The 121,896-nt window shown below is 43.1% G+C and overlaps 7 protein-coding genes across 16 annotated transcripts in view; 3 read left to right on the forward strand and 4 right to left on the reverse strand.

Annotated features, from left to right (window-relative positions):
- LOC143329725 (ephrin type-A receptor 3-like) overlaps positions 1-20,265 on the reverse strand; it is an 83,784-nt gene extending 63,519 nt beyond the window's left edge. For both annotated transcript variants that reach the window (XM_076745747.1, XM_076745746.1), the window contains exons 1-2: positions 20,082-20,265; positions 4,879-4,943 (exon numbers count right to left, since the gene is read on the reverse strand). In XM_076745747.1, the coding sequence (XP_076601862.1) occupies positions 4,879-4,943; positions 20,082-20,196 (180 nt within the window). In that variant the 5' untranslated portion in view covers positions 20,197-20,265. The remainder of the gene's footprint in view (positions 1-4,878; positions 4,944-20,081) is intronic.
- Positions 20,266-36,557: 16,292 nt separating this feature from the next.
- LOC143329726 (eotaxin-like) lies at positions 36,558-37,671 on the forward strand. Its single transcript, XM_076745748.1, has 3 exons — positions 36,558-36,737; positions 36,849-36,966; positions 37,272-37,671. The coding sequence occupies exons 1-3, from the start codon at positions 36,671-36,673 to the stop codon at positions 37,531-37,533; spliced, it is 447 nt and encodes a 148-aa protein (XP_076601863.1). The 5' UTR covers positions 36,558-36,670; the 3' UTR covers positions 37,534-37,671.
- An 11,390-nt stretch (positions 37,672-49,061) lies between these two features.
- Positions 49,062-50,029, forward strand: LOC143329618 (uncharacterized). Its single transcript, XM_076745604.1, has 4 exons — positions 49,062-49,188; positions 49,396-49,504; positions 49,616-49,690; positions 49,808-50,029. Exons 1-4 carry the CDS (start codon positions 49,113-49,115, stop codon positions 49,866-49,868), a joined length of 321 nt encoding a protein of 106 aa, XP_076601719.1. The 5' UTR covers positions 49,062-49,112; the 3' UTR covers positions 49,869-50,029.
- Positions 50,030-50,719: 690 nt separating this feature from the next.
- On the reverse strand, positions 50,720-52,397 carry LOC143329661 (C-C motif chemokine 20-like). Of its 2 annotated transcripts, none has more exons than XM_076745664.1 (4): positions 52,300-52,397; positions 52,055-52,172; positions 51,427-51,504; positions 50,720-51,285 (listed from the first exon to the last, which is right to left on the reverse strand). In XM_076745664.1, exons 1-4 carry the CDS (start codon positions 52,379-52,381, stop codon positions 51,138-51,140), a joined length of 426 nt encoding a protein of 141 aa, XP_076601779.1. In that variant the 5' UTR covers positions 52,382-52,397; the 3' UTR covers positions 50,720-51,137. The 2 variants fall into 2 exon arrangements, with proteins under 2 accessions (XP_076601779.1, XP_076601778.1); XM_076745663.1 differs by having other exon boundaries at positions 52,055-52,175.
- A 7,445-nt stretch (positions 52,398-59,842) lies between these two features.
- Positions 59,843-84,514, forward strand: LOC143328972 (ephrin type-A receptor 4-A-like). Its single transcript, XM_076744542.1, has 19 exons — positions 59,843-60,187; positions 60,890-60,957; positions 63,510-63,707; positions 64,017-64,127; positions 64,541-64,895; positions 73,231-73,386; positions 74,040-74,567; positions 75,991-76,115; positions 76,261-76,420; positions 76,526-76,637; positions 77,499-77,557; positions 77,806-77,919; positions 78,015-78,200; positions 78,291-78,352; positions 78,506-78,715; positions 78,945-79,121; positions 81,599-81,786; positions 82,027-82,212; positions 83,516-84,514. Exons 1-19 carry the CDS (start codon positions 60,031-60,033, stop codon positions 83,631-83,633), a joined length of 3,270 nt encoding a protein of 1,089 aa, XP_076600657.1. The 5' UTR covers positions 59,843-60,030; the 3' UTR covers positions 83,634-84,514.
- Positions 84,515-91,564: 7,050 nt separating this feature from the next.
- Positions 91,565-106,462, reverse strand: LOC143329271 (phosphatidylinositol 4-phosphate 5-kinase type-1 gamma-like). Of its 8 annotated transcripts, none has more exons than XM_076745092.1 (18): positions 106,069-106,462; positions 102,909-102,937; positions 102,626-102,715; positions 102,343-102,473; positions 102,117-102,234; positions 100,697-100,849; positions 99,775-100,074; positions 99,415-99,623; positions 99,250-99,333; positions 98,171-98,219; positions 97,905-97,989; positions 97,605-97,778; positions 96,671-96,827; positions 96,482-96,544; positions 95,848-96,391; positions 95,159-95,233; positions 93,248-93,334; positions 91,565-93,129 (listed from the first exon to the last, which is right to left on the reverse strand). In XM_076745092.1, exons 1-18 carry the CDS (start codon positions 106,160-106,162, stop codon positions 93,127-93,129), a joined length of 2,445 nt encoding a protein of 814 aa, XP_076601207.1. In that variant the 5' UTR covers positions 106,163-106,462; the 3' UTR covers positions 91,565-93,126. The 8 variants fall into 8 exon arrangements, 6 of the variants coding, with proteins under 6 accessions (XP_076601207.1, XP_076601210.1, XP_076601206.1 ...); XR_013077876.1 differs by lacking the exon at positions 95,159-95,233 and adding an exon at positions 95,652-95,686 and having other exon boundaries at positions 91,573-93,129; positions 93,248-93,331; XR_013077875.1 differs by lacking the exon at positions 95,159-95,233 and adding an exon at positions 95,652-95,686 and having other exon boundaries at positions 91,573-93,129.
- Positions 106,463-107,327: 865 nt separating this feature from the next.
- On the reverse strand, positions 107,328-110,777 carry LOC143329696 (phospholipid hydroperoxide glutathione peroxidase-like). Its single transcript, XM_076745707.1, has 7 exons — positions 110,678-110,777; positions 109,719-109,813; positions 109,469-109,613; positions 108,987-109,138; positions 108,249-108,273; positions 108,086-108,145; positions 107,328-107,852 (listed from the first exon to the last, which is right to left on the reverse strand). The coding sequence occupies exons 1-7, from the start codon at positions 110,768-110,770 to the stop codon at positions 107,820-107,822; spliced, it is 603 nt and encodes a 200-aa protein (XP_076601822.1). The 5' UTR covers positions 110,771-110,777; the 3' UTR covers positions 107,328-107,819.
- Positions 110,778-121,896: the final 11,119 nt, after the last annotated feature.

Raw genomic sequence — 121,896 nt, forward strand, 5'->3', positions numbered from 1 at the left:
AAGCTATAAGCTCCAGAGTGACGAGCATGGATCGCCTTACAGTAGTCAGGCCATGTAAACACACAGACCGTCAGACAGAAGTACTGGCCTGAGCAAATACTGTATACTCACACACTCACGTGTGCGTACACACCTGACCCACAGGAGTAACTACCTGTCATCCCTAACGTGTTCTGAAATTCAAATGAAAGTCAAATGCTTGATGAACTGAGAGGTGAGGAGAAAGAAAAGAGAGGAGACGGGCCAGTAAAAAGCACCAAAGGCAGCAAAAAAAAAGGCAAAGAGAAACTTTCAGACACGCCGAGTCCAAGCTGTGGTTGGATTCTTGAGGTTAATCTGAAGTGACGGCCCAACAACCCGGCAAAAGCTTGACGCATTTCACCTCCGAGTCCTGAGCACTAAAACAGATCTGCATAAAAAACACACATTCTCACATCGACTCGCACACTCTCTGCAGCTCTCTCGCGCGCTCAGATGCCTTTAATCCCCACAGAAACGTCTACTGTGTATGAACTGGAGCTCGGACAAAACCAACGCTTGATCTTGACCCAACAGTCCTTCAACTGCAGAAACAGACAGAGGGAGGAAAAAGAAACGCGGGAAGAAAGAAAGAGGGGACAGAAGAGTGTTTACACTGCTGCAGTCAGCTGACACAAACGTCCCTGACAGCCAGTTCAGAGCTTTACATTTAAAGGATGTACCACTGGAGTCGTGCTCCACATCAACTGAGAGTCACTGTGATCAACCACACTCGATTCAATTAAAAGAGCAAAATACGAGCCGGACAGAGGAAGAGAGAGAGAGAGAGAGAGAGAGAGAGAGAGAGAGAGAGAGGAATGAATGTTGGTAAATTACAGGCGCGCCTGGCAGCTAAATAGACCCATCTGTGCAGAGCCGAGACCAGTCAGACATCACAGGACGGTCGCACACACCCACAGACACACACACAAACACACAAAGCTGAGTCCCCAGGGAGTGGTGATTAAAGCATTTATGGGAATAGTCATTGAGGGATAAAGAGGGCTTTATGATGTCTTTGTTTATTTCTTTGTAGGCAGAGTTTGGAGTGGCTGGATTACTGCCACTTCCTGGTGAGCGACTTATTTCCCCAGTTGGCGAGTCTGTTCATTGTCACTTTTGCTTGGCGTAAAGCACAGGTGTGCTTATGAACACGAAAACAACCTGCTCGCCTCCGTGTTTGCTAATGATACAGCGCCGCTTGAGAGAGAAATCTATAAAAAAAACACAACTGGGAAAATGTTTGGATAGGCTGACTCACACACGCACAAAGTGAAAACTGTTGCCTGTGTTAGTTCAGTCTGAACACTAATTAACATTCAGAATGAGACCCTCCTCCCTGAACCCTCAATCACCTCGGCCAATCAGCACGGAGCCCGCTTGATTGCTTTGAAGTGAAGCAGAGACGTCGGATCGGGGTTTAAGTTCAACCATTCACCAGCTTAACATAATATCCCTCCTTCTGCAATCATCTGACGGGTACACCTACAAGGACATAATTGGCCTCTAAATTCTAAATGTGGCTCGCTGGCGGGATGGAGGAGGAGTGGGGAGGGAAAAACAGAGATAGAAGATGAAGGCGGTGGGGGGGGGCAATGAGGGCTGAGGAGCCTCCGGGGGAGTAGAGATGCTGTGGGGCCTCCCATTTTCAACATCATTAAGACGTATCTGTTTTGTGTCCCTCACGAGGAACACCCCCGCTCAGTGACAGAAGTGGGTCGCTCCACGGAGTCTCAGGCACATCCGGCCCTGCACGGCTTGGATTAAGTGTGACCTGCGGGGGTCAAGTGTGGTTTGGGACTAATTCAGGTAGACAGTGGTCTCAGATTGGTGGGAATTGCCTCTTGCTGAGACCATTCTCCAGGTTTAAAGTTCAAAGGTCAACTAGATAATCCCCCTGATATGAAACATAAGAGCTTCTCACAGCCCTGGCACCTTTCTCCTCTCACTCTGTCACTCTCCTATCGCTCTACATCTCACTCCTCATTTTTCTCCTTCTTATGTCCTTTGAGACATACAGTATGTTTAATTACATTAAACAAATGGTACTGTTGCCAACATGACTGGCAGCCTCTACTCGTCTCTGGACTCTTATTTATGATGTATGGCAACAACTTAGATTTAACCAGAAAATTGCTTGTTTGTATTTTTTAGTAAAAAAGAAGATACATTTATTAAAGTGCTAAAAAAAAATGCTGTCTGTTCAGGAGCGGCAAGTACATGCATTTAACTTCAGAAAGCTAAATGTACATCTTGCACAAATAATCCCGTAGATCTTTTTTTTTTTTTTTTTATGAGTCGTGAGGTACTGAGGAAATTCAAGCTGTGTTGGCACGGTCTTCCTCAGGATAGCGCGGCGAAGTAAAAAAAGAAGTTGGTGACGTGTTGGAGATGTGCTGGTTTCCACAAACCACAGTAAGAGCTCGTCATCCTCAGCTCTTCATCTAACTGCTCGCTGTTTCTACTTATCTCCCCCTGCAGTATTTACAACTGATCTTCTGACCAAATAGTGCAGATTTCGTCCACACAGTATCTTGTTGCACGGACCTGTTTTTGCTTCACTGACTCTGTGAGAAATATATTGCAATTTCCTGTAGGCGCCTCACAATATTGAAGTGGACTACATGTCCATGAAAACATGGAATAAAAACCAATAAAAACCCGCAGGTACAGTTTATGACAGACCAATCAGTAGGCAGGTGTGACAGCAGATGATGATGTAGGTTGCCCTTGTTTTCACAAAGCATTGATATGACAGTGCACGGCCTATTTTAAACCTAAAACCTCTGAAATGATACAGCTCCTTGTTTGAAATGAAGAAAGTTAAAGCTGTTTGCTGCTCCAGCTGCACTTGCTTTGTTTTGCTTTAAGTCTGTTTGCCCTCTAGCTGGTTTGGAGAAACAAGAATTTTATTTTATGGCAAAGTCACAGCTAACTAAAGAAAACTGTGTGCCTATTTTGGGGAGCAGAGGCGGTTATTTATCTCATACAGTTTTTGCCTCCCGCTTTTGTCTCTGTCACTGACAGTGACTCGACTCAAAAATAGCGAGGAGGATTATGTTTATCTCCGAGGAAGATAACATCGCCTTCATCGTACCACAAGACAAAATCAGAACAAGCTTTAACCAATTTAATCATTTCCTTGGTCAGATAAAACAGCTGATAAATGTCGTGGCTGACCCCAAAATAAAGAAACTCGACGATGACGCTCTTGTTTTTACAGCGTCTCAGTTGATGCCGTGTCATCACAGATCTGTTTAAACAACCTCAATTCCAAAAGAGTTGCAGATGCAATGTGATCATTTCAAAACAAACAACGGTTCCTGATTCCATGCACTAATATCCATTATGTGTTCACTAAGTGCTGAACCTCCCTGCTTCCTCGCTTGTGAACGACTGAACCTGTTCAGGATGCCTCTTTCATACCCAACCATGATACTCTCACCTGTTACTAATGAACCTGTTTACCTGTGGAATGTTCCAAACAGGTGTTTTTGGAGCGTTCCACATCTTTCCCAGTGTTTTGCTGCTCCTGTCCCAACTTGTTTGTGTTGCTGCATCAAATTCAGAATAAGCAGATATTTACAAAAATCAATGAAGCTAAAGAGGTCAAACACTAAATTTATTGTCTTTGTGCTGTTTTCAGTTAAGCTTATGTCAAAAAGGATTAGCAAGTTATCGCATTCTGTTTTGTTACTTTTTTCAGCACAATCACAGCTTTTTAGGAATTGGGTTTGTAGCTTTTTTTCAGCATTTGTGGACACATTCAGGGAGGAGATGCCAGATCTCCGCCGTGTTGACAGCTCATGAAAAAGATATACAGGATGGAGTTTATTATATATTTTTTACTTCCCAGCCAACACATTTCTTTGAGAGTAAACTAACAACACATGTTCTTTTGCGGGCCATGATTAAGCCACCCAAAACTGAACCACATTTCAATAAAAGTAACTTGTGTACTCTTTGGTTTTCAAAAATTCAATTGAACCTTTTGGCTTAGCCACACATGGAACAGATTCTTTTCTTCTATAAGGACCTTGGTGAGGAACGAAGAAAACATACACAAACATCCACAGTATGGCCACACAATCAGAGCATTTCACTGAAGTGAACTTGATACCCTTTCTTGCCTGAGAAAATAACCTTGCTTAGCTCTACTCACTTCAGCTGCCTCTCTGCTGCACACAACCATGAAACCGCGTGTGGCATCCTGCAATTTAACACACCGACGTTGAATAGTGGAGAGGAAGTGTGACTCAAGGGGAATAGAATTAATTCAGTGCCATTCAGCAGCTCCTGTGCTAGAGTGACATACAGAACCCACTCTTATTTCTTTATTGAATGCACTTCGTCGTTCTTGCTCTCTACGCTCTCGCTCTCGCCCTCTTCCTCTCCTCTCACTTCTCTGTTGTCATTTTCTGATGCATGGTGGCTGCACTCCACACTCCCCTGCTCCCTATACCTGCAAAAGGCTAGTTACGCAACCCTCCCCCCCTGCACCCACATGCAAATACCACCAACATGTACACAACGTCCTCCTCTTACGTAAGAATATTTACCCCTCCACCCCATCACTTCACTCCATCCCAAAAATCGCAACCCGTAATAAATGGAGGCTCCAGTGCCACAGCATTTGCAGCGCAGCGGAAATAATTTGTAAATTCCCCCTGCAGACTCCCGATTTAGCAAGAAGCGCTCAAGAACCCAGTGCTCTCTAAAACACACACTCCAGTGCTGCTGCTCGCTCTGAGTCCCTGAAAATAAAACTCAACCTGCTAGTTGTGATCAGATTGATTCTTTTGGTGCCAGCTGTGGCATGAAGAGAGGATGATTTCTTGATTTGTGCATGTGTATACTCACCCCCTCATTAGGGTAAGCCTCCCAGCCCAGGTCGGCCAAAGCTGACATGGAGTCCAGCAACGTAACTGCAAGAACACAGAGGAGAGGGAACGAACATGTTAACACACACACACACATATTTCCTATAAAGAAAAGAAAAAGTTTTCCATATCCAGAGTGGAGATATCGCTGGCTGGAAAGCATCACACAACCTCAAACTGTACTCTTTACCTCCTCTACAAAGACTTTAATGCTCATACAAGGACGTCTTTTGTTGTGTTGAGTACAACAGCGGTAGCATCACAAGTAGTGGTAAACCCATAATTTCAGCTTTAAGATTACTGTGGTTGCGTTGCAGCTGTTATGGTTCAAGGGGACGCAAAGTCAGTGAGTGAAACAGCATCAAGGCCCAGCGGCGAGAGTATATCTTACAGTTACATTTACATTTTGGATGTTTAAGTGACACTCCACCCAAAACTTCTCCTTTGAGCATCAACCACTCATGCCGCAGTCTGGAAAGAAATGCTGTTAAACATCTGAAGCTTGTGTTTTTTAAGGTGAAAGGACGTCAAGTTGTATCGAGAGTGGTTACGATGACATTTTCATGAAACAAAATCAAAATGTTTCAAAAGATTCTTCAACCTCAGCTGCGCCACAGTCATCTCCTTAGCTGCTCATCCGTATGCTCGCTATATTATTAGATTTTTTTTGCCAACATATGGCTGCTTTTGTCTTAATGCTCATCACCCCGTCGAGCCCACGAGCAGACACGTGTTGGTTTGCACAAATTAGAGCAGGAGCTTCCAGCTGTTATGGTGGTCAGATGTGCTTTATCCAGCTCAGTCACTGGCTCGAACAGAATGATACAGCAAGAGAAATTTGAGAAGTTTCTGTCAACATTTCACTTTTTCCTTCAAAAGGTCAGTTCACCCAGTACAAGAACAAACAAAAACACGTTTTTTCACTTATCCAATGTATACAGACTCTTGTCTTACTCCCAAATACAATGGAGGTGAATGGAATTCAGTGTGTCGTACTCAATAAATGAAAAATTGCATTCAAAGTCAAAAGCCGTTTATTTTGTCCAGGTTACTCTGGAAAAGTCAACAAACCTCTCTGTGAACACTCCTCAAATGACTCTACTGAGGAAAAACTGTTGACAGCATGGTCTGTGGATTATCCAAACACTGTTTCTAGAAATCTGTAAACCTTGGCACGTAAAACTGAATCCATCTCTGTGGCTGGATAACACTGCTGGCTAAGTGAGAACGAAGTGAACTTCAAGCATTTTATCAACAACTTTCCAGCCTAAAAAGTGTTTAATACTACAAAGGATTAAGTGTCACTTAAATAGAAAAATGTCATGCAACAGTAGACTGACTGTGCATTTGCCTGTGAGATGCATGTGCTGTTTCCTGTTGTGTGATCGCTGTGTGGCAGGAGGAAGTGGAAGGCGGATGCAGGAAGGTGAGAATGAAAAGCGAAGTGAGGAAGGTGGCAGGCTGACCAGCGGGAGGCATAATGAAAACCTGCTCAGATTCTGGAGTGACGCTCCCCACCTGTGTGTGTCACTTGTTAGTGTGTGTGCATGTGTGTGTGCTTGTTAAGGTCTTGGCTCAGTCAGGTCCTAATCAAGCCTTCAACACCGCTGACCATCAATATTTAATCAGCATCCATCTGCAGAGACTGCTGCTTCTCTCTTTCTTCTCTCTCTCAATCACACGCATTGTGGCCCTCGCACGTTTTCCTCCCTCTATAGAAATCTTTGAACCTATACGTTCAATCCACAGATCCCAGATCAGACGGGTGAGTCGCTGACCCGATGCAATTAAACTGACTGCCTCACTTTAAAGCACCACACTTTCATATTCCCTCCAATTTTTAAAAGCAGTGACCTGGAAAAACTATTCCAAAGTAAAAAGAAAACAGAGTTTTTCCTCCTGAATGCAGATGAGGCTAATCACTCAATTTAAAAGTGCCTGTTTACAAGCCCCTCTGTGTATCCATACTGCCTGTAGGCATTACAAAAGGACTGTAAAATTGGTCCAACCTCCTCTTTTCCAATCTTTCCCTCTCTTTCTGTTCCTCTCGCACTCATGCTGTTCATCAGCCCTTACTGAATCCCAGCCGTTCTCCTCCGCTCAGCACACCGTGACAGCAGGGAGGCATGTCATGCTGTATTAGTGAGCGTGCATGTGCGTATGCGCGTGTAACTGCACACGTATTTACGTGCGTCTGCGTGAGAAAACAGCGACAGAGGAAATAGTGCACATGGCATAATGAAGCAGAGAGAGAGCGAGGTAGATTAAATGAGAGGGATGAGGCAGGAACAGTGGAGGAGAGGTGCCGAGCAGCAAAAGGTCAGAGGCAGCCTGCAGCCCGTGTGTGTTCAGAGAGACTAAAGACCATTTAGACTGCTTTCCTCAGCTCACGGGCATTTGAGTGGCATACGAAAATAGGGCATAATAGCGCAATAATATAGGATTTCAGGTGAGGCAAATGCATTCTCTCTCTCTCTCTCTCTCACACAGACACTTTTCCTGCTCAGAGATAAAAGCTACGTATGAACAAGGTTTGTGGAATTTAGGAAAAACTGTCTGTTTCACATGCAGCCGGTAACGTCAGTGATATTCTCTGTGACTCACTCGCTGTAATGCCTTTTTAGTGGGATTCACAGAGCGTATAACTGAGTGCAACCTTAATACATTAACACCCAAATTACAAAAAACATATTCTGATTTACCCCCAGTCTGCATCGAGGCTTACAGACAGTCTTCAGTTTTATTTGGGATAATACTACTACTGCTGAACAAACTGTCGGTGGTGTGTTCTGTGGGAGATCCTGTGGAGGAAAACGTGACTGTTTTTATTCACTCCAAACAGCCAATTTACCGACTGTACAGACGTGCTACAGTACAGACAGCGACCGAATGTGTGTCTGTTTACGTTCTGATCTGATCCCAGAATTCACCAAGAACTTCAGTCGTCCTTGTTATTTCCCTCCCGTCTCTCTCCCTCTTCCTCTTTCTCGGTATGTTTGTGAAGTGGCATTCAATAAACCGTTGGAATAAGCACAATGTTTTCAATTTCCAACTCCCCCGTCTCACTCTATGTTCTGAAAGACATTTGTTGTTCTTGTTTTCTGTAGGAATAGCTCAACACTTTGGGAAACACGATCATTTGTTTTCATCCTGACAGACAGGTGTGAAAATCGATGGGTGGTTAGCCTAGCTTAGCATACAGATGAGAATCAGGGGTGAACAGCTATCCAAAGATCAGAAATCTGCTCTCCGGCAGCTCTAAAGACATTATATGTTGTTTGTTAGTCAGCACATGCACAGAAATGTAAAAACACCTGAGAGGCTCTTGTAAGGTTAGTCCAATATTTCTTGGCGAGGCTAATCTCCTGCTAGCGCCACACTTCACACAGCAGCGGCTTCAGTCTTCTCACCAGAAGGCAGACAGGCATCGCTCCCCAATCAGAAATCTCAGTGCCATTCTCCGAAACTCTGAAAACAGATCCTTTAAGATACCTTGTAGTGTCTGGAGTCGCTCATCCTGTAGAAACTGGCCTTAAAATACCGTCTAGTAAGCGAATGCGTTGCTGAGGCTACTACATATTCTGAAGCCACTTTGCAGCCCGCTGGGAAAACACACACAAACATAAACCTACACATCAACACTTTTTCTCCTCTCCTCACACCTCCTGTCAATACCACTTATCACCTGTAATCAATGACTGGACTCATCAATTATGTATTAGCTATAGCTTCCTGTCTGCTGACACAGCCAATATGCTTATAGGCTATATGTGTGTGTGCGTGCCTGTGTGTGTGTTTGTGTGTCAAAGATGAGGTGAAAACAGAGAAATAACAAAAATACATATTTTTCTTCCCAAAGTGGGAATGAAGCCACACCTCTACGTGTCCATCCATCCGTCTCTAAATGCTCCCGCCCTGTCTCGCTGTCTCGTTTCCTTTCACCGGGGAATTGGCTAAATTGTGTGTGTGTGAAATCCAAGCCTGGGCCAGGCCAGCTTTGGCCCGGGATAAAAACACCAAGCTCATCACTCACTCACTCAGGCCAGGCTCATGTTCGATCTAATGACCAGTCTGTCTCTCTCTTGCACACACACATTTGCGCACACACACACCATCTCCAGGTTGATGAACTGCTAAACATGATATGTCATACCCACAGTGGAGCGCCTTCCAAATTTCTGCACAACATGGAAACAAAAAATCTATCCGCTGTCACGGCTTTCCTCATGCCTTTCAACCTGAAAACACTACTTCCACGAAAACAGATTCACTCAGGGCCACACACACACACACACACACACACACACACACACACACACACACACACGCATATCTAATTTTTCCCAAGCTTTTCTTCACGGGTCATAAATGCGCAGATCACATGTGACCTGATTACTGTGAGAGTTGTTCGGTTACAGAGAGACATGCTGTCGTATTGATTTTCAGCACCAAACTGTGAGGTTTACATTCTGAGAGTGAAAGATGAGGAGGAGGAGGAGGAGGAGGAGGAGGGTGTGAATTTGCTGATTAGAAACAAAAGCAGCGAAATGCTGAAACCGCAGCGACAGTACATACAGCATGAAGAAAATACAAAACATTTTCACTCTCTTTGTCTCCTCTCTGTCTGCGTCTGTCTTGTTTTTCTTCTCGCTCCTGTTTCCTCCCTCTGGGGTGTCCCTCTCTCTTTTTGTCTTCCTCTCTTTTCCTTGCTCCTTCTGTGTTTGTTTATGTCTCTCTGCCGCTCTCTCTCTCTGGTTGGTATCCACTGCTTCAGCTGGGCTGCAAGAAGCTGTGATCCACCTGCCAAGAATCAAACAGTGCTGCCAACAGCCAGACTGGCACACAAAGAGACCAGGATGCTTACACACACACACACACACACACACACACACACACACACACACACACACACACACACACACACACACCTTAGGATGGTGCCAGTGCCGCAAAGAGAAAGACTCCTCAATAAGACCACCACGCACACTTAATATAGAGTACAATATGTGACTACCTAATGAGTTCAGAAGATCTTTTCTGCTCAGAACAGGAAATATTACATGGCAACTGGTCGACATGATGTATCATGAAGGGGCTTGCTGACACTACATTCAACATGCTGATACCACATTTATAAACCTCTTTGTTTGTTCCCTTTTTTTTTCATTGCCTTTGGATGTAAAAAGCCAGATTTTTGGGAAAAAAAAGACCAGATCAGCTTAAAGAGATTTTCAAGTAGGTTTTATGTCCCCGCACACCAAGAAAATGCTGACGATCACAGTTTACAGTAATCAAGGTCCTCTTGTGGCAGAAAATCTTCCGCTAATAGAAAGTGAGGAGAAAAATGGGGAAACAATGCAAACACGATGCTGATCATTCCTTTTAAGGACAATGATGTAAATAGATATGCGACCGTACCGCAGTGGTTGTGTTGCAGATGGTACTTTTAAATCAAACGTTTTTAATCCTATTTTCTTCTTCTTCTTGTTTTTCTCAGTAAACATGTTAATGTATTTTCTTGTTCTTTGAAAAAATAAATGAAAACAGAATTAGTTAAGCCCTACAAATTCAGTGGGACAACAGTGCAAAATAATCTAAATTAAAAGAAGTTGCTTTCACTTTGCTTGTAAAAACAGAGTGTACAGAATGTATCCATATCAATAAATAATGCACACAAGGGCCCAATGTGTGTTTCATGATGAAACACAACTGCTAGTTTCATGTCTGCATGCTAAATATCAAGCTACGGCCAGCAGCTGCTTAGCTTAGCTCATCTTAGCATAAAGACTGGAAACAGAGGGAAACTGCTAGCCTGGCTCTGTCAGTTTTTGCATGAATTAAACAAAGATGAGCCTCAGAGGTGCTGGCCTGCAGACGGTGCTGGCTTTGCACACAGGCAGGGAAGCTGTTTCCACTCTTTACTATTCAAGCACACGCTCTAAGCAGCTCAGCCCACACCGTGATAACTTACTGCACTCAAACACACGCGGATGCAATAAATAAAACAGCTATACAACTTTACACGAGTACACACACACACACACACACACACACACACACACACACACACACACACCCAGTACCTCAGTATTAGTGCCGCCACACACACGCAGACCTTCCACTCCACTGAAAGTGCAGTTCAACGACTGAGAGTGTTGTCAGGGCAACAAACGGGCGGACGGAGAGCAGGATGAAGGAGTGGGAAGAGTTGAGCTCTGAACTTTAGGAACAAACTGCCGTCGCACCAAGTCTTCCTCTCCTGCTGTCTTTTCATCAGTCCTCTCTCCACTCATCCACAAACCACCAGAGGCTCTCAATCACTCTTTCTTTTCTCCCTCTCTCTCTCCTTCTGCGTCCTCATCCTCTGGTCATACTATTTTTATCAAAGCTGTGTGTTACTGTATCTCCTTCATATGCTTACCACCAGTGCCTTCTGCTTTCAATTAGTTTGTTATACACAGTCCTCTTTCCTAGAAGATGCTTTTACTGGACTTCTTCCCGTAAGACGAGGGGAGGAAGTTCTGCTCTGTGCGGAGGAAACATTGAACATTAGTCCATGGCGTCAGATGAACTGTCTTGTCACACCCTGCATTTGAAGCTTCATTTTGAACTCATTTCAAGGTCTGTGCAGTGACTCTGTAACCAGATTTCAGGGAATGTGAGAAAGAATTTTAAGCCAAAACACTATTATGACTCTATCATCTGCTGTTTGTGCATGTGGGATGTGTTTCCCCAAAAGCAGACATATCTCAATCTGCAATATTTTTAATTTCACGAGTTTTTTGTGGTATGAGGTGGGATTTCAGAGGGAAAACGTTCTTTTTTGAGTGTGATATCTGTCTGCAAACTGAATGTGTCTATGAATAATTCAGTGGATTTAAATTATTATAATTCTAATGCTAATTCTACTTTGATTCAGCTCAATTGCGTCTGCTTTCTAACTTCCCCTTCAGTTCAGAGAAACGTAATGCTGATCCTCCACACTGCCACGAACACAAAATTAAATTCCTCTTTGGGTTGGACTGAATTGTAAAGATTAACCACAGTACCCTATAGTTGTACTAATGAGTGACAGACAGGAGCAGATCACTGGAGGTAGTTGCTGTCAAACACAATAAAATTCAATTAGCTTTGCATGCATAGCTAAATGGTAGTTCATGAGCCGATAGAAAAGTGGATCAATGCATAATTAAGATGCACTTTGCACTTAAATTGCAAAATGAAGCTGATTTAAGTTGGACTGGATTGATTTATTTGCTCGTGAATGTTAGTTTGTCATAAGAAATATCATTCAACTCAACCATAACAAATCTGAGTGTGTATATATTCACACTAGTGTGCTGGTTCTTAACATCAGACCTGTGGAAAAGCACTTTTCTTGCCTTTACGAAACTCAAATATGTCAGTATGAGGTTATACTGGGAAAGAAACGTGATTGTGTGACATGCAAGAGAAGACACTGACAATCAGGAACCTGGATGATATCCATGTATGAATCATGTGTATGCAGATCCCAGTTTACTTATCATATCACTGGGATCGTGTGCATGTACTGTACAGATATTCCACACGATCTTTAATCACAGACTTGCCAGTAAATCTGGACACTTAATATATTAGCTGGTTTAGAACAAATGTGATAGTAGACATAAAAATAAACTGTGATGATTTATTGACACACTGTCCATGCAGTGCAGATGTTAAATGATAAATACTCACGTCAGCGCAAATGACACATTGGTGAGAGAGTTGCGATAAATGATTAAGATCAAGTCGGCTTTAATCAAATCCTGAACGTCTTGTCCAAAACAAGTAAAAATTTAAGACCAATGTATCAGTTCATTCTGTTTTTATCATATGTTTTCTCTCTGTTGAACAAAATGGAAGTCTGAGCCAATTAACCAAGCCAAATGTTGAAGAATTAGACAAGACAAGCAGGAAAATACATCTACATCATTTATCTGAACTGTGAGGTGGAAAATGTAAGACACTAACCCGATTCCAGGTAAAAATAAGCCAAGAAAACAGCCATGAGATGTCCTCTGCACCGCAGTCACAGATGGGTAAAAAATGTGACGATTGTTAAGAAGCTGTTTTTCAAGGCGGCTGCCTTAGTGAAGTGATTTTTAAAAGGGATGCACATGGTTTATTGAATACCTTACTCTCCAAAGCCTTGGAAAAAAAAAAAAAAAGCCCAGGCAACCCAAAAGGCAGATGGTGCGCAAAGCTAAAAATGTTTACGAAAATATTCATGTATGTGATGTACTGTACCTCGTCAAGCTTGCATTTTTGGACCTCCCTCCCCCTTCTGCTGTGGCAGAAAGCACATTAGCCTACTCTGCTATTTCATATACACTAGCAGCACTAGCAGAACAGAAAAGATGCCACTCTGACAGAGTATGACAGGAGCACTGCCCTAGTTTGTCGCTTGAAGAAGCTCTGGAGTGTGTGTGTGTGTGTGTGTGTGTGTGTGTGTGTGCATGTGTATGGTTTGTCTGCACGTGCTGGTTGAATGCTTACAGTGTTGAGCTGTGACATGCAGTCAGATCCAGACACTTGTTTTTTTAATAAGCTTCTTCCACCAGTATGCCAACAACTCATCAAGGGCAAGGAGCAACAAACACACACACACACACACACACAACCATAACGACATGCACAAACCAGACCTTGAGAATTCAGAAACAACTTGCAGCACAAACCACAGACACATACGCCTCCACACACTCGCCTCCACATGCGCTCAAACTGTGACGCATCCCACCATTCATTTAAAGACCTGAATTAAAATAGCTGGTGAGGAGTGAATAGAGTGAATGAGCAGTGACAGATAACGCTTTTTTTCCTTAATAAGACAGCACAGCTAATTCTGCAGGAGTGTCTTTGTCTAAATCCTCCCTCCTCCAGTGCGTGTGTTTGTCTTTTTCGGCTTTTTCGTGACCTTTCTTGTGCTCCGTTAGTTCTTGTGACATTCAGACCACACATACACACACAGGGCTGTCACACAGTGGTTGGTCACAGGAGGGTAAATTGGCCTGGAATCTCAGCAGTGGAGACGGTTAGGAAATCACATGTCAGATAAAAGAGTGCTTAGACAGGTTGCTACTGTTGGTACACACACGAAACATGTATACACACACACACACACCTACAATAATTGTCTGTCTAGCAGCTCGTCTGTCTGCCCTGCTGCCTCTGTCAAATCAAACTTAACCCACTTTGCACTGATGTGGACACCACTGAGTAGTAAACTGAAAGACTGAACAAGCGTAACTTAACAAAACACTGAAGCTAAAAGGCTGCGGGGGCGTGGACGCACTGCAAGGACGTTCATGAGGGAACCATCCTGGCAAAGCCCCCCAAACCAACAGAGACATGTTTGTTGGCTTGGCCCTGTTTGCTGCTGTTCAGTTTTGTCTGGCAAACCACTCCAGGACTCATGGTCTCAGCTGATATCCAAGCATCGACAGCATAAGCTCTGCTTGTGTCTCGAAAGGAAAGCCTGGAAGACAGAGGTCTGCAAATCAGTGTCAGCAAAGGACAGAAAGATTAGCATTTGGGACTTGCAAGAAGGGATCTGCAGGAGTGTACATACAGTAAGAAGCCGCAGTCAAAACAAAGAGTCCTTCGAACAAAATACGTAGGTTGTCATCGCCATCATCAAACTGTTAAAAATGGCTGATGAAAAAGCTCTTTTCAGCGTTTTCTCTATGGTTTACACTTGGCTAAGTTGGCTGAAACTTTTTTGGTCAGGGTTGGGGAAAGACCTCGGTCATGTTGTCGGCTGTTGGCAGGGACCGGGATGGGAACAGCCGTCTCCAGTATCCAAGCTGAAAACTTCGTACCGCGAGCCACCCACTGATACTGCGCTCCAACCTCAGGCTACTTCTGCCTGTGCTCCTGTGAGAAAACACTCCGAGTTTGCGATGCTAGCAGATGTTGCCTGTCAGGAAAACATCAACAAAGGCTGTTTTTCAGAGTTTGAACAAACAATGCCTCTGTTTGCAGGTGAAGACGGTTTCAGTCACGGAGGTTGTGTATTTCCCAGCTGTACTTGGATATCTCAATCAATTTCAAGCATGCATTCAGATACAGAACATACGCTCATTTTCACATTTAGGAATCTTTTCTTTAAAGTAAAGTAGACCTTGAAGTTGTATGAATGTTTCCTGACAGTTAAACCCCAGCTTCTCAGGCATTTTTGCTCTTGAAATGCCTTCAGGGGCGTTCATCAGCAGCAAACTGATTGGAGCATCAGTCAGCAAACACACTATATCTACAGCTGACCCCAAACCTCGGCTGTTTGTTTGTGAATCTGTTTAATGCAGCCTTTCACAGCCAAGGCTGCAGAGCAAACAACACGAGGAAAACAGAGAGAGAGGAAACAAGCAGACTCAATTTAATCACAGTGTGTGTGTGTGTGTGTGTGTGTGTGTGTGTGTGTGTGTGTGTGTGTGTGTGTTAGAGTGGTGGAGAGTGGTCAAGGCCCAGTGATCAGTGATTTGACCAGCAGTTAAGGGCTTGTTCAGAGGGGGAAGGGGTCACTTATTCCAAAAATTCACTCCAGCCATCAGACATCATACGCCGAGAGAAGGCTTTCTTTGACATTAATGAACTCTGTGTCTGACAGAAATCATTCAGGCTTGTTGCAGCTGACTTTTCAAGTTTGGCTCTGCAGCTGGTTAAGACACACACATGTTCAATGTTGGGAACAGACATAATGTGTAAAGTTAAAGATCTTCTGGATCAACTTGTGGAAGGCCTGTGCCTTTTACTTTAGAGCTGAGTACAATCTGTCATTTGTGTCTGTATTTGCCTCAGGGTTTGTTTGCATTTGTACTTTAAAAAACTAAATGTATGCATATGTGCATGTCCAAAGCTTCTTGGCCGGGGAAAGTGACTTCTAATTCAGCAAATGAGATATAACGTGTTAATTAGTGAGCTTTCAAAGCTGCTGGTAGGCGGATTCTTTTACGCTTGGGCAGAGACTGCTAGCTGTTTCCCCTGTTTCCGGTCCTTCCGGTGCTATGCTAAGCTAAGCTATCCAGCTGTTGGCTTCAGCCATAACTTAAAGAAAGTGATATTGATCTCTCAGCAAGGAAGTGAATACACGAAATGTCGAGCTGTTCTGTTAAACATGGACAAAAGCACTCTCAAAGGGTAAATGTTTCAGAGCAAACCGGAAAGTGATTTGAGTTTAAATTTGTGGGGCTGAATAGAAAAACCATCAAATATAACAAAGGCTCTGTGAGAGCTGGTATGGCTGCTCTGCTCAATAGAGCGTGCAATAATGAGTTATTCAGTTTGTTTAGAACTGTGTCCCTTTCTTTGTTCTCATTATTTCTTATGACTTTTGTCTTTCTCTCTCTGTCTCTCTCTCTCCCTCTCACACACACACACACACACACACACACACACACACACACACACACACACACACGCACACACGCACACAATGAATCCATGAGGTGAAGCCCTCACAGCAGAATCATTCTCTGTCACAGAGCTGTATTTATAACCCCATCTATCAGCCAGCCCCAGGAATACATGACACTATTCTCTTGACCAAGACCAGCAAACTGCCCCCAGCCGAACATGTGTGTCTGTGTGTGTGCATGTATCCACGTGTGCCTGTGTATGGGCCTGTCTTATGCAGATGTGGGAGCTCATTACAGAAACCATACAGTGGCTCATGACTCCTGCTCAACTGTTACACTGCTACTGGAGGTCAGAGAAAGAGACAGAGGGAGATGGAGGAGAAGAAGAAAAAGAAGACAACGGCACAACATCTGAGGAGCGAGAAGATGGAGGGCAGGAGGGAGGCTGAAAGAAAACAGAGGGCAGATATGAAAGAAAGGGATTAGAGATAGGCCGGAGTGGAAGAGGCAGAAAAGAAAAACGGGAGGGTGCTCGCTGCTGCTCTCTGATGAGAGCGGAGATCTATATCCTCTTCTGTCCAAGGTCATGGTTGTTACATGGGAGCGGAGCAATCTCTCAGACTCACACACACACACACACAGATATGCACACACTTAATGAGGTATGGCTCTGCCGATAACTACAAGCAACCATTATGGATTAAAGCAATTAAACCAGAGGAGACCTTTGACCCAACATTATACCACAGTCAGGATCTTGTGTGAATCATAAGACGGGTGTGCTTTACATACTGTGCGCTTGCCTCTGCACTAACTGCTCGCCCTCATCTTAACCTTACTAAGCAATACCGCCAATCCGTCCCCCAGCACCCTAAGGCCAATCCAATGAAAAGCAAGTGTGCTGTAGTTCAAGAGCAATTACAGATACCAGCAAACCTCAAGACTATAACATGAACCACGGTTGAGTCATGTTTTTCTCGTGTTTCCTTGTTTTCGCTCTCCTTTTCTGCCTTCTCTTGATTATTATTTCAATTATTTTTTCCATTTGCACACAGCTTTCAGGCAGACTTTGGAGTTAAATCTTTCATTTACCTCTATCAATATACTCTAATCATCAGCAGCACAGGGCTCCAGTCATGCTTCCTGAGAGTGTTTTCTAGGATGGAGGAGGTATGTTTAGAGTCAGCAGTGATAGTCTGCTCCTTTGCCTCCACCACGAATCTGCACGAGGAGGGCATAGGTGCAAAAAAAACCCAAAACAAAACAAAAAGAGAGATGACACATGTCGTTCCACTGCGGAGGGCGTAGAAGGGCTACAGAAAGAGAGTAAAGGAGGGACGAGAACAGCAGGACAAAAAGGAACCATGGGAGACCTGCGAGCATCCACCCTGCTGTTACATCAGTGTGCCCTCAGGGTTCACACAGACGGTGCGTTGGGCTCCCTCTGCTGGTGCACAAAGACTCCTCCACTCCTCTTCCTCTCTTTACTGTTGATAACAAAGACCCTCAGTGGATGCTCTCCATCACAACAACTCATGAATGAACACATTTGCACCACATCTCATATTCCCCGGCCTGCAGTTCATAGCAGTTTCAAGCCATTCTATCAGTTCTTCTGAGAGGACTGTGTTCCGCCAGTTCACCCTCACCAACTGTGTTTCCTGTAAATGCCAACAATTTTGGAGCAGATCAATAGCTCTGGTAGTAAACTAAGCTTGTTGACAGCTTAACACTATTTCCCTTTCCTTCTATCAGCTCTATCAAAGGGACTGTGTTCTTAATTGAGCCTTGAGAGCTGTATCTTTTATGACAGCCTCGCTTGTGCTACTACACATCCTCAGAGGGAGGATTTCCTGGAATAACACGACTACCGAGATGCGTGGGTGGAGAATATGCACACTCATAGACAAACACAAAGCATACACACGCGCGCACACACACACACACACACACACACACACACACACAGGCACAAAGAAGAGCAATCCCTTAGCTAAGTGTGCAGTCACAACAGGAAAACTGGCCGGCTGAAAGGTAAACGTAGAGCATGGATGGAGTGGGCTGACAAAAATGGCTTCATTGGATTACTGTCCCATTGGGGCACGTGCACACATACACACACACGCGGGTCAGGCAATGGGCTTAAAGGTACCAATTAGGCCAACAGTCTGACACAGCAGGACAGAGAAATAACCAGAGGATGAAAGACCGAGTGAGTCACGCAAAGATGTATAGACACACAGTCACTGCCTGGCAGATTATTTGAAAGTGTGTATTAGTAATGAAAACCCCTCTGACCTGTCAGTCACCTCCAAAGTCCTCAAGATGAGCATGACCCAAACACGCACACACCAACACACACACACACACACATGTACAGCAACTCACAGATGCCCCTGTGCGTTTATCTAAATCAACAGGAGTTTCCTTTGGCTTCCAGTTGGTTTCATCATTCATGCTCATTTCAATGAATATTTCAGCAGTGTGTTTGTGTCTCCCCTCACATGCATTGTCTCCTGCTGTTAAAACACTCCTCCTCCAGCTCCTCCACTCTCTTCCCTGCTCCCTATCTACCCTCAGGAGCCTTTGTTCTGTGTGAAGTCCTCAGGGCTGTGACATACATTCAGTGTGATGTGCGTATACAGTTAAGTCAGCCCGAGACGGGAGATCCCGACCCCACCATCACTGTTCTGGCCTGTCGCTGTGTGCAATATGAATCATTTGACTGTTTGATTCATCCCATGTAAGCTTGGTCTCTCGGTCTGTGTGTGTGTGTGACAGAGTGAGTGAGAAAGGACAGAAAATGTCAGTGAAAGGCAAATCATGCAGCTCACGACAGAGCTGGGGAGCCTTGTTGATCTACAGAACAGGACTGACTGGAGCTTTGGGGAACACTGAATGAAATGATTCACAGAATGACAATCAAGACACAGCTGCATCATCTCCAGTCAGACCGTCTGTCCAACAGCAGCCAGCCAAAACAACCACATCCATTTTTACCTCGAACAACCTGCAACCTGCTTTACAAAGCCGTTATGGTGGACATAACTTGTGCGTGCTGCTCCGCTCCTTTCTCCCCATTTCTCCTGCAACTTCCCCATAAAACAAGGCAGCTCCCTTGTTTCAGCCCACCAAACAGTCAGGAGTAGTTAGTAAGTAAATGCATTGGCTAATTTCAGGCAGAGCATCGATGTTAATACAATAACTGAGAGAGGCTCAGCAGCAGCGTGTGACAAATTTAATGTAATTGCTGCTCCTCATTTGCAGACTGAGGCAGGGGACTGTACTCCACAGCAGGAAAAAAAAACATTTATCAGTGTGTTTTAATAGAGATATCTATAACTAAGAGGGATTTTGACGCAAATGTCAATGTTGTTTTGGCATAATCTTTATAAGTTAGGCTACTTTAAAGCAAGAAAACTAGTTAGGCAGGATGATAAAATGTGAGGAAGCTCTCCCGATGTCAGAAAGTGAAACATCAGCCTTCTCTATCTTCAGCATGGCAGGGTTGTCTGTGTGTATATGTCATACAAATTTAATGCCAATATGCCCGGAAAAGAAAAACGTGACGAACAGTTTTTTCCCCCCCTCTCTCTTTCTCTCCCCCTTTCTCTGCTTTTCTTTATGCATGATTCATAACAGAGCCCGAGCACTTAACGAGAGTCTCCGCCGCTCCGCTCCGCTCCTTCCCCGGCGAGTGGAGCCGCGGCACGGGGCACCCCATCCATCCGCCAACACAGCGCACAACCAAGTCAGCCTCCCTCACACTCCACTTCAGGCTCGCACGACCCGCCAGGACACCCACCTTCATTCTCCGGGTAATTCCGTAAGGCTCGGCACGGCGACAACGCGTGAAAAAGAAGCAGGGAGGACAGGAGGGAAAGGGATGGATAGATCCACAGGACGCGTGGTGGTGCCATTTTCAGGCTGCGCTGCGCCCTCGCTGCATCCCTGTTGGCGGTGTCGAGTCGGTGAGCGCAGCCCTGCAATTGAGGAGAGAGAGAGAGCAGGAGAGAGAGAGAGAGGGAGAGAGAGAGGAGGAGACGCTGGGAAGGAGGGTCCATAGCCAGCCAAATCCTGTCAATCAGCCGCCTGGCTCTGGGGTGGCACTCAGAGGCCTTTGGAGGCGCCTCACAAAAGGTTACACTGTAAGAAGTGTCTATGTAAACAGGTGATTCAGTCTGATATTACATAACATTATTTGTAGGGCTGCAACTAATGATTATTTTCTGTGTCAGTTAATTATTTTCTTGATAAACTGATTAGTTGTTTGGTCTATAAAATGTCAGAAAATGGTGAAACTGTCGATCAGTTTTAAAATATCTTGTTTTGTCCACAACCCAAAGATATTCAGATCCAACAATTTGACATTTTTTTCTTAACAAAGCAATGAGTCCATTATCAAAATAGTTGGCAATTAATTTAATAATTAACAACTTATTGATTAATCTATTTAAACGATAGAAAAAGAGTGGATATGCAGAGAGATGAGACCAACATTTCCACTCCCAACCAAACATGTTAACAAGGACACATTCAATCGTCAGTGCTTCAGTGACACAATCAAACTTTTGTAATCTCTTCCAAGGCCATTGTAAACCAAGAGCCATGCACAACAGAGCTTCACACGTAATGATGTGTTATAAATACCACCGCAAAACCAAACCTCTCATGGGATTATATGATGCTAAGCACATTTTCATGTTATAGCTGATTTATCTTTAAAGAAGATGCAGAAATGTACATCAAAAACTGTTTTATTTATTTATCGTCTTACTCAGCTGTTTCTAACACACTGACAGCTGGGTATCCCTTCAGGAGCAGTGAAAGAGACACAATCTCTGAAAATTACAGGTAAATTTACACTTGACCTTAACATAGTTATGACCATAAGGGAAACAAATCACCTAAACGTATGAACCAACAGATTTAATTCGCACCAGATCGACGTGAAATTCCAGACTGTTTGAACATGTAGGTGAGATAGAGGAAGGGAAATGTCCATGCAGTTAAACTGAGTTTAAATTTATTCACCCAGAACCACATTCTTGGGCAGAACAAACCACAGCAAAGCCAGCCATCTCATTACTGATCCAGAGTTGTTGGGATCTACGAATAGGCTGGATAGCACCGAGGTAAACACTCCCATCTCACTGTAGGAAATACTGTCAATTATTTTTTAAGCGACATGGGCACATGGCAATTACTGGATTAGTGTCAGCAGGCTTGTCTCTTTCTGCCTTTGCCCAGTTCTTGATATGGTTCCTGCAGATGTTAGCAGCAGTAGGCAACACTGACATGCACAACAGAGTCCAATCAAACACTTTGTGGAGATTTATTCTGCCTATATTACATGTAGCCTATTTGACTTCAGTTTGGATGTCAGCGTCTCGAGCCGGCTGTCTTTAAACATGAATAAATAACGTGTGCAACCTGTCGTGAAATGTGCGAGGAAATGCTGAGAGTGTGTGGGGTCAACCTTTCAATCTTCCTCTTCTTTAACATGGCCTGTTTTACGGCGCTCCTGTGGTGAAACCCCTGTCTCTGCTGGGAGAGAATACCTTTAAGAGTGACATGTTACCTCTCTCACTTAACTGCTCAGCTGTGTGTGCATGTGTGTTTGTGTCATGTACAGAACATTGTACCTCCTGTGCCTCCGGTGTCAGCCTTCTCCGTCTGTTTTGACCAAATGTAGCACCTGCTGGTTGAGGTCAACACAAAATATCACAATACTCTAGAAACCAACAACAGTTTGTGGCGACATGAGATGCAAAAAGATTTAATTTGCTGGCAGTTAATTGAGATGCATGATTAATTTCTGCCAATTAGTCCTTGTTAGCAATAGATGAAGGGAAATGTCATTTAATTTTCACTTTTAAATCTGTTTTGATTTTACATGAAACAGGGTGCTACTTGCTTTTTCGTATTTACGTGTTTCCTGTTAAAACAGGAAACTAGAGAGGGACCACTGATTGGTGTTTACAGGTTGCCAATAGCAATAGAATGTGCATTATGACCCCTGCCATGCAGCCAGAGGTCCTATTAGCTGACTCAGCCAATATTGGGAGTTCCCTGTGAATGTGGCTGGGACAGAGCTCAGCCTCAGAGACAGACAGAGGCCAGTTTGACGACAGGGAAAACAGTACAGAGGTGGTTTTCTTGCTGGGTTTAGATCCTGGCTCCTGGGCTGAATCAGCTGATAGGACCACTAGCTGCACGGCTAACCAAGCTAACTAGCAGTAACTTTAGCCACAGGTTAAGCTATCTGTTCACCAGGAAACTCCAGAGAGGCAGAGACATTAGTGGGAACACCAGAAAAGATTTTTATGATCCAGTTTCACTTACCCCTAAAGCTCGCTAACACATCTTGTTTGTTCAATTCATGCAAAAATCAATGTATAAAAATGACATGTTGTGGTTTTACTGGGAGGATATGTGGCCAGACCATATCTTGGCTGAGCGCAGTCACTTCCTGGAGTCTCTGCTAGTTGCCCTGCATATAATGTGTGAGTCATAATGTGTTAATTAGGGAGGTTTAGAGGCGCTGTTAGGCAGATTTTTTTGCCATTAAACAGAGCAAAGCTCGCAGTTTCCCCCTGTTTCAAGTCTTCGTGCTAAGCTATGAGTCTTTTTATCTAACTCTCTGCAAGACAGTGCATGAGCGCATTTCCCAAAATGTTGAACTATTCTTTTAATTCTAACATTTGAGTCCTCATTGTGATGTGTGGTTTTGAATATAAAGTGGGTGAAATTAGAACCTAACTATCTAACTGGGCAAGTCTCTTGCTGTGAATACTCAGGACAGCTGAAAGAACGGGGTGAAGAGATCCCATAGGTCAACTGATGCGCGGGGATTTTTCCCCTGCAGTCTGGAGGTAAATGCGAGGTAACCACAGCATGATTTATGGAGGGATCATGACCACAATTATATTTACCATGAGCAACGTTCCTCTATCACGCTTCTGTCCCAAATGAGGCTCCTGAAAGAGCTATAAAACTGTCAAACAAACCTTGATTTATTCTGAAATTCTGTTTTACTCCCTCTTGGCAATGCATGTATAGAAGTGTGTGTCACCTTTTGTGTTTTTTTCTTGTGTGTGTGTGAAGCAACCACCTCCACATTTCTGTTAAGGGTCCAATTATGATAATGATTTGTTCCCTGCAATGGCTTTACTTGGATGACCTAATTTCCTTATTGAGTGTGTGGAGAAGAAAAAAAAAAGGGTCCTTTTTTCTTCTCCTCCTTCCACTCACTCACTCCTTCCTCCCTTTTTTCTTTCTTCTTCTTCTCCTCCTCCTCCTCCTTCTTCTTCTGCTGCCATGACACTGCATTCATCCGTAGGGTGACAAGGCATTGCTGTCATGCATTCCAGCAGTGACAGTGTGACACAGCCCCTTAAACCCTTGTCACTCCCTCTACCACACTTACACACACACACATACATGCACCCAAATGCACACACACACACACACACACACACACACACACACACACATCCTGCATGCCTTGTGAAAGAGTGATCTCGCCAGCGCAAAGCGACACTTTTGCATAATGACATTTCAAGGCTGCACACACACACATGCACACACATGCAGTGATGATCCAGTGACTGATGTCATGCGTTTCCTTATGCCCTTCTTCATGTCGCTCTATCTGCCACCGTCATTTTGCAGCGGTCTTTGACTAAAGCTCGCAGAATTTATTTCCACATGGAAGTGCTGATCTCTTCTTAGCCCTTTCATTTCATTTTGAAAAGAGTCCTTCTTTCATTCCTTTTCCCTCCTCTTTCGACCTCTAGATTCTCACCCTTCACCCTGCTCAGCCCGGACGGGTCAGCCATTCACTTTATCTGTCGTCAGCTCATCAGCCACCCTGCTCCCTCCCTTAAACATTTCATCCAGAGCTCCTGTCTGAGAAAATAAAGGACTGTAACAAAGTAGAGATGAAACTTGGATAAGCGCAACAGACAGGAGTATGTGCAAGTGCGTGCGTGTGTGTGTGTGTGTTGCATGCATGTGCCATTGACGGCAATCGCTTGTTTGACAAGGGGCAGAGGTGATGACAGGGTCGTCTGCCTTGCCAGGAACTCCCCCCGTAGCACACCACACTCTATATACACACACACCCTTAGTGCTATTCAAAGCCACTCACTCATGTGGTAATGTCTCTATTGTGACAGCCTGAAGGCTTTATGGGCAACAGCTTGGTGCTGGCATTTGGGCAGAGGCATTAGTGTGCATACGAACATGTGCATAAGTGTGTGTGAGTGTGTGTGTGTGCGCCTGTGTCTGGCTCATCCGCTGTGGAATCTGCCCATCTAGAGCTGGAAGCATTGAGACCTCGACTCCCCTGCTCCAGACCGACAGACGAGCAGAGAATTGCAGGACAGAGGATGGGAGGCAGAGACAGTCTCAGGCACCAAGATTAAAGGACAAAATTGCATACACACGCACACACACACACTCACATCATTCCACTTCACTCCACTCTTACTTTCCTACCACCACCGTCTCAGTTAAGCAGACAGAACGATTCGTCATGTCAGAGAGCTCTGGTGCTGCCATACAACAAAAGGTGAAAGGGAGTGTGGGAAAGGCCTGGTGCACAAAGCCCACCCTGCCCCCGTCTGTCTCCCTGTCCCGGCTGCATACGCAGGCCCGAAGGCCCCTTCAGCATCCCCCCACCCTGTAGTCTTCAAGGCCCCGTCTGCAAAAACACAAATGATCTCCCTAAACGTATGCTGTCCTTGGCTTACTTTTTGCGATGCAGTGTACTGTAGCTCAGGGCACCGCCGAGAGTGAGGTTAGGATTTTTACTGTGGCCACCAATCCTAAAACGTTTAACTTCGTAGATAGTGTGCACAAATATCTCAACATCAGGTCTCCGGAGCTTCCATAAAAAAAAAAAAGAAAAAAAACCCTTTAGCTCAGTCCAGACAGCCATTCAGCCAGAGAGATAGAAGGAGGAAGAGATGGAGGGAGGGAGAGAGAGATAAAAACAGCTATTCAGGGAGGAAATTCTGCCAGTCTCTGCCAGCTCTACCCACAAGAAGAGAGCGGGAAGGAGAAGGAGGGTCTCCTTGAGAGTGACACAAGCTATGTAGACAGGGCAAAAACAAACACACAGACAGATAAAAAGACTGAGAGAGGACGACATTCACGCTTCTCCGAGAGTCTTCTCATCTGGCCTGTATTTTCTCTGGTTGTTAAAGACCAAATGTTGGGGATACACACACACACACAGACACACACATACTTACACTAACTGCTGACTCGAACCCAAAGTGAATGCTGTCTGGCTTATAGCTGAGCTCAGAGGAAGGATATTTACTGTAAGTCTGTGAGGGAAGAGCATTCAGTGTCTTATACCATCTCAATCGTGTCCTCCTCAAACAGCAGAATGATTTAACAATCAATGAAAACTGACCTTGTCTTCCTGTATCACATTCCTGCCTGAGCTGACCGATTAGCCAGTGATGAGAAACCATGCAGATTCAGCAGGGGAGGTGAGATGAGCAACAATTTGAACAAGAAAACCAAAGTAATTTGCATAACAGTATTTTTCAATTGAACAAGAAAGTGCCTCCATGATGTCTACATCGTTATGTCCCTCGCAGAACGTTTGCAATGTAACAACAACAAATGGGAGCACATCAAATCTTTTATGTTATTTGCTTCAGCCAATGTCACATCAAATCAAAGGCGTTAAAAGAGAGATAGATGGATGGATAAAAGGGAGGATGGAGTCATCATGACGAATTGGAGTTTGCCCAAACAGTGACAGTCTGTTGGCAGAGAGAGGAGGGAGAGATGCCCAGCTCAGAGCTCAATCATTTCCTGCTTGCTTAGTGCTTTGTATCGATAGGCAGGCCGAGATCAGGGAGAATACGAATAAGGATTAAGGCTTGACTGTCATGCATATGGATCACACAGAACTAATGTCACCATGTCTCGAGACTTGAGATTTACAGTCGCTGATGCCTCAGTGACAGTAAATCCTTGGGCCAGTAGTGTCCAAAACTATGCAGGACGTGGATAGATGAGCGAGACAGCCGCTGAGGGGAAAGTCCCACCTTAAACGGCCATTATTTCCTTCAGAGGGAAAATGTTAGATTTATTAACAATCAATCTATTTCATAGAAGATATTTTGACACGTGACAGTAGGAAAAGCACAGTGTAAATAATGTAAAGGATGGCTGAATTCCATTTAGCTGACTCAGTTTCACGGTCCTGGTGTTACTCGTGCCATATAATAGAGCCATTGTTAATATTGTAAGTAACACATTAGCTTTTCCAACTGTGGCAGGTCAAAATGTCTGCTGTGATAGAGGCCTATGTTTCACCCAAACCAAGCAAAATGTTCAAAACCGTGTCCTTTGTACTTATTGATTTATTTATCCTAAACCCTGGATTAAAGTGAAATTCACTGACAATGTAAAGTTTGGCATGTCACCACTTTCTCTCAATGTTATGTTTCGAATTTTATAGGTGCAAAAACTACAGTTTTAAGACTCTGCAGCTGAGTAATGAGTGATGGTTCATGAGTGTCCAACACCTCAATTTACTGCTTCCTACTGAGAGTCTATAGGGACGAGTGAAAGAGTGAAAGAGGCAGTTAGAGGCAGTTACATCTTCAGGAAGTCTGCGCTTCATTGTTAATGACATCAAGCCTGGAGCACACAGGACCTGTAACTTACATGATTTATGTAGAAAGATGACGGTTGGCTGAAACCTGCAGTGCAGGCATGTACAGACGGTTTAGAGAAGTTGGTTTGTGTTGAAGGAAAAAGGAGGTCACATTGATAGTAATACTCTCGTCTCTCTTGCTTACCACATAGACTAATAAACTGAATAAAATAAGCTCAAATAATACAAAAAAATCAGTTCAAAACCCTGACAAATGTTTTTTTACTACTTAGGAGAAACAAGCAACACGACGTCTTTCAGTTATTAAAGCCGCATTAAGTCATGTTTATCTCCTGAAGGGCAGGAAGTAGTAGAAATATTGCATTGATAGGTCACACAAAGACAGTCGAATTTCCTGCTGTGCCCACTTCATTCAGTAAAGTGAAATGCGTGTCTGGAGAGAGTCTGTCTACTGTTAAATGTGTTTGAATCTGGCAAAGCAAAACAATGAGCTCAAGGTGGCTGAAAGCTGCAGAAAACCTTCCACATTACATAATACTCTACGGTAAAATCCCAAACTGTAAATGAACACTTTCATGAGGAACTGTGGCTTCTTCTTTCCTTACCTTCACACATACACACACACACACACACACACACACACACACACACACACACACACACACACACACAAACACAATTATGTACACAGAGCAGATACACATGTTGGTGCGATTTGTCACCATCTCTCTTGGCACGGCCAGGCCTGCACTAATGGACAGACACTCTTTGTGTGCTAAACAAATTAGCTCCATTACGAGGAGACAGACAGCAAGGGTGAGAGAGGCAGATAGAGAGAGAAGGTCCAAAATAAGGGATATAGAGGGAGATAAATGGAGTGAGAGGTAAACATAAAAAGGACGAGGAGCAGGGAGGAGATTTATGCACGGCACACAATGAGTGAGAGGGAAGCCGTCTTATCAAACACAGTTCTGTGCAAGTGTGTGTATGTGTGAGCCAGGCTAGACATCTAAGCACTTCGAGCCCTCGTGAGAGAGGGTAAATGTGCATTATCGTCCATCCATCACTCACTCATTACTCATTCACTTACTTACACTCAGACACACATACACACACGCACAGAGCACATACATGAATGCTGATACGCCCTAATACGTGCACTTAACACCAGGGTGGATGCGAGCGAGACACATTTATCTCCATGCAACTGTGTGGAAAGGATGCTGAGTGCATCTGCGAATGTGTGTATGTGTGCCGCAGCGAATGTGATCCTCCGGGTCAAAGCAATCGTCTGTCAAATGATTGGTTCGTAATTTGATTGACAGGCAGGCTCCCTCCTCCTCTCTGTCCTCTCCTCACTTTCTCATCGTTTATCATCCATTTTTGTTCTCTCTCATTATCCCTCACTCCTGCTGTGTGCATTCCTCTGTTCCGTTCACCCCTCCTCTTGTCAGCTACTCATTCCAGCCCTTCCACCCCTTTTAATGTCATGTTTGTCCTCCCCTTCGCTGCTCTCCATCCTCCCTCCATCCTGTCTCAGTATGGATGATATAAACACATCATTCTGTCTGCGCTGTGATCGCATTACCTGTGGTAACGCAGCTCATAACCAAAGCACCTCCACCATCTGGAAGTGCTTGTGTGTGTGTGTGTGTGTGTGTGTGTGCGCATAAGCTCCTCTTTAAAAATATGTACAAAAACATGCCCTGAACGGTCAGGGTGAATGGAAATAGAAGCAGTGAGTCTTCTTCCCTCTCAATGATGATGGCACTGTAGTGGCCTTGGATGTGTCCTCTGAAATGACTACAGTCAGAGCTGTGTGAAGTGGAAGGTGGACATGCTGTGTCAACACACAGATTATCATCTAGATTTCTGTGTGCAATGAAGTCTTAAACATGGTTTCATGGTGTTCCTGTAAAAGCTCACATGGGATGATCTCTGGCTTTTTCAAAGACCTGCATAAAGCTGTGATTATGGTTGGTGCTCTTCAAATCTGAAAGATATGTTTTTTAGAAAAATCTTACATTTGAAGTTGTGTAAAAATAATCCACCCACGAGTGAAATAATTCAGGCTGAACAGACTCCTTCCTTTCTCTGGTAACTCATTTTCTGTCAGCTCTCTGCCTTTCTTTGGAGAGTTCTCATGACTAAAAAAGTACAAAAAAAAGAAAGAAAAATCCATTCATTGGGTACAAGAGGCAGGGTCCACGTTCTCCAGAGGATGAATCCTTGTGAATTCTCCCGACCTTTCCTGTAGTGGCACCATGAGGTTGAGATTTGTGGTGTTGAGGGAAATGTCTCAACAACTGTTGGGCAGACTACCATGAAAGTCGGTGCACACATGCCCTCTTAAGATGAACCCTAGCTGTACTTTGTAATTAGTGCTCATTAACATGGTTAACATGGTAAACATTAGGACTGCTAAACATCAGCATGTTAGCACTGTCATCACAAACAAGTTAGCATGCCGATGTTAACGTCTAATTCAAAGCACCGCTGCGCCAGCCTCATAAAATATTAAAATTTGAATCAGCAGAGCCTGAGACATCCAGACTTCTCTAGTATGGGTCAAGCTCCGAATATTATGGATCCTACATTTCCCAGAATGAAACCACCTGCCGAGCCCTCAACTAAAATCGGTGGGAGTATTCTTTTAAGAAAAGAGGAAAAACCTCAGTAGCAAAGAGTGAATTGGAAGATGTATTGATCCCATGCAATGGAAGGCGTCTCTCACCAGCCCAGAGCCTGTGAGAGCAGTGAGGGAAGAGTTTGAAGCTAGCTTTGACTTTTTTCTTGTTTATGTGTCTTCGGTTAAATGTAGGGAACTGAGGAGCTTATTCACAGTTCACAGTGAGCAGGGCCTCTAAGGTTGAGGCCACTGTACTCCAATCAAACAGAGGATGATCGATCTTACCTCTGGCCTGCCAACCTCTCACGTTCGTATGGATGATTACAGCGTGAGAGCCATGAGAGAATACAGCCTTCAGTGCAACGTGCGCGCACACACTCGCTGGAGTTTCCTTCGACGTTATCGCAGAGATTTAATGATATGTTATGGGTCTCATTTAAACTCTTAGCAGCTGCTTTGGATCTATAGTGCCATGTCACTCAACAATCAATATGTCTCACACACACACACGTACACACACCCCAGGAGGAATCTCTCTTATCGGGAAACATCAGATCAAGCAGATACACTTGAATGGCTATTGGGGCCAGATTGACTCACAGTGAGGGGACTCGGGATCAATGTTTTTGCTTGCAAGCCAAACACATCCTGTTGTTGTGCGTGTGTATGTTTGAGTGTGTGTTTCCCGGCAGTGTTTGCCTGCCCAACCAGCTGTCCGCTTATTCACGGCATATTAATATTAAGACGGTGGAGATGAGGATCAGAGGACGGACCGGCAGCCCCAGGACAGACCGAGCGCGTCCGTGGACTCGCCTGACAAGAGTGGCCCCTGGTCGAGCTCCCCCACCGGGCTCAAGAGACAAAGACAAGTGCCTGTGTTTCCAAACAAGGGCCCCTCTCACCACCCAGAGGTCAGGAACTTAGAATAATCTAGCTCAAGCAGGAGGGGCCATGCTTTCTCATGCACGCACACACAAACACACACATTTAGGCATTAAGGCTTTGATATGACCCTGCTTAACCCAACAGAGGAACGAATGGCAGGGTGTCGCAGGGGGAAGTGAGGGCTGTAGGCAGACTGCTTTGAAAGGGTGGTGGTGGTGGTGGTGGTGGTGGTGGGGTTTACGTGGGCAGAATGATAAAAAAAAAAAAATAGTGTTGGTGTAGGGGATGAAAAGGACAATCATAGGACATATGCTAGACAGACCGAGAGCTGGCGCATGCCTGGTAAAAGACAGAAACAAGAAGCAAGAGGGTGAGCTGTGAATGGACGGTATGATCAAAGCAGATAAATAAAGGGAGAGATGAAGGGAGAGGGAGACCTTGCTGCTGTTGAGTCATGAATGTGCTTGGTGGTCTAAAAGGGACATGTGCTCTTTGATCCCTCTCTAATAACATTTCTCAAGCACAGCCTAATGCGCAACACCATCGCCACAGGGAGACGCAAAAATCAACCGGCGGATCCATCGCTTGCCTGTGAAACGACACACATCAGGTTTTTTGAACACTCTTCTTAAGCACAATGTGAATCTAGCAGCCTATATTTAAGCATTGTGGTGTCTAGAATGGGAAGTGTAAATTATTCAAGGCCAGCTGACATATTATCTCTTTAGCCTCACAACTTAGTGTACTGCCATGAAGAGCAGAATGTCAGCTGTAGCCTTGGGCTTGCAGTGGTTGTATTTTTGCCACTCTACACTCCTGGGCTAAATTTGGATGACTCTCTCAGAGCCTGTCAAGCTCTCCCCGTTCACTCACTGCAGGGGAAGTCTGCCATCTAGTGCATCAGTGTGAAGGTTCACAGAAGAAACTGAAAATGAGGAGTACATCAATGTGTGCATCAGACATTCTGTGGGACGAAGGGACGCGTCACTAAATTAAAAAGATTAGCGTTGTGGCTTCTGACAGTAAGCACCATGCTGTCTCACACACATTTTAAATCTCATTTAGATTCGACAGAGCAGCTGTATAAAATCTCTGTTGATGATGATCCATAATGTTGTCTTAATTTTCCTTCTCATCTGTAGGAGGGGAGAGAATTTGGAAATTGGAGCGCGCTACATCAACAAATATATTCAGATCTGCAAAGACATAAGTATATTTACAGATCTGACATTTCCAAAAGGAAAAAGGGAAAAGGAAGAAAGCTAGAGATGGATTTGAATTTTGATTTATATACATATATTGTGGACTAGTTTATTGAGGGCGTGCCTGTCTAACTTCTATCATGAAGTTTGTAATTCCATCCAGTCTTTCTTGAAAAAGTTTTAGAGTAATGTTGGTTGAACTTTATGATCAGTTTGGAGTGACTCAGTGGACTCGGGGTGTCTGTTAATGAGGGCAGGCCTCATTGATAGAAATATGGGTCGATAAAATACGACGCCACAAACTACAGCTCAGCTATGTCTCAAAATATCAGGACTGGCATCAGCCAGCTCAAGACACACCGTATGTCATCTTCAGCTGCAGTGTCGGACTCATCAAAGACCAACAGAGTCCAAATCTGCCCTTGACTGCTAACAAATACTTTAACACAAAGACTTTAAGGAACTCTCAGGAACAAATGAGACACGATGTGTTATTAGTGATCTTTAGAGGCGCCGGAAGGCAAATTCCATACCACCTTTAGACAGAGCCAGGTGAGCTGTTTCCCCCTCTCACCTCAGTCTCTGCGAGAGAGTAAATAAGCACAACTCCCAAAATGTCATTCTGTTCCTTTAAAGAGGACGAGCTGTGGCTTGGTGTTACATCAGCGGCTCTGACATCTGCACTGTGTCAGCTCTGGAACAGATGGAAGAAGTGGAATAAAGCTGCTTCATTTAGCCTTTTGACCTATGCTATAATTGACTATGGCATTCCTCATACAGTAAGTGTTTGACAGGTCACTCAGCCAACGCAGATGAACCCCACACAATAAAAATGACACAGGACATGTTGCTGTGAACCTGGGGCTTTTGGGGCCCTTGGTGGTCTGTGGCCTTGAGGGTAGATGCCTGTTTTTCCCAGGTGGTATCATAAGAAAACATTTGGGATATAAAACATCATATTTAAATGCATTTTGACTTATTTCAGATATATACAAATTAATATAAACAGTAACGTTTCTGCAATAGGTTAGCTATAGACAACCTTAATCTGCTCTCTTACACCTTTTAACATTTATAAATTAATTGCATGAAACATTTCAAAATGAGGGCTGAAACTGCACACAACAGAAAACAGTGACTTTCACCTCCCTACTAATCGGCTCATTTTACCAAATCTAAGGAGAGGAGTGGACAATTTGCTGTCTATAATAGCACTGGTCGAAAGAGACAGGTCACTGAGGCGGTGAAAACCTGCTCCGTCTCAAATGATGGTGCTGGATCAGCTGTGGCGTTGCGCGTCTCCCAACCGTGAAGAACTGAGGCCCGTGCGATAATCAAAGCGCTTATTGATGAGACTTTACGCGCCCCTGCGTCCTGCGGACCGTGAGCCGGAGGCGCAGGGCGGGTCACTCACTCTCTCTATGCTAATGTCTATGGTAATACCGCCCGCCAGTTTAAGTCGATTATTGACGCTTTTCCTAAATGGACGGTTGATCCACAATTGAAGCTTTGTGCGAAGGGTCAATAGCACTGAGATTGATACCGGGCCAGGAGGTCAGCTTCTTTTCATCTCCGGAATGAATCGGGAATGACTTTGTTAATTGAAATATTAATTGGAAAGTAAATGACATTTCTCAGCTCCAAGTGGGATTTTTGTTCATTCCCCAGTATCGAGCTGAAATATACAAGATCCATCTATGGAGGCCCTGGGGACCGGGTCAGTCCACCCTCATCTGTTGAGGATCAACCTCTCCTTCACTTCATTGAGACACTTTTATCTTTCATTATATTTTTGCGCAGGCTGTGTGTGTGTGTCTGTGTCTGTGTGACAAGACAGAGATAAAATAAAAGAGCACAACACAATAAAAGTCCTGAGGTAAAATAAAAGAGCAAGGCCCAATAAGAGAACCAGCCCTGCCTTTCCTGCTGAAACAGAGAATAACAATGCTTGATGGTTGATGGACCTCTGGTGGGTGATGGTGCTGAGGGCAAGGCAGAACATCATGCAATCAGTCTGAGAAAGGTCGGTGTATTGATCGAGGGGTACGGCTCCACTGTTACATATCAAAAACATCTCTGCTCGTCCCAACACTTCTCGTACTCTAAAAATGACCTCGAGTCCATCCCCAGACAGCCGTTCGGCCTGTCACGCTGTGGCTCCAGCGTCTTTCAGACTCAAACCCAGACACATAGCTCTTTGTTACAGCATACTTGGCCTTTATAGAAGTTTTCTGGCTGTTTTGCTAACTCGAGACGAACTTATCAGTATGTGTACACCGTCAGAAAGGAGCAGAAGGGATTTAATCAGGTTGTCTGATCATTATAGTTCTGCCCAAGTAGGAAAAAAGACACATATCTTTATCTTCCAAAATCAACCAATAAAATTCCTCAGTGCTTGATAAAGGATCAAATTAAACCTTGATCTGTCTGAATTCTTTATTAAACAGAGAGAGTCAAATATATCCATCTGATGAGACGGTCCTTTAATTACTGGTTTCATTTGCGACTTGCCACTCACATTGAGCTGTTGCTCTGCAGGTGTTTGCTTTGAGCCGTGAACCAACCAGTGAAGTGTTTCACATCAGGAAATGCTCCTCTCTGCATCAGCCACATCCCAAAAGCCCCATATGTTCTATGTTAGACTGGCATGGAATAGCACGCAGAGAGCACCACCATGATTTAGGGGTGTGTGAATCATGCATGAGTGGCTTGTGAATGCATGCAGTGTGAAGTTGTGGTTTGAGACAGTTTGGTTTCATCAGACCTTTTCTCACACATGCTCTGTGCATGGTGGTGAGGTGGACTTCTGGTAAACAATAAACACATTTAATGAAGCCTTAAAATGTGTGTGTTAACATGCATCCACATGTAGGCCTGAATGTATTCTTGCGCACGCCGTCGCATCCATGTACAGGAGCTCGACAAGGTGCTTCTCATTCCCACTTGCGGTCGATATCGGATGAGGATATGAGAGTCAGTATTGATTGTAATTTCCTGCAACGGTACGTTCCACTCTCTTGCTTTATCAGGAGACTAATTCCTATCAGCCACGCTGTCGGCCAACCAACAGCCCAGGCTGCTGCCCAGGACAACAACTAATGAATACGAGAGGAACGAATAATCCAGCGAGGCATTTCTCCTCTGACAAACAGGTTGCCACAGGGATAATAATGATGAGGCTGGGATATTGGGAGTGGAGAAATGTATATGTGTGTGTGTGTGTGTGTGTATATACAGAACATGAGTGCCAAGTCCATCAGTGCAGGCAGGTCACTATGTGTGTGTATGTGTGTGTGTGTGTGTGTGTGCTTCCATATCTGCCTGCATGCCTTTGTGAGTTTGTGTATGTTATATGCTCTCAATGGTGTGTTTTTGTGTGTGTTTTGTGCTTGCCGATGTCATACAGCGGCCGCGCTTTCACTGTTTTTAATGAGTGGACACATGACGGGCATTTGTGTGCCCTGGGATTTGCTGTTGTTGACTGAAGGAGTCAAGGACATGCGGCTAACACTTGCTTTCCGCCCTGACAGCAGGTGGACGGCCAATCAGGGGTTTACTTTTGCTGTCATTGTTGAGTAGCCATAATGATGTGCTGGCTGAGATGCGCCACATGACCCAGATATCTACTGTAGGTTTCTCCTCCATTTTAGTGTCTGTTTTTCTCTGATTTGCACCTGTTGTGTCTGTTATTCTTCATTTGACTTAAATGGACCCTCTCATGCTGCTGTTTATCTCTCTGCCTCTTGGCCCTCACCATCACCAATATATTTCTTTCACTGTCAGACTCTCATTTAATCCATCCTCTCTTTCATTAGAAGTTTTAAATGGAGTCCATTATGTCGTCAGTGTGGTGGGCTTTACGGTTGGTTAAATGCTGTGTTGAGGATAGACACCTGACTCCTGAATACAGCTTTCGCGCTCCCTCTTTCCTCTATGTGTGTCCTACTAAATGAAGGCACTTTTCTCCCTCCTCCATCATATATTTTTCAACCAATTCTTCCTGGTACTTTGAGTGGGGGGGAAATGTAAAGCTGGCTTGTCTCCAGCAAAAACTTCTGCACCAAAGGCTGCTCAGGTTAAAGTCAGACAGAGCTATGCCATGTGCTAATTAGGACTGATAGCATTGAAGAGTTTCACACCTTCATTTCGTCTTTTTTTTTCTCGTGCAGGCCATCCACAGCCCAGTTAGCCAGTTTGGCTAAAGGAAAAGTGACTTTTGTGGAGCATTTTATGCTCCAGTAGAACATGTTTGTATAAACTAATATGATAACTTCCTCCATTTCTGGAAAGGTCAAAGGTCACAACAATTCAATTGACACAAATCAGTCATTCAAACAGTCTCTACAAACCCAAGAAGTCTTTAGAAAGAGACAAAAATAACTGAGTCGCCTGTGTAGGCGTGTAAAGCCTTCTAGAAGCATTTATGATAAGAAAATATCATTCATGCAACACCCATCTGATCTGGTAAATCACAAGAAATTTCCCCAGACCAAACTCACATATAATTAGAATTCAAATGCCTCACACAGTGACTCTAAAGGTAGAGGCAGCTTGTGGCTTTCATTATAAGTGAGAAGGAAAGTGTCTGTGAGTCTATGCGCACACGTATCTACGAGCGTTTGTGCTTTTACAGTTGTACGTTGTATATTGTGGGCAGCACTGTGGTGAAGGGTCTGTTTGTCACCTCGGGCTTGTAAATGGTGAACTCATTCTTTCCTCTCCCCACTCTGTGGCCACAGTCACTACTCTCCATGGTGACGGGTTAGGGGTGTGATGGGGGAGAGGCAGCAGGGCTGTCTTTTATAAGAGCCAAGATCGAGACTTGAATGATCAGAAAGACAGAGAGAACGGTGCTAATTGGAAAAGGCGCACCGTGCCCTCTGTGAGAGCAAGACCGGCTCGATTCAGCGCTCTGATAACCACTCAAGCAAGCAGAATTATAATCTGTGAGCGATTCAGACGATATAAATTTATGGTGAGTGATATTGCACTCAGCCGCTGAAGGACAAAGCCGAGGTGAAATTTTGAAGATGAAACTCAGCCTGGTGTTAGCCGCTCTTCTCTGCTTCACCACGTGGATGAGCATGGTCCATGCAAGTGAGTACAGTAAAGAAAAGTACCAGATTCACATTGTGAGTGTATGTGAGTATTTGGCAGGATTGAATGAAAGGCACTTAATTTTTCTTTCTTTATGTTTGTCTTGTTTAGCCCATGGACCAATAGGAAACTGTTTATGCCCCATGTTGTCCACAACCAAAGTCAGAGTTGAACGAATTGTGGATTACACCCATCAGCCTGAAGGCATCTGTCCAGTCACAGCCATAATGTAAGTGGTCCTGCAATTTCACACTGCATGTAATTGAATCCAGTCTCAGATGAGATCGAATGTCCACATGTACTTCAAAACAGATGACGTCATATTTTTAAAGGATGGGTTCACCTAGAGCACAAAAAACCCCAAAACAAACACATTTCCTCATTTACCTCTAGTGGTACGTAGCCATGCAGACATGAGGAAACGTGTTTTTGTTCCAACATGGATTGAGTACCACTAATGATTTGTCAGAACTTCATTAAAAACAATGTTAAAACAGCATTACAGTGCCATTAACAGATCACAATCAATTGCAGATTTCACACCAAGACTGGAAAGAGGCTTTGCTCCGACCCAAACAGTGGCTGGGCCAGGAGAGCCAAACTGAAGGTGGACGAGGAAAAAAAAAAAAAAGCATTGAAAGAGATGAGACTGAATGAAGACGAATCAACAAGCAACGCCACGCCAGCAGCATCCGCCGCATCAAAAAGCTCAACAAAGAGGAGAAACAGATATGGAAGGAGACGGCAGAGGAAGAAGTTCAGGAGAGGGAGGAAGGGGCTGAGAAAACGTGTCTGAGGCATCACAAGACAAAGCAAAGTTACCACAGTCAACAAATATTACTTCTTTCAGTTGGACTGCTTAACAGTAAACAAACCTGAAGCAAAAACAGGCTTTTCTATATTATTCTACTGATGATTAAATATGCAATATGTATTTAAATACGTGTTAACCACCCCTTGTTGTCTTAAAAGTGTGTATGTTCATCATGAAAGCATAAAGTATGACCTTTTTTCAGTCAGCTGCCAATAAAGTATTTTGGAGTAAGTTCTTTGTTTTGTTTTGTATAACTGGAATGAACAGACTCTGATCCAGAACTGGTATGTTGACGCATACATACGAGGAATCTGACTGGTTCTCGGAAATGCTTACTGCGTTCACTTTGTGCAGATAACAAATGTGCAGGAAGGAAACCAACGTAGAGACAGACAAACAGAGATAGCAAATATAGACAAAGTAGAACATCACAGAAGGTGATGTTATGTGCAGCAAATAGGTTGGTAGATAACAGCCCATCAAACAAACAAGCTATTTATATATAGAAATAAAATGTACTCTGTGTACACTGTGGTCGGGTTTGTAGCTGTGCCGTGCAAGTAGTGCATGACAGTACAAAAAATGTAAGGTAAAAAAAGGTGAAATAGATTACATATACATTGGTGGCTTTCTGCTTATTTATTGTTCGAGAAAATTTGCACATGATGATATGCACGTCTGTTGCATGCTGTCTTTGTTACACTATGACACAACATGTAACAATATGTTATTTTGACATTCATCACTGCGGGGTTATTTTATCATATGGCTGGCCTCACTGTTTGTGATGCAGGTGGCAAAAAGTGCTCAGTGTGAGGGGTCTGCGCTGATTTCCCTGGCTGTTTCCTCACTTGGGATGTGTACAAGTCCTGGAATTGAGCAGGTCAGCATCGTCCTGACTGTCTGTCACTGCCCGCCTTCATCTTGTTCTCTGCCCTTTCCAAACCAGAGACTGATGAGTGGAGAACAGACTTTCTGACCATTTGTCATGCAGTCATTTACAAACAAACCTTGTTCACCGGCAACAGTTTTACAAAGTGTATCTGAGCCTTTGTAGTAATCTCCTTTACACAATCATGTGTTCACAAAGAGGTGAACCTCGCTTCATCCTCGCTTGTGAACGACTGAGTCTTTCCAGGATGCCCCTTTCATACCCAATCATGATGCTATCACCTGTTACCGATCAACCTGTTTACCTGTGGATGGTGTTGTTGGAGCGTTCCACAACTTCTTTTGTCTCCTGTCGCAACTTTTTCAAACGTGTTGCTGCATCAAATTCAAAATAAGCAGATATTTACAAAAATCAATGAAGCTGATGAGTTAAAACATCAACTATATTTTCTTTGCATCATATGTCAAAGATTAACAAATTGTCACATTCTGTTGTATTTATTCATTTTCTTTACGCAGTGTCCCAGCTTTTGTATGTTGTGCCCCCATATCACAACATCTTTTTGACATCTTTTTTTTTTGTGACGCACACAAAATACCACAGAACCCTCACTGAATGTGAAAGTCAAAAAACATCACAGCACACAAAGCACTGAAGCTGGTTGGGGCAAGTTGTGTAAATATAAATTAAGTACTGCAAAATGGATAACGACATAGTATTTGGTATATAGTAAATTGTACCACTTTCTAGTCTTACTCCATTCGATATTCTTTTTAAGCCAAAATAAATAAATAAATACTAATGTGTTTATTTATTTGTAAGAATTAAATATATATATTTTAAACTGCAAACTGTAAAACACTGAAGTTCAAAAACAATGAAAAGGTAGAAATGGGCTGTACATTTGTATGTGGGGTACAATAAGCAGTGTGACGGATGATACATGTGATATTTCTGATATTACTGCCTTTCTGTTTCAGGGTTGTGTTTGGTTTTACTTGAAACTGCGGGGCGGCTGTGCCACAGCCACCACATCCTGGATATCGAGCATGTGTGCGTGCCGGTGTGAGTGCATGTTAGTGGTCACCTAATTCAGCAGAAGGGTACTGTGAGGCTGTTTCCTCTCTTCTAAGAAGATTAAACGCAATAAAACAAGATGTGTCAGCAGCCATGTAAAACTGAGCATATATGACACAACTGTTAAATGTGAGAACATACAAGGGAATATTGATCTCTCAGAATACACAACACTGTACCAATCAAATGTTTATTTTAATCAGGAAATTAGTGCTTGTAACGTGAAAGGAGTCACTTGTAGTAGTGATTGCCACCTCTGTAGTTTTTCTCACTTCAGTGGACCATTTTAGCATCTTTCAGTCATCTTTCAGGTTTCAGTGTTTTGATTTTACAGCCCACAACTTAATGGTTTTGGTTCCCTCACACTGCTTCATTTCACATCATCATTTCATCTGAGGAACGGGAATGTGACATCAGCAGCAACATATATACCAACCATCACCTGGACACCATCACCAGGTAGTCTCCACCCGTTTAACCCTGCGTAGCTCCATTAAACTTCACTTTCATCATGGTCGGTGAACACTGCTAAATAAAGCTTTGACATTTTCTCACCTTTCGACAGATGGGGAGATAAATTAGGCTACATGGAATCACTGTTACTCAGGATCTTTTCGCAAGTTTGTTTGGAGTCAGTTAGCATAACATCAACGAAACCGAACCTAACATCACTTTTGCAATATAATCGCACCTTTGCCTCTGTTGAGACCATCTGTTTATATGGGCATTTGTCTTTCACACATACTTTACACATTTCTGATTGACAGAGGACCAATGACCGGTGACAGTGACAGATAATGACAGCTAGTACGCTGTCCTCCAAAAACGGCAGCACCACCCCACAACGCACAGCAAGTCCTATGTCCAGTAGATAATGGGGAACATGTCAGTCAAAAAGGTCTTTAAGGGATTTAATTTCATCCAGAGGAAGATGGTACAACTTCAAGTTGACCTGAGGAAACATTATGAGGGCGTTCGGGACAGCTAGTTAAGTAGCAGTTATGGTTATGGCCAGGATAAAAATTGATGGAAACACGACCATGTGTGTGAAAGTGTGTGTGTGTGTGTGTGTGTGTGTGTGTGTGTGTGTGTGTGTGTGTGTGTTTGTGTGTGTGTGTGTGTTATGCATGCGTGTGCACTGGAGAGGTGTTTTGTGGTTAACCGATCAGGAGGAAAGTGCGATACCGCACCGCTTTACTCTGCTCCACACAGTATCAGACTGAACCCAACTCACTGGGGCATAGGAAGATTTTCATTGTCATCTTTCTTTACACACACACACACACACACACACACACCTACACACACACACACACACACACACAGGGGAAGCATATATGAATATTCCTACCCCACAAGTCCCATGTATAGGTATAAATAGTAATCCATAGCTGTTGTCACTGCAGCCATGTAAAGTACTTGGAGATGGCAGAAACACAGCTCAAAGCACAGCTGAGGAACACCCACAATCCTTTGCAAACACTGCTAGTTACAAAAACAATAGATGTTCGTATTTACATCATCTCAAGCATATACAGCTGTATACTGTGCTGTATAATGGAATGACACAATGATGGCCTTGCATAGTACTAAACAGCATTGTCAAGACCAGAACATGAGCCATAACAGCCAGAGTACAGTTTTAAACCCACAGGCTTATTTAATATGCACACCACATTCACACTTGCACACTTTTTTTAATCACAACAACACACAAGTAAGTTGTAACTTACTTTTGCATTCATGCACTCAACATCTCAGTCATACGAGGCAACAATGGTGGGCCACTAACGTAAGACATGGGTGGGGAAAACCCATTGCACTGCGGCTAAAGCAAATGTTGCACCGACCTCAAACACTCCCCGCTCTCAGGCCCTCTATCTTCCCCCATCTGCACTTTCTCTCTCCGCCCACGCAGAGTATATAACACTTTGTTTCATACCTTTTTTTTTTTTAATCACGCATCATTGTGTTAGCACCAAATGATGGAAACATGTGAACTGAAAGCCCCCTAAGCTTCCACTTGGCCAGTCTGAAGCCCACCATGTCACACTGAAGGCAGATGGAACAAGCCAGTCACCATAATAGTGACTCAAAGTGACCACTGTGTTTTTAATTCCACTACGTTTATTTAACAGCTGCACTTACTAGTTACTTTACAAATTAAAATTTTACATATAAATCATTTGATGGACTTTGGCAGTGTTGTTCAAATAAACTACCAAACAGTGTATTACAGTTAAAATCAGGACCACCTTGAAAAATGAAGTTTTATAAGTAGGTTCAGCAACAAAGACCACTCCGTGAACACACCACTGTGGGCACTAACCAGAAGTCCCAAACATCTGCAGACGGCTCCACCACACAGAGTCTCGACTCCCCCGGTTGCCTCCTGTCTCCCCGCTGCCGGCTGACACCGGTCCATCACCGTCCTCCAGATTTCCCCCTTCTTCCCCTTACCTCTTCATCCCTCTACCCTCGGCCATCATCTCTTCATTCCTCACCCCTCCACCCTCAAATCCCCTTATACATGCCCGGTTCATCATCGGGCTCTTGTCCGTCCATAACAAAGTGCTATCTTAATCCATATCTTACTGATGTGGTCTTGGTTCGGGAACAGTGAATTGTGCTTATTACACATTAATGCATCGTCATTAATGATTTACACTCTGAGGACACATTATTCGTTCATTATCTGTTATTATCTTAACTACCCATCTTTTATTGTTGTCTTATTCAATGAACTTTTTTTTTTGGGTGCAGGTTGGTTGTTTTAGTGTACGTCTCTAAATCCATTTTTAACATCCCACATTTTGTCAGTGTCGTGGAAAGCACTTTGAGTTACATTTGATTAGTTTGAAAGGTGCCATATGAATTACGTGCGATGATTGACTGATATTCTGCAGTGGGTAATTTTACTTTCAATAATACATACTCACATACTTTTACTGAAGTAATATTTTCAAAGTGGGAATTTTAGGAGTATTCTTGCTGTCTGGTGCTCCTGCTTTTACTTTAGTGAAGTTTTCTGAACACCTCCTCCAGCACTGACTTGCACTTTCTTATACGAATCTCTCCCATCTTGTACTCTGCTAAGAGTGGCACTGCTCATAGACTCGGCTGTGTTACCATGGTGAATATCTGTCCTTTGCAGTCTTTTTGTCTAAATGAAACACATGAAGAGATGAAATAAGGACCAGAGCGTACTTCAAGATGCTGAGATACAGCCTGTAGCTCTTCTCCGTACACGGACTTACACAGTAATCTACCCTGCAGAATCACCACAATCACCAAAACTTAGCCAGTATGTTGTGATCACTTTAATTAATATCACTCAGTGACATTGTGAAATGAAAGAAACGCATCATTGAAATATTTACACTGATACAGATTATCAAGCATTATATAACTGAAAATTAAACATAAGAAAAGCAAATGCAATAGATATTATGTAACTTGACCAGAATGAGGTAATACATTTGCAGAAAGTATGAAAACATTCATTCAGTCTGTGGAACTCAAACAGTGGAAGAGAAAGCTTTCAGATCTTTTTTCAATAGTGCTGTATTTTTGTGTTCAGGTGGATATTGTGTCAGTGATGTGGCACAAGACGCTGGGAATGCCAGTTCTTTCCATCTATGTAGGCCATGCTGGTCTTTGTCCAGAGTCTGTCGGGGTCGGCGCAGATTCTCTTGCCTCTCACTGTGGTAAATCTATAGAAAAATCACGACACCGAAAAGCACATGATCAGGAACACGTTGTAACGTTTTTGAAGAGAAAATAATTGATCAAAAACTCAAAAAAGAATTATGATTAATTCTGAAATACAGTGCATCAGTTTACATGTACCAAACTGTTAGGATACAAAGATCCAATGATCGGAAACCATGCACATAAATCAGCGCTGAACAGACTGGATGACTTACACCACTGCGTTAACTGGACACAACGGTCGATGTTGACCATAGTAATCCTTCAGGAGATCTCGGTGGACTTGAGTGGTTGAAATTTTTCGACAACAGCTGGCTGTTCCACCTTTAAATGAAGACACAAGAGTCTGTTATTAACATCATCATTTCCACAATCCAACACGGAATCACGTACATATGTGAAATATTACATTACTGTACAAAACCCACACTCATAAAAATGTTCATAATGTTCTTACCTTGAGCTGAGGATGTAGACACCATGACGGCTACAAGGATTAACGAGACAAAAGTGAGACTTGTCATTGTGTCTGTGTCTAAAACAGCTATGATGCGTAGTCTGCTCTGCAACACCTTTTTAAACCCACCAACACAGCCAACACTCATTTAAGCCACTTGCAACTAGAGCATGCTGCACCCACTGGTATGCACACGGCTGGAAAGTAGAGTACATATTTCCTCCTACAGCAGCTTACCACTGCGGTCCTGGCCCCTCCACTCACTTATCAGTGGTGGTCTGAGGGTGTCGGTACATTTTCCACTGCAGAAGGATGTGGTCTTTACATGCAGCTTCATTATATTTACAGTTTACAAATGATTACATGGAAAATGCCTGTTATACCTGGACCTGTGATACCAGGATATCAGACACTTGATCTTGATCATTAAGGTCAGCTAAAATGATGATATCAGTGAGTGAGACGTCAGTTTGTTCGTCAGGTTTGGCACAAATACAAATAGATCCACTGATCAACGTCAAACTCAGTAGAACCTGGAAGACCTTATGAGCCTCAAAATGAGATACACACAAAGGGCAACCTTTGTCAAGGTTCATTCCTGCAGTACGAGTGTATTGTTACTTTCAGTAGCTGTCTACTGTTCGGCTTTTGAGGTGAGCTGAGACTCTGGTGCACTCATTTCTGCAACCACAGTAAATGCAGGGAGAGAAAATGCATACCCTTGTGTTCGTGTCATGGCATTTGCAGGCTAATGTAAGGTTATAAACACAAACGCAGCTGCACATGATACACAGATACACACTGTTCCACTGAAACCTCCATGGTTTGTACTCGCTTGTTCTTTCACTTCCATTTCTGAAAGTTTTGACTTCGGATGCCCCCAGCTGTTCATTTACACCTGCCTTTATTTTTCATACAGATACCACAGAAGTTAGATAAAAGGTATTTTGACACGTGCGCTCATGTGGTAACTACAGTAAAGTAAATCGCACCAATCCCTGACACAACATCAGGCAGAAGTGACGAGGATCCTCATTCCTTAAAAAACATGAGAGCTGTTGAAATAATTACTTAATACTTAATTAATTCAATACTTTGATAGTGACTGTAAGGACCAACTGCTGTAAATACGTTTTACACCAAAGAATGAAGATCATCATAGAGCTAATGCAAGTACAAGGAATAGTTTCTATTAGGTGGAATAGTTGCAGGTTTGCAGGTCTGTCGGTGACCAACAGAGGGCGCTAGCGCGTGCAAAGACGTCTGTCAGTTGAAGAGACCGAAACGGTGAAGATGAACGCGAGTTAGCTTAAAGATGTAAGTGTAAAAGTGGCTATTTTATTTGTCATGTAAAGTCAAAATAAACCAGGGCCAAGTTTATTATGTTTCGGGATACTGTGGTTCATTGTGAAATGTTAGGAGGATCCAAATTGATTATGTTGAGTATTTAATGACAAATTCACAGGTTGATTGTGGTAAGCTAACATTAAGCTTACCACTAGATTGCTAATCTTAGTTTACCACAATGTCAGCTATGTCAGCTAAGTAGTGTTGTGTATGTATGCTGTTTTTTCAGAGTCAAACTGTGTGAGAGCCTGAGAGACGCTGAGCAGCACGACGTGATGGAGGGACCATTTGGATGCGTCGGATTCCTCACTTAGAATCCAGGTAAGCTTTAAAAACTATGAAAAATGACAGCATTTGTAATTTATTCGAATGCTGTCATAACATATGTTCGTAGTTACCTGAAAAGTACCTTCAATGGCAGTGAGAATGATGACTCTCGCCTGTCAGGAACAAAGTGGAAGTAGTGTGATGTCATTATATCGTAACAAACCTCAGTGAACATCTTTTTACTGCCCAGTCGCCAGAATACAATGTTGGCATTGTATGTTTCTGCAAACCGCAGATTAGTAAAATTTGTGCTTATCAACATTTCTACTGAAATGTGACGAAGCTCAGATTACCAGTACATGTACGATAATGCTGAATAATAATGTTGCTCTGTAACTGCTGGATGTGTAAATTGGCAGCTGTTTGAAGTCAGATCAGAAAGGGCTCGTATGTATGGTTTTGTCATGCAATGACAGGCACTGTCTTTTGTCATTTGGAGTAGTTGTGTTCATAAGTTTGCTTTGTTGTTATTTCATATAGCAGTGGTTTGTGTTTCACTCACATTAGTCTCAGACTCATTCTTTGATAAGTAGTGCATGAGCAGAGTGGCTCACTTTCACTTTTATGAACGAATGCTTACTGCTCAGTCAAATTAAAGGAAGTTATGGAATTGACTAATATCTTAACTTTAACTAGTTTATGTCATAATACAGAATTTAAGGAGGATTATGACTCATGAGAATAATGCTGTAACAAAATTAGATTAAGCTTTTAATAGAAATGTGAGCACAAAGCTGAAATGACTGTAGAAGTGAACTTACAGTCACTGATGGAAGAGTTTTTAAAATAACAGTGTAAGTGGAATTTTTTTAATGGGTCTATTACTTTTGGCTGACTCTACCCTGTCCCTCCGAAATGACTGCGGCCGAATGTTCGTTATTATAACTTACTGATATATTCCTTAGTTGTGCCACAGACTGCTTAGGTCTGCAGGCAATGACTCGGTTTAAGATTGCTCTGCCAAATATTGTACTGTATTGTTCTGTCATTTTGAAGTATGCTGGCGCCCGTAAAGATAACGATATGATAGAAGTCATAACCCCGTATAGCTATCTGGCCCAGTTTGTTAGATTAACAGCTTTGATGTAAGATAAAAACTTGTGAATGAGGTGCCTGAAAAAGCAGAAGTTGCTTTTTCAATTCATGATTTAAAAAGCGCAAACCATGTTTCACAATTTCATCTTCATTTCAGTGAGGCCGATCACACTGTTCATGCTTCCTTCCTTATATTGAGTTATCGCTTCTGCTTTTCATTGACGAGGAATTTTAACATTTCAGTGAAGTGCACCACATCCAGTAAAATCAGGATTGTGTAATCCAATATCAGATGACTCTGACAACAGTCTACTGTATAAAGCTGTTTGTTTTGAGGTGCATCAATACAAGTTATTTTACATGCAGTTTTTCACATTATTACAGCATATACATATTAGGCCACTGATGATTTTTATGAAGAATGGAAGTGTATGTCACTTGACATTAAGTGCAACCACAGAAGCTAAAAGCAGTCCTTCTGAAACAAATGTTTGAGAGATATAAACCAAGTGAACTAGAGCTGACAAAGATGAGGAAGTGCAGAGTGGGACCAAAGTGACCGAAGTGTGTGGTGATTTATTTTCTTATCTACATTTCTGCAAAATTACACAACAATGCTGTAGTGTCTTTCTAAGAAGGCAGCAGGACATGGACATGGCTTTCTTGAGAAATTAAGGATTTGGCATCATCAAAGGACAGTTAAAAAGTCTGAGATCACAACTTCTGCATTTTTGACGGCCTATTCTGATTTATTGCTAAAAGACTTGACGTCAAAACCCAGCAACAGGATCCCGAGGCTGTTGGCATTGTGGGGTCATTTTTGCTGTGGATGAACTTTTTTTTTTTTTTTTTTTACATTTTATTTATCATTAAACTCTCAGAAATGATGACTTGTGGTTCCATTACCCATCAAGGGGTTTGAAGACTGTTTGTGTGGTAAAGTACTTTGAGGAGTTGAGCACTGTGCCTCAGACTTGAAGGTGGAGATGAGTTCAGTAATGCAATTCCTACTGAGGTCTGCAATGGTTACATATGAAGGAAGTGATTTTTACATATAAACATTTGAAATATATAGCAGTAATTCAGATAATACAAAGGATTACTTCAAACAAATACATTTGAGAAGGAGCAAATTATTTTGCTTTTTGAATCAATTCTTGCCTTGTGGGACATAACTAGCGATTTTCTTTTACTTCTACAGCAAGGACCCTGATTCTTACTTGATTTGGTCGTTCTTTTTTGTGGTCTTTTTATAATGCTGCACTAAACTGAGGGGAAAAAACCCCACTTAGTTTATGGTGTGTCAGATATTCAATATATCAAGGAATGCATTTCGACTTGCAAAGTCATTTTGATCTTTTATACTGTCTGAATGGTAAATCATGAAGGCCCCCTCAGACAAGTTTAGACTTGTAGCTATGATGATGGAGCGTACAAGGACAAATGACCAAATCTGGGTGGTGGAAACTTGTGGTGGGAAGCCTTGGGATCACCTTCCTTCCCCTTTTCTGGCCCAGCGCTGACCATGACAGCCAGCACCAGAGAAGGAGGAGGGATAGAAAGTGAGAAAGATGACACACTGGAGAGAGTGGCAAGCACGTGATGTTGCCTTTACATGACTGCTGAAATCAGCAGGATTTATACCAGAAGGCAACCATTTCAGAGTCAAATTAGATTCATTATTCGATAAAGAACATTATTGTTGAAACAGTATAATATGATTGCCCATCCGTCTCTTCTCTGTTCTGGCTTACCTTGTTCAGGGCCCTGAGGGTTGGAGCGTATCCCAGTATGCATTGTGGAAGAAGCTGGGAACAGCCTGAGCCAGTCTATCACAGAGCTAACCTTTACTGTACAGACCGATAGACACTAGATATCCATCCAAATGTAGTGCAAACTGAATTTTGGAAAAAGAAAATGGCAATTGAGTTTCCACTTTCTTATGTGATTATAAGGAGTTGTTTCATTGAGATAAACAGCTGGTAGAGCTGATTTTCCAGTCTGGTACCATTAAACCAGTGGGTCTCAAACTTCTTCCTTCATGTCTTCCCCTGGTCATCCATCCAGTATTTGAGTCTCCTTATCGCTCCACACAGATCTGAAGTTTTCATTTGCTGCTGTTTTTATTCTCCTCAATGGAGAAGAAGCCTCGGTAGACGTGTAAGTCACATGCTTCATGTGCATTAGGATTTATTTGCTGAGTCAGTTTCCATTACACTTTGTTGCATTTTGCTTTTATCCAAATGGAAAAACATTTTTGCAATATTTTGAGATTTTTTTGGGATTTTTTTTTGCCATTTCAGCTGCACACAAAATAAATTTAGGAATATTAAACCTGCTGAAAATCTACTGTATTAGAAGATTAGTCTTAGATTGAGCCTCAATTTGAGTAAGTTTCTAAGTCAGCTCAGTCAATGTCTTGATTAAGTAACAAAAAAGGAAATGATAGACTACAGCGTCACCCAAGTACATCCTTTACCGCACCCTGATACACACACACACACACACACACACACACACACACACACACACACACACACACAAACACACAATGTAGGAGGCCCAATGAGACGATTCATCCGGTCACTTTGCCCTGGTTCCCTTTTTTGTGATATAAAAACTAGAGGTCTGGTCCAAAGAGATCAGACGTGTCCATTTGCCAGGTCAAACAATCAGCCTCCGCAAAGAACATCTGGAACATCTCAGGCGGTAACCATGCAGCTGTGCATCAGAAGACTGGCATGCCTGGCTCTGCTCGCCGGGGTCCTGGCAATGGCAGCAACAGCTTCTCGTAAGTGTCAGATATCCTGCACCATATTACACTGCTAGCCTTCTCTAGGACGGCCAGAGTCCACATAATGCTGTAATACTCTGTGCACGTTTGAAATGGTTGACTTGTGATGAAAATATAAACCATCACTGTGTGTATTTATTCAGATTTGATGTTGCAAATTCAAGAGATTTAACATCCGTCCTTGTTTGTTTTTCTGAAAAACAGAAATCAAGATAGTCAGGTGCTGCACTGAGGTCAGCATCATGAACGTCACTGCTCCCATCTTGGGCTACAGGATCCAGAGGAAGAAACTCCCATGCGTCCGCGCTGTCATGTAAGAATGGCCGCCTCATTTTTTTTAACAGAGAATAAAATCCAAGTTCTTGATGAAAATTGGTTTGAGCTTGTGATTGATCTTTTTTTTTTTTTTTTTTCCCCCACCCAGATTTGAGACCACAGAGGGAGACGTCTGCAGCCACTGGAAACAGGACTGGGTGTTCGAAAAAATCAGAGAGCTAGAGTGAGTAGGCCTTTGTCAGTCAGTCCCCAGCATTGACCATTCGACACATGATGTATCCCATGCGCTCGGGGACAAGCTGTTATTTTAACTGTGATCTCTTCTTCGTGTGTTTTACAGGCAGGCCCGCAGAGTGAAGAACACCACGCCTGCTCCCGCCACTAAAACCTCCAGCCCCTAGAAAGCATCGTCACCACCATGAATATCTTTCGCCAGTTGTCTTGCGTTAATTTAAAATATTTAAAATGCTTTCTAATGTTATACTGTAATATTTAATATTTATTACTAGCACTATTTATTTGTCTTTCCATTTTCCTCATGCTGTCCTGTCTGTGTGTTCATTTTAAGGCTTAAACAAAATAAACACTCTTTGTCCTCTATCAATATGTGCCGTTGTTATTGGCTGATAACGGAAAATCAAGGGTAGCTGCGCTTATCAAATACCATCAAGACCTCGTGACGAAGCTGGCAGAGGTGCAGCTTTTTACAGATCGATTCTGCCATCTAGTGGGGACGGGAGGTTACTTCAGGACAGTTTGGATGAGAAGAGCGTGTCATTGAGGGAGTCACCTTGTCTGACTGGAGCACCAACCCCTTGGGGTGCTGATCTGAAATAGCACAAGAGACTGCCTCCCTGTCACTCACATCACGCATTTGCATGAGCTCGGGGGGGCAGGACAGCTCATCGAAAAGTTTTCAGACACCTTCCAGCAGATGTGCTGCCAGCATCCTTTTCTCAGTACACCAGGCACACATGTCACGCTACTGAAACACACAGCATGCAGAGCAGCAGTCTGCCCAGTTTGCTCAGGTTGTGGGCCTTGTGTCATCTATTGTTTGGAAGAATAGACCTTTTAATGATGTTAAGGGGCTTTTATGTTACCTGAAAATATGTTGTAAGGACTAACTGCTCTTTAATCACTAATTAAACATTCATTTTAACAGTAAGTTAGCCTTGACTACATTGAAAGACACACTTCTGTGAGGCAGTATTGTAGTTTTGATAAAATAAATGTGGACAACAACGGTGGAGTACTTTTTTATTGGTTTACGAGGATTGCTATTGGCATATTTTAGCACATTAACTTGATTAAACAGGAGATTCATAGCAGGCAATAAAACAGCATCTTTACAAAAACACGTTTAAAAAAACAGAAATGTTCATGTTCAAACATTTACTAAGTGGCTAAGCGCATAATCTATGTCAATAGTCTCAAAGCTGTTCTTCTCAGGTTCCCCTTAAGTCATGATTAAATGGAGTATTAGGGCTGAGGCTGCATATGTTTAGGCAAGTAGAAGTAATTAGCATTTCTTTGCTTTTTTAGAGGTAATATCCCCAACATGACTGGATTATAGTCGGTTCAATTTCTCTCAAACATTCACTTAAATTGGCATTTCTGTAACACAAACGATTTAGCTCCAAATCTCTGAGGCCACAACCTGGTTTTTGCTAATAGAAACTTTCAGTGCTGTTTGGTGGGGTCTCTGAGGTACTGAAGAAAGATCCACTTCCATTATGAAACATAGGGCTCGCGGTTTGCCTCATCAGAGTTTCACCTGCAGCAGAGCTGGCCTTTGACATCTTCCTCAGCTTTGAACTATAAAGAAGAGAAGAGTTTTTACTCACCGTGCCCCAAAACAAAGGAAAACCCTGTTCACACACACAGCTGGTCCTGACTTTAAGCTCCGTGTCTGAACTCAAACAGATTGGTATTTAAAAGCGAGGAAGAGTCTCATACCTGAGTAAGTCCAGATTTTTCCTCACCCACTCATCCTTCCGAGTAGCACATATCTCAATCTTCTTAACCGTGTAGAAACTACAATCATGAGACACACAGAGATCACTGTATTGTAGTTCAGTGTATGATTTTGTAATAGAAATCTAATGATTTGATAATAGTGCCAGTTTCCAGTCTGGAAACACTACGTAAAGTTCAGCTTTTGGTACTGAAATATGTCACAGTGTCATATGTGACGCATTTCGGTCAGCACAAAAAGCAGAGATGGCGTTTTGATACCCCGCTAATTGGATTTTGTCAATCTTAAAGATTACACAGCTTGTATACAAATAATTTCTAAACATTATTTATTTAAATTCAGACAGTTTGGACAGCAAAACGATACGGTCCATGAGATCAAATGGTTTATTTTTATGGCAAGAAATACTGCGGAAACCACGTTTTCCACAAAGCATGTTGACAACAGTGTCTTGTGAATATTTTGGAAAAATCCAAACAATGGACTCAGTTAGTCTTCATGAACTGTGCCGTGAAGATTTTACGTGCTATGACAATGATATTCAAATATCACAGTGGTTTTGGGCCTGGCAGGGTTGGAGTTTTGGTGGTATTGTATAGAGGGTCTTACATGATGGCCTCGATGCGACAGTTTTCCATGGCGGTTTGCTCTCTGTAGCCCTTTATACGGTGGAAAGGAACTGGCTTCCTATTGTATCTCGTACAACAGGCTTTGCCCACATGGGAACCTACTTCACACACACGCAAACACAAACCACATTACTGGCTGATCAGTTCAGTTGAGAGCCCTTGATCTAATAGCTAACGTATTTTAATCCGATTGACGAGCAGTCAAATGTGATGAAATGAACTTACGGGCAGCTGGAGCTGGACTGAACAGGCTCAGAGTGAAGCAGAGGAGAACGGTGGTCACAGTGATCATACCTCTGGGAGCCATGTTGACAGAGCGAAGAACCAGAACTTACTAAATACATAACCTCTGCGCGTATTTATATACTTATGATACTACTCGTGTTTTTTAGAGCGTGTGGCTCCTAAATTGAGGACAGGAAGCCCACTGTTGCGTCATGGCAGCCAAAGTTGCAGGCATTGCACTTTGATCATAAATTAAAGCCTCTGCTGTGCTATTATGCAACACCTAGATTTCTTTATGTGGGCTTGTGACAGTATCACTGTGGAACTGGTGCACTGATGCATTAGCTTCATATTGTCTCCTTGGGCTCTCATCTATATTTATGCTTTCTGGGTTAATAATCATGCAGCAAAGTTCTCCATATACAGCACAGCGGATTCTAATTGTCACACAGTCTTTCCTTCATTGAAATTTCTCCAAAGCTACCGTAAATCACACGATATTGAGCTCTCGGCGCATAAGGGTGTATACTTTTGCTTGAAAGGAATTTGTTACATATTTGCCTTTATCCTGCTTCATGTATTTTCTAGTGTCGACAGAAGTGACTGTGATATCCATTGTCACAATTTGACATTGTAGCTCAAAGCTGAAGTCGGGGTGTTTTACATAATCAGCAATCTTGAGATTGTTTTGTGGTGAGAACTGATGGAGTATGAGAGTCTTGTCAAAACCCCCCCTCCTTGTTAGCGTGACCTATTTAATCTGCAGAAAGCTGACAGCTCCAAATCTAGCTCAACTGACCTAGATAGGCGCAACATCTTCAAGTTGTAAATGCTCTCTAGCATACTGTACGTCTCAAAAACTACATGCACGAGCTGTAAGTGACTAGTTGTAAAAATCAACACCTCCTGCACAGTAAAGTACTGCGAAAGGGACGTTCATGAATGAATTCATGAACGCTGCACAGTCATCATGGGTTTTGTGTTTTGCCATTTACACTGCTTCCAGTACGTGATTGCATTTTCAGAGCGATGCTCGACTGATCCCTGAAGGGGAAATCTGTTCAAGAGTGAGTTCAAGAGTGTGAAGGCCAGCAGCAGATTAGGGCCATTATAGCTGAGGGGGATTCAGTGTGTGTTGCTCAAGGGATCTTGAGAAACGTAGATGATTGCTGTCAGAGCACGGAGGCCGCGCTGCCAGTCCAATGAGTCCCACCACATGAACTGTAACTGTGATTAATGGTTGTGTACTGCGTGCCAGAAATTGGTTGATTTTTCATCTGCTGTGCCCCCAGACATTCACTGGAATGACTCAACTTCATAGTAACTTTTCCTCCTCAAAGTGAATGCATCTTTGAGTATCCACTAGAATTAATTAGACAGGGCAGAAATGAGCTGAATTGACATTTTACTCCTGCGACTGTCTTAGTGTTTAGAATGTACGTCTCTCTGTGGGACTCACTCATTAGGAAACACACCGTGGCGGCTGTGTTTTCTCTGTGCTGATAGATTTCAGTCAGATTAGAAAGTTTATGTCGAGTCTATACTGATGTTAAGTTTATATAGTTGCAATTCGGTGTTGTTTCTGTCAGCCTAGACGTCACCGTGGTTGATCTAGGAAGCTTGAATTATTTTTGACTGTTCTGAACTTTGTCATTTCGTGACAGTTGCACAGATCATGACTCATTATGTTCTTGTGATGACTTGCCCAACTTTCGCCCTCCTTGAAACCTCCTCTGTCCTCCCACTTGGCAGTCAGGCCCACACATCTCAATTTAGCACATCACACAGACTCATGCCACATTTGATGGTGTCCAACAGCAGTTTTTGCTCCTTTCACCCATAGGGGGGCAGTGCTGGTACAGGCCGCTGATAGATGTCAAGCAAGACATGATAAATGGATGTGAAGTGAATGTCCAGCTCAACCTGAATGTCTGTCATGACAACAAAAGGGGTTGCTTATCATGTGTGAAATGCAAATCAGGCTTTTTTTCCCCCCTCAGTGCTGTAGAATAAGACAGTTTCAGCACTGCTAGACACCAAAGTCATTCGACAACCGAGAAGCAGGAAATGCAATAGTATAAAACAATGCTTGTTAAATCATGTCGTAAACACAGTGTGACAAAGGTTTCACACGTTGGCTTTTAATTCATCCCCAAGTCCACGTGTTTGTGCATGAAGTATGTTTGTGTGACCTGTTGTGACTACTGATAAAGGGAAAGGTAACAGGATAACCTGGACACTTGTCCGTTTGACAGCCTAATCTCTGCTAATCCTCCGCAAAACACTGCCTCTTATCGTCATCTTGTCTTCCTCACTGAAACTCACAAAAACACATACTTCCCTGTGAGGTTAGAGCCCTGCTTCAAATGATTATTCTCATTATTGGTCAGTTTACTCATTTTAAAGTCTAAGCAATTAGTCGATTGATCGATTGGGCGATCAGATGAAAATTAATCAGAAGTAATTTTGACAGTCTGTTAATTTTTCATGTAATTTCTTAAGCAAGATACCAAAATTCTGTTTCAGCTTCTGAAATGTGAAAATTCGCTGCTTTTCAGTGAAAATGGAATAATTCTTGGCTGGTTGGTCCAGACAAGCAATTTGAAAATGTCACATTGGAAAATAATTGGCAGATTAAACACTGATGAAAATAATCCTTAGTTGCAAGTCATACCTGAGAAATGCATATCGTAAGCTCCCAAAGTGACAAATGGAACTGATTCCGTGCAGATTCTCAGTTTGCAGCGCTTTGAAAAGGAGCCTGTCCTCACATCTGAGAAGCCACATCCAGAAAATGACTTAGTAATTGATTTTTTTGGCCACTTTGGGAAGTGTAACAAGCTGTGAACACAACATTGACAAATTATCACCCTATCAACGTGATTAGCTGACGTGCTAGCAAACACTTTCCCTTTACACATCCAGAATACACGAAGCCTTATTAGCATTCCTTCAAAACACTCCCTGAAGCTGAGGGCAAATGCAGAGCTGGTGATAATTGTTTGTCACAATCATTTGACCGATTGCTAATATAAAAATATTGAGTCGTGCAGCTTTAATAGTTAATCCCTTAACAAAATAGTCACTGGTTACTGTTCTGTTTACTGATGAATCCATTAGTCAACTCATTGTCTCGGCACTCCCTCGCAAGAAAATCAACCTCTCGTGTTTTGTTGCTCTTGTTTACAGAATCTCCAACTTCATGATCAAAGGCAAACATGCATTCCAATAACAGTTTCTTATTATGCTGTTATTTTGGCAATTGCAAATTTTTTGGCCAGTGTGTTTGCTTGAGGGTGGGTGCGAAGCAGACTTTTCCTTCTCCTGAGCCCCCTCTCTTCCCTGTTTTTGGACTCACACTAGTGGACGGAGGGCAAGAAAAAAGGGAAGGGGAGGGGAAAGGAGGGAGGGTGAGGGTACAGAGAGGGGGTCGCCATTGAGTTGTCCACCCACACAAGGCCCCCTCTGGTCACCTGCGTGGGTTTGGGCCAAAAGGAAGGCGAGGATGCGCGCACACACACAGGCACTCACACAAAAAGAACAAAAAAACGACAGCTTTCTAACCCCAAACGTCAAACGTGGCAAAGGAGCTTGGAATAAAAGCATTTGAAATTAGCAAGAAACTTCCTCAAAACTACAGAAAGGGTCATTGTCAGCCTCCTTAAAAGCACTTCACAACAGAGGAGAGCTTAGGCAGCGAGGGAGGCAGCAGAGAGATGAAAAAGCTCTCAAAGCACTTGGCTGTGGCATGATTAAAAAAAAAAAAAAAGGCCCAGTTCATCATAATTAGCATTGTTCCAGACTGTCAAACCCGTGAGGCACAGAAAACAATGCACTCTGCGATATTTTATTGAGGAGTTATGGTAAAACTACTTGATGTATAATTATGTGAGCCCGGCAGATTCTGTCCTCACCGTCTCCTCCTACATCCCATCTGCCCTGTGTGTCCAGAGTGTGGGTGACTGAAGTAGCTGCAGGGGGGATGAGGAATTATTGTGGAAAATTATAAGAAAACTTGTGATGTAACAGTCCGAGACGCGCTTCTGCTGCTCAGGCCGACACTGTAACATCCACGGCCTCCAACAGAACGAGCAGTGGAAGACGAAAAGAGGGGAAAATATAGAATTAAAGGACCTCTGTGACATTAGGAAGCGCCTCGAGGTAGGTATTTCATGCTGGCAGAGCTTACTCCTGGCCAGGGAGACTCCAGGGGATACAGTGAGCCAGAAGAGGTGAGGAGAACAGAGGGGAGAGTGTTAGAGTGGGAGAAAGAGGAGTATTTTTAGGGTGGTCTGTTATCTGCAGAGACGAGGCCGTGTGGTATCACAGCCGGGTCACATCGCTAAGGGGGAAACAGCACGGGGTCTCCACCGAGACAGCAGATAAGGAGGAAGAGAACAATGAGATTTCTCTCTGTCTCTTTAACACACACTACATACGAAGGCACTCACACACTCACACACACACACACACACTCTCATAACCACAAGCACAGGAAGACGCACTGCAGCTTCACTCTCACTCATCCTCTCACAGATACTTAGAAACCCTCAGACATGTTAAAGATCACATCAGAGAGGAGCCACGCTGCTCCACAGGTGACCTCAGACTGTGTTATTGCTCTTTTGACTGACAGCCAAAACAAAGATCATCGTGGAATCTCGACTGTTTATCTCCGTCCTTCTCGTGCTCTCTCTCTCTCTTTCTGTCTCTCCTCTATTGTCGCCCTCTGAAGATGTAAATGCCAGCAGAACAGATGGATGGAAAGAACATCTCATCACTCTGACACCATGTTTATGCAATCACAGACAAACACGGCACACAAACACGAGTCACGTACACACACACGCACACTCACACACACACACACACACACACACACACACACACGCTCCGAAAGCAAGATCCTGATGGAGATTTCCTCCATCATCAAAGTGAGCACATGCACGGCGCGCACACACACACACTTTTGGTGTTTTGGTGTTTTTGATGAAACCTTCTGTTCGCTTCTCCCTTTGTTTATACTGAACACACGCGCATAAACACGGATTCACACGCACACGCATACGCACATCAATTGAGTAATTCGCCAGACTAGCAGCTGTTATGGAGAGAACTGGGTACTAACGAAACGCCTCGGACATGCTAATGACGCTTTGACGACCTGAGGAGTTCAACCACACACACTCACACCATACAGATTTGGAAAATCTGACTATTATCTGTCATATAACCCAGAGAATATCAGTCTAGTGGTATGAATATTAAATGGTTTTAGCTCCCAGTACGATGTAAGCACTCTGTGTAGGACTGCAAGCCAAATGAAACCCTAACTCGCTCCAGGAATATCTTAGCAAAGCTTTGAGGGAAGATCCTTTTTCAACACCCAACACCACCGCCCCCCACCCCTCTTCATCACCACCACCACCACCACCCACCCACCCAATCAAATCCTCACTGGCAGCGCGCTGCTCCTCATCTCTCTTCTCTGCTTCTTTTGTTCATCTCTCTCAGCCGCCCACACACCTACCGTCCCTCGGGCTTTTCTCTTTACACTCTCGCACACATGCATGCATTTACATTTGGCTACTTCGTATGTACTTTGCTTCATTTCTTCCTGTTCTTTCCATTCTCTTCATCATTATTACACACTTGGTTCTGTGTGTGTACGAGCACAGATTCACATGTGCACATACAAACAAAAACAGACACAGGGCCTATATTTAGTGCTTTAGAATACAGATGTGTGGGCAGCAGCCATCTGGGGCCCCAAATGGAACAAAAAGGAAGTGTGTGTGTGTGTGTAGATGTGTGTTTCTGTGCCACAGGGCTAAGGGCCAAAGTACGGGTTTGAAGCTGGGGTCCCGTTGTGGAAACCCCCTCCAGAGAGCTGGGAATCTCAAGGGAGAGTGGGAAAAACATCCTGACGGTCATCAATCAAAACTTTGGTGACACAAATGACCAGAAACAACGGAGCGTTCTCCATCCATGTCACTCTGTCACCTCCACCCCAAAGCCATGTCCCACCCACCTGCGCCGCTGCCCCATAGGCCCTCGCTGTTCGCCGCCCGATGCGATTGGCCCATCGGTCCCTGGGCGAAATCGTGATCCCCTCTCGGCTAATTGGGTCTTTGTGATTGCGCAGTCTGTCGTGGCGCTGGGGGAGAATGAAACGTGAAAACGATATAATGGTGGATGGGGGAAGAGTGGCAGGTCGAAGCGGGGAGATCGTTTTTTGGCGTCTCAAAGCGCCAGATGCTCTTCCTGGGTCCATTATGATGCCTTATAGGGGATCGAGATGGTTTCGGCGTAGCAACTGTGAAGACACAAAGCGAGATGGAGACCGGCTGAGACGGAGAGCCACACAAGCACATACATTCAAATGCAGGCGCTCACACATACAGTTCCCTGCTCGAAACACTCAGCCAAACACTTGTAATTCTGTGCTCTTTGTCGGTCGATTTCACCAGGGGTTATGAGACCTTGCCTTTGTCCATGTTAAACAAGGACTAAACAACGTGAGCACATCTCTGCTTCACCTTTTGTGCTCGGTGTGTACGATAGGGGAAAACCCCACCGGATCAATGTAAATGAAAGTATTTACTTCTTCAAGCTGTGCCTCCACCAAGAGAGACTGTTAGCTGCAGTCTTTGTGAGAAGGGAGCATGTAGGAGGACGGGTCATGAGCCTGCTCTTTGTTTGCTCCACCACACTATACACGAGGCCTTCGTCCTGCGCCTTTTTCTTTATAACTGCCTTGTTGTTACGATGCTCCTATTTCTGTATTATGTCCTTGCTTGTGGGGCTTTTTAGATGAAAATGATGAAAGTGTAGTTGACAGATGGTGAGGGAATGATTGAGGCTCCTTATACTCCTCTTATTATCCTGAAAACATCCAACAGCCTGCATGAAATGAGCCCTGAGCGTTCAGTGAGTTTCTCCTCCTTCCCCCCACCGCCATCAACAGGTGGCGCTGTAGTCACACTCTTCATGTGATGCTGCTCAGGACAAAGAGCCTCCAATAACCAACAACCTCCGCTGGCCTGAAGGCAGCTGAATTCAAGCAGTTCAGCCACACATCAGGAAATTTTGACACATTCATGTTTTGGTGTTGATGCGACAGGCTGTGGAGATTAAAAAAAAAAAAAAAAACGTGATGTGACGTGTAATGACCCCGTGCCTGCTGGCTCCCCTCAGGATTATCACTGCTTAATGTCACTTCTGACGAGCCACTACAACTATCTAAAGGCATTTATTAACTATATCCTCCATTATTTATCTTGAATGAGTGGTTTCATGGCTGGCTTTACCTGCGGTTGAGAGTGTCTCTGGAAAAATTATGCTCAAATGGCACCTTTAATTCGTTTATTTAAAGTTATTCAGTCGCTTCAAAACCAGGAGGGTGGGCAATTACTTGTTAGGGTCCCGTGGTTTAATCCCTGCAGCCTACAAATAAGTTTAACAAACTACATCCTCCATTTCCAAAATCCGTTTCCGTGTGGTCCGTGTTCACTCGCCTTTTTTTTTTTTTTTTTTTTTTTTTAGATAAATAGACAGTGCAGTTGATGCAATGACGCTGATACGGACCTCAGTACTGTATGTCATTTGGCTCATGTCATTTGAATTACCATTATGGGAAGCATCTTAGTGTAAGAGACCGCCCCAGTATCCGCTGCTGCATCCAACTCGCTTTCACACTTGGGTTCATTCACACTCACTTTTCCCACCGGGATGGAGCCGCTTCAGCCAGCGCGCAGAGCCAACGGGGAACACACACGCTTTCACGCGGCACACATGGCTGCAAATTTACGGCGAATATTTTCCACGCTCATCTGGATAATAACACTAGTTTCAAGTTCGAGGACGAGGATTTATTCACCCAACGAAGGTGAGTGCGGAGGGAATCGTCTGAGCTGCGTGACACATTCGCGTTTTCCGCTCCTGCACGCTGGGACTCACCGCTGCGTGCGCTCCGCGCGCGTCCCAGGATGGTAAAGAGCAGGGCGAATATGCATGAAACTTGAGCAAAGCCAAAGAGTTGGATTTTTGGAAATTTCGCTTGTTATTTATTCTGGTTTTCTGGCGGAGTTGTGCCCCTAAGGAGTTCAGCCACACGTTCTGTCTTCCAGAGCTGTCACGAAAATCTTTTGTTTCTTGGATATTTACACATGATAAGGCCACTGGAGCCACACTCTGCTGTAAAGCTTTGTGTGCCTTATATTTTATTCAGAAACAGTTAAATCTTAAAACTCATGCTGTCTGTTTTTACCTGTTTACAATAACAAAATTTGAAGCCTTTAGATAAATCAGTGCTGGAATTTGAAATTATAGAAACTGTCTGATCTGTTGTGGCGATGACAATTATCCCTAAAAGTAGTCATATGCTGTAGATAATCAAGTGAGGGAAATGTCCCACTAAATCCATGTTTGTCCCAAGCTCAGTGGTCATTTATTTAGGTGCTCTTGTGGTGTGATCTTCAAAGTGCAGAAGTGTAACTCATTTCTCATTCCTAAAGATTTTGTTTATTTATTTGATTGAAGCACTGTGGGCTGTTTGCCCTTAAACCACCTGCATTTGTGTGTACTTTAGTGACCCTGCTGGATACCAGGACAGTGCCAGGAGAGCTGAAATGGGCAGCCAGTCCTTCAGAGGGAGGGGTGAGTGGGAGCTCTTCTTCATCTTCTTCTTCTTTTTCTTTTCTTTTTTTTTTAACAGATACACTGTTTACAACCTGTTCTCTCTTTGGAAAACACACTCACTCCATCTCTCACTCACACACACTTGGTCTGGAAACTGTAAAGAATCATCCCACAGATTTTGAAATGTGCTGTTGTTCACCAAGCCTAAGTGCTAATATGAGATTGCTGGCTGCTGGCGTTGTGTTTGGCACGCGAGAAGGCATAAACCAGCTTGGTGGTGGGTGTCATTTTTAAGGGATTTTTACTACCATGCCGTTGCCAGGATGAATCCTGGAAATGTCTGTTTTATATCATATCCTCTCATCTTTTGTACTTTTTGTTGTTGGTACATTATGATCTGCCATCTATATGGCCCTCCTCTTCCTCTCTCTCTCTCTCTCTCTCTCTCTCTCTCTCTCTCTCTCTCTCTCTCTCTCTCTCTCTCTCTCTCCCCCTTTTGCTCAGTGTCTCTCTCTCTCACCTCTTTGTTGGTTTAAGAGTTATTGGTGAACTTGACTCTTATTCCTTCAGTCACCATGCTCTCATTCTCTCACATGCTGTTTGATTGACGGGGTCCTGGTCTGCACGCACTGAGCTTTTGATTACAGGCACCCCCCACCTTCCACATCAGCTACACACATACACACACACACACACAAAACACCATCTCTGTATGGTTGGGGCAAGTGCAGAGCTTTTTTTCTTGTGACAGCTGTGATTTCTGTCTGCTGACAAAGACTCTAAAGAGGCTCGAACAAGGAGGCATCATACCCCATGACAGCTTTTTTTTTTTTTTTACAGCTCTCTCCCTCGATACACATATACTCGGCAAAGACACACACATATATATAACATACAGCAACACACACCAACACACACAAAGTGACCGTGCGCTCATGCTTTCGCTCATGCGTACACACACTCATATGTTCACGTACATGCATTCATAGAGGAGTGCACAGTTACAGACTGAGGAGCTGATGATTGATTTTTAAGACTGACACCAGTGTTGATACTTGAGAATAATAAAAATCTGCCGCTGTTTCAACATTAAACTTGATTGTCAAAAATTACAGCGAGACAGTAAAATTTCAGGAGTAAACATCACTGGAAATAAAGAATAATTAAAAAATAGTAGAATCTCTATAGAAACATCAATAATGAATACAAATTAAGAAAAGCTTAGGTCAAATGTACGTGAAAATGAGGCATATGGAACATTTACTGCACTGCAGTCTTTTTCCACGTCTGCCAACATTTACACCAATATTCATTTATCAGTATATCTGTGATAAGTCAACATTGGCCATTAAGATCGGCCCTGATGACATATTGATCAGGCTCTATTAGACACACACACACACACACACACACACACACACACACACACACACACATTCTGGCATTCTCTGACTCTACCTCTCTTTCTCTCTCTTTCGACACGCTGCATTTAGTGTGTATACAGCTCTCACTAGAGCAGATTATTATTCAGTGGCAATAAAAAGCCAATTTGGAGTTGGGAGGCTGAGCGGTCATTTGAAGGGTCACAGTACAAGGCAAATAGTCGGCACTATTGAGATGGATGGCGCAGCGAAGGTTGAGCCTGCTTCACTTGTATGGAAATGTGCCTGGAATATCCTTGGAGTTGCAACAAATCTGAACCACTGTCCACTGCAGAATATTGATGCGGGAATGAATGTTAGCCTGTGAGCTTTCGAATGACAGCAGTGAATTAGAGGAGTAGCGCCCCAGCATCTGAAATGTATTAGATCTGGATTTTTCTGTATTTATGAGGGCAAAAATTGCCTCAAGTGGATAGAAAAACAAGATAAGTTCTCCACAGTAAGCAGATTTTTCCAGTCATTGCTTGTGTAAGGGTCGTTTTGTGTCTACTAGAGCTACAGATTTTTAAAGAGTGAAGAGTTAAGTTTAGAGTTAAACCTACATTGTACCAAATAAGTCTCAATTCATGCCAGTACAGTATGAAAATGAACTTTTACAGATTTTAACCTTTCTGTAATCATCACAGAAAACATTGAGCCACATTTATTTATTTTTTGACAAAAAGACATCATCTGCAGCTGCCACCAGGGACTGTAGTGAAAACCCTTGAAACCTTGTTGGTGCATTCAGCATCAGAAACTGGGATGTCTGAAACTTCAGAGTCAGCAACCTTTTAAATACAAGAAGCTTTCACATTCACATTATCCTTTTCACAACATCTGTGTTTGCTGATTGTTTCCCAGGTTTCATGTTCTGATGACATCCCTTAAACACATTGCTGCTTTGCGGCTAATTATCACATTTTAGATATAAAACTTTACTGAATGAAAAAAAAAAGTTTGACCTGCCATGACATTTCAAGTATTGACTAATTGATTTTCATACTGCTGACAGTATGAACATTTAAATATCTAAACATCTATCTATGATACAGGCTCTGAAGTGGTGGCCTATGTTGTTGAGTGTCCGCACTAATCAGCATCCCCTCAGAAAGGTACTAATACGATTGCATGTGTGTTTGTTTCCAGTGGGAGGAGGTGAGTATTATGGATGAGAAGAACATCCCCATCAGAACATACCAGGTGTGCAATGTCTTAGAACCCAATCAAAACAACTGGCTGAGGACAGACTGGATCCCTCGGTCCGGCGCTCAGCGGGTCTACGTTGAAGTCAAGTTCACCCTGAGAGACTGTAATAGCCTGCCAGGGGTCACCGGCACATGCAAGGTACAAGAAACATGCTTATGATGTCTTGACAGAGCATAATGTTCATTGTTTGAGTCGGGTGCAGTAGAAAATTAGATGACAACAAGGATTTGCCATAAAGGCATGACTTCTTTAACATGCTAACTTTTATGCTAATTAGTTAATGGAGAGACTGCTGCTAATGGAGCTTTATTATATATTACAGCTGCTGGTTATTCAAGCACAAACCGCCCTTTGACTCATTATCATATTAAGAGAAAAGATGAGCGCTGATGATGATAAATAGACGCCTCGGTCTGACTTTTTTTTTCTGTCCGTTTTGTCTTGTAGGAGACATTCAATCTGTACTACCACGAATCAAACGAAGACAGGGAGAGCTACATCAAAGAGAGCAGCTTCATTAAGGTGGACACTGTGGCAGCAGACGAGAGCTTCACCCAGGTAACACTAAACAACTGAGTCAGGCTTTGAGTTCTTTGTCCTCCCTCCTCCGCACACTTTAATTTGCTCTTGAAAATAAAACCCCCTGCGGCACTTAGCTGTGATTTTTTTATTTGTGTTACAAGCACTTTTATCTTGGATGTCCATTCTGAGTCCCAGGAATGTTGGCAGGGTGCTTCTGCTTAGTCTTTACTAATATTGCTTCTGATTTTAGCATTGTAGGCATTACGGCTTATTTTACCTTTGGAATCAATAGAAATCAATCTGAATGAGAGCCAAATGCTGGAAATGTCGGGAAAGATCAGCCATGGTTTAACAGCTACTCCCACTTTAGCTTGAACAAGCAAATTGAATTAATAAGGGCCGACGCTGTTTACTGCACATTTCAATAATGTCACGGCCTCTCCGTCTAGGTGGACGTTGGTGACCGCATCATGAAACTGAACACTGAGGTGCGAGACGTAAAGGTCACGACCCGGAAGGGTTTCTACCTGGCCTTTCAGGACGTTGGCGCCTGCATCGCTTTGGTGTCCGTCAGAGTCTTCTACAAAACCTGCCCGCTCACTGTCCGCAACCTGGCAACTTTTCCCGACACCGTTACCGGCGCAGACACTTCTTCCTTAGTGGAGGTCAGAGGGTCTTGTGTCAACCAATCAGAAGAAAGAGAGGAGCCTAAAATGTACTGTGGTGCTGATGGAGAGTGGTTGGTTCCTATTGGTGGATGTCTCTGTAACCCAGGATATCAAGAGAAGAGTGGCACGTGTAAAGGTAAGAGATGCTGGGTGTATCGTCGTTTGTTGTTTGGTCTCCTTGTGTTGCCAAATCCGAGTCCCAAGTCTCTATCAGTAACAATCTTCAGCGCTTCAGTTAACAAGCTGTTCCCTAATGATGGAAAACAGGAACAGAGATTTGCTTTGTGTGGTAATTAACACCTGTTTGATTATTCTGTGGATTATTTTAATTATTGATGAGGATTTGGTTCAGAATTGTAGTGATTTTAAAGGGGATAGTCACATGAGTTTAACCATGTATGTTCCACAACAACAAATTCATCAGAGCAGATGTTTTTCTACCTTTTATAGAATTGAAGAGTTGAAGCATAAATTTCTTCCGATCAAATGCAGTTCGGAGATAGGTTGGTAATAACAAACTATGCCACAAATTGCAATCTTGTAGTGTTTAATGGCTTGAATTCGCTTTGTATTTTTGCATTTTTCTGTGTGTAATAGTAAAAGATATTAAGATAATCAGCATTTGGATTTTTTAATGGCAGATGTGACGTTTTCAACAATTCAACAGGTTAGGAAATTCACTTTTTCACCTTCTTGCCCAGAGTTAGATGAGAAGATTACACTCTCATATCTGGTGGAGTCAGCTCAACTCAACTCAACTCAACTTTATTTATATAGCACTTTAAAAACAGCCACAGTCGGGGGATAGATAGCCTAGCTTAGCACAAAGACTATAACAAATCCACACACCAGCACCCTTATAGCTCACTAATTAACATGTTATATCTTATTGATGCTCCACGGGTTGCCTGGCAACCTCACGGTGATGACAAGACTCCAGAGAGTTACTTCACCTGGTCAACAAAGAGTCCGACACACCTCCGCAATGCTGCAATGTGTCATTTTTACACTGCGTTTTTGTATGGATGGGACAAAGAGATATGTGAGTGAGCTTAAGGTGTTGGTAGGTGGATTTTGCTACCTTTGGACAGAGCCAGGCTAACTGTCCCCCTGTTTGCAGTCTTTGTGCTAAGCTACACTGACTATCTCTTGACTACAGTCTTATTTTTAACATACAGTCATGAGTATGATATCGATCTTCTCTTCCATCTCACTTGCAAGAAAGCAAATAAGTTTATTTAGATGTCAAACTCGTCTTTTAAAGTGTTCATCTGTGCAGGTTGTAGAAGATTGACTTTGTCCTTTCAGCTTCTTTTTAGAAGTAGCCCCCAATAACTGGCAGTAATGACATTACATATTTCTGACTGTGAACATACCATCAAAACACTTCAGCACCCTCAGTCAGTTCACCCAATATCTTTTAATAAATCCAAGATGAGAACAGTTTTTAAAGTTGTGCAGTATCAGTAAATCTTACAGGTCTCAGTGTGAGGTGTGCTGACATAACAACAGCCATCTGGACAAAAAATGTCTTTCTATCACTTACAAATCTGGTCTGAACTTTACAGTAACAAATATGCAAGCTGTTCACACCTTTCACCGTACATGTGGCGAGGATGACGTGTAATGTTTGGAAGTGGCCGTTGTGATAGTGAAGACTACTAAATGTGCGCATTTGCGTGAGAAAGTGGGGTGAACGGGGAACAACAGACTCGCTGGAGACACTTTTACAACATGGCCTCACTCCCCCTATTCAGTCACATACACAACAGACACACAACATGTTCGCTCGCACGCACACACACGCAGATGGACAGACACCAATAGAGAAAAGGGAGAGCGACTCACTGATCTGCTCCCTCAGTTTTATTTATGAAGCCTATCCCAGCAGGCTAATTGTATAACAAACAGACTCATAATTCAAAGAGAAGAGAAGAGATGCTGAGAGAGAGAAAGACGGAGAGATGGACGTAAAGAGAGGGATGCAGTCGGTGCCAGTTGGCGATAAAGAGGGAAAAAAAAGTTTTTTTTTCTCTTTGCAATGAGAAGAGCAGTAGCCAAAATTCTCTATGTGACAAATGTTCTCTAAAACCTCCACCCTGCTTGCCCCGTTTGTTCTCTCTGAAAAGAGGAGGAGGTTTGCGGGGTGGTCCCTGAGGCCTGAAAGATGTTCCTCCTCAACTAGATTTAGGAGAGACCCTTGACTCTGTTGAACCTTCAGCAGATGTGAAGTGCCATCTATCTATCTGCTGCTCTGTCCGCCGTCTCCCCGCTCTCGCTGCCTGTCAGCGTAGTTGGCCGGGCTCAGCTGCCTCAGTGGAAATCCATCAAAGTCCGGATGAATAGCGAATGCTGCTCAGCGAAAACTCTGACCCTGCAGTATTGGATAGACGCCTTCTCCCATTTTAAGTTTGAAATTTGTAGGGAGAAAGAGAGGGGGAGGGCCGGGCGGGATGGAGGGAAAAGGCAGATTCGCTGTAGAGTTGAGAGGAGATTTAGATGACCTGTCTCGCTTCCCGTCACTGGACCTTCCAGACTTGCGTGCCTTCACTCAGTCAGTTTAAAGACAGATGGACAGACACTGAGTGAATATAGCTTGGACAGAGACACCCAGTGATTAAGGGTGGGTTCATACTTGAACAGTGCAGAAGAAAGGAGACATTTATCCTCGTTTTATGCACCAAATAGCTGAAAAGAACAGTTGTACATTTCAGGAAATGTACAACTGAGAGTTAGATGAAAAGATGGAGGAAGTCACTTTTCCTGGACCCCCCTCAACAGCAGCGTGCCATTTGGTTTTGGTACCAATGAGTCAAACACGGTGTAACATGTTTATTAGTGAATTCTGAGCTAGCCTAACTGTTTTCCCCCCTGCTTCCACTCTCTATGCTAAGCTAAGATAACTCAAATACACACATATCATGCAACTACGCACATTCAAATGTGAATTGTTTGCAATAAATTCCACCAGAGATATTAAGGAAAAATGTTCGAACTTCATGAGAACAAGCAGTAAAATTGATCATGATGATCATCATTGAAGAGTGGACTAGTGGTCTTTGTCATTTTTATATTGTACACGATGCCTTACGTCCACAGTTTGCGTCCCTGCGAAACCTCATGCTTTTGCTTTCCAGTGTGTTTTAGCATTCCAGTTGAACTGAACTTAAACAGTAGTAGACTCAGCTAAAGTGGCGAAATGTGAAAAGTTCATTTCAGTCTTGACACAGAGTAATGAGGATGGAGAGGATGAGAGGAGAAGCTCTGGAGAGGAAGACGGGATTAAATGTTGAATAGAGCGAGAGGGGGATTGAAAGAAGGCCACTGACAGCAGTAGGCATCAATACAGAGCTGCCCCTCCCCCCGCTGGGGGTTCGTCGTCGGGTGCAAAGGGGACAAGTAGAGAAACACAAGAGAGGGAACTCCCCCTCTTTTCTAAACCCGTGGTTAAGACCGAGGTCATGACTGAGCCTGAAGAAGACGTCAAAAACTCTGAGTGACAGCCACACACACACACACACACACACACACACACACACACACACACATACATACAGAGAGCGTTTAGCTGCAGAGTGCAGGGTCATGACCGAGGTAGATGAAGACGTCAAAAGTTTGACAGCTGTGATCCGTCTGGGAGGATCGGAAACGAGAGAGGAGAGACAAGAGGCAGAAAGAGGAGAAACAACAGAGAGAATTTGAAATGTGAACGGACGGAGAGAGGAGGGATGAAAGCGGAGCCTTCTGCTTTTTGTTTCACTGTCTCTCCACTGGCCTCCTTTTTCTCTGTCGTCGGATTCTGCTCAATTCTGCTCACTGCCTGGGAGGGTTGGAATGTTTCTCTGTGTGTGTGTGTGTGTGTGTGTGTGTGTGTGTGTGTGAGTGAGTGTTTCTGCGTCCAGAGAGATTTCATGCTTGTGCTTCTTTCCAACGCACCTGCAGTGTCTCGTCAACAGCAGAAAGCGTTTTGGACGAGAGTGATGAAAAGAGGGAGAAGAGAGAAAGACAGCCACGCTGAAAGAGAGATGACAGAAAGAAAGAGTGAGCGGATGATAGAGAGAGTGCGTAATCGCTGTATTCAGTCTCTCTAATTATTGCATCGCGTTTCTGGACTCTGGACATGTTGGATTGCTGATTTAATGTGTGTGTGGCTGTGTGTGTGTGTCTGTGTGTGTGTGTGTGTGTACTGTATCTCTGATTTTCTGCCTGACAAAGACCTCCCTCCCATATACTCACAGTTTGGAGGACTGCCCAGGAATGCCTAGAGAAGAGTGTGGTGGGGAAAACAGAGAGGGAGGAGTGTGTGTGTGTTTGTGTGTGTGTGTGTGTGTGTGTGTGTGTGTGTGTGTGTGTGTGTGTGTGTGTGCGCGCACGTATGGCAGGTGACAAAGCAGGCAATGGAATGGCACAAGTGATAGTGTGAAGCAAACCAAACCCAGGTGGGGGGGAATGGTTTGCATTCCACCATCACAATCAAAGTGGTTTTTTTTTCCCGAGCGTGTGTGTGTGTGTGTGTGTGTGTGTGTGTGTGCACGCACCATTGTCTCCCTCTCCCAGGTTGTTCCTATTGTAGAGGAGGTTTGCCAGCTCCACCAGTCCGTCTGTAGCTCTCTGGCATCGGAACAAGCTCCGCTCTGCCTCTCTGTCTCTCTGTCTTGCTCTCATTATCCCTCCTTTCTCTTCCTCAACTCTTCTCCCTGATCCACGGTCAGGGGTGGGGGTGCTGCTGCTGCTGCTGCTGCTGCTGCTGGTGGCGGGGGGTGATCAGAGTGTGATGGGGAGGGGGGGGGGGTTATTGTTGTAGAGCCCCTTTCACATGCTAATGCTCGAGCAGGCACGCACTCACACGCTCACACAAATCCACACACGTTTCTCTTTAAACCACCAGTTTTTGTGAGTATTTAAATTTAGACAAACTTAAAGCTGCTGCTTCCACCCAGCACATTCCTAAGCTTTCGAACGCAAAGTTAAAGAGAAGCCAGTGCCCATGTGAGATATGAGGTGAATTTGATTGCAGGCTCTGTGGGAATGTGAGTTTGGCTGTCCCTTCAGTGAAGACATACAGTAGGGAAGAGATAACAATCGCGTCTTATCTCCAGCAGTTCTGTGGGTTTTAATTAACAGGGCATGACCCCTGTGATTAATAGTGTCCCGCCTTCTCATGTGACAGTCTATCAATCCGTCCATCCATCCGTCAATCTGTCCCTCCCTCCATCCATCACAGAGACAGGTGTCAGGCTGGAGCGGTCGGGGGTACTTCCTCCATCTACACCCCTCTGCAGTGGAGGAACAAGGGATGATGACAGATAACACGGGGTCAAGGGGAATACGCGCACACACACACACACACACACACACACACACACACACACACACACACAGACACACATACAGTGTGCCGACAAGGCTCTTAGTTGGATTCGCAGTGAGCCGCATTTGCATTTTAGGTAGCAGAAGAATGCATATGCAAATGCCGACAATGCTGATAGTAATCAAAGGGCACCTTCCCCTCCGCTTCTTCTCCCTCCTCTCCGCTCACTCCCTTTTTTTTTCTCTCCTCACCTCTTTATCTCTCGCTCCTTGCCGGTCTTTTTCTCTCGCTGCCTCTCTCAGTCATCCTTCCCCATCCTTTGCACTCCCTCTTTCCCTTTCTCGGACGAGCAGCTGATAACAGCCTGTTCACTCTGCTGCTAACAGGCAAAATGTGAACATGCTCATACAGACACACATCTAAACAGGATCTCACCTTATCTTATCAGTATTTGTGTACGTTCATGTCTCCCCCGGTTTACTGGTCGAGCTCAGGCTCTGCGTGGCCCTTGGTAGCGTAGGGTTAATGTCGGGTTAATGACACCCTCATGAGCTCTTATTCCAGGTCAGCAGCACTCAGCCCCCCCCCCCCCCCCCCCCCCCCCCCCCACCCCTCCCTTCCCTCATCGAAACCAGTGCTAAAAAAGACACAAAAGGCTACAGACAAGAGAGAATAGAGACATGAGAGGGTGCTGAAGGAAGTTTATGGCTTCAAATACTCGCTCCTTTCTTTCTCTTCCTCCTTCATTCTGTCCTCTGTGTTGAAGACAAGGATAGAGGATTGGGAGGGACAGAGACAAAGGCAGTGTGCTACCCCCTGGCAGAGTCTTGTTTTGCCCTATAATCATCCCTTAAGTCCTCTGCAGGTCAAATACTTTTCTCTATCTTTCTCCCTTTAACTCTTTCCCATGTGTGGCTTACAAACCTTCATAAATACACATGCCTTGTTTTTATCTCATGTGTTTTAACCCATGGCAGAGGAAGCTCTGAAGTGCATGTGTGTGCGTGTGTGTGTGTGTGTGTGTACACCATGTCGCCAGGCCCCTTTATTTTATTTTTATTTTTTTATCACACCATGTGCTTTGCTTTGAAGCCAAAGATGAATTTCCAATGAGTGGGCAACAAAGATGAATTATTATGATTAAAAAGGAATGCGCAACAGGAGAGTGATGATACTGTATTTTATCTTGCATTTGATGATGTCAGCTGACACATTATGGTGCGTCATTCACCAGATGAAAGGCAACCTTATCAGATGTAAATGTGTTTATGGACTTACAGGTTTGTGTGTTTGTGTGCGGTCTGATTTCAGTTGGTATCGATATCGAGCCATAAACGCCGCTTCAAAGCTTTCTGGCGGTTTGACACTTGGAGAGGAAAGGGATATACAGAGATACAGCAAGAGTGAGAGAGTTATCAGAGACACAAAGCCAGATAAGTAGAGGTCGAGGAGGAAGTGCGCGGGGAGCGAATGAGGGAGGTTGTGAAAAATGTGAAAGGGAGGGCTCGTGAGTGTGTGAAAGAGCAAATCTACGGAGGCTCACGCAGATGGGGCAGGATGGTCGGTGTGAGTAGATTACAGAGAGGAGACTTCCTCCCTCTCATCTACTGATGAGAGTGTCATAAAGCACCCTGACACACTCAAACACACACACACATTTACGCGCGCACATCGTTCCCACATTCCTATCCACTCCCACTGGGATGTCTTCATCTCCCTTGGAAATGTGAAAGGGGTGGAGAAAAAAAAAAAGAAGAGAGAACCGGGAAAGATGGTGGGATTGAGGAAGGAGAATGAATAGGGTGTAATGATGAAAAAGAAGGTGTTGAAAAAGTGATTGCACTAGAAACAAATGAAGGATTTCCTTCTGAAATTAAAGAGAGAAAAAATGTCTGTAACCAGCCACGCTTTACCGTCTCTTTTGCTTCACCAGTGGATGTCAAGCAGTATAATTATGCACTCATTTATTTTATTGTTGCTCTGTCAATGCCTGAATTCTTGGTATACAGAGAGAAGATTTCTCTCCCTCCACCCCCCTCTGTCTCTCTCTCACCCTCTCTCTTTCTCTGTTTCTCCTCTTTCATATATTTAAATGTCAATTATATTTGTGTGGGCTGCCGGCAGCGTGGAGTTTTGATGTATTCAGTTCTAGTGTTTCTGGTTTCTGTGTGCGTGAGTGGGAGCTCATCGCTGAGTGTTCTTTTAGGTGTTTCTTTTCTTTGCTCGTCAAAATCAAAGATAAAAGAATTCATAGTGCCCTTCCCTTTCATGCTATATCTATGTCTCTCCTCAGAGTTTTTCTTTACAGCTGTTTATCTTCAGATTGAAATGCAGACATTGTGTTGATTAGCTTGTTGTCTGGGTTGTCTGAGCTGTCAACATGGAAGACAACAAAGAGTGTATCAAAGGTCAGGGGTCAACTGGCCCACATCAGGCTGGACTTTAATTGCTATAAACTGACTAACAACATGTTTTTTTTCATGAGTCATTTGCAATATTGCACTCATTGAATATTGTGAAACCAGTGTTTATCAGTGGGATAATGTGAAACCGGAAATCTCCGCCAACACCTGTGTGATTTTGCACATTAGAGCTGCAGCTAATTATTTATTTTCATTTTTAATTAATCTGCTGATTATTGTCTTGATTCATTTGTTAACTGTAGCAGCTGCAGCAACAGTGAAACATTGCTATCACAGTTTCCCAGAGCCCGTGTCGACATATTTAGACAGCTTATTTTGTCCAAAACAGCAGCCAGTTTGTTATCAGAAAAGACAAAGAAAACCAGGAAATATGTACATTTTATGAGCTGTAGCGAATAATTTATTTTTTTGGTTTTAAAAAATCATTATAAAAATTAAAGGGAAGGTTCGGCTTAGCTGAAATGGGGTGTATGAGGCACTTATCAATATGATAGTTGAGCATGAAAACTCACCCACTCCCCAAAACATTGCTCCGTAGCGCCACCAGTGGTCCAAACCCCCACTGAGTACTGTTTGAACTCTGTCCAAGGTAACATGTTGTCACTTCATTTCAGAGGTGTGTTTTCACTGTGACATGCTTTTATTGGTATGTTCTGGTGCTGGTGGCCCTGGCGAAGCATTGTTCTTAAAGCAGAGTTTTAAATCTTGTCTTTCTCTTTGTCTCTGTCTGTCCCCAGCCTGCTCTGTTGGGTTTTACAAGGCCAAGTCTTCAGATGCAGGATGCTCTAAGTGTCCTCCACATAGCCACTCACTCAGAGACGGGGCGACTGTCTGCGCCTGCCACTCTGGATTCTTCCGCGCTGACAGCGACCCACCCTCCATGGCCTGCACCCGTAAGAACATGCACACTTACACATAATAGTAAGACAATACATGACTGAAAACACAGACAATATGTGTGCGTTTTGCTTGCAAATTCAAGCAAAAAGAAGCCATGCTCATTGTCTCCCGACCTCTCTATCTCCACCAAACAGGGAGAGACACAAACTTGTCTGAATGCCACCCCTGTTTCATGATCCCATTACTTATGACTAAGCCACCATCTACATCCTGTCTGGGAATGATAACTAAAGACATTGAGAAGTGAATAAATGTCCCCTCTCTCTCTCTCTTGCTTTCTCTCTCTCTCTAAGTCTCTGAGTAGTTCCTGTGTGACAGACTTGGAGACCTCGGTCTGTGTGTCATAAACTTAATTATGCCTATATACGGCACATGGTTTCCTTGGCCTGGGAAAATAAAAATGCGCGCACACACTCCATCTCTCAGACTCACACACACAAGAAAGAAATACCACAGAAGAAAACATCCAGCCCATCAAAAACATCTCTGAACAGTATGGTTTTCAGTCTGATGCCAGATGTCTGCATTTTGACCCATGCCAGCATCTCACAGCAACCTCCCCCCATACACTCCGCGCACGTCACCTCCACTATGTGCAGTATGTAATGTAAGTTTGTAAGCTTGGTCATCCCTGTCTCTTCCTCAGAGCCACCGTCAGCCCCGCAGCAGCTCATCTCTGTGGTGAACGAGACGTCGGTGGTCTTGGAGTGGGCCCCCCCACGCCGGCTTGGAGGACGAAGTGACACCAGCTACAGTCTGGAGTGTCTCATCTGTCAAGCAGGGAGCCACAGTCAGACTGGCGCTAAAGCCCTCCCCAGGAATCGCAGCATCTCCCAGCCCGAGGCTCAGCACAGCGGCCTGGGGATGCAGTCAGACCAGGGGATTGTTGGATCTGAAGTCCAGTCAGGGAGGGGTGTTTTCCAGAGCAGGCCAGTGCCTGGAGATTACCCAAAACTGGACTCAGGCTCCAGCTCTCAGCTCTGCCTGCCCTGTGGCTCCGACGTGCTCTTCTCTCCCAGCCAGACCGGCCTGAAGACCACCAGGGTGGTGGTGAGCGAGCTCAGGGCCCACACACACTACACCTTCATTGTACATGCGCGCAATGGCGTCTCCCAGGCCAGCGGCGCAGGGGCAGCCCAGAGCGTGTCTGTCACCGTCACCACCAACCAAGCCGGTGAGAAGAAGTGTGATGAATGTGTTTGTCAGATTGTTGAGTGGTGCAGCAGCACAAAAACTGCTTATAGATGTTGTCCGTAAGTGGGTCAGCACAATGCAAACTGCTGTTCACTGCAAGTGGGCCCACAGGGAAGCAAGGCCCCATGAGTAATGTTCAGAAGTGTGGAGGCATGATATGAACAAGCTTGGTACATAGCTACATACTAAAGCTAGTATCCACCCAAAACACTTCAGCGATGAAAAACAGCTATTGGTGATGTGGTTTTGCATTCAAATCAGTAAGGATATGTATGTGGGATACACACACACACACACACACACACACGCACACACACACACACTTTTTGAAGCATAAAAGAGACGACCGCATTGTCATACTGTTTAGCAAGATTGTATATTGCAAAACACTTCAAATGTGTTGTTTACATCATGCTATAAGACTGATGTTGAACAATTATGCGAGGACACATCCATCACAGAACAGGCAGAGACACCAGTCTCTCCACTCACATCATCATCAACACAATGACACACAGCTACAAAACACTTTTCTTGCTTTCTCTCAGCTACTTACTATCACTGTCATAGCTGCCATAGTTATTACTCTGTCCTCCTACACCTAACAACAGCTGAATTAATTATAGGGGTGTTCTCAAGAGGATGTCACAAAGTATTCTAGGGAAAATGTAAATCACTGACTTAAATACAAATAGACAGAGCCGGATGAGGGAAAGTAGATACGGCGTAGTAAATTACAACACTACATAGCAAAATTGTTGACACATAACAGCACGAGTGTATCTAAGGGTGGGATTTTCCTTGTGTCAGCTCTCGACCACAGAAGTGTTTGAAAAATCACCCAGATTTTATGGCGTGTTTCATTTTGCTTGTGAAGGTGTCAGCTGGTGTGTGGCGCTCCTCACACATGCTCTCCATTAGTTTTCCAGCGTGTGCTTTTTTCTGCATGCTGTTACATCTCAACTGTCGTTGCTTTAAGTCTTTGCGGTGGCATTTAGAAAGCGGCACACCTGCTTAGTCCCGAGTGCCCCGGGGAAATAACTTAGCTGTGTGTGCACAGCGTGAGAGCTGTCTGGGATGTGTCAAGTCCAACCTGCACCACCATATGGCCCGATATCATGTGAACAGCCACAAAGGAGGACGAATGCCATAAAGGGGTGGAAAGTGGAGGGACGTAAGAGGAGAGCGAGTGGAGATCGAGCCGTGTCTCCGTGGAATAGGGAGGGATGAGATTTAGGTCAGTTCTCAGGTGCACTGGGTCAATGGGATTGTTGACAAACAGGCACCACAGAGAGTGTATGCAAGGCGGTGAGACTGCGATCTTATTGGTAGCATCATATACAGAATGTCACTCCACGAAGTTACACTATTGTCACTGATTTATCTCTGCCCATCTCTCTCAGCCCCCTCTCCGGTGTCGTCCATCCAAGCCACCGATGTCACCAGGCACAGTCTGTCGTTGGCGTGGCAACAGCCGGATCGACCCAACGGGGTCATCCTGGAATACGAGGTCAAGTTCTATGAAAAGGTGAGGCACCTGCAGGTTAATGCAGCTCAGACTGGCTGTCTGGAATGTCAATACGCTGGCACGCTGTTTGTATTTCACTGATAGCAGAGATGGATTTGCAGTCAGGCGCTGAAAGGAGCCCCCTCTTTTTGTCCCGTCTAATCAGGATCAGAGAGAGAGGTCTTACCGCATAATGAGGACCTTCTCTCGCAGCGTTGATGTCACGGGGCTCAACCCCCTCACTGTGTACGTGTTCCACGTGCGTGCTCGCACAGCGGCTGGATACGGGGAGTTCAGCGCCCCGTTTGAATTCTCCACCAATTCAGGTATTCTGACAATCATGTTCATCGGTTTTTGACGCTGCGTTAAAAGTTTGTTGTGACGCAGTTTACAAGTTTGTGGTTGGTGACTTTTGCGTCCTTACTCGTTAGATCCCTTCCCTCTGATTGGAGAAGGAGTCAACTCAGCCTTCCTGCTGCTGTCTGTCAGCGGGGTTGGAATTTTACTGCTGATATCTGCAGCTGTCTTCATCATTAGCCGCAGGTACACAAACACACACACTCATGCACACACACACACACACACACACACATGCATCCATACAGGCAGGCATGCACACCTATAGGCTTGTTGTGTTGTCTAGAAGTTTCCCATCAGTGCGTCACTGACGTCAGTATGTGCACTGCCTCTACCTTAACTACTGCTTTTGAACTGCCCCAATCCACACAAACAACACACAACTCCTCTGCTATTGTGTGGCTAAATAATGTGTGTGTGTGTGTGTGTGTTACCTGGAGCTTTTAAAGGGGATTAGAGTGGAGACAGTGATAATCCCTTTGTCCCTGACTTGTCATTACTGTCTCTTCAGCAGCACAGCTTGTGTGTCAGCTTCCGCCAGCGTGCGTACTCACACACACGAACACAAGCATGCGCAAGTGCCCACAAACACACACACACACACACACACACACACACACACACACACACACACACACCTGCTCACTCACAAAGCTGGTTTTGACAGTTTCTTTGTTTAATGGAAAACACCTTTTATCTTGCGCTACCTGAGGCATCGCCCCTCCTCCCTCTCTCCCGTAAATGCTTTCATCTGCTCGCTCTGCGTCTTTCCTGCAGCCCGTTGCTCTCTGTTCTCATTGTCATCGCTTTCTATTGCGGCAAATCCTGAAAAACCCAATGAATGCACAGCGTTGCTGGTGAAAAAAACAAAAAACAAATTAAAAACAATGACACATATGCCCCTTTGTCAGTTCTCTTAACTGTAAAAATCACAACAAAAACATGTCAGACAAGTGAAAAGAAATGGTTTCAGGCGCGCTCTGGCAGGCCTCCGTGTCTTTTCTATGTCTGTGTATTAACTGTCCATCATTTCTTTTGTCTCATCAGGAGGAGCAAGTACAGTAAAACAAAGCAAGACTCTGAGGAGGAGAAACATCTCAACCCAGGTACCGCACACACACATGCACACACGCACACATATACTGTACTGTAAAAAAAAAAAGACAGAGAGACAGATGGACGCCCTGTTTTCTGCTCTTTTCTCTGATCCACCTGCACACATCTTATACACATACAGCCAAAGACATTTACATAACATATGCAGCAGTTATACAACTCATATTTCTCACCCTCCTCTGCATCCCTTCTTCTCCTCCCGCGTTTCCTGTCCTCTCCCGCCTCTCCTCCGTGGCAGGAGTCAAAATCTACGTGGACCCGTTCACCTATGAAGATCCCGATCAGGCCATCCACGAGTTTGCCAAGGAGATTGATGTTAGCAGCATTCACATTGAGCGGGTTATTGGCATGGGTAAGCCTGGCATTAATACTCGCACACACGCACACACTAACCCACACACACATGCTTACTTGGCGCTGACACTGCTGTTTGCTCAATATGTGTAGGAGAGTTTGGGGAGGTGTGCAGTGGTCGGCTGCGCGTGCACGGAAAGAGGGAGATCTACGTGGCCGTCAAGAGTCTGAAGGCGGGATACTCCGACAAACAGAGGAGGGACTTCCTGTCCGAGGCCTCCATCATGGGACAGTTCGACCATCCGAACATCATCAGGCTGGAGGGTGTCGTCACAAGATGTGAGTTGTTGACAGAATCTACCAACTCTTAGTGGTAGTATTTGAGCTTTGTGCACCTTCTAATTCAGCTTAATGTTTCTGCTTGTATAGGTAAGCCACTGATGATCATCACAGAATACATGGAAAATGGATCTCTGGATGCTTTTCTTCGGGTACATGCATTTTATCGTCTTATTTTTTCCCGAACATAAATCAAGTATGGAGTAGCATTTTTCCAGTGTAATGAAATCGCAGCAAATCACAGATAAAATGCTCTCAGTCGTGGGAGTCCAGGATAACATCTCTCTATAACTTCACTGTTTCAGAAACATGATGGCCAGTTCACAGTGATCCAGCTGGTTGGCATGCTGCGTGGCATCGCCTCAGGTATGAAGTACCTGTCAGACATGAGCTACGTTCACCGAGACCTGGCAGCACGAAACATCCTGGTCAACAGCAACCTGGTCTGTAAAGTGTCTGATTTTGGCCTGAGTCGGGTTCTGGAGGACGACCCAGAGGCTGCCTACACTACAAGGGTAAGACACACAGAAGCTGGATGTGAGCATGTACATACAGCTTGCTGTTTTTTTGTCTCCTGATTCCACCTTATTAGTGTTTATTCACAGCCTGTTTATGTGCACTCTTTTTTTGTTTAAAACTGCCTTTGAAAAAACGTTTCTTAAAGACTTTTCAGCAATAGAAATCAGAATTAATCTTAAATTTACGTCAATAATCAAATTCACTTAACCAAAATGACTGTTTTAGGAGGCCACTGGGACTTATCTCTCCCCTGGAGGGAAGATCCCCATCAGATGGACGGCTCCAGAGGCCATAGCCTACAGGAAGTTCACCACGGCCAGCGACGTGTGGAGTTACGGCATCGTCATGTGGGAGGTGGTTTCATACGGAGAGAGACCCTACTGGGACATGAACAACCAGGACGTGAGTCAGTTTTCTATCGTCTAACATATGAGTTGCCTCAAGGACAAAAGCTCATTCCTGAAGTCCTTTGCATGTCAAATAAAAATACTGGATCACCTTCATTATAATTGAATGAATTTCAAGGAATGGCAGAGTTAGATGGAGAGCATCGATTTCTCTAGCGGTGACTAGCAGAGTGAGTGGTAACACAACCTCACACGCTGATTCGTGTGAGATGTATTTACAGGAGGTCAGAGTTGAACCAGGAAGTAGATCTTGAAGATCTAATGAATGTTTATAGTTTGAGTAATAACTTGAAGATTCACCTTCATTTTCATTTCCAAACCAGTGGTTTATGTAATATGGTCAAAGTGGGGATTACTGAAAAGCTGTCTGTACGATGGCTCATGCGGTCGCCCGCGTACACTCTGTTGTGAAACTCTGTCTATCAGATTTTAGCAGTGAAGTCGGTGAGTAAAATGTTGTCATGACTGAAAGGGAAGACGGCCAAAAATATGAACGCTCGAGCTTCTCGTCAAGTTCCCTGTCTGAACAACTGTCAGTCCACCAGTCACAACGTTAACATCAATTACAAGTTCCCTTAAACGTGGTCTGTGTGCTGTAGAAATCAAATTCAACTTTTACTTCCAGCTTCATTGAGCCCCGTTTAAACAGATAAATGAATGGAAAAAGGCGCCACTTCTTGAGGATATTTTAAGCAGGAACTTCTGGAGGAAAACAAACCGTCCTCTGTGTGACATACTGCATCCTGACCCAGTGTCTTTGACCTCTGCACCATTTAAAAAGATGTAAATTTTGCCTTTAAATCATCCACAGACAGGGCAGCAAGCCAAGATTTTGTTCAGCAGTCACAGCACATTTTATTGAAGATAAATATTTAGGCTTCATTAAAAATGAATAAAAATCGCTGCTTAGTGGTGTCCCTGTGCCAAGCACACACTATGTAAATTTAAGGGCACTTTAGTTGTTCTGAACAGTTTTTGAGATGTGAGACAAAAATCCTATTTCAGAGCAAATTTGCAATCACTTTGCCATCAAAGCTTGTTAAGTTTGAGTAGGTCAAAGAGGCATTCTGGCATATGGAAATTTTCAAACATGATTGATTTCATCTGCAGCACTGTTGTAGTCTAAGAAAACATTCCTGATGAGCCATTCTCGAGACACTTTATCCATCCTATTTACTGTCTTTTTTTTTTATTTATTTATTCATTTCTGGAGCACATTAGTGCTCACTGAGCTGATCTTTTTTTTTTTTTTTTGGTTTATTTGCCTTAGTGAAAACACGGTGGCAGAGACTGATCTCATAACCAAATACAGTTGAAGCATCTTTAAACCAATGTTTTTTTAGTCCATACTACACACTAAGGTTTCAGTATAAATGAGAGAAGTTGATTTGGCCAGCACTTGGAGCTGCAGCAGGGGCTGCGACACACAGCTCATGGAGGCAATTAAGGTCTTTAAAAACCCTTCGCACCAGATTGTCACTATTTGCATACTCTGAATCATAAGTCCGTGTCCATCATGAATAAATGAATGTTTACTTTCGTATCAGAGGAAGCCTCTGATCGCTGGACATCCATGGGCACATTACAAACAGGAACCGCTAGTAGTTAACTCAGCATACTTTTTAATGGTGCTAATTTGCCAAAATGTATGTAGCTAAAAATGGGGCTCTAACTGTAGAGCAACTTACCGGCTCCATGGAAATATTATACTTTGTGTTTGCAAGCCCCAAAACTATGAGAACTGTAGTTACAAAACTTAGAGCCTGATTACCCCCCGAATAGGAGTAAGACAAATACTAATAATGGGAGTCACAAAATCCTTGAATATTAACTTTTTTATGTTGCACTGTAATATTTTGTTCTAGGCTTAAGGCTCAAAAGGTTCAGTTGTTTCAGTTGTGTTGGGGGGCCCACAGCGTCGGACTTTGAAAACCCCTGACGAACAGTATCGTCCCACGGTGTAATGTACAAAGGAAATAGAGCGACTGCTCACAGCTGCAAAAAATTAAAATAAATTGCAGACGGTGGTGAGACGGCTCTGGAAAGATCTTGGAAAACAACAAAAAAGCAATAAATCTTCGGCAAAAGGTTTTGCTTTCTTTTTGTGAAATTTAATTGGCAGGGGTCCTTCAAAGTGGCAGTTTGATTGAAGCGTCTGTTGGCCCACGTATTTCATCGTTTCCTGTACAAAGCTGTAACGTATGTTGATTTATTTCATGCTGTTTCGTACTAGTACATACTTTCATACTGCAAACACAATGTACTGAGAAAATGTAGCATGCTATTATTGAGAACACAGTATGGAACTGGGACAAACACTGAATCTCTGGCTGTTTCTGAGCTCTGCAAAAGTTTATTCTTATTTTTTATTGTTTTAATTCACCACTCGTGGAACATTTTTACCTGAACTCTGGCTTTTGGAAGTTTACCTGTTACAGACACATAAAACCTCCACCTCTGTGCTTCCTTTAGGTGATTAAGGCGATCGAAGAGGGCTACCGTCTTCCTGCTCCCATGGACTGTCCTGTGGTGCTGCACCAGTTAATGTTGGACTGCTGGGAGCGAGAGCGAGCAGAGAGACCCACCTTCAGCCAGATACTCAACATGCTGGATAAACTCATCCGTAACCCCGGCACTCTGCGCCGCACAGGCGGGGACAGGTACGTGTAAATCCAGGCTTCCAGATCACAGACAAGTACATTGAAATGCATACTGTACATATCCCTTTAATGTAGCCAAACACATGCATTCATTCTGTGCTCACACCCACACCTACATTATTTCACCAGGATTATTAGGCTTACATTCACAGCGCTCCTTCAATTATGATTTCACACTCCTATTTCAGCATTTTTGCCACCACCAACCCGCTTGCTCTCACCGTCTCTCTGTTTTTGCAGACCCACAGCCACTATGCTGGAGTCAGGGGTGGGTTCAGAGGTGTGCGTGTCGGTCGTACCGGAGGTGTGTGTGCCAGAGTGGTCGGTGTGCGTGTGGCTGCAGTCCGTCGGGTTGGAGAGGTACAGAGACACTCTGGCAGCAGCTGGATACACCAGCCTTGACAGGCTCCTGGCTCTCACACACCAGTAAGTGCACCTCTGTGTGAAAATGGATTAAAGTGAGAGTTCACTCGTCATATTTCTTAGTGCAAAAACATGAGCTGCACAAAGAGAATCACATCCCTGCTTTTACTCAGCATATATTAATTCTTCCGTATATTACAGTCAGGATGAGAAACACCTTTACGCAACACGGTGAAAACCTGGCACAGGAGAAAAGAAGTCCGACAACAATTTCACCACTTTTGCTGTATTTTGTGGCATTACGGGAGCACAAACGTATTTATTTGCACACATGAAAGAGAGAGAGAGATAAAGCGTTTTTGGTGTGCTTTCACTCGAACGTGGCCAGTGTCTGGCACTCTTTAGGCTTCAGTCTGCTCAAACAAACTACTTCATATGAAGAAACATGAATGAAAAATCAGACCTTGGGGGACAACTTGTGCATGCTTTCTCTGCATAACTGTTATTCGCTGCGCATGGAAGGAGGAGCTCGATGATCCATTAAACACACTGAACTTTTACACTTGTCAAGATGTCAGTAGATCCCTTACAGCACTAGTACTGTGTAATTACACAAACATGTTTCTGTACTCTAATTGCCCCATTTAGTGAGTAATGTGCGCCAGTTTCTATTTTGTCAAACAGTGAAGTATTCCTTTAATTAAAGGATAATGCCAGCGTTGTTTCATCTTTTTATTTTCTTTGAACAATTCCCCTGAAGACCCCCAAACCAACAGTGAGCTTATCCAACTAAATGCTTTGGTCTGATGTAGCTTATTCCTCTGTGTCGCAGAGCTCTGCTATCATCCAAAATCTATTAAAAACACATAAAAGAATCACACCCATGCGTGAGTGACACATCACTTAATTGCAATGAATGTGGAACTTGAAATTTAATGTGAAACTTCTGCATTTGCGTGTCACTGAGCATGCTCGGGGATGTGGCTTCTAGTTAACGTCGATTTGCTTTGTTGCTTTAGTCTTTCATGTGTTTTTATAGTACTGAATGACAATGGAGTTCTGTGGCACAAAGGCACAAACTATATCGGGCTTTACACAAAGAACTTGATCATAATGGTTGTAGCCCGGTTGGTGGACAGGGTTGGCTGTGAGTTGTCAGGTTGTTCCCGTGTCCTTGAGCAGACACTGAAACCCAAATAGTTATGTGTTCGGGGAAAAATGAAGTCCCTTTGGACGAAAGCGTCTGCCAATTTTCCTGAAATTGTTGATGGTAAAAAAGAAATCTCCCCGCCCGGCTTCATCCTTTCAGTACGGCAGGTTTTGGCTTTGTGTGTTTGAACATAAATCTTTGTCTCTGCACCCACAGGGAGATGGACAGACTTGGAATAATCACACCGTCACACCAGGACATACTCATTTCTAGTGTGCAGCAAGAAATGTTGTCTCATATGCAGCACATGCAACACACAATGGTTCCAGTCTGAGCCGGACGACGGATACAAACCTGTTTTAAGAAGAATTTTCATTTACCTCATCCATGCACTTTAGAGGGACTTTTCACCAGTGGGAGTACAAAGAGTGGAGTAAAGTAACAGTACGGAGTGAAAAGAGGAGAAGCAGCACTTTTGTGAACTTCCTTCCTGTGGAGTTTTCTAAACACCATGATCTGGACATGGCCACAGATAGCACTAAGCTACTGCGAGCTCAGGCTGAAGCCTCATCCTCTTATCCAGTTCTCTTTTTCATTATTTTATTATCTGTTTTGTGAAGGCTGACGTGTAAGGCTGTGCATAAGCAAGAATGGCTTCCAACTTTTCTTTCGCTGCTTTGGGCTTGACTTGAATAAAACGTTTTTCTTGTGTTTGCTTGTGTGCGCGCGTGTGTGTGTGTGTGAGTGCGTGTGTGTGTGTGTGCGTGTGTGTGCCCATTGCGTGAATGCACACGACATGGAATCTCCCTTGTCAAGACGTCAGCTATCTTTGAATATTCTGAATATGCAAAGTTACCCCGAGAGAGAGAGCGAGAGGAGCCCGACAGAATGTATCATTAGGAGCTCTTACCTGTTTCATACTGGAGGATCATACTAACAGACTGTATGATTACTTTTTTTTTTTAAATGTTCCGTTTTTGGTTATTTTTTAATTGTACAAATTATTGTTTCTGTCGATTTAGACATTTAGAGTAGAATGTCATCCATCTGTGTCAGTTGTACATGTCTCTTGTTTGATGCTGAGAATTAGCTACATGAAGCATTTTGTTTATTTATGGTCTTTTTTTTATCTAGTTTGTACATTGTAAAATAGAAACACTGAGAAAATATTGTAATGACTGCCGTATTGCATTGCAATAAATCCCAAAACCCATCCATTCCTGTAGGTCTTTTTTAAATACTGCATCGTAATGTGTTTGATATACGGTCTGTATTGTAATGTAGTATCCAATGAAGCCTCGAGCGCTTTATGTTCCTCGCTTATGAGTTTGACAGAGGAAGAGAGTGTCCTTTGTGAAAGTTGAGACTTAGTCAGAGGTGCCTATAACAAGGAAAACAACTCCAGAACATCCAGCTGAAATGCTGCGGGTGTAATCACACACAGTGCTGTGTGTGTGTGTGTGAAAGAGAGGACAGACAGAGAGAGAAGAAGAAGAAGAAGACGGAGTCGAAGAGAAAAAACAGAGAGAGGGAACGAGAGCTTGAATTAAAAGGAGAGAAAATTAAGAGTGGGCTGTCACCATGAACGTCTGTGTGGCATCATGTTTTTTGTCGGCTAAATTGGGCTGAGTTTGCAGTGCAAACTTGTCGAATCAGCAAACATCTGTCTCACACCACACTACCACACACACACACACACACACACACGCGCACACACACACACCAGGGAGTTGATTGGAGGAACCTTTTGATACATAAAGGAAGAGAAGATATGATGTGGATTCTGGCAAAAATGTCAATGTTTTTCCAGCCTAATGAGAGTTGCCTGCACATACACACACACACACACACACACACACACACTGATACCACCCCCTACCTCACTCCCAATACATCCACATCACACACAGCAAACAAAATGCTGATGGTGGTTAATGAGGCAGATGCCTCTGAGTAAGAGACAGAGAGAGGAAGGGAGACGGAGGGAGAGTCGGCTTCGCTCGGGGCGATGAAACAGGCAGCTTCAGTCAAATAATGAGACACTGTCTACACTTTTAGCAGGTAGCCTTTTGTGATGATGCATCACACGCTGAGCGCTACTTGAAGAGTGATAGAATTGCATTTGTTGGTGTGGAAAATAAGTGCACGACTAACTGCCTCTGACCACAGAGCAGCCTGGCCAGTCCACCACTTCCACACTGAAATAGCTCAACATCTCTTGGATGGATTGACATGAAATTTGATTCAGATGTCCCCCTCGGGAAGAATTGTATAAAGGTTGGTGATCCTCTGACCTTCCTCTGCTGCTGTCATCAGGTCAAACATTTCCATTTCCTTTACTTTGGTTTATTGTCAAACACCTGCAGAACTGATGACATTCCCATCATCCTCAGCTGTACTTTGATTTATGCTTAAGTGCATAGCAAAAGTTAGCACGCTGACACACGCTGAATATCATAAACATTATACCAGCTAAACATCATCATGCTACCATTGTCTTTGGAACAGCTTAGCATGACGATGCTAGCATTTAGCTCAAAGCTGAGCTGTGGGTGAGTACAGCCTCGCAGAGCTGCTAGCATGGCTGCACACTCTTGAAAAGCTTTTCCACAGAGCAAGAGCTGGAGGTTTTCCAAACTGTGATAAAAGGGATCGATCATCGGGATAAAAAGGACACCGTTTAGGGCTGAATCCACATTGACCGATGGTAGAGTGAGCAGTAGTAATTTTAACCTTAAAAGACACTCTTGTTATATGGAGGAGGGCAGATCAAACTGAATCTTTCTGTCTCCATATCTCAGTGGGAGGTTATTGTGGGTTTTTGTCCCCAGATTAGGGCGGGTATAGAGCTTGCTAATCCTGCCCGCTCTTCCATGTGGGAGTGGCAGTGGGGTGTCTTTGCTGCGCGGCCAGCCGTAATGTAATGGGTGTGAGATTGGGCTTTATACACGGGCACGCTCACTCACACACAGCCAGACACGCACAACACAAAGTCTAGATTTGTTTCAGGATTAAAGGCATCACCTCAATGACTGACATAATGCCACAGGCATTCCCACGGTAACCCTGATGAGGTTGTCTGTGTCTGTGTGTGTGAGTGTATGTGAGGGCGTGTGTGGGTGTGTATGCAAGGGTGTGTGTGTGTAGCTGTATTTCTAGATGCTGCTGATGAGAAATACACTGAGAAAAGAAGCAGAAAGAGCACAGCGCGCACACACTGAGACACACACTACTCAGTCCCACTAGAGAAGCAGCTGCCCAGGTTGGCAGGCCATGTCCCTCTCATTATGCTGGCCAGTCACTCGTGTCCTGGATCTCTCTCCCATGCTGCTGCTGCTGCTGCTGCTGGACAGGTACCATCTGACACACATTAGCCTGCTATTAATGACTTCTGCTGCAGCCATTATCACACACTTAGGGAGAAACATCCCCAGGGTGCCATTTTTGCATGGACATGCGTTATGTATCCAAAACCATCCAGTTTTCTGCAAAGTTCTGCAAGCAAAGTGACGTGTTTTGTAAAGACAAGACTCGGTTTTGTTTTAAAAGCACCTCATGGTTTCCTTTTATTGTTTGCCATTTTTGTCTGACCTCAAGTAGAGTCCAGGATGTCTGTGAGTTTCTCTCGGAGGTGACTCTTAAGGAATGTGGGGTGTGGCTAGTGGACCTCCCAAACCAGATCCATTGTTTATCCATGATCCCAAAGGGAATACCACTGTGATTAAGCTTAATCCTACAAGTCTGTGCACAAACAATACAATACCGTCTCAGGAGCTCCAACACCAACAGCAGGTGTTCCACACCTTTCCTCTCTTGCTCACGATCGGCTTCAGTGTTTGATTTTCTGTCTGTCCAAGTTTAGGGTCGAGTACATCCACAGAACATTGCTTACAACGCTCACGGTTTCCCTCCTCGCTGTGATCACAGCTTCAGGAGGACAGAGGATGGAGAAGCATTCGTTTGTTACTCCCTTGAAAATCTGAGTGTATAGGAATCTGTTCTTTCATGTCTTAACCAAAATGAGTCAGAAAGCAGCATCACATGAAGAGGGTTGTTATTTTACTGAGCAGGTTGTTCTAGTTGGTACGCTCTGCAGATTAGGACGAGATTCTGGTTTTCCACAGCCACGTAAACAAGTCTAAGAGATTCAAGAATTTGACTATTTAAATCAGATATTTTCCTCACTACGAACTTGCACTTCAGGTTTATTTTAAAATGTCGTATCTGGGCTTCTGTCGTGGCCTGAAAGACTCTGATCTCTGTGCCAGAAAGTGTGCGCAGCCGAGATGTCCTTGATGAAGACATTGAGCCCCAAACTGTTTAATTCCTCTGTGTGCAAAAAGGGCAAAATAAATGACTTGAACAAAGGTAAAACATGCTTCAAGAAGGCACCCAGTACATCAAACTTTTGGCTTCATTGCATATGACAAAATTAGTTGTAATTATTTTTTCTTTTTTTTTTTCAAGCTGGAGACATTCATATGTCCTGCCTCATAAAACAGATAAACACGTTAGCAAACAGTTTCCCATGCAGAATAACATTAGCATTCATTTGGAGGTGTGTTTATGTCCATCCGATGAATGGCACCTTCCTTTCAGCTCTGTTTTGGTCTCCACCAAATCCTGAGCTTCTGGCTCTTTAGCTGCTGCTGCCTGGTGCTGAGCAGGTAGCTGACAGCGGGTTTGTCAGGACTTTATCAGCTGCGTGTGGTGGCGGGAAATGAGACTGATGAGAATGGTAGGAGTGAGCTAAAACAGCTGTGGGCCATAAACCAAAACAATGAGGCGAAAGACATTCAAATGCTTCATGCAGCTGAGGGGAACTGCAGAGTCAGGCGATCACTCTGTATGTTCATCACCAGGGGGGACACATTTTAAATTGCAGGTATTCCTTTGACAGAATGTCCATGCAATAGTAATAATTAGTGCAACTTTAAACAAATATGGATGCCTTTAAGAGTCCCGCCCCCCCTCTTTTTTTTTTTTTTTTGCTTCGGTTGCATTTCTGACTCAAACAAAACACAGTACTCGTCTACTGGAAAACTCATTACAGAAGGTTACACATCCTCTTTTCCTTACATGCGCGTCCAGACCTTTACATCTTCTATTTGGCTTTGGGACTCAGGCGTTGAAAACCTCCTGTCAAGTTTAAATTGGATGTAAAGATCTCAGACTGACTTACAGCGGAGCTCTGTCCAACGCTTCTGTAGAAATAGATTTTTCAGCCTGTGCTCAGTGGTTAGTCGGGTCATCACTGACTCAGAGACATTGTGCTACACAGGCAGAAATCCCATTCCACTTTCACCGTGTATGCATGTGCTTCTGTGTGTTTAGTGCATTCATCCATGTCATCCAATTTCAATATTTAGGTGAACCTCCGCAGCTCTGCAAGCCTCCAGGTTCGATAAATGTTTACAAAATCACCAGGCTGCATTTATTTTCCATTCCACCATAAAGAGCGTCAAGTTAGCGAGAGCCCCCACGAGCGAGAGACAGATTGAAAAGAGATGGATGGAGGGCAAAGACGGCAGCACACCAGCAGGCAAAGTTTTGTCCTTCATCAGCCCTCCATCCCTCTATCCCTCCATCTCATTAAGGATGGATAGATGATCAATAGGAGAGAAGCAGTAGAAGGGGATTAGGATTAGAAATCGATGGCTTTGTTTTCTTCAGCCGGCCAAAGATAAACACTGCCTTAAGACACTGACAACACAACGCAAAGACTTTCATGGCTTTTCATCAGTGTGTGAGAGGGCACCACATTCCCTCTGTGTGGACAGACAGACATCTGTTTGCAGCTTCTCACGCTGAGTTTAAAAGAGACGCTTCGATCCCTTCACGAGATTGGGAGAAGGGGGGATGGGCTCTGATTCAGCTCGGTAGTAATCCTCTGCCGTGAAAACCATCCAGGACCCTGTTCATATTTTGTGGATTGTTGTGCTCTGTACATTGCAGTGCCGGAGCGGTTGAAGTACACGTGTTGATCTGTGCGTGGGAGATGTAGCGCGGGTCAGAGGTCAGGCTGACGGTTCACACCAAGTCATCGTTTCAAGGCTCTCTGAGAATATCTGGAGATGACGATGATGAAGAGGTAGTATCATAATATGCTCGCTGCTAAGAGAAGTGATGCTCCTAAAAACCTGAGTGGGATGCAAGGAGTGAGGCAAGGCATTCTGGGTAGGTGAGGCTTCACCTCCCACACAGGGATTCAAAAACATATCCCCCTGCTTTGATCTCTCTCTCTCTCTCTCTTTTCACGTGCACGGACACACACACACACACACACACACACACACACACACACACACACACACACACACACACACACACACACACACACACACACGCTGCACACTGGCCCTGTTTGTTGTGGCTTTCGCCCCTCTCTCCTTTGAAAGAACAAAGAGTTTTGTTTGTTTCCTGCAGATGAAAGCTCAGCTTTGCGACAGCCCATTTCACCCCAGGTACACATGCCGCCGCTCCGTAATTTGTCTCTAAGTTTATGAAATCTTTTATAAATGAGAACTTAAAAAGTGTGTCTTTATGGTCTTTTGTAATTTACTGCTTCCTTACTTCATGCCAAGTGTGCGCTTTTTCATGATAATCACAATGATGCTGTTCCTGGTGTCTGATGGCTATCCCAGCATGCACTTGGCAGAAAGCGACATGTGACAAAGTGACATGAAAAAAGACATTCATATCCAGTATGGTCTTCAATCCTTCTGACTGGCCTGAGGAAAAACAACAGCCTCAAGTGGACGATGTGAGAAAATGCAAACCCACCCAGGAAGGACCCCTGCAGGATGCATGATGCCACCATGACACCCAAATGTCCCATCAGTGCTCAGACAAAAAGGCTGATGGTATTTTATATTTTTGTAATCAAATCCTGTGGCGAGAGAAAAAAACATGATGAACATGATGAGCCCGTCTCAGCCCAAAGCCCATTTCTATCTAACGAAGAAGTAAATTTTTAAAAGGGAGTGAAAAATGCATGCTATAAAAGGCTAAACAACTTCCTAAAACAGCTGGGCACTGTAGTTTTTTCACAGATTTCACTCAAACAGAAGTTGGTTGAGCATTTGTTGGGGACTATTTTCAGCTGCGGATTCATGCACTTGCGGCTCTAGTGGGTATTTATGGCAGGAAAAGTGGTGAATGTGTGAGAGAGGCTCAAAATAAACTACAGTGCCCACGTTCATTGTAATGAAGTAACATGTCAACTAGTGTTTTTAATAGCTTTTGGACAACAATGGAAGTCTGTAGCACAGAGGAATAAGTGGGTGTATTTTTAGATTTTAGAGACATAGCCTTTAATAATGCTTTTCTTAATGAATCAGTTGTACCACTGTCTGATGAAGGAATACCCTCCTGGTTAAATGTTAGGGAGACGGAATTGAGGAGGTAGGAGAAGGAACAGAGGGATTAGGTGTGTGTGTGTGTGTGTGTGTGTGTGTGTGTGTGTGTGTGTGATCAGAGGTAGGACAAAGGACAAAAACAGGGGAAACCAAGAGAGAGGGACAATTTCATTCCAGGACAATTGGGAAAGTGGCTGCTGATCCTTGTCCATCACACATTCCATCATAGGCCCGACATGGCTGACTTGTCACCCTGAGTGACATTCGCTATTCTGGCTTACACATAAAGCACACTCAACACACGGCAATGCACGTGCACACACAGAGGAATACAGTAAATACACACTGCGCTCGCTGTGATGTCTTCTCTGGCTACAGCTCTCACTTGATTACACTTTTATTGTACAAATTTCACTTTTGTTTTCCTTTTTCTGCATGTGTGCGTATTGTATATAGAGTTTGTCTTACTGCAGATCCCAATGGACTGTTTTGATTGAAGCCTCACTGATCTATGTCTGTTTCATTCCAGTGTGTTTTTAACAGCAAAGCCTGTGCAGATAGATAAAATTGTTAGGCCTGGTGAGGCAATCAGCATTTCATATCATATATCTGTGTGTGTTATAAAGTCAGTGTGACGTAAATATCACACCCCTTTTATGGTCTATCAACAACACAATCAAATGAATTACAGCCTATAGACAGCTCATATACATCTTTGATTTTACTGTGAGACCTGAATTTATACTGCGTGAGAGTCCGTTCAAGATGAGGCAGGATGGAGCACTGAACGTTCTGAGACCTTGTGGTGCCATCTAGTGGGCTCATCATGCAAGTAACATTTTACAACAAAAGCTTTGTGAATATGGTTAGAAAACTATAAAAAATGCACCAAAACCCTTTTTTAAGATTTTTTTTACACAATATAATCTTTATTTTCTTTTACACAGTGATCAGCTACAAACACTGTTGCCTTCAAACAGGCAGGTTAATTTCAGCAGACCCAAATAATACAGCAGTACAGTAAGTCACAGCAGCGCTTATCGACACAGTCAGGAAGTCTCATTGTGGTTAATGTTGTTGCCACAAGTATCATCATGTATAGAAGAAGGAAGCCTCAGCCTGCGGCAGCAGCAGATTTATCTTCTTACTGAACAGTAGAGAAAGTTGAGGTAATTTCAGTTTAGCTCAGTTTGTTTACTTTCACAATGGAAGGTTAATCCAGTGTCATTAAAGACTGGGGGAGCTAGATTTCACTTTTCTCACACAGCCAACATGCTCACAGCTGGTTCAGACATTCATGGCCTATAACAACAAATGGAAGTTACACCTTTTGACAATTTAACATATACTTAGGACAGAAACATCTTACACTTACATGTCTCCCAATCACACATCAATATGCATGCAGACACATGCACAGACAGAGACATTAGAGCACGTACAGACTTACATGCATGTGTTTAAGCACAAACACACACAGTTGATGTACAACTTACAAAAGATCATTAGATTCATTTTTTTCCTTCAGTTCTCTGTTGGCTTTAAATCCTGAAAAGGTGTAAAATGCATGGTTGCTATATTGTTTTAACTCTGCTTCAAACGTTTGGTATTTACTCAATAAAATGCTCTGTGTGGTTTTCTTGATGATTACATGTGACGGAAATATCAAAAAACAGTTATGAAAATGAGTTTGTCAATAAGGCATTTTGAACACAACCATTCACTGTCAGATAGAAGTTTCTTGAGTGGACCACCACACACCACTGAGCAAACAGAACACTGTCTACACACACAACACGCAAAACGTGAACTGCATGAGTGTTTTCAAATGACAACTGGTGACAAAATAACAAAACATATACGATTTCATAAGACTGCAGCCACATGTACGCTGATAAAGTGCTAAAAATAAAATTATATACAGCTTTGACATGCCCCTAGTGAAAAATAAATGCATGAATCAACTCTCTGAAGTCAGTGGAGTCGCATTAGTCAAAAAGAGAAATCAATAATCTGTAGGTCTATATTGCATAGCCAGAGCTGGCACAGTGCAGCGTGACTCATGAACACAAAAACCTTAAAACAGCAGGCGGCAGCAGCAGCACTGCAGTAATACCTGACTCAACAGCCACCACATCCTTCACAGTGCCACTCAGCTGATTGATTTCAGTTTATTTCTCTGCTTGATGTCAGTCAGATTGTCCAGGAATTGATGCTTTCTTATTTTTTTTCACAATATTTTGATAGCTGTAAGTTTGCTTGAGTATATGCATGGTTGTATTGTTGTTTACTTCCATACTTCTAAAAGTTAATTCCTTTCGTCTGTGTTGGCAAATCAAGCTCCCACATGCAGTTTGGGCAACCAGCACTAATCCTCAAAGTGTTCTGGTGGCTCTGCCATCAAAACTTCACAGCTTCTGTATATGGAGACAGCCTCTGGCTCCATCCATCACTGCTGTCTCCACTGAGTTACTGAAAGAGCAGAGACACATGAAGAGGGATAAGTAGGAGAAATACTGACATGAGGACAGAAAAGAACTCTTCTTTATTTTCAAATTGCTCATAAATAGTGAATGAACTGTACACTCACTGTCTCACTCTCCCCATCTGAGCCCCTTCTGGACCCTGAGCCGGAGTGTAGAGGAGAGTACATCCAGCTCCGATCCTCCTGATTCTGCTGTTATCGCATACAGCCAGCAGAGGGCAGCAGGGGGACAAGAGGAGAAAAATGCATTTATAAGACAGTGCCCCAAACACTGAGCAGTTTAGATGTTCAATAAGTAAGAATTGACCTTCTGTGGACGGCTGATGATGGGCAGCAAATCATCACAGTAACCATTAACTGCTGCTCACTAGACTCTTTGCAGTAGCTATCTCTGGCTGTATCTACTAGCTGCCATTAGCTAGTTATCTCAATTAGCCATGCAGCTAGTGGCCCTATGAACTGACTGAGTCTACCCAGAGCAGGAGCTCGGAGCATTGGGGATTTGTTTACTCTGTGTTTAAGGGAACTGGGATCAGCAGCCTCCCAGTGAACACAGTCTCTGACACCGACAGTGCTGAGGTTATTTACAGCAGCTAAAACCAGGACTCTGACTCTGCGGATGATGAAGACACAACAGGAGGGGTGATAACCGAGAGAGCAGTGGGAGAAAGGTCAGCCATCTCCAGTTTGGAAAAGCTTGAATGAACTGTGTTTAACAGTGAATTAACTTAAGCTCATCATACTTCGTTTAAAAAGACAGAAACTTGATTTCATAAAGTTTACAGGTGTATTCCTACATTTAATAAGGTAAATAGATGTGAGAATATTTACTTTATTGACATTTTGTTCAAGTTTATTTTGTTCATTTATTAGACCTAGAAACTACAGGGGGCTATACTATTGGACTGTTGCTCTTGAGGTACAAAGCGGTATTACAAGACAGGATGCCACTGTTACTTCTTTGTATTCTGTTAATAATGTAGGTGAATTTAATTTTAGCTGCCCAGTGCAACTCTGCACATTGGACCTTCAAACAGCATCAAGATGAGTTATTCTGCGGCCCACAGAGCGCTCAGTGACGGCTCATTCCTGTTAAGATTTACTTTTTGTTTCTTGTGTTTTAAGCATCACTTCCTCTACATGGAGATGTGTCTGAATCTGCAGTTGAATTTGGAGAAGAAATTGACAATTTACAGTGTCTCAGAAGGGACGACATATTCTGGACATACTGGCTAATGACTCATGTCATTTCACTTTAAAGACCCTGAAATTTCCTCAATTAGCTTCTTAGGACAAATGGAATCCTCAAAAAACATGCAATATCCTGCCAGCGTCGTGACACTTTTGGTTGTTTCACATCAGAGATTTCTTTATGGTTTGAAGTGGGAGGGACTGAGTGATGTCACACTTCTGTGTACTAATCAGAGTTGACATCTGAATGGAACTCTGAGGACATCCATGGGGTTGTGTGCTTATGCTGCCGGCATCATTTCCCCCCCAAACTTTAACATAATTTCTGTTTATTCAGTCATGAATATTTAATGTTGCAGAGAAATGCTTCATATTTGTAACTGCCTTTTCAGGGGCTTTAAAATGTCCCACGTGCAGCTTTAGTAAGCAGGTGACACTGATCAGCTCGACAGCTCCTCTGTGCTACCTGAGTGCTGCAGGGCAGAATTGAGGGATCACTAAAATCCCAAAGCCAAAACAAGCCACAGTTAACTAACTGCAGGATCCTTCAACACTGAAATTAGCACTTACTGGTAACCTGTTACATAAAGATGCATGCTCCATTTAAATGCACATGATGGCCCTTCAGAAGCTGCAGTTATTAGTATGCAATGTCTTTTTGCAGACTTTAACACTAAATAAGTCATGAGAAATACACCGTGGCTTCATTTTTAAGAACTTCTGAAGATCCAGAAGCAGCCGTGCTTGTGACAGTCCCATTGGAACAGTTACCGGTAATGCGATGGTACATGGAACAAATGACTAACTACTTGAGAAGAGACTTACATTGTAACTTGAGCTAGAGTTTAGCTTACGACGGCCAAGAACTGGAGAGTACACCCAATATCTCCCATCTGCATACTGATGGATGAACACACACATGCAAATGAACACACAAATGCATACAATGTGTACATGGGAAATAAAGTGAATTAATTATACAATGGAGGGGAAGGATGAGGGAAGAGATGAGAGAAGCAGTTATGATAGAGGAGAGAAAGGAAGAAAAGTGGACAATGGAGGCTGAATGCTATAATGTAACAAAAAATTCACACCAAGAGAGAGAATTATGTAGAGCTGTGAATGACACTGACAGGGCGCATGAATGCAGATTGCCAGATATAAATACATCATGCTGTGCAGGAAAGACAACCCCAGTGTTTTGCCGATGCATTCAAAAGCATGAACTGTGACCAGTGGCAGCCTCATGCTTTGGAAAAAAGCAGTGCAATCCTGTAGTACGTGCACACTGCAACGCACACATACCCTCCCCCCTCACCATCATAGCTCTACCACGCTGTCCTGACTGGGCCACTGCAAGAGACCCAGTAGATCAAAGAAAAAAACAGAGGAGGAAACATTATCTATACTCTGCACTGATCACGAAACTCAAGCTTCCTGCAGAGAACTCATACATTACGTCCTTTATCGAAACAGTTAAAATAATTCCAAGCAACACATGCTTGGGGACTTACAAAGTAGATGTCAGACACCGGCACCTCCCCATCCAACGAGTTGTGGCTGCTGGACACAGACAGCTGATTGCATGATGCACGTGGCGCCTGCTGAAACACTCGGGGGCTTGGAGGCTGGGAGGAGGGAGGGGTCGAGGGTAGATGGTGAGAGGAGGTGTGAGGAGATGGAGGGCAGATAGGAGTAAATGCTGAGGAGGGAGGGAGGGTGGAGGTATTTCGAGCTGAAGTGAGAAGTGTGGACTGTGTAGCTGGACAAGAGACTGGAGAAGAAAGAGTGGAACACTGCGCTGCTGCAGGAGAGGTGAGCGGTTTGGTGGATGGATGGATGGATGAACCGAGTGTGGAGGATGACTGGCCCGCTGATTGAGCAGCGGAGGAGGAAGACATGAAGGAAGGAGGAAGAGTGGTGGAAGAATATGCAGAGGATGGACTAACAGAGAGAGAGGTGGATGGAGCGATGACACGGCGTTGATAATCAGGTGACAGGTGGCTTGGGGATGTCTTTTCTGTCAACTGTGTGAGCTCCGTGCTCTTTGGGATTTTACTGTATGAAAACAAAGAACACTGTTATAATACTGTTCCACAGGCGGCTGAGGGCATTATGCTAGTACAGCATTGCTGGATATGTGTATACCTGAGCTCCACCTCCACTGTTATGGTGTCCTGCTTTTCTCCATGAATTGCAACTTTCTGTGACCTGAAAGTACACAGGGCGATACCCGGTGTGACATCAGCAGGGGAGGTACGGTGCACACAGGGTAATGTTTTGACAGAATATTGTCATTATAGATACATCACTGCATATTCATGCAATTATTCTTACCTGGCCACACTTGGGGAATGCATTTGCCTCCTGTAGCGTGGGTGCTCTGGTGTATCGAAGGGGGTGGTGGGTAAGGAGTTGTTAGAGGAGAGTGTGGTAGCGATAGAAGCCGTGGTAGCATCTTCAAAGGATGGAGGAGTGCAGGGTGGCTCTCTCCCTAATATGCACAATTAACCAAGACATAGAAAAATACTTAATGAAACATATGCAAAATACTGTGAAAACAAGCAAGAGAATTTATTTACTTTAAATTAGGCACAATCAAATGAAATATCAGTATGTCCTTCAAACCTTTCATTCAAGCAAACTGCCATCCAATTGTACAACACTACTCCTCAGCCAATCAGTTGAGTCCTGCACTCAAAGCTGTACATATCATCAGGACTAAAATTCAGTTGTTGGACATTTACAAGGATTGGCTTGCTTGCATGACTTTTCCTTCATATGACATTCTGTGTATTACAGCACTGTGTTTCTGAAGTATTCATCAGTAAATATCTAGTCTTGAGGTGTTTTACTTCGGTTTGATTCGTTTGCCATTGCTACTAAACTGCTGCTGCACTTCTATTTCTCCACAGGGATCAATAAAGGCTCAATTAAAGAGAAGACGGAGCTCCCAGCTGCACAAAATTGAAGCTAATAGTGTGCAAAGGTCGGAGACACAGAATAGGAAAACGAGCACTCACCGGTTATTTTCTATTATTTTCTTCCAGCAGCAATAGTATGTTGCAGAGATATTTCCTCACTAGCTTTGAGGGCAGCAAGCTTTCATAAACACAGATGAAGGCTACTGGTCAAACAATCCTATACTACTGGGCTTAGGTGTTTGGTATGAAGCATCCCATTTTCACAAAGAATAAACAACAACCTTTAATGAACCCTGTGTGTGACATGTTTGACTGTGGAATGATAGCATTTACAATTAGTATACTACCGTTGTCCTCTAGCATGGGGAAGCTGCGAGCTCCTCGTAGGTTCTCCAAGTTGTCCAGGTTTTCCTGCCTCTCATCACTCACTGAGGGACGCTGCCCAGCAGAACCTGTCCCGGCACTGGACTTGGACATGGAGAGAGCCCCTCGTCCTCTCTTAGATGGAGAGGATCGCAATGCTGTGAAAGCAGGGCTCAGTTTAAATGTGCTCTCATTCCAAAATTAAAATGTCCTCATAATCAATATGAAGAAATACAAACATAATAACATGAGAGTGTATGGCTCATGCAGAGCTGTAAACTCACAGCAGCTCTTCTTGAAGACAGTGGTGCTACAGAATTTGTAGAACCTCTCAGCATAGAAACCTGGTCTGTGAACTGACACTGTGTCCTGAGGGGGTGGAGGCAGCAAAGGAAGAGAGAGTCAGAATCAAAGCAGCTTTAACGATCTTGCACTTTTTATACACAATGGCAATCACGGTGCACACCTATTACATAAATAGATAGGTTTAATGAGGTTTGCTTTTCTTGGTTATGGATTGTGACATAACAGCTATGTGAAATGTACTCACCCCGTCATGGATGAGGGACTTCCATGAGTGCTCCAGTTTCTTTATCATTCTGTCAGACAAGACAATTAAATTATTCAGATACACTCATTCAGTGACTCACTGTGGTTACCTGGCAACTCAGGGCTGTACCAGTGGCTACAGTCGTTGTTGCAGTGTTAATGTGCCTTTTAAGAACTGGATTTCATGCTACATACTCAAAGTAGCTTGGGCTAGAAGGATTTTAATGCAGTTAATGCTGTGACGCTTCAAGAAAAAGGCTCCCCCTCAGACTTCTGATAAATAACCATCTTAAAAATCCATAATGCATCTTACAAACACGTGACATACAACACCTGTTGCAAAAAGTCATCAGTCAATTAGTCGTCAGAAAATAAGTTCCAAATATCTATTTCAATTAGCTTTTCTTTTATGCTACACACCACACACACTTCTTAAGTGCACACCAGTCCTGACAATAGCTGTTATGTGTCTCCTCCATTTGTTCTTATTTACAGACAGTATGACATGTCTGGGATTGGTTTTTCTTCATGATCTCTCTCCATCTTTTAACATTCCTTGCAGACACATAATACCTGGATTACTGTAAGCCTAAAACTAATCATTTCCTGACTTTGAAGTGAGAGAAAAATCCAAATTTGTCATTTTAAGTGTCCTAAAGTGTCCAGTGAAAGGCAGACTGAAATGACAAGTGCGACCTTAAGCTGTTCCACAGTCTGAGGCAGCAGCAGAGGTTTTATATGATATGCAGAGCACTTTATACATCAATATATACTGTCGTTAAATACATTTTTATACTTTGGATTCATTATTGTGAAAATATGACACCCTGGCCTCTACGCAGCCCTTTGTTTCTTTATTTTTACTGAAGAATATAAAATGTTGGAGGAATGTGGAGTGGATCTGACATTGTGAGGAGCTCTGAGAGCTCTGTTTACGCTGGAAGAACAGCAGCATTTTTCAGTTTTGATATGTAAAACAACCTGGTAAATTTTCCAGAAAGTCTAGCCTAGTGGCACACAGTTTAAGTGCAATGTTGAAACTATTAAAGTATTAATTTACTGACATTATATGGCATCTACCTGTAGGACTGCAGGATGTCAATGATTCCAATAAACAGCAGCAGACGCTCTCCTTTACCACCCACAGCTGGAATACCACCCATACTACAGACAGACAGGAGAACATTACCATCACTTGGAAAAGTAATGAATGATAAGAGCAAATGCTATAAAATGGTGACATACGTGTCGTCGTGGTCCAGTGTGTCCCTGCATGTGGAGCCTCCCTGTATCGACTCCATCGCAGTGGAGTACAGGGCTTTCTGAGCAGCACGCTTCTTTTCATCCCCACCTGCAGCAGGTGAGCCCTGAGACTGACGCTCTCGCTCTGCTTGGGTCTTGTTGTGGACCCCCAGCAGCAAACTGTAGTCCATAATCTTAAAACTTTCTAGAACCTGATGTGAAACACATATGAAATTTCAAAACATTCACCAAGCTATAGTCAAACAGTTTACGTGTGGCTGCTTTGTTCAAATAAATTAAAATGCACAGTGTTATTCTACTTCTACAAATGACTGTCCATCTCCTCCCTCTTCTCTTTCTCACCAAACAGTCTCTCTGAAGAGTTTTGACCAGAGCGCTGTATGTGTCCTGGTCCAGAGTGAGGCCCTCAGGAACGTCACTCAGAAAGTCCAGGTCTTTATAAGTCGGTTTGGACTTCTCTCTTTCCTTCTTGGATGCTCGCCTCTTGTATGTGGAGCCCTTCAGATCAAACTTGAGATGCATGCGTACAGAACGTGGTAAAATGTTGTTCATCACAACAACTCTGATGTTCTTGCCTCCACACTGGACGCAGTAGAGGCCAAAAAACTTTGGCAGCAAAGTCCGGGGGTTCTGGTTCAAGTTCTGGAGAGAGGCGATCATGCGGCAGATGCAGGGAAAAAAAGAGGGACAATTTAAGAAATATGGCACATTATTTGGTCACAAGGCATGCAGTCTGTGTTTCAGCCCCAGGAGCATGCACCTGTCAGACAGCGTGACCCATCCACAGGACTCAGCTCATTCTTGTGTCTCTGCTGTGTGCATGCTTAACCTGTTACGGAGTACTTAGCCCAGGTCTCGTCATGTACAACCTCTCTCCTCAGATCTATTACAAAGTCACCTGCTGGCGTCACTGCTGACCAGGGCCAACACCAGGTGGTGGGATAAAGAGGATAAAGATGACTAGAAGTTTCAGCTCTTAAGCATGCGCTCAGGTACACAAACACCCCACACCCAAGCCAAAATCTCTGACTGGAGACACAACATATCCATTTCCAATTCCTCTTACATGCAGACAAGTAAACATTTTCTGTACCTGGAGATTTAAAAATACTAGTTTCTCCAAGTTTTTTTTTTTTTGCTATTTGAATTCTTCATGCTACGTGTTTACAAGTTTCAGTATGGAATATTGTCTAACAACATATATGTTGAAAAATTTGGAAACAGCTATTAAATCCTTATGAGAGATGGACTTGGTTTGACTTACCATGTAATATCCAGGAAGGAGTTTCTGCAGAAACTCAGCCTCTTTGTGCTGAACAGTTTTGATGATGAACTCGTCATCGCGGGTGACGTAGAATATGGAACCACTAGCTCCTGGATTTGTCAACTCGATCAGCGGCTCGTTACACAGAGAGTACTAGACAGAGCAGAGACACAGAAAAACAGATTTGCCTTTAAACTGGTGTCTCACCTCAAGTCTAACATATCTGACCAACAACCTCTAAAAAGAAAACAGCATACAACACATTTTATTCACCTGAGTTTGTAATCATTAGTTTAACACTTTGTGGACGCTGCAGCGCCGCCCAGCACTGTTAATGTTGGATCCAATAGGGCGTTCAAACAGCCAGCCAAAAGACTAGTATATCTACTGACTCACAGGGCATTGCTCATCAGCAGTGAAAAGGGAACTTGTTTTAAAGTGCAAGTGTGTACACGACTGAGTACAAGAAGGAAGGGTGTGGGTGGGAAGAATTAGTCACAGAGAGGAGTTTGAATTGGAAATGACATTTACACCTTAATGTGGTGTTTGTAACTACAGTGAAGTTACGAGCTAAACTGTGGATATGTTACTTTTAACTACTGATGCTGAATACTGTGTGCACTACCAGCACCTGTTTAACTGAGCTGAACCGTATTAAACATAGACACTCTAATAGCATCAGTGGGCTTAAATTTACACTGAATATCTTACAGTGATACTCTTAAGACTTTGTAAAAAACAAGTTCTAATGAAGTTGGTTAGAATCTGGAGACTCAAGTTTCTTTTAGTTAATTTTCTCTAACTAAGTAATTTTCTGAGGCTTAGTCAGCGCAGTGTAAATACACTGGTACTCCACCACCAACACAAACACACGCAGACACAAACACAAACTACTCTCTGACTGTCTGCCACCACTACTTGGAGTTTAAAAAAAGAAAGCTTTAGTCCACTAATCTCCCTCTGGCACAGGTAGAATGTGAGCTTAAACGTGCAGCTGAGATCACTCTCAATGTCTCAATGTGTGTGTGTGTGTGTGCAGCCTGCCAGTCTCACATGCAAAATATGTGAGGGCATGTGCTTTTTTTATGTGTGTGTGCGTACGCGTGTAAGAGAGGTCTGCCATGGTAGGAGATGTGTTTTCATTGATAACGCCACTGATCGTCAAATGCTTTCATTGGGAACTTTACACAAATCTATAGTAAGAACGTGTTTGGTCATATCATGCAGTGTTATTACACTGCTATCAAATGAAATGTAACAAGCAAGAGAAACAAAACAGATTTTTAGATTTTTGATAAGACAAACTAATGTTTTCTTAACTGCTGATGCTGTACATAACAGGAAACATTTGACTGTATAAGACATTCAAATGCTCTCAATGCATCACAGGTCATCAGAGAACATACTGTAAATAACTCACCAGGTAGTCATCCGGTCGGATCCCAAAGAGCTCTCGGAAGTAGCGGAAGGCCACAGGGGCATAGGTTTTAAACCTAAAGTCTGGGTAGTGGTGGGCTGGAGTGAGGTTACTGCCTTCGCTGGATGGAGCAAGATGGGACCAACAAGAGGAGTAAAAGAAGACAAAACATTAGATTCAATACCACACCCATGTCCACACAAGTAAACATCCACTCACACAAACGCACCTGGGGAAGAAGATGCTTTCCACCACATAGAAGTCCTGCATCAGCACATCTCTCTCAGGCTTGGAGCTGAGGTTGCCGACTGTATATCCGATACCCAGTTGGATGGCCCCTTTCAAGGCAGAGGAGGTGGTCTGGAGGCGGAGAACAGAGAGAAGAACAACAGAGTAAGGTGTGGGTGGGAAGTAGTTGGTGAAATTGTGATACCAAGTACATCTACAAATGGCATATAAGACCAAAAGCTGAGACAACTAGCACGACAGATGAAGAGTAAAAGCCCACTAGCCTTCTTGTATGTGGTCTCTCCAGAGGCATCCACCCTTCTGTGGCCAATCTTCTTCTCATGACCAGGGCCTACTCCGAACGGGGACGGCATCTGTCACAAGGAAAGAAAAGGGAAATGCAAATGTATATGGGATAAGGTTACTGCTCTAATGTGTATTGTCCCATCAGAGGTCACATGGAATTGAGCCATGCTACAAACCAATACAGATGAGAGAGGGGAAAGAGAAAAAGAAAGCAACACAGACAGGTGAGACAGACAGGTATAGTGTGAAGTGGCCTCTCACCTCTGTTATCTGAGCCTTCTTAGCCGAATCTGTGGACAGAGACAGAGAGAATTGTCAACATCGGTACATTATTTAGTGATTCAGCAATGAGTGATTTAGCAGGGAATGCCAACTTTGGTATCTGACTCAAACTCGGATTGGTATTTATTACTCAGACAAATCTGAGCCATCATAAGGAGTACATGATGCAGCACAATTGACTCAACATTTCATCAGGGCATACATTGCCATTTTTATCTATTTACTCCCTCTTTCATCCAAATATCTTAAAGTGTACAGAAAAGTAGAAATTGGAAGTACTGCAAGACTTCATCAGAGCTGGAAAAACTTCATCTGCTGAGCAAGATTGTGTGTTAAGATGGAAAGCTCCAGAACAGTTAGTATTGGATGCGGTAGTAAGATTACTTTAAGCTAATTTGGCAACTTTCATACAAATTTAACTTCATCAGCCTTGCTCCAATAAAAAAACTCACCAGCAGACGAGTTCAGTGCCTACAGGTTAGCAACTGTTTGATAATCCAGAAAACCTGACATTCAGCAGTCAGACCACTGCAGAGTGCACTCACTGTTTTCTATTCCTGGATCACTGAGATTTGTACTGAGAGGGTAAAACTCTATTGGATTGACTTCCTGCCTAATCTGAGTGCTGCCATTGGCTGAGGTCTCCAGATCACATCACCAACCAATCACACATGAGGATTAAGAAGAATCTTTCCCTCTGACATGAAGGATGCAACTTGACTGTGCCTGTTTGTGTCTGTGCATAAAAGAGGAAGACAGAGCTGGAGGGAAGGAATCGTACGGGCAAAGGGATAGTTAATAGAACTTCACAGTACTATACTTGGTTTACACTGTCATGCTAAATTTCAGGTCATGTGAGGGTGAAGATTAAGACAGTGCAGCTGATGGAGCACGGATAATGAATCCTTAAGCCATGTTAAAGTTCAGCAATCTCTGTAGCAGAGTTTGCCATCACATTGACCTGCCAGAGTACAATACAAACAGCTGATCTACAACGTAATACATAATAATGACAATGACTTCTCATCGCTGGGTCAGTAAATGCAAACAAAATCCAAGAACCGCACAATCTGAATTCTTCAGAATTCAAATTAGCATGTAGCATATTTGATTCAAAATCCTGACAAGAGAAAGAGTGTGGTCCTCTGGAGACATGCACCCATGTAGTACTACTCTGACTTTAGTTTTTAACAATGGCAACTACATTAATAACAATACTTCGACAGTACAGCTATGCTTGTGGCTCTGTGAGGCTGAATTTAAGCACAGCGATGCTTTCAGCTAAATGCTAATATCAGCATGTCAAAAGGCTGACACTGACAGGTAGAGGCATTATGTTTACCATGCCCAGTACACAGTAGCTGAGGCTGATGGAAAATGTCAAAAAGCACTGGACGAACCAAGATTTTGACCTGATGATGGTGATGAAAAATCAGAAAATCAATACATTTATTACAATTCATCATGAGGGGGACATGAATGTCTGTACCAAACTTCATGGCCAATATGTGTTAAGATATTTCACCACTATAAATGGTGGTATTTGGATGATCATATGGCATAACTTAAAATTCAAGAGGTGAAAGGTAAAAAGCACAGAGCAAACTTAAGAAACAAGGTAGACAAATTGGACTGGACAAATTGTGAAAAACAGCAACAACAACAAAAACACGGTAACAAACTTCAGCACACTATTGCACAAACAAATATAAGTGGATCCTCATAATGTCCCTGTTTCTTTTGGGCCCTTCCACGCAGTGACAGGACGCAAACGGCTGGCCACACCTGTAACCTGCAGATTAACTGCATCAAAGCCTGTCTGACAAAACAATGAGAAGGAGTACCCGCACACACAAAGAGTCTCTGCGGGATTAGGGTCAGGCCAGAATAATGTGCCACTGAGCTGCAAGCAACAAACAGGACAAAGTGACTGTAGCATGTCTGACGAACATGCGAGAAACAGGCCGCCTGTCAGACGGTTTGTTTTGAATGTGCTGAAACACTAAGGATTTACTGAAAGCTCACTCCATTTTCTTGTAATTAAACATTTTCTGCGTTAAGAGACGTATGCCTTAAGGCCTGTATGTGTGTGTCACAGTAAAGAGGATTATATCTGTCCCTTAGTGGAGACAGTGGCGGCCTGTTGCTATGACATAAATGTGACACTAAACGCAGGAGTAGATATTTATGCCCCGTGGCTCTCTGCACACAAGTATAATCTGGTGGACTTAATGATAGTCATCTGTGCACAAACATCCAATGTACTGTGACTGCATACACATGAGCATGGGCATGCAAAAACAGCTTGGCCCCGCTAAACTGATTAGACCGCATGTGCTTGCTTTCTTTCACATCTGCACATAAATATCATAAACCTGTCATGTCGTATTTGTAGCCTTGACATATACAGCAATGCTTGGAACTGATACCCACAAGGGATTAGTGTGTGGTTTATGCTATAATTCTATATGAGATTATGTAAAGCACTCTTCAGATTTAACTAGGAAGAAAAAAAGAGAGATGCTAAGAATTATGAAGACAGACAGAGGTTGCGGACAGGAGAAAATGACACCTGAGAGACCACAGCATGTGTTCACTGTGATGGCTGCTGTACATACAAATGACTCCTGTATGTGTGTGTATTCTCTACGGGTAAATAGCTCTGGTCTCATTCAGGTAAAGTGTATTTATCCCACAGCTCATCTGCACCAGGTCTAGTGGGACTGTGTGTACACATCCCTCATGTGCACCTTGTTTGTGCCAGCCTGCAGTGAACCACTGACACTGTGAGCCATTTACAACAGAGCAGCAGTGACTTGAATCTTGACTGTGTTATCTAACCTTGGTTGCTTGGAAGCAATATTTATTATTCATTTCCGCAGCTTAGGTTCCTTCAGCCACTATACTCCGTATCTGCTTTAGAGACGAAAATATTTTTTAAAAAACCTTTTAAGTCAATGTACCTAGCCACATTCGTATATGACTGAATGGTGGGATGCTGCTCACCTATGTCCAACTTCTAGCCCCTGTGCACCCGCTGCGGCCGGCAGTTGTGTCTGAATCAGCCCCAAATGATGGGACCATTTGAGAGTTCGTCTCTGAACGACCACAAATGACTCAAACTAAAATACATACGCACCGGTGTCCCCCAGGTCAAGCTGTAGGCAGAGGCCGGCGGCCGCTTCCTCACTCGTGCTCCCGTCATGCCCGGTTTCCGCAGTCCTGCCGTCCATCTCCCGGACGGTTCCTGACGACGCCGAGCAGCTGTATCCTCAGTGAGATCAAGATGAAACGGTACGCGCTTCCAAACAATCTACAAACCCTGTCATTTCGCCCTGTTTGATATTAACTGCTGTAATCACACACTAAATCACTCCGTGGATGTGCATTTGTCGCTGTGAATAGCCGCGACACGGTCAGAACCAGCGGTGCTGATCATCTCTGCCGCTACTGTGCGTCATCGTTTGCACGCAACGGCTGATGCGCGTGCCACTACAGCATCATCTTCTTACTGAGCTCGCGAGGAACCGTTTAACCGTCAGCCCAGCAACGCAGAACCACGCCGCAACGCGGGCTGTACCGACATGACGGACCGCGGCTGTGCGGACTCGACGCCTCCAGGATGAGAGAAACCATTTCTGACTTTTCAATAAGGTTCTGCTTTTAATGAGACGACCACAGGTGTATCACATGAACCGCATAGTTGAAAACTTAAGACATGAAGGGGACAAAAGTCATGATGAAATATTTTTTTAAGCTTTCACATAACTCTATGTCACCTCTACAGCAACAACTTTTTTTTTAAAAAAAGACTTTGTGATAACTTTTTCAACTACAGCAAGCAACCTAGGTCAGTGTTACAGAGAACATGCCACACACACACACCCATTTACTGTCTTACACTATTACAAAAGTTTGATATAAGAGGAATCTATGATCTATGTCAACATTATTAGATACTTGTGATTTGGATTTTTTATTTTAATGTCTAATTTTCAATTAATGTTGTCTTTTCCTGGCACAAATTACTTCCAAAGAGCAGCAGTAGGACACAGTAATTTACAACCTACATCTACAAGTTAATGTAGATGTAGGTTGTAAGTGCCAAGTAAGATTGCAGTCCTATAGTACTATTAGTCAGTGCACACCACATCTTGAACATAAAAAATATTTGTGTAGACAGCATACCATTCAACATATGACATATGAGTAATACATGATTCATTTTGTGAGTATTTTATTTCAATTTCTTTTATTTTCTATTCTTATTTTCCTTATTATTATGTATTCCTTTCCAGGAAATGTCCTTATCAAGGACGCATGAAATTAAGCTTTAGGATACACATTATCATTGTAAAGTGTGTATAAATTGAGAAATGACAGAATGAATGTCCGGGATTTATTTGTCCAGCATTTATTTTCCAGTTTCATCACATGATAAGTCACGAGTGACACACATAATAATAGGCCCTTCACTAAGTTAAGTGCAAATAATATTATCAGTAGCTTTTCAGAAATCTGTGAAATTTATGGCATCTTATGACCTTACATAAAACTGACACTGACACATGGACAAACATGTCACTTAACATTCATAAAGGACTAGATGGTATTTGCATTTGAAAAAGGAATGGCTGTTTTGAGTTTGAAATAAGATGTGAAGTGCCTCTGCTGTGGGTAACGGCTGAATGTGCTCTCACATGGTCCAATGGGTTTGGTGTGGGTGGGTTCTGGAGGTTAGCTGCACGCCGAGGATCATCAGGCCTGCCCTTCCCAATGTTGGGTTTACAGACAGGCCATCACAGGTCCAGACACACACACACACACACCAATACCCTGGAGTCCATGGGAGAGGTCAGGAGTCTAACAAACACGTGCTTGACAGTAGTATTAAAGGTATGTGGGCAGATCCTTCTCCACAACCTGCAAAGAGAATTAAGTAGAAATGTTACTCTGACAAGGATGACGGAGTGGGGAGAGACAGCATTGCAGTGCCATGGACAGAGATGAGCTGTTCACTACAAAGCTGCATATGGATTAACAAATGCCTGAATAAACTCACACAGGTTGTGATTAACCACTGTATGCACCAACACTGTGCCACATTTCACAACATGCACAGAAATATTATTAAAAGCACAGCAAGTGCCACTTACGCTGGGATCATCTGTTGGGCCGTATCTCTTCACCACCTGTCCCTCTCTATTAATCAAAAACTGTTGAGGAATAAAAGATGAACACAACATGTATTTTTCATGCAGTTGAGGCAAGGAAAATATCAATTTTTTTTACAGAAGATGCCGACTAGATTCACTTTACCTTTGTGAAGTTCCATTTGATGTTACTGTGAATGGGGACGGGGGGGGGGGGGAGAGAGAGAGAGAGAGAGAGAGAGAGAGAGAGAGAGAGAGAGAGAGAGAGAGAGACTTATTACAACACAGCCTGCAGGCATTACCAGCACGGACAATGTTTCATCCTTCATGGAGCACAAAGTGTGCAATCTTACAATACTGACAAGTTTGCAGGGTGGACAATTATTCAATTCACAGAATAACTTCCCCTGCAGCATAATCTACCTCTCTGCTTTAAATGTAAAACATTTCACAACCTCACCCACAGCGAATGAGAAATAATGAAGGAAGTAGTGGGATGAAGTAATAGAGACTGAACAGGATGTGCACGACAGGGTTTCCATTCGGGGATTCACAAAGAAACGTGGGCCTTTTTCTTGAAGATTTGACCCCCATTCCCACCAATTATGATTACATTTTAGTTACTGAATGAATTACTGATGTATGGGAGACATGGCAAGTCCCGGCTTTACCGACCTGTTAAAGTCCTCACACACTGAGATTAAATTTGTGAGTAAAATATAATAACAATTATGGGCAAGTATGAATAAAAAACAGAAATTCATTCAACTTCTCACACAATTATTCTACACTTAGGGAGCATGTAGCCTAAGAAATGGGGCCTAACATAATGCTCATTAGTAACAACGATGTATGATAAGATAATTACTACTAAGAAAACAGAAAAAATAGAACAATAACTCACTTTCCGAAGGTTCCCTTGCCTTTGGGCTGTGCTTTCATCCACTTCCACAGAGGGTGAGCGTTGTCTCCATTCACCTCAATCTTACTGAAGAGGTCAAACTCAGCATTGAAACCTTTGGCGAACTCTTTAATCTCAGCATCAGTCCCTGGCTCCTGCATCGGACCACAAAAATCCAAGTTAGAAAAAGTGAAATGCACGTTTTGCAACTGAGCTAATAAAGCTTTACATAGTATGAAAATAATGAATAATTGTTATTAAAATATGCAAGAATCCAGCTTATTAAAACAAATATTAAATGACTTCCACACTGCCAGATCTCTTTATTCAAACGGATCAGCGAGGTGGAGGAAATAGATGAACAGCCAGTCATTCAACAGTTCAAGAGTCATGTAATCTATTCATGGCAGCACTGACCACATTTCATGTGAAATAGCAGAAAATAACAAGAACCAAACAAACAAACATCTCTTTAATCTTGTTACCTGTCCTCCAAACTGGTTGCATGGGAAGCCCAGGATGCGTAAACCTTTCTCAGCGTAGGAGGCGTGCATTCCCGCGAGCTGAGTGTAGTTTACCCTGGTCTTTCCTCATTTAGAGGCTACATTTACTATGATGCACACGTAGCCTCTGGCAGGGAAACACAAAAGACGGAGAGGTTAAAATGAGAAAATAATTCAGCAAATTACTGTTTATTTGTGTGTGTGTGTATATATATATATATATATATATTACCTGTATTTCTCGAGAGAGACTTCATTGCCATCAATATCCTTGGCAGAGAACTCGTATATTGACTTGGCACTCTGCCAGTCTCCCACCTGAGCACACTGCAGAGAAGATGAATAATGGAAGTTGTATATAGGTGAGTGTTTGTGATTGAGAAAGGCAGCTGAAGGTACATATAGGTTTGTCAGGGTTAACGTCCATGAAAGCAAACCAAAGGGCAAAGGCAAGCTTGAGGAATAAGCGAGAAGTATCTGATAACTGGGAGGAAACGCAGAGGAGTCAACCTCTGCTCTCATTACTCAGCGCACTTTGGCCCGTTCGTTGTCATCAGGTTTAGGCTGAAACCCACACAAATCATCCAGTTACCTGCACGCATGTCTATCTTACTAAAGAATAAGAAAGACAGCGCATAAAACACATAAAAACTTGGAAGATCTTACCAAGTTTCAGCGTTGGCGAATTGTTACCGTGTGGCATATAAAGCGGGAATAAAAAGGATGCCAAATAACCGTGGAGCTTCCCCTGGTTTGATAAGTCTTTCCATCACCTGGATGGTATATCATCACTGCGGATCATTCGCAAATTTAACGGTATCCCTTCACATTGCATCAGCGCTAACGTTATAGCACAGCAAGCTAATAACACCAGTCGTGGTTTACGAACAGAGAAAACCGAGACACTTAAGTTAAACTGGCAATGACCGAGCCTACCGGAAAGATAAACAGCTGGTTAAAATCCGTCCGTGAACGTTTATCTGACGTCCAGACGCTAACATGGTACCGTTTCACACGAAGCTAGCGTTCATGGCTACACCAACAACATACCCGTTTGTCCGTTACGCTGGATTTAAAAATAGAAATCCTTCATTTGACCTACATGTTGTTCAGCAGGCAGACAGCAGAAGATACTGTTTTGACCACGGCAGACACACAAAAGTAAACAATTAGCGCTGCCCCCATACTCACCATACTTCTCTGTATCCCTCTACTTCCCAACAAACCCAACAACACTGTAGGTCTCAACAGCCACATGGCGGAATCGCTTAAGACCTTTGTCATGTGATCGGTTAGCACCGCCTACTGAAGGCACAGCACTGCGCAGTATTACAAATCCTGCTAAAGGATGGCCCGCCCTACTCTGCCTCTGATTGCCTTACCTTGATATTAGTACCTTATCCAACCAATCGTCACTCGTCATGCCCCGGAACGGATGTAAAACCATCGTGGCAGGAGGTCTATCTACAATTTTAATAATTAAAACAGCTGAATTTTCAACCCATTTTCAGTCGGTTTCATTTATAAGACATGTATATGATCCAGGATGGTTTGACAAAGTAAAATTTCACGTTTTAATGCCAAAATACTTTATTTTACTTAGGCAGTAACTGTATTCTATAATATAATGTTTAAGATAAACTTGCCCAACGTAATTAGTTTCGAAGTATATTGTTTTTCCTACTGCATGTAAAATGGCTTCCATTATGTTATTCTGGTCAGAATTTTATACATTTTCTCAATAACTTAGATCACATTACAAGTCCCACATTCTGTATAAAAAATATATAGCCTACAGTGTAGAGTAGAGTAGAGTTTTGCTTTGTCCAAGCAAAAAAATAAATTACTTGGGGGTGCATGTTTATGTAAGAGATGCACAGTACAAGTTTAATTCAATCTCAAATGAATAAAAAGATTGATGATAATATACAACTATTATTTTCAGCATCTTGCAGATGTATTACATGAATAAAAATTCTTTTAGCCAAAAGTTTAAAAGTTTGTGCAAGTATCTTTCTACATTTGAGTAGGCTTACCTGTATGTTGGTAAAGTCATACTTTTGTGTCTTCATGTATATGACACAGGGATGTTCACACCATTTCAGTTTCAACCAGGTATCTGATACTGACCACTTTAATGTCGTCACTTGTTCACACTGTATATAGTCTTGTCTAAATGTAAGGGGTATATGGACAGTGGTAAGGGTGGTGGGATGGCTCTTTAGCAGTTATATGCTCTGCTATGATCACCCGCTAGTTGCTGACTTTGCCTGTGCGCCATTTGGTGCTGAGCAGGTGGTGTACAGTGGGGTTTTTTAGAGCTTTAATCAAAAGGACAATGACAATGCACAATGACTCCCTTTTTATATCAGCCTGAGAGTGATGTTTGTGCTCACCCACTCACTGGGGAGGAACCATGTGATGGGATCTCTTGGGGAATATGACATTTGACTTCTTGCCTAAACATGTTTGTGTAATGGTAAAGAGTCACCTGCCTTGGAAACAGTGGACAGCGACAGAGAGCAAGCACATGCACACTCACATTTAGTGAAAGGCTGATGATGCACACTTATGTGCTCCGGAAATCTGATAACATATAATCAGAAATGTTTGCACACTCTATGCATTGATTTGGCACAAACCAGCTGGAGTAAAAAGCCAAGTTGCCACCACTTTAGGCTAATGACCCCCAGCTCTGACTGCACGGTTCTGCAAGAGTGAGAGGGATAGATGTAACATAGTAGTGACTGTGTGCATGCTCTCTATCTACTGGGAAATAAATATATTAAATCTATAGAACATCTCCAGAACATATTCTAACCTGTGCTAGAATACGTACTCGTGTACAAAATCCAAATCTTATGGACAAATGGATATGACAGACTTACTCAATAGAATATCACACATGCAATAATAATTATTATTGATTATTGATTTTATAACCAGTGAGGGTTGAAAGAATTGTAATTTTGCTGATGTAGTAACATTTCTTTCTGTATGCCTCAAACGAGCCACAGTCTTCTCTATTTTGTACTCGTTTTTATCCTCACTGCTGTCTAAAGGTTGAAAAAAAAAAAACTGGTACAGTACTGATCTAGTAAGTCTAGTATGTCCTTTAGCGGTTACTGTGGCATAATGAGTCAACATTGAGAGGTGTTAGAGTAGGGAGCTCATGATCTGTTATCAAAGCTGCAGTTTTATTCTTCTTGCAACAGAGGGCACTGTCTGACTGACGGAAAGATTGTTGTGTTCCTAACATTCATGTTTGTGGATGCAACGTGGAACTTATGTTGAGTAAATGGGTAAGATAAAGATTTCAGAAAGATGCAATTAAAGACTCTGTGACAGCAAAATCAGCTTCATTGACACAATGTCAGATATACATGCTTTCCTCTTGCAAAAGTTTATTGACAACCACCAAAACCATCACATCTTGTGCCTTTTTACTGCACTTAAATTAGGCCAAGGACTTATTCCTTTTCACATCCTTATTCTGGGACATTGCTTTGAAATAGACTCCAGTGATCTGACGTCAGACTGGTGCCACAATTAAAGTCCCGATGAAACAGCATTTTGTGTCTTTAATTGGATGTATTCCCTGCTGAAACTGGATATTGGAGGGGGGCGTAACACACAAAGGAATCACTTACACATTTAAACCAACAGATTATCAGTTAGAGAGAAGGTTAAAGTTTTACTTACTAATGATTTTACTCATGTGTTAGGAGTACATTCTGTATTAAGGCAGACTTAAGGGTCCAAAGGGGATTTTAAATAACAGAAAAAGTCACATTTCATTATTGGGCAGGCTTGAATTTACCATTCAAAGTTAAATACACATTTCTTTCCATACTTATTATAGCTAATGGTTTATTGACAGCATCCTAATTCATTTATAGGATAAAATATATCTGATTTAGTCAAGGGTCAAAGTATAAAGTCTTTCATTATTTATACATAGTCAATCCTTAGACAGAATGTTAATGTATGATATGAAGAAACATTAGAAAATAGGAGCCAAAAACCTAGAAATCTGAATCCTCATATCAAAGAATACATTTTTTTTGCAGGAAGCAGACAAGGTACAAAATATAATAGAATCAGATTACAAAAGACAACAGTTATGACATGCTTAAAAAAATAATATATCAATGCATTTAAAAGTACAACATAAAAAACATATGAAGACATGCACGGTCTATTAGAGAATACTCTCTGCCAGCTATTGTTTAGCCTTTGTCAGGCTAAATGACAGTTTTTTTTAAGTAGCTGGTATCTACTACTACAAACTCCAAGTATGATGAAATACCACAGTGACATCTCATCTATCTCTGTTACATAACAACTCTCATGAGTGGAGGAAGTCAACCTACATGTCTAATCAATCATTTTCACTAACCTAATGTGCGATGAGATGACAGTAAGACCCCATCATTGCTGAGGTTCAGCAGAAGTGATTTGATCAAACTGACTTGCTGTCCTGCACTGCACTGCCTGGATCACAAGGGCAAAAGACTGCCTGTGATAATTAAAGGGATGCTGTCTGCAAACTCACAGTTAGTGGAACCAGTGGGTGGCCTGCCCTCTGACTCACATGTATGCAAACTAGCAGGCAGAGTGAGAGTGTTTGGGTGATGTTGAGGTCATGTCTTCAGAGGAAGAGGTTTTTAATTAGATTTTGACAAAACACAGATTCTGCCACAGGTTTCCACCTGATAGCCCCTAATTAAACACCTCACATAACCAATTAAAACTCATATCAAAGTGCTTCTGCTGTAAAAGACATCAACGCAATCAATTGTGTGTGTGTGTGTGTGTGTGTGTGTGTGTGTGTGTGTGTGTGTGTGTGTGTGTGTTTGTGTGCATCTGCATGTGCATGTGCATGCATGCAAGTGTGTGTATATGTGTATTTGTACGGCTATCTTTGTGAGAGCCACTTTGAGCTTTAGACCCGAGAGAAGACATTTTTCCAAAGTGAGGACATTTTGGCCACTCCTAACGTTTGGACAGACCTTCAAAGCACTGTTTAAGCCCTATCTTAGAATTATTTTTGAATAAGAGTTATGGTAAGGACATTTAGTTCTTGCAGTTATGTCAGTGATTGTCCTCACAAGGATAGAAGTGTGTGTATGTGTGTGTGTCTGTGGAGAAGGGGGTAGATGCTGTAATTAGTTGCTGTTCTGCCTGTACTGTCAGTTTGTGTATCCCAAATAATGCAATAGGTTTTTGCTGTGCATGTGTTTTTTCCACTTACCCGCATTGAAATAAATTATGGTTTCATTACCTCACATGAACTGTGCAAAGCAACTCATCACTTATTAATAACCCATTGTGAAACTGTTAGAACGTGTATAAAATGCATCCCTGAAAAACGCTGAAATGTATCTGCATCTGTTGAACACACAGACACAAACACATGCACACAGGCACATGTGCACGCACACACGCATACATACACATATAAATACACAAATGCAGCTTTAATGAAAACAGTGAGGATAAAAAGGTCACAAGATGACATTTCAAACTGCTGCATGACACACGTATGTCATCCTAAAAACTGTGCAACAGGCTTGATATCATTTGAAAACCTAACTAAAAAAGAAGGTTGGTTTGTTTGCTTGCTTTACCACAGCTCACTGGTTGTAATTTAATGAACTGCATGCGCTCATCTGAGGCACAGCTGGGCAGCAGGCCAACAGCTGTGAAAGGTCAAATATTCCAGCATCACTTCGTGCATGCTGCAGGCATGTGTATGTAAATGCTGGACGTGACTGAAGAAAATAAGGACATGTTTAAACAACAAAAGAACTGCCCACACTCCTAATTTTAAGAAAAAAAATGAAAAGGCAAAACTGTCAGACACCACAATTTTCCCTGTGTTGGCTCAATAATCAAACAGCAAAAAAAACAAACACAACCATGTAAAAACTTCGGGTGGAGAGTCTCCACATTTATATTCCATCCAAACACAGCTGGTACCTCTGATCCATACTACAGAAAAATAATTGCATATGTATCATACCGAAATGAGTGTTGGGACCTTTTCCGAACAGTAGAATGCAGCTTTATCCTTTGCCTTTTTTTGTTTCATCAAAGAGTTGTGTTGGGTCATACACCAGAGAGGAAGTTAACCCTGTCCAAATGATGAGAGGCAGTGTTTGTGAAAAAGCAGGCCATAATGAATAGAAAGAGACAGAAAACAAACATGTTTCGCATTAAAAAGAAAAAAAAAACAGTTGCCTAGAAACAACCTCTGCTGAACCTGACACCCCCGACCACCACCCCCACCCCCCACAACACACGCACGCACGCACGCACGCACGCACGCCCGCACGCCCGCGCACACACACACACAAATGCAGAGCTATACGCACCATGGGAGATAAGATCAGATGCTTCAAGAAAAGTTAGGGTTATTTCTCGCTGTTCCTAAGCAACAAGTTTGCTGTTTCTTTCCTTTGCCATATCTCTGTCAGCTCCGCTGGAGATTAATGGTCAGAGACAGAAATTAAGTGCACAAAACTTTAGCAATTCCCCAGAAGTTTGCTTTATACTGCAAAACAGAGCTAAAATTGGCATCACCTGGGCTGGTCCACTGGCAGTTCAAAAAAAGCTATTTATTTCTTCCATTTCAGGAAAACTATGCTTTGTGACATACTCCACGTCCTGCTGATGATGTTGGAGTGGCATGTGATTTGAAGCGCTGATCACTTTTATACAGAGAATTCCCATTTTTAAGACATATCTAAAGTTATATGTATATTTAATACCTGCAGTGGTGGTAATAAGAGATGTGCTATATCAGGAGTCCACATAATATGCTTTCTATCACATCCCAGCGCCTTGAGAAGCATGTGGATGGTCATGTAATTACTATCCAGGTATACATGCTGCTCCCACATCAAAATCAAATTAGAACCACTGATCTGAACACACCACATCCTTGACTATGTAACAAAAGGAATGTAATGAAAGCAGATGGCAGCCCATATTTGCATTGGCACAGAGTCTTTTTACATTTAACCCTCATACTCCTAGGGGCTTGGTTGGCAAGGCAACAGATTCTGCAGTCTGTTTCCCATGACTGCATCTCAATAGTCCAGATCAGCCACCTTATCCCTCCATCTTCCTTCAGTGAACACAAGTTCAAAGCCTCACTGTTACGCTGACAGGCAATTGGCAGCCTGCTCACTACATCCTACGTCGGTATCTCTAAAATCTATCCTCAAGATTAACTTAATACCTATATTTGTAGCCACCACTGCCTGCTTGTAACATTTCAGTCTTGAATAAATCAAATACATTTGGAGCTTAGTTAGAAACCTCAATCTGCCTTGCAGGTATTGCACTTCTCAAACATTATGTACCTAAAGATGCTGTTTTTCTCATTTGAAATAATCAATGTGGTGAAAATGAACTGATTGCAAGCTTCTCTTTAACAAGAAATGTTTAAATGTGCAAATCGGTGTTATGGTGACTTTGAATTTTGCAGACACACTGAAAGATTAAGTGTTCCTTCCTGATACTTCCTAGTGCTTTACAAAGGCAACTGGACTTGCTTGATGTTCTAGATGTTTCACCCGTTATCCAAGAGGCTTCTTTGGTTCTACCTGACTGATGGGCAATCCCAGGCATTAGACCTCTTGTATGATCGTTGACCCGCCCAGACATCATGTGAGTTGTTAAGGTCACATGAGTCATGATGTGAGAGTAAGTAAAGAGAGTCCAACGTTATGAAGTTCAGAAAGCTGAAAAATATTCCATAGATTGACTTGGTTGTGAGGGCAGATCTTTGTGGAGGAACAAAAGTCTGTACAGAACCTCAAAAGTCTGTGCTGCATGGCAGAATGGCAATAAAAAAGACAGGGTGTATGGCGTTGGCACAAAGACAGTAAAAACTCTCTGGTGTCAGACAAAAGATGTTGTGATCTGATGGAACAAGAACTGAACTCTTCATCTGTTGAAAGTGCCACATTATGTCTGGAAGAAAGCATGCATGGCTCATTAACCATTTAATGTGATCCTGGGAAGGAGCTGCTGCAGGGAACAGGGACTGGGACACTTGAAGAGAGGGTAAAAATATAAATGGAAATACATATGAGAATAACATTTAGGATTATCTGGTTCAGAGTGCCAAAGATGACTGCGATAGCATTTTGTTGTCTAGCAGGATTTGATCTGTAACACAGCTGACTCCACACAGAAAAGGTTTATTCAGTCCTTATCATCAATTGACACTTTTAACATTTAAGTTTGTACTTTTATATTATTACAGTATCACTGCATGGAGTAGAGTTTTAGGTTTTTGAATGCATGGTTCTTTGCATTTCCATTCAGTTATATATGATATGAATATCACAGGTTTCACTCAATGAAACCTGCTTGTGTACATGACGTTCATCAAAATGAACATCAAGTTTGCATTAAGCTCCAAACTGTAGAGTGTAACTCTCGTCTCACAGCGATAATGTAACTTTGACAAAAGTTATTGCGGACTTGATGTTGTTGATGTTGTTGATGTTCTTGATGTTGTTCTAAAAATGATAAATAAGTGGTATGGTCCTTTAAATGACAGAAATAGCTTATTTACTTTTGAGAGATGAGAAAATGAGTCTCATGACTACATGCAAAGTATGCATCTAGAGTTCATTATCTTAGCTTAGCGTAATGACTGGAAGTAGGGGGAAAAGTTAGACTGGCTCTCTCCAAAGTTAAATAAATCTGCCCGCTAGCACCTCTAAAATGAACTAATGTTGTTTCTCATTTGTGTAATCTGTACACAAACTGAAATGTAAAAATGACAGGTTGTGTTGTTTTGTGTTGAAACTTCTTAGTCACTCCATCTCTGCTGGTTATCCTTTCACTGACAACAAAACACAGCGAAATCACTGCGGCCCAGCCAGGAAGTAGTTCCACATTTCTGCAAATGAGATACAAAATGCTCATAATAATAATATTAATAAACTTTACTTGTATAGCACCATCAAGAAAGTGAATAGGTTGATTTTCCAAAATGTTCAGCTATTTCTTTGAATCCTATGAAAAGACATGGAATTAAGTGAAAATATAGTATCAGTTATGAGGAGGTGTAAATTTTGACAAGGGTTTTGAAAGTGTGTAGGGAGGACTGTGTAGGAGAAATCCACCAATTACCATTTCAAAAGCACAAATAACAAACGTGACATTTCCATTTGTTATCATCAGTTCATTTGCAAATATTTCTGATTACATGATCTGTCATCATGGCACATGTTGGCTGGAATATGATGTTGACAAAGATCTTATTTTCTATTTTAATTTGAAGAAATGTCCATGGTATAAATAGTAGAAAAGTGGAGCGGCTAGAGCACTTCTGGAGGTACTTGTACCTGAGCGACAGGAATGGCATTTCTGGAGACCACGGTAACAGATAAAATTTCACAATATCCAAGGCCACTTATTAATTACAAGGAGAGACATTTGACAGCAAAGTAAAATAGCAAATGTATGTCTTTTTAAGGTTTAACGAAGCATTTTACTTTATGCATGTTCTCTGTCTCAACATAAAAAAGGTTGTACTTCAACAACACGTCAAATACCAATGGCGCTCTGGCGCACTCCTTGTGTCTCATACAGATGAAGAGGGAACCCTTTATTGCTGGTGTGTGATGCGGAAAATCCCTCCTGCCAGAAAATCTCCTTCGAACATGTAGTTAATGTTGTGAAATGGTTGTTGTTGTGAGACACTCAGTTTGGTTAGGTTTAGGCAACGAAGCTACTTGTTAGGTTCAGGAAAAGTCCCGTGTGACACGACACTGTACCCCAAACTCCAGTCCTCTCAGGACTTTGTTGCTCTTTCTACTGTGTTGGGTGGAGCAGTTGCAATGAGCATGCGATATTGCTGCAGATGGGTTTCTGTTGGAGTTTGTTGAAAGCCTGGTGCATGTCATACAGGAGTTAAAAGGAACCTTGTGCGTCTGTATCAGCCGGCAAGAGGGCATAACAACACCTTTCTGTGGTCCTGGAGAGGTTTTTGACTAACATCAAACTGCCCAGTCGTGGAACAAGCCAGATGAGCTGGGTTTGATTCTCATTAGTACCTTCAGCAAAGTTGAAGGCAGGCTGATCATTTTTGATCTCACCTGACAGGCAGCTCAGTCCACAGCCTCCACTTCTCACATTCACATGACATCAATATGGCCTGAACAAGCTGCAGCAGAAAAGCTTTGCTTGTTAAAGAAATTTGACTTCAAGGAACAAGGGCTGCAAATATTTCTGAAAGTCCAAGATGAATATAGCTACTCAACAAAGGTCTTGTAGTCTGAAGAGATACAGTATTGCTGTTTCAAAAAGAGGACATGAGTCATGCCAGATAAACAATGGCAAGAATGTCTCAGTTGGAAATGTACTTGTTAGGATTCATGTCATTTTAGACTACTAAGACACGTGAAGTGCTGCTGGCTTTCGCAGTGCCGCACCTCTACTCTAGATGTGCTTTCAAAAAAGGGGTTCGAGTGCATCAGCAATATAACAAAGGAGAGAGTAAGAGACCTATGTTCACCTGCTGCGTCGCAGCAAGAGTGACCACTTCAGCTGTGTTTAAAAGAGGCCTTTCTCTTTCATTTCCATTATTTCTCTTTTGCTTCTCTTATTTTTACCCCTTGTCTTTTTTATCTCTTCATCTGCATCTATCTTTTCCTCTTCCCTCCCCCTACCGACTCTCTCTCGTTACAGTCCACACCCTGCTGTGTTTCCTGTCTCTCCATCAAGCAAATTAGCTGATTTTTCTCAGTAGTGGTTCCTCCTCACGTGCACACAAGTTGCATGTTGCAAGTGCAAAAACACATGTACAAAGAAATGCCGTGTGTGTGTGTGTGCGTGTGTGTGTGTGTGTGTTTGTGTGTGTGTGTGTGTGTGTGTGTGTGTGTGTGTACATGTTACATTGGCTTATATCACACTGTGATTTCCTCTGATGTTTCTTCCTCTTTAATAAATTAAAAAACTTGGATACCATACAAGTGGTGTACACAGCACACACCCACTGCAGTGCTTGCTTCTTCCTGTTGCTTGCCTCCACTGAGCCTGCAGACATACACATGGCATAGCATTAAAACATACTTCAGGTTGAATGAATTGTTCTGAATATAGTCTGGTTCCTACACACAGACTCAGATGAGTTGTAAATTCCACCTCTACTCATCCTCTTTGCACTCGCTTAAGAGCTTTCTATATTCCTAAAGGATTTAACTCGGTAAATATCAGAAAGACCCTTGAGGCCTTTTCAGCACACAATCCCCCCTCCCCACGTGTTTAAGAAGTCTTTAAGGTCCTTTATGTAGAAATGATTTTCATGTGTTCATTATAATGGGAAGATGGGAAAAATGCGAGAAACATAACGGAGACAGTGTAGTGTGTCAACTTACTTTAACACAGTGTGTGCAGTGTGGATGTCACATGATTAAAAGTATTGAGCCTTTTAAATCTGTGTGTGTGTGTGTGTGTGTGTGTGTGTGTGTGTGTGTATGTGTGTGTGTGTGTTATATCAAGCATCATTGTCATCACAAGGACTGACATGTGAGAAATCAAAGTCATGCACGAACCCCATTATTTGAAGGTCACACAGACTCGCAATTCTCCACTGCAGTGATCACGACAAGCCGGTATCTCTGCTGTCCTCAGACCTCTAATATGGTTCCACTAGACAGGCGTTTCTCAAACTTCTTAAACTCAGGTTCGACTGAAATGAGGACAACTGTGGAAACTGTTAGACCCATACCACCATGCGATGTGAGTAATTACACACTCCTGTGGCTTTGAAGCATTACCAAGTAAGGAGGCATATATTTGCCATGCTATAAATAAAATTTGATTGAAGGGATAATTATTTGTCTGGGAGTTTCATCACAGTGAACAAACAGAAATACATGTGCATACATTAAAACAGGCCCTCCCCTGTATTGTTAGACTAATCAAATACAATTTACCCTCTTCTCTTTGTGTAAGTGTCCACAGTTGACATTATATAAAAGACGAGAGTGGACAGATGGTGCTCTTTGACGAGATGTCAGGTTTGAACTGACATACGGTGGATGGAAATGTGATCTTCCTCTCTTTTCCCCCTTCAGTTTCAGTTCAGTAGGCTGTATTTGGCCATGACATTTCCTCGTTGCTTTAGCAACAGAGACAGAAAGTGTCTCCTTCCCTTCTTCTTGGGGGTTAAATACCCTTCATTTTACCTTCACCTTTATTATGCTCTATATGCACATGATACTTGATGAAATCTATATATGTTTATATAGATTTGAAGAAGTATCTTTTCTTGGTTAGTATTGTGGGAGCTATGTGGGTGGTTGTCAGCATGTAAGTCCATCCTTTATTGGCTCATAACACTGATCATTTGCATAATAATAAGAATGGTACAATGACAG

Source organism: Chaetodon auriga, chromosome 12, assembly GCF_051107435.1.
Source record: "Chaetodon auriga isolate fChaAug3 chromosome 12, fChaAug3.hap1, whole genome shotgun sequence".
Taxonomy (NCBI): Eukaryota; Metazoa; Chordata; class Actinopteri; order Chaetodontiformes; family Chaetodontidae; genus Chaetodon; species Chaetodon auriga.

Excerpts from the sequence above, each read along its gene's own strand:
- LOC143329271 (XM_076745090.1), bottom strand. The coding sequence starts at position 106,162 with ATGGACGGCAGGACTGCGGAAACCGGGCATGACGGGAGCACGAGTGAG. Across the intron at positions 96,828-97,604 it reads CCCCATGCTAGAGGACAACG|GGAGAGAGCCACCCTGCACT; the intron begins GTAGTATACTAA and ends TGTGCATATTAG. Across the intron at positions 93,335-95,158 it reads ACTCTAGCTCAAGTTACAAT|CAGAATCAGGAGGATCGGAG; the intron begins GTAAGTCTCTTC and ends ATGCGATAACAG.
- LOC143328972 (XM_076744542.1), top strand. The coding sequence starts at position 60,031 with ATGGAGCCGCTTCAGCCAGCGCGCAGAGCCAACGGGGAACACACACGC. Across the intron at positions 79,122-81,598 it reads GGGACATGAACAACCAGGAC|GTGATTAAGGCGATCGAAGA; the intron begins GTGAGTCAGTTT and ends TGCTTCCTTTAG. Across the intron at positions 81,787-82,026 it reads CGCCGCACAGGCGGGGACAG|ACCCACAGCCACTATGCTGG; the intron begins GTACGTGTAAAT and ends CTGTTTTTGCAG.
- LOC143329618 (XM_076745604.1), top strand. The coding sequence starts at position 49,113 with ATGCAGCTGTGCATCAGAAGACTGGCATGCCTGGCTCTGCTCGCCGGG. Across the intron at positions 49,189-49,395 it reads AATGGCAGCAACAGCTTCTC|AAATCAAGATAGTCAGGTGC; the intron begins GTAAGTGTCAGA and ends TCTGAAAAACAG. Across the intron at positions 49,691-49,807 it reads GAAAAAATCAGAGAGCTAGA|GCAGGCCCGCAGAGTGAAGA; the intron begins GTGAGTAGGCCT and ends TGTGTTTTACAG.
- LOC143329661 (XM_076745663.1), bottom strand. The coding sequence starts at position 52,381 with ATGGCTCCCAGAGGTATGATCACTGTGACCACCGTTCTCCTCTGCTTC. Across the intron at positions 52,176-52,299 it reads CAGTCCAGCTCCAGCTGCCC|TAGGTTCCCATGTGGGCAAA; the intron begins GTAAGTTCATTT and ends GTGTGTGTGAAG. Across the intron at positions 51,505-52,054 it reads TGTCGCATCGAGGCCATCAT|TTTCTACACGGTTAAGAAGA; the intron begins GTAAGACCCTCT and ends TCATGATTGTAG.
- LOC143329726 (XM_076745748.1), top strand. The coding sequence starts at position 36,671 with ATGAAACTCAGCCTGGTGTTAGCCGCTCTTCTCTGCTTCACCACGTGG. Across the intron at positions 36,738-36,848 it reads GATGAGCATGGTCCATGCAA|CCCATGGACCAATAGGAAAC; the intron begins GTGAGTACAGTA and ends TGTCTTGTTTAG. Across the intron at positions 36,967-37,271 it reads TGTCCAGTCACAGCCATAAT|ATTTCACACCAAGACTGGAA; the intron begins GTAAGTGGTCCT and ends AATCAATTGCAG.